This window comes from Periplaneta americana, chromosome 4, assembly GCF_040183065.1.
Source record: "Periplaneta americana isolate PAMFEO1 chromosome 4, P.americana_PAMFEO1_priV1, whole genome shotgun sequence".
Taxonomy (NCBI): Eukaryota; Metazoa; Arthropoda; class Insecta; order Blattodea; family Blattidae; genus Periplaneta; species Periplaneta americana.
The window spans coordinates 151,720,587-151,849,734 of NC_091120.1; the positions used below are offsets into that span (position 1 = coordinate 151,720,587).

The 129,148-nt window shown below is 36.5% G+C and overlaps 1 protein-coding gene and 2 non-coding genes across 3 annotated transcripts; 1 reads left to right on the forward strand and 2 right to left on the reverse strand.

The window, feature by feature from the left end:
- The first annotated feature begins 5,017 nt into the window (after positions 1 to 5,017).
- TRNAC-GCA (transfer RNA cysteine (anticodon GCA)) lies at positions 5,018 to 5,089 on the forward strand. Its single transcript has one exon. It is a non-coding gene; the product is annotated as a tRNA-Cys (tRNA).
- Positions 5,090 to 9,217: 4,128 nt separating this feature from the next.
- TRNAC-GCA (transfer RNA cysteine (anticodon GCA)) lies at positions 9,218 to 9,289 on the reverse strand. The gene has a single exon. It is a non-coding gene; the product is annotated as a tRNA-Cys (tRNA).
- Positions 9,290 to 24,961: 15,672 nt separating this feature from the next.
- Positions 24,962 to 98,431, reverse strand: geko. The gene is made up of 3 exons (XM_069824169.1): positions 98,174 to 98,431; positions 46,621 to 46,753; positions 24,962 to 28,651 (listed from the first exon to the last, which is right to left on the reverse strand). The coding sequence occupies exons 1-3, from the start codon at positions 98,373 to 98,375 to the stop codon at positions 28,480 to 28,482; spliced, it is 507 nt and encodes a 168-aa protein (XP_069680270.1). The 5' UTR covers positions 98,376 to 98,431; the 3' UTR covers positions 24,962 to 28,479.
- Between the last annotated feature and the right edge of the window lie 30,717 nt (positions 98,432 to 129,148).

The window sequence follows — 129,148 nt, forward strand, 5'->3', positions numbered from 1 at the left end:
AACCCTTTCCCTTAATTAAGCCGTTAGGAGCAACAATGACCAATGACACAGGCTCCAGTCATGGCAATGAGAGCGGAGAAAAGTCATCTTGCTTATTCTGGAAGCTTCTTCGTCACAGCATCCGACGACACCGGCACGCGAGCTCCAAGGCTTCAGGCCAGGTAACTTGCGACGAGGGAGAGAGCTTCGATTCGTTTATTTCTTTTGCAAGTGAAAGGTAGAAATTCCCTTTCTACTATGTACCACGCAAGTCAGTCATCAGTTAAAAATACCTGCAACTGACACAGATTTGTTGTCAGTGTACAGGGCGTAGGGATAGTTCGTAAAATGGCATTATGCGAATAAGAAATATCATTCTGGTTGAATATGTATTGGAGTTATTAAAATATTTACAGAGGTATACTGTATTTTATTTCATGGAGTGCAGTTTCATAGAAAGGACTTTGCCGACAGACCTTCTACTGTCCCGTACTAATTGGTTATCATAAATAAATGTCGTCCTTACGGTGACGGAAATCTTGTCTTCTCCTGTCAGTAACCAATCACAACCCTCGTTTAGAAGAATTGACAGACTCCCGTCAAGTCCACGTGGAGGCAGAGTTTCCGCATCTTTTCTGAATTCCAAGAATTCCGTCAGTCTCACTATCTCATTTCAAGGGTCATCAGGATTGTGGCAACTGTGCAATGTTGGGACGAGGGGACATGATGGAATTGTCAGAGGTGTTTGTGTAGGAAGTCATAAATCTGTAAGTGGGTGAAATAAAATGGAGTATACACTCGTCTGTATCGCCTAAAAAATATAAGGTTCTTTTAATGTTCCAGTTTTTGCTTGGGGGAACAAGATTTTTAGGGAAGACCTTATAGGTATATCACGTGGTGTACTCCCTCCCTACTCTAAAATGAACTATTTTCCATATTGTAAATTGGGGTAAATTTGTTCATCGCGCTGGGGTAAACTTGACCATAAGGAAAGATTTATGCCATTATATTAGATACACCAAACATATTTTCAAAAATTACCGGTAATTATTTTTCCCCTGCCTTTTAAGTATTTTTATTATTATTCTAAGTCACAAACTACGGCTAATATGGTTTATTTATTTTTTTAATTTTATGATCAAGTTTACCCCACTTTACAATACATTTTATAGTTTCCATAGGCATAGTTTAAAAATTCTATCTTAATTATACGATACGTATTTACATACACTTGCTATGAACATGATACAGGTATTCAGAATAAGCCTAATTAGCATGTTACGGTCTCTAGCCAGGTTTTTCTTTTGGGGGGAAGGTCTGTCCGGGTTTCTACGGCTTGTATGTTATGTAATAGAATCAGTTCTGGCATTTCATTACAGTTCATTCCGACAACATTTTGTTTCCATTTACTTCTGTCATTACAGTATGTACTTCGAGTTAGGTTAGTTGTCATTAGAGCCTGGTTTTATATGCACAAACAGAGTCTAAAATTTGATGTGTATGTGTATATGATCAGTCAATTTAAGAGAGCAGTGTATTATGACAATAAATGATTAATTAATTAATTAATTAATTAATTAATTAATTAATTCATTCATTCATCACACCATAATCCCTCTACAAATTTTGAATTGCCGATTCGGAGGAGAGAGAAGACTAGATAGGATTTTGAAACTTCTGGGGATTTAATTTTTGGTTGCCGAAACGTATATCTTGTTCCATAATTCTGAAGGATGAGATGATGATGATGATGATGATGATGATGATGATAATAATAATAATAATAAGTCCACATCTGTGAAGTAACGGTTAGCGCGTCTGGCCGTGAAACTGTGAAACCAGGTGACCCGGGTTCGATTCCCGATCGGGGCAAGTTACCTGGTTGAGGTTTTTTTCCGGGGTCTTCCCTCAAAAAATTAGGAAGATGCCAAAGAAGAATGGAAAGGAAAATACTCGGAATAAGCCTGAAGGACAGAATCATAAACGAAGAAGTACGGCGACGAAGAGGCGTAGAGGACGTGGTCACACTAGCTAATAGGATGAAATGGCGCTGGGGAGGACACGTGGTACGAATGCATCCTACCAGATGGGCACACACGGCGACACTGTGGGATCCAAGAATTGGCTGGAGAAACCGTGGACGACAGAGAACCAGATGGGGGGACGAGTTCAAGTTGCAGCTAGGAGGACTGTGGACCAGAATAGGACGCCAAAGAACACGATGGAAGGACGCAGTCAACCAACTTTGAGCGGGAGCAACAAGCAGTGCTAGTGAAATTGTGGACAAAGAAGTAGGAATGTAAATAGACCATCAGGTCTGCTCTTCTGATGGCCAAGACTCGAGCCACCCCTGCCCAAGCAGGAGGCCTTGCCCCACTGGGGATTTACGGCTTTTATTATTATTATTATTATTATTATTATTATTATTATTATTATTATTATTATTATTATTATATGAGCAAATGCTGGGTAGTTATCGGTGCTGGATCCCGGACTTATTTCACCGGCATTATCACCTTCATCTTATTCAGTCGCTAAATAACCTAAGATGTTGATAAAGCGTCGTAAAATAACCTACTAAAATAATAATAATAATAATAATAATAATAATAATAATAATAATAATAATAATTATTATTATTATTATTATTTCTATTATTATTTATTTATTTAATCTGGCAGAGCTAAGACCAATGGGCTTTTTCTTTCGCTCAGCCAGACTCTAATAGGCTATCCTTACTGTATGAGTTGGTGGTGGTGAGTTTTCAGATTGCTGCAAAATTGGCTGATATTAATATTAATACACCTACTAAGAGATAATATTATTTCTTCAAATGTGTCCAATTTTATATACGTTTCTTCCGCAGAGTGTAAAACCTCAAGGATATCAGTCCACAAGGACTTACAGTCTAGTTTTAACTTTGAAATCTCTCAGTTTCTCTAACCTTGGATTATATCAAGCTTGTGTCAACAAAATGAGCAAGAATACAGTATAACAGTTAACAGTTATGAGCTCTTTAATGCAGGAATGTTTAAAGAAAACACGGAGATAATTATAAGCCACTCTTACACCGAGAGTGTCAGTTGTACATTGACAAAGAGAAAATGAAAGGGATTTAGGTGTGGAAAAATAAGGAGGAAAGAGTTAGTGAAACAAATTTCTTACCTAACAGCTGAACACCTGATATCAGTGCGGTGAGCAAAAGTGGGTCAAGTACTCGTGACGAATCGTTTCACGTTACAGTTGAACAACAGGTACTGGTATAGGCCTACATGTTTTATTGACAGCAAAATATCACAGTGGGATTATTGATTGCTCGGTGTCTTGACAATGTGTGGTGATACAGGGTTGTTACAGAAGAGTGAAAGCGATATGGGCTAAGAAACTTAAACAGATGGTACAGCACTGAAGGAAAAAGTTTCCACGACATAGCAGTTTGTGGCTCGAAATCAGATCTGACCCACCATTTCTCCAAATATGAACAGTTTCCTAAATTAAAGTTGTAGCTGAAGGAATATTTCATGCTGTGACGAACTGTCGGCGAGCTGATCAAAAGCAGGACTACCACAAGTTTTCCCGTCCTTAGTTCATCGTGTTAATGCGAATAGAATTTCAACATGCTTTTAATTGCCCCTTTACTTACTTACCTACCGACAAATGACTTTTAAGGAACCCGCAGGTTCATTGCCGTCCTCACATAAGCCCGCCATCGGTCCCTATCCTGTGCAAGATTAATCCAGTCTCTATCATCATATCCCACTTCCCTCAAATCTATTTTAGTAATATCCTCCCATCTACGTCTCGGCCTCCCTAAAGGTCTTTTTCCCTCCTGTCTCCCAATTAACACTCTATATGCATTTCTGGATTCGCCCATACGTGCTACATGCCCTGCCCACCTCAAACGTCTGGATTTAATGTTGTTAATTATGTCAGGAGAAGAAAACAATACGTGCAGTTCTGCGTTGTGTAACTTTCTCCAATCTCCTGTAACTTCATCCCTCTTAGCCCCAAATATTTTCCTAAGCACCTTATTCTCAAACACCCTTAACCTATGTTCCTCTCTCAAAGTGAGAGTCCAAGTTTCACAACCATAAAGAACAACCGGTAATATAACTGTTTTATAAATTCTAACTCTCAGATTTTTTGACAGCAGACTGAATGACAAAAGCTTCTCAACCGAATAAAAACAGGCATTTCCCATATTTATTCTGCGTTTAATTTCCTCCCGAGTGTCATTTATATTTGCTACTGTTGCTCCAAGATATTTGAATTTTTCCACCTCTTCGAAGGATAAATCTCCAATTTTTATAGTTCCATTTCGTACAATATTCTGATCACGAGACATAATCATATACTTAGTCTTTTCGGGATTTACTTCCAAACCTATCGCTTGCTGTCATTTGCTCCTTTACAATAATTAATTCATTATTATTTGACTCAGTACAGAGAATTGCTATGCAGACCGGTCCCACTCCAATTCCTACTTAACAAAATCTGTTGTCGGTCGGCGAGCGATTTTACGTCGGTGTACGGACAGGTCCGCGCACGCTTCCCTTCGCAGACCAGTTCCACTCAACCTCTTACCACTTAGCTTCCTCAGAACAGGCGCTTAGCATTACCGTCATTAAGCCGACGGAACATTACTGCCTGGGACTGGTCTGCATGGGAACTCTCTGTATGTGTAAATTGTCTCTATTAATTAGGTTTATATTTCTTATCCGTAATTGAAACTACATCTAAATATTTTTCTTTTCTTTTTCAGGAAGAACGGAACTTTTCCTTTTGGATTAATCAGCAACTTTGGTATGTAATACAATATCTAAATAAAATAGTCTTAGCTGAGCCTGGCGATTCCCTCTTTTATTCACATCCTTACCCTCCTCTCTGCCCCTCGCTTCTTTACCTGTTCTCCCACTCTCTCCACTACGACCACGTGAACACCTGGATTTCCTCTCAGCCAGGATTTTATGACTGACTAATGCAACAAAATTGGATGGTAGAAATAGCTCTTTGAAACTTGTCGCTTTCAGAAGCAATGGGGGTATAGCTCAGTGGTAGAGCATTCGACTGCAGATCGAGAGGTCCCCGGTTCAAACCCGGGTGCCCCCTGGAATTTTTTGATTGGTAAATAGAATTTATATCGTCCTGGATTTCATTAAATTCATTCAAACTCAATTATGTTGTTCCTACTACAACTGTTATCAACACCATTATTACTATTACTAATAGTACTACTAATAGTCTAGTACTAAAACTATTATTAATTTCCACTATTAATATAACTATTACTGCCATTACTACACAACAATTACAGCAATGAATATCATTATTGTAAATATTATTGCTATTATTGATGCAATTCGTATTGCCACCAATAGGTCTATCACGAATGTTTTGTCTTCTGTAATTACTGCCATTATTATCGCTACTATTGATATTGTCATTATTACTACTATTATTTCTACTACTATTACTATTACTGTTATAATGTTATTACTGCAAACATTACTACTCTTACTTACTTACTTACTTACTTACTTACTTACTGGCTTTTAAGGAACCCGGAGGTTCATTGCCGCCCTCACATAAGCCCGCCATTGGTCCCTATCCTGAGCAAGATTAATCCATTCTCTACCATCATATCCCACCTCCCTCAAACCCATTTTAATATTATCTTCCCATCTACGTCTCGGCCTCCCTAAAGGTCTTTTTCCCTCCGGCCTCCCAACTAACACTCTATATGCATTTCTGGATTCGCCCATACGTGCTACATGCCCTGCCCATCTCAAACGTCTGGATTTAATGTTCCTAATTATGTCAGGTGAAGAATACAATGCGTGCAGTTCTGTGTTGTGTAACTTTCTCCATTCTCCTGTAACTTCATCCCTCTTAGCCCCAAATATTTTCCTAAGAAACTTATTCTCAAACACCCTTAACCTATGTTTCTCTCTCAAAGTGAGAGTCCAAGTTTCACAACCATAAAGAACAACCGGTAATATAACTGTTTTATAAATTCTAACTTTCAGATTTTTTGACAGCAAACTGGATGATGAAAGCTTCTCAACCAAATAATAACACGCATTTCCCATATTTATTCTGTGTTTAATTTCTTCCCGAGTGTCATTTATATTTGTTACTGTTGTTCCAAGATATTTGAACTTCTCCACCTCTTCAAAAGATAAATTTACAATTTTTATATTTCCATTTCGTACAATATTCTCGTCACGAGACATAATCATATACTTTGTCTTTTCGGGATTTACTTCCAAACCTATCTCTTTACTTGCTTCCAGTAAAATTCCCGTGTTTTCCCTAATTGTTTGTGAATTTTCTCCTAACATATTCACGTCATTCGCATAGACAAGAAGCTGATGCAACCCGTTCAATTCCAAACCCTCTCTTACTTCTAAAATTATTTCCATAATTACTGTTACGACTATTATTAATATTACTTTTACTAGTATCATTACTCTTGTAACAATTACTGTTGCTATTACTATAACTACCAATAGCAATGATGCTTTTACGTTCATAAAAGTACTGCTAATGCTACCCATTTTATTACTACAATTAGTTTTAATTTTGTGACCATTACTGTTTTAATATTCCCATTATTGTTATTATTATTATTATTATTATTATTATTATTACTGCGGTTGCTTATTGCTTTTAGTTTTGCCAATACAATTGCCACTCTTACTTCCATAATTTTATTACTACTATTACTACCCATTTTATTACTATACGGTACTATTAAGATTATTATTAATATTACCTCACTAGCACTAATTATTATTATTATTATTGTTATTATTATTATTATTATTATTATTATTATTATTATTATTATTATTGCTACCACTACCAATAACATTCTTTGCTCCTTTAGTACTGTTATTAGACCTAATGTCTCGGCAGGAAATTAAACGCAGAATAAATATGGGAAATGCGTGTTATTATTCGGTTGAGAAGCTTTTGTCATCTACTCTGCTCTCAAAAAATCTGAAATTTAGAATTTATAAAACAGTTATATTACCGGTTGTTCTTTATGGTTGTGAAACTTGGACTCTCACTTTGAGAGAGGAACATAGGTTAAGGGTGTTTGAGAATAAGTTTCTTAGGAAAATATTTGGGGCTAAGAAGGATGTAGTTGCAGGAGAATGGAGGAAGTTACACAACACAGAACTGCACGCATTGTATTCTTCACCTGACATAATTAGGAACATTAAATCCAGACGTTTGAGATGGGCAGGGCATGTAGCACGTATGGGCGAATGCATAAATGCATATTGAGTGTTAGTTGGGAGGCCGGAGGAAATAAGACCTTTGGGGAGGCCGAGACGTAGATGGGAGGATAATATTAAAATGGATTTGAGGGAGGTGGGATATGATGATAGAGATTGGCTTAATCTGCACAGGATAGGGACCGATGGCGGGCTTATGTGAGGGCGGCAATGAACCTGCAGGTTCCTTAAAATTCATTTGTAAGTAAGAAGGTAAGTATTAGACTAATGTATACAGTTCCAGGGCTACTACTGTATTATTACTACAGAACTATAATGACTATTACTAATATTGCTTCACTAGTGATATTATTAGTTATTCTTACCGTAATTATAAATTATATTGCTACTTTTATTTCCGTAAATACTGCTATTACTACAATTATTATTATTATTATTATTATTATTATTATTATTATTGTTATTGTTGTGTTATTATTACTATAATCGCTAATAATATTATTTAACTAGTATTATTATTACTACTATTACTATTATTGCCGCTATTACTAGGCTCTGATATTAACAAAATTGCTACTTTTACTTCTACAATTGCTGTCATTACTTCCTATTTTTGTTACTACACTTGTTAGTAATACGGAGATAATATTAATGCAGCATTACTTTTAATAGTACTTTTATTACTGGTAGTACTGTATTACTACAGCACCTCATTCTAGTGCCGAGGTCATGGAAAGCATGGGGTTCTACTTCCACGCCACCCAAGTGCCTTCATGGCATATGTCGGGGATACTTTTACCTTACCTTTTTAGTACTGTATTACTATTGATAAACTTACTGATACCAATGCTACTCCTGATACTACCTATTTCATCACTGCCAATGTTATTACTATTTAATATGATCATTACTAATATTTATTTTACTAGGTACTCTTATTACTACTCATTAATTAATTAATTAATTAATTAATGAATAGTAATCTGGCCAAGAGCAGGTTTTTCACTGCAAACCCAGCATTCTTCAGTCTTTTCTATTTTCTGCCTTTCTCTTACTCTCCGCATATGATTCATATACTGTATATTAATGTCGTCTATCATCTGATATCTTCTTCTGCCTCGAACTCTCCTCTCGTTCACCATTCCTTCCATTGCATCCTTCAGTAAGTAGTTTCTTCTTAGCTAGTGACCCAACTAATTCCTTTTTCTCTTTCTGATCAATTTCAGCATCAATCTTTCTTCACGCACTCTTTCCAACACAGCTTCGTTTTGTTATTCTGTCTATCCATTTCACTGCTCCATTCTTCTCCATATCCATATTTCAAATGCTTCTATTCGCTTCTCTTCACTTCGTCGTAATGTTCATGTTTCTGCCTCATACAATGCTATACTTCACACAAAGTATTAAATCTTCCTTGACCATTGCTATCCTCCTTTTGGTCTTACATGTATACATGTAGGCCTAGGCTGATTTATGTCATGTTTATTTCAAGAAAGTGTTATTTTGTACTGTTAACTTTTTTCCTCCTATTAAGAAATATGCAATAACCGCCACTGGAATTACCCGGTTGCTTTCACCGAAGTTTTCCTAAACTGTATGGCAAATTTCAGGTAATCTGGCAAATCCTCGGTCTCAACTCACGAAATACCATCTCGATCGACAAATACTAACGCAATAATTTTATAAAGCGTCGCTAAATAATCGAACAAAAATGATTACTGTTACTATCACTATTACTAAAAATACAATTGCTACTTTTACCTATACACTTTCATTATCCTACTGCCCTTACTATACTTATTTATATTATTACCGTTACTGTTACTGTTAGAAGCATTACTAACATTACTTTTACTAATACTGTACTTTTGTCATTATTATTTCTTGTATATTTACTACTATTACACCATTTTATGACTGCCTTTGTTATTACTATTCGCATTACTAACCTTACTTATATAATAATTATTTTTCGTTACATTTAAAAAATGTGAGGGGGCACCCGGGTTTGAACCGGGGACCTCTCGATCTGCAGTCGAATGCTCTACCACTGAGCTATACCCCCTTTCTGTTTGTTAGTGAGGAGAGTCAATAGTCATTAACATGAGGAGGAGTGGCTATCTCAAACTTGTATTCATCTTCGCTACAAAAAGAGAAGGGAGGACATAAAGCAATGGTAAAAAATTTACCTGCATATCGATAGGCCACTGGTTTAACACTGGCTGCTCTCTGGTTTACTTGTTACTAAACGCATCTTTGAGTCTGTCTGTATTACACAGTTCAGATGTTGTAAAATAATAGTTGGACTTAGACTGCTAAATATAAACATATTACATTAAACATTTTATATCCTGTTATTCGTTATCCACTACAGCAGCGAAATTCAGAGAAAATGATTTGTATTGCGTTGCAAAACACATCAGGTGTTTTTGACGCACTCTGTGTATGTATGTATGTATGTATGTATGTATGTATGTATGTATGTATGTATGTATGTATGTATGTATGTATGTATGTATGTATGTATGTATGTATGTATGTATGTATGTATGCATGCATGCATGTATGTATGTACTATGTCCCCGGTATAGTCTGGAATTTTTCATTTGAAAAATCAATACTTGTGGCAAACAAGATCGCAGTTGGGATTTTACTCGATGTTCTCCCGTTTTCCCATGTTAGGCATCAACATCATCCCATCCCATCTCCATTCCATAATCATTCGATTGCATTTCCCGAACGCCAGCTGGCGACGCTGGTGTAGTGTACGTTGCCTGTTCGAATCGCAGCGAATCTTGGTGTAATCAACCGTTGTGCGTTGTGAATGCGCCTAGCCCGAAGGTTAGCTGCATTAGATCTTCTAGGTTGCAGTGCTGGGTCGTAGTGTCATCCTACCGAAATTTAATTCAGTTCAAAGCTCAATGGTACAGGACTGGACTGCAGATCAAGAGGTCATCAGTACAGCCCTAGCTGTCGTTCTTATTATGTTCGTAAGTGCATTTATGAATATTCCTGGTTTATATAGACTATCTATTCGCTATTTCGGAGTATACTCCAGTGTTTATAGAGTTCCCTGGTTCAACCCCAACTGCTTTTTGTTGTGTTACTTAATTCAATTTTGAAGATCCATGATTTATAATCTGCATTCGAAGCTGAGGATGTCGTATAGTGTTCGTTATTAGTAGAGTCCTGCGTTTGGTTACCAAGAGTCGCTGAACAACCGGCAACAGTATAATTGCGTATGCGTATAAATCAGCCACACAGTTCAGATCTACTTTTCAGTGAATATTTCAGTCAAAATACTGAAACAAAACAAAGAAGGAAGTAATCAGCGCAAACAGTTTTGTTTTTAATGTGATATATTGTACGGTATTATTGTAATTTGCACCATTTATTTATTTATTTATTTAATTATTTATTCATCCATCGACCTTTCCATTTATTTATTATCTGCTTATTTATTATCTACTTATTTATTACTTGTTTATTTACTTATTTACTTAGTTATTTACTTATTTGTTTGTTTATTTGTTTATTTATTCATTCTTTTATTTTTCATTTATTTATTTATTTATTTATTCATTCATCGATCTATCCATTTATTTATTATTTGCTTATTCATTATCTATTTATTTATTACTTGTTTATTTACTTATTTACTTAGTTATTTACTTATTCATTTATGTATTTACTTATTTCTTTATTTATTCATTGGTTTATTTATTTATTTATTTATTTATTTATACATACACAAATACACTCATACACATACATAGGCTGTGTCCAATTACAATGTTGACGTGTAAAAGAAGTATTCACAATTAATTTCTACAATCTGGAATTAGAAATGGTAATACAAGAAGATAAGGAAAACCTACAACATTTCTAAATTAAGATGTATCAGGACCGAAATATATTTTATGTATTTCAATATTAAATCATTTCAAATTGTTCTTATTCAAATTTCAATCACTTCAATAAGTTGTCATATTGTTTACTTCTAAACTCATTTTCACTTTGATAAAACATATCGATTACTTTTAAAAAGCGCAATTTGAATATTCGAAAAACTGGAAGTATGAGAAAAGTATTGATAATATTATTAAACAGTAAGTATCCAGAATTTAAATGCGTTTTACTTATTGTAAGAATGATCTTCTGCTGCTCATAGACTTTAAATACATATTTAGTTTGTTATTAAGTTCAGGTGACAATATATTTTATGAGTACTATTTTTTTATTTGTTTAATTAACGACGCTATATCAACTACGAGGTTATTTAGCGTCGATTGAATTGATAGTGATATTTGGCGAGATGAGGTCGTGGATTTGACATGGATTACCTGACATTTACAAATAGTAATTGTGGGAATACCTTGGAAAGGAAAGGGCCAAGCGCAGCCCATATAATAACAAAGAGTTTAAGGGGGTTCTTGGATATGTGATCTGAAATTTCCCTTGAAACGACGAGAAATTTGGTTCATTCAATGCCTAGACGTCTGGAAGCTGTAATCCGTGCTAATGGCTTGCATACAGGATACTGAAAATCCATTACAAGGACCTATTATATGCATTAGTGTAATGTGCCAATACTTTTTTTGAAATCAGAAAATAGATTTTCTTTTGTAAATAATTATTTTGTATTACTGTTGTGATTTCTGTGAAAGATTTTTAGTTTTACATTATATTAAGGAATAAACATTTTATTTTCTTAAACTTGCCCTTTATACAGATCTTACAGGGAAAACATTGATTGTGCCAATACTTTTTGGTGTCTGTCCACATTAGTCCTATAGGTCTAATGATTTCATTTCTTAATAAATCTTACCCTGGTTTAGAAAATATAAGTACGATGGAATTTAAACATGAAATTAATAAATTATTAAGAAAATTAATATTGTTCTAGATAATTACAGTAATTGGTAATTCTTTATTATATTCAGTGTGAACATTATTTATAAATTCTTTGAATTGCAATTATTTATTTTATCATACATTGCTTTCAATCTATATTATCTTGTTTTAGTTAATTCAATTTGTTTATATTTTTCTTCTTCTTTCTGTCTATCTGTAGCCTACTCAATATTGAACCTCCAAACACAAATGTTGCTCATACATCTGTGAATAGTTTATAGTGATAGAGTAAAATATCTAGGAATTTATATGGACAAAAACTTAAGTTGGAATACTCAAATCACACACACAAGTAAAATAGTTTTTATGAAAATTCACGCACTAAAAAGAATTCGAAAATTCCTTCCGTTGCCTCTCAAGAATAATTTAGTGCAGTCGCTCTCGATGCCTCATTCTGATTACTGTGACACTCTCTACACTGCCCTTAACGTGAGACTGACAGACAGACTACAGCGTGTTCATAATGCATGTGTTCGATTTATTTGCAACGTCTGTAGATCTGACCGTATCACACCTTCACTAAATATGCTGTCCTGGGCCCGTCTCAAAGAGCGAAGAACTATTCACTCTCTCACTTTGCTCTTCAATATTCTTCAAACCTCTAACCCTAACTACTTAGCATCTCGTTTTCAACATTTGTCCTCATATCACGAAATAGATACTCGCTCACAACACCATATCACACTCTCCATTCCTAAACACAGAACATCCTTCTACTCTTCATCTTTCACGGTCTCTGCAGCTCATTTCTGGAAATCTCTACCACAATATGTGGTCTAGTTTCAAAAATAAATTAAAATTGCACTTTTTCAATTCAGATTTTTTCAGTTATAAGCCCTTTTCTCTGCGATAGTTTTGTAAAAATCTAGGCTATACATTTCTTTCCTTCCTTTCCCCTTTTTGTTCTCTTTATCAGCCGATGAATTTATTGGCATAGCCATTTTATTGTGAATTTTATTTAATATTTATTTCTTTTCTTTTTTATCATTATTTTATTACATTCCATTTTGTTATATTCTACTTTATGTTTTCCATATTAACTCATTTGCACTAAATGAGTTGCTTTTATTATATTCCAATGTATTTTACTTTCTTTTTTCTATTATGGTATTATTTTCATGTTGTTTAATGTCGATTTTATTATGCTATTATTATTATTTTTTTGTAATATGTTAGTATTCAGTTCTTTAACTTTTTGTTAAATTTTAACTGCTTGTATACTTTGTGACCTGGTAGAGTGTAAGAGAAGGCCCTATGGCCTTAATTATGCCAGTATAAATAAAGAATTATTATTATCATTATTATTTAATATTTTATAATTTCTGTACGTTAATTTACTAAATAATTTTAGCATACTATTATTTTTTTATTTGCAATAAATAAAATCGTAAATTTCTGCCTGCTTTTGTTAAATACAATATGTTAATACATAAAAAATTCGACTTATAACGATTGACAAAAAATTGGATCGAAAATTGGCAAAATATGTAGATAAATATGTAAATAAATAAAACCTACTAAAAGACTAGTTTGTCGGAATAGAAGATGATAAACCATTTGAATACTTAAAAAAAATAGCACAAATATATGTTGTTAAGGGAGAAAGCACGTTATTGAATATACTACATTACGTTGTAAACTGTTGACGTTTTGAAGTACGAACGTATTTTCAGAACACTACGCAGGAACAAACAAATTAATTTGTTTGCTTGGAGGATTTGATGGTTCCAGCACACGTCCTTGAGACTTCTAAAAATTACCACTTTCTACTTAATTTACATCCTGTTTTGCATGGTTCAGTGGCTATTCAACTGCAGCACCAAAGCATTGCCTTGAGATTCCAATGCTTTATTTTTCTGCGTCTGCCTTCAATGAATACGACAGTCGGGGAATATTGATATCACGAAGAGAGTAAGAACTTCCATATTATATGCTTTTCATCCTTAAAAATTACCATGTTCTTTATCATGTATGTGTTTCGTTTTTGTATCTATAACATACAAGCCATTCAGAAATGTTACCGTTCACTGTGCAACTAAATAATAATAATAATAATAATAATAATAATAATAATAATAATAATAATAATAATAATAATAATAATAATAATAATAATACTGGCTTTTAAGGAACCCGGAGCTTCATTGCCGCTCTCACATAAGCCCGCCATTGGTCCCTATCCTGAGCAAGATTAATCCAGTCTCTATCATCATATCCCACCTCCCTCAAATTCATCTTAATATTATCTTCCCATCTATGTCTCGGCCTCCCCAAAGATCGTTTTCCCTCCGGCCTCCCAATTGACATTCTATATCATTTCTGGATTCGCCCATACGTGCTACATGTCCTGCCCATCTCAAACGTCTGGATTTAATGTTCCTAATTATGTCAGGTGAAGAATGCAATGCGTGCAGCTCTCCGTTGTGTAACTTTCTCCATTCTCCTGTAACTTCATCCCTCTTAGCCCCAAATATTTTCCTAAGAACCTTATTCTCAAACACCCTTAATCTCCGTTCCTCTCTCAAAGTGAGAGTCCAAGTTTCACAACCATACAGAACAACCGGTAATATAACTGTTTTATAAATTCTAACTTTCAGATTTTTTGACAGTAGACTAGATGACAAAATCTTCTCAACCGAATGATAACACGCATTTCCCATATTTATTCTGTGCTTAATTTCCTCCAGAGTGTCATTTATATTTGTTACTGTTGCTCCAAGATATTTGAATTTTTCCACCTATTCGAAGGATAAATCTTCAATTTTTATAGTTCCATTTCGTACAATATTCTGGTCACGAGATACAATCATATACTTAGTCTTTTCGGGATTTACTTCCAACCCTGTCGCTTTACTTGCTTCAAGTAGAATTTCCGCATTTTTCCTAATCGTTTGTGGATTTTCTCCTAACATATGCACGTCATCCGCATAGACAAGAAGCTGATGTAACCCGTTCAATTCCAAACCCCCTGTGTCATCCTGAACTTTCCTAATGGCATATTCTAGAGCAAAGTTAAAAAGTAAAGGTGATAATGCATCTCCCTGCTTTAGCCCACAGTGAATTGGAAAAGCATCAGATAGAAACTGGCTTATACGGACTCTGCTGTAAGTTTCACTAAGACACATTTTAATTAATCGAACTAGTTTCTTGGGAATACCAAATTCAATAAGAATATTATAGCCTATAAAACTTCTCTCTTAACCGAGTCATACGCCTTTTTGAAATCTATGAAAAACTGATGTACTGTACCCTTATACTACCGTTAATAATAATAATAATAATAATAATAATAATAATAATAATAATAATAATAATAATAGTATTGATAATAATAATAATAATAGTAATAATAATAACAATGATGATGATGATAATAATAATATAATAATAATAATAATAATAATAATAATAATAATAATAATAATAATAATAATAATAATAATATAAAGCTTTCATTTCCTGTATTATAGGCTACATACAGATATTATTTGCAGTATCAAAAATTAAGATAGGTCTATCTGATTTCAACTGAAATTTGTATTTCGGAATACGTAGCTTATTGCTTTCGCGTGTTAAATACTAGGTACGGTACCGACTAATTTCAGCCTGTTGTGGGCTATCTTCAAAACTGGGTGATCCTCTTTTTCCCACCTTCTATTTGCGTTTCCTGTGGGAGATGTGTTTGTGTAGTGTAATGTGGAGTCAAAAAGTGTGTGTGTTCTGAAATTGAATTATGTGTTGAGGACTTCATGTGGCTGTGTTTTTGTGTGCCTGTATATTTCGTATTGTTCTAGTGTGTTTAGTTTATAGTTTTTCGGTTGAATATGTAGAATTTCCGTGTTTGTTGCACAAACACACCCCCACAGGAAACGCAAACAGAAGGCGCGAAAACCAGGATCACACAGTTCTGAAGATAGCCCACAACAGGCTGAAACTAGTCAACAAGGTACCGGACCTAATATTTCACACACGAAAGCAGTAAACCAGTGATGTCAAAGCGAGCTCATTATTCTGACCTTGACGCCGTGCGCGGGCATTAAGCGCTAGGTATGCTAGGAGGAATAAGCAGCCTGTTGGATTAAGAAAACAGTAGTGCAGAAACTTCAAACGGAACGTGACATTTTATGTCGTTATTTTTATATGGCTTCTTTCTGTTTGTTATTTTCTATATTGTCTGTAAAACAAAAGGACTAAAACCTATTTCTTAGCCTAATATTGCAGTTGTGTTTTAAACGTTAATAACATAATAAAGAGTAAAGAAGGAATATTCACACAAATTCCATAATAACTACAACTATACTGTACTAAGTGAATTAAACATAAAGAATGTGTTATCCCAAAGAAAGATACTGAATATGACATGATAAGTTGAAATTGATTTTGATGGTATCTTTAGCCTTATAAAAATAATCAAAACAATATTATAATACAAAGGAAAGTTGTCTAGGTATATGTTTTAACTGTAACTAATATTACACAATTAAAACTCTTATCGCATTATGCTTTTAGGTGATATTGGTGCGCAACTTTCTGTTATCAGAATATTAAATTATCTCGAAATCTGCTGAAACTATAGAGCTGACATTTTACCAACACATAGGCACATACAGTATCTTTTGTTTGTGATGTAACAGTATTTGCTTTGTTAATTCATTTCCTTACAAACATTTTCCATGCGAATATTTTCAAACATTTTAATATACTATCTTCAGTAATACGTATTTACGATATATTAGATTTACAAAAACATTGTTTTAGTACCTGTAAGGCTACTAAACAAACATATCTGAAAATTTCACTTTTCTGTAAAAAAAAGTTGAGAAAATATTCCTTTTGAATAAAAAAGCAAACTTGTGAAAAATGAACATTAAAATTAAAACTTACGTTCTTATAATGCACTTATACTTCTCAGACAAATCTAAAAATTAACATGGATACAGTTTCAATAAGCTCTCTTCCCTTTATCCATTGAATCAGTGCTGGTCATCTCTGTATATAGCTCTACCAAGCGACATATACTACCTCTTTCGTCTGTCTCTTTCCTTTCCGCTGTAAAGCGTTCAGGCTCTCCTGGGCTCTAAAGCGTGCGCTAGCTACTCTGGGCATCAGTTGATATCACTGCAGTAAACTATACATTCCGAAGTGATATAGTGTTAAGAGTTGTGTAATCAAGATGTAAAATTTGTAGGTTGCAAGTACTGTTCGTCGGAGTGGTTATGTCTCAGGGTCGTCGAAACGGGGAAAATCAGTGACAGTTACTTAAACGGGGCCCCATTGTTTAAATTATTTTAAACAGTTTTATAATATTACGTAGGCCTATATGGTGTTGCTTGTTGGGATCCTTATAGATTAGAACGTATTAAGACATTATTTAAAAAACGGGCTTTCAAGCGTCAAGCTTCTCTACGTTGTCGTAATAATTCAACGTTAAAATGGGACACACTCACAGGAATGTTTGCTTGTGATCAATTGTCAGTTGGGATCGTCAAGCGTGTGTCACGGGGACAGCAAAAAAAATGTTTCCCTGGGCCGTTTACAGAAAGAAAACACAATTTCATGGAACGATTTATTGGAACAGATACAGCTATTGTTCAGTTATTTTTCAACATATTCCCAACCAGAATTGAGATATTTGTCATACCGTGGGATAAACTTTTGTATCCCTGTGTCGTAGAAGTCTGCCGCCTGCGATCGGAACCAGTGTGTGACAGCAGTCTGCACTTGTCGATCCCATGGTATGACAAATGGAGAATATGTTGAAAAATAGCTCAACAATTATATCTTTTCCAATAAATTTTTCCAATGAAATTCTGTTTTATTTCTGTAAACGACCCCAAGGAAACTATTTTTCTTACAGCCCTAGTAATTGCGCTCGAGTGGCTAAAATTTGTGCAAGCATTGTTTTGACATTACTAACATGATGGAAGAAAAAAATAACTTTTTTATCTGCCCCCATGACAATGTTTGCTTGTCAGTTGTTTGGAACGAGAAGATTGGAAAACATCAACTTATACAGGGACATCATTTTATTTTTACTTCAATTTTTATTGTACCCGAGTTTTTGAATGTACTTCACTCTCACTCCTTCTACTAAGGAAGTTCCAACTCCACACAGAACCAAGACCGCAGATAGTAAGCAGTACTGAGTTACTGAGTATAGTACGTTCCAGAAATATGTTCGCGTTTTCCAATGACGAAAGAGCTTTCAATATTGAATCATATTTTCGCACAGGTACTGTCCGTTTGCCTACGTCGCATCCCGATTTCCCCCACCTGCTTCTGCTCGCCCCTCTGTAAAAGCTGGGCTGTCTTAGTTCTTTTCTGAAAACATTAATTTCTCTCAGGAATTGGGCGTTTACGTAATATTATACAGCTGTTTAATTTAACTTAAATAAAAGGGCCTCGTTAAGTGATTTCCTCCCTTTCTACAATCCTGCGGCATAACCACTTGGACAGTAGATAGCATGTCTGAGTAATTTTATATTTTCGGGTCGGGCAGAAGTGAAGATTGAATTCACAGTACGTAGAGTAGGTACAGAATTATTTCAACATGAGTTACTAGTACGAAGGACGAAACTGGCAATTGGAATTAGATACAATAGTCTATAGTGCGATAATATGCACAAAAGAACTAAAGCCTGTATCGAAATGAACGGCCACCATTTTCAAAATTGTGTTTAAATATTCATATTATGATTATTTTTCAATTTAACTTCTTTCTCTATATTGTAAGCTAATGTGCTGTAGACAGTATAATATACACTGCATAATGAATACGTTCGCATGGATAACTCACTTCGTGAGTAAAAACACTTATTCTTAATACAGTACTGTACTTTGATTAAAGAAAAACCTAATGAAAATTATCAAACTCGAAATCGCGACATTTCCTAGTTTACGTAAATGGATGAACTACTTTTCTTCCTTCCTATACCCAGTAGAGTGATTTGTGTTTTACGCCAGTATCATCGAACTCCAGTCTTGGAGGGGGGGAGCAAGCGGTGTTTCCGGTTCTCTAAAGGTATAGACAGGTTAATATTAAAAATGTTAGTAAAAATAAAATGATGTCCCTGTACTACTATTGTTATTACTCGACCAAGGCGAGTGGAGCCGAGGGCGTAATGTGAACTATTGCGATGCGGTATTACAAACGCAGGATCAGTAGCGCCACGGCTCCGGGCTGCAGGACTCCACTGGCCTCGGTCGAGTAATATTTCATTAGACCAGCCGTGGCGAAAATGTTATCGTGCGCCGAGCCACTCTGTAACCTGCAACGTGCATAACACCTATGGAGGGAGGCGGACACCCGAAGGGGAAGTGAACCAACAGTCTGACTTATTAACGGATTTTCATTTTCCTTACGTCAAGTATAATTTTATGCAGTATAAGGTTACAAACTGATATTTAGTACGTGTAACGAAGAAAGAAATGAACAAGAAAACATAGGACATATTATTACAACCTAAAATTAACTTTCTTCGGAATGTCTCTGCGACAGAATTTCAAAATCAGAAATTGTCACTTACTGCCAGTCGTAGTTGATCACGAAGGTATATGTCAGTCGTGATCTAAATTTGATTTTTACTATTTTCATTGTTGAAAATAATTTTTCACAAACGTAAGTTGTAGCGAACATGGCTTCAACAGAGCAAACGAAAGAACGAAGCTTCGGATATTTATTTTTTGGCAAAGATTTGAAAAGTTCAACATTTGTCAAGTCCTTACATCTAGCTTTCATGTAACATCACATTGTAAATCAAAGAGTTTAAATAAATTGAAGATCTAACCATATTATTCGTACATCTGCTGAAAAAGGATCAACGTACAGAGGTATAATACTAATAATAATAATAATAATAATAATAATAATAATAATAATAATAATAATAATAATAATAAAAACCTTCTAATGTTTCATGAGTGACATGTAGTATAATGCCGTTTTATGTTATACAACCGTTTTCATCGTAATACTTGTGAACAAATCATACATTTAATATTCTCATCATATTGATTGACAGCAAAAGATTCGTCCTCTCATCCTACTTCAGACTTTCGTTTTTGTAGATGTACATGGTTTCGAGAGAGACATTGCGAAGATACGCCACTCGCAGGTCAGAGACAAATACAAATGAAACGGAGTTTGACTCCAGTGAGTGAGAGGGTGGGGGTTGGAGGAGGTAGGAAGCAAGAGAAATGCACAGTTATCATTGCGAGCCACAATGAGCTCGCAAGTCATATTTTCGCCACGGCTACATTAGATGATTGAAGTTACGATCACATTCAATTGGATAGGATAATCTATTTTTCTCTCATACAACTGTCGATAGCAACAGAAACGTGGACAGCACTAGGGACGTCAGAGTGAAAGTTTTAAGATAGCAAACACAGATAGCGTCAGTGCAGAGATCTGAAGAGCAAAGTTAATCAACTTTCATTTCTCCCCCGGTCATGGCCTTGCAGGGAACCACTCAGTCAGTCACTTACTCTCTCTGGTACTGGAAGATGATTCAGTTTGTCTGCAGGAAAAGCTGCTTACTATGGAATGTTGGGTTTTCATTTCCTGCTGTAGTTACGCAATTGTCATAACGATTTCACCGCATTATTGTCTTTGAGCAATTCATCGTATTAACTAATTTCGTTTAGCGTCGTCGTCGTCGTCCTCCTCCTCCTCCTCCTCCTCCTCCTCCTCCTCCTCATCATCATGTCGGCCTGGGTGACGCAGTCGATAGAGTGCTGATCTTCTGTGCCCGAGGTTGCGAGTTCGATCCTGACGCAGGTCGATGGAATTTAAGTGCTTTAATATGACAAGCTCATGTCAGTAGATTTACTGGCACGTAAAAGAACTCCTGCGGAACACCGGCGACGGTGATACAACCTCGACAATTGCGAGCATCGTTAAATAACACGTACTTTTCCTCATCGTCATCATCATCATCATCATCCTCATCAACTTAATTATCAGTTATTCTTACCGTTACATTAATCATAATTTGCAGTACCACTAACATCATCATCACTTCTACCACAACCACCACCACCATACTATCAGGATCCATATTATCACTGTTTATTGATTTTAAACCTACCTTGTACCTTAAAATTGACTTGACTGTTTTCAATGGACGGGGAAGCAGAGTTTGGTATTTAGACTGTGGAAAATTTTAATGAAAGAATTTTTCACTGTTACTCAAAAGAAAGTAAATAAATCGATGGATGGATAGATGAGTGAGTGAATAAATAAATGAAAAAAATGAATGAATAAATAAATAAATAAATGAAGACGTAAATAAATAAATAAATAAATAAATAAGTAAATAAGTAAGTAAATAAATAAATAAATAAATAAATAAATAAATAAATAAATAAATAAATAAATAAATAAATAAGTAAATAAATAAATAAATAAATAAGTAAGTAAATAAGTAAATAAATAAATAAGTAAATCAATCAATCAATAAATCAATCAAAAAATCAATAAAAATAAATAAATAAATAAAATAAATAAATAAATAAAATAAATAAATAAATAAATAAATAAATAAATAAATAAATAAATAAATAAATAAATAAATAAATAAATAAATAAATAAATAAATAAATAAATAAATACATTTCTTCTTAATTCAGCTATCCACTTTTCAGCGGTTACTTCTAATTCCTGTCCGCCATAATGATCTATCATTTCACTGTCCATCTAAGTCGAATTTAATCATAACTTTTTTCACACTACCACACCAACTTAAACGAGTCCTTCCTCTTTTCCTTCTTCCTGTGGGGGGCCAATGAATTATCCGTCTGGGCCATCTCTGTTCCTCTAGTCTTTGTACATATCCGTACCACTGCAGTATCCGTTTCTCAATCCTGTTTACTACAGTTTCTTCTGCTTCCATCTCTGCTCTAATAAAATCATTTCTTACATGCTGCAACCGAGACACACTCATATTTCGACGTAACCCATCCATCTCAGAAATAAATAAATACGTAAGTAAATAAATACATAAAAATAGAAGAGCAATCGAATAAACAAGTAAAGAAATGAACGATCGAAATGAAGAAGTAAAGAGAGGTGAAAGAAAGAGAGGATATGAACAAACAAAGACACAAGCAAAATAAGCAAGATAGCAAGCAAGCAAGCAAGCGAGATAGCAAGCAGATAAAGAAAGAAAGATATGTAGATGGTTAGAGGAAAGATGGGAAGAAAGATGGAAATAAAGAAGTAACTAAAGAAAGATAGAAAAAAAATAAATAAGGAAGGAAGAAAGAATGAAAGGAAAAAAAGGCAAGCAAAGATCGGAACAAAGAAGCAAAGGAACATCCTCTGATTATCTTTTATCAGAAAGATACCAGTACCTATCTATGTCAGTTACGTAAATCAAGTGTCATACCCTAGCCTAGATCATATATACCAAGATTGCTCTGCGTTATAGTACGATGAAAGAGTAATGGAAAAGAGAAAAATTCTCTCCAGCGCCGGGATTTGAACCCGGGTTTTTAGCTCTACGTGCTGATGCTTTATCCACTAAGCCACACCGGATACCCACCCCGGCGATCCCTAGAATCAGACTCTTAATGCAAGGCGGTAATGTACACATACAAAATTTGTAATGAATTGCCTAGGGCTAGATCCAACTTTCAGGACGTCTAAAGACCTCTGAGAAATCGTCCAAAGGACGAAGGACTCACTAATCCGACACTTACCCCGAGGAGTGAGGCTGGCAATAGACGCGGGAGGTCGCTATTAAAGAGTGCTGACAGAGACAGTTTTATTTACTTGCTTATTTAACGACGGTGTATCAACTACTAGGTTATTTGCAGTATTCTTCACTTTCTACACTAAAATTCAGAATTCATCCACAAATTGGGAACAACTAAAGTAAAATAGTGATTTTTCCGAGTTTTCAACCAACGAAGGTGTGTTGCATGCAATCACAAATCGTCCGGTCTGTCATGATAAATAAAGTTAATGGCTGGTGAATCGGATTACCCTTTTCAAAATATCTGATTAAAAGTGTAACAAAATGTTTTCTTTTTCATTCTTTTTATCAACTTGAAGTTAGCACTCTATAGGCCTACTTGAAGTCAAGTGCAATAGTTTTCAAAAGTGATTAAAATTTGTTCAATAACCGAAAGGCGAATATCAGGTAATCTATGTCGAATCCTCGGCCAAATACCATCTCGCTATCACCACTCTCATCGATGCTAAATAACCTAGTAGCTGATATAGCATCGTCAAATAAACAAGGAAAGAAAAATATGATATCACCAATAATTTTGGTGTTGTCAAATGTTTTGTCTGGTTTATTTGCTTATATTTTGTGGCGTCATGTTCCAACGCCACGCTGAGTGTTCTTCTTTTCCCCCTTTCATTTCTTTCCGTTGCTTAGTTTTATTCTCATAAGGGCAGATAAAAGTTATTTTTTTTTTCACCATGTTAATGATATCAAAAATGGCTTGTACAAATTTTGGACACTCGAGCGAAATTACGAGGGCCGTAAGAAAATAATTTCCTTGACAAATATGTCAATTCCGGTTGGGAATATGTTGAAAAATAATTTAAAAAATTTGCTGCATCTGTTTCAATAAATCATTCCATGAAATTGTGTTTTCTCTCTGTAAACAGCCCAGGGACATTTATTTTTTTACGATCCTCGTAATTGCGCTCAAGTGACCAAAGTTTTTACAAGCAATTGTTTTGACTTTATTAACATGGTGGAAGAAAAACAATTAACTTTTTTATCTGCCCCCATGAGAATGTTTGCTTAACAGTTGTTTCGAGCAGAGAAGTTTGACGATCTCAATTGACAACTGGCTCAGTTGTTTGGAGCAGAGGAACTTGACGATCCCAACTGACAACTGGCTCAGTTGTTTGGAGCAGAGAAGCTTGACGATCCCAACTGACAACTGACTCAGTTCTTTGGAGCAGAGAAGTTTGACGATCCCAACTGACAACTGGCTCAGTTGTTTGGAGCAGAGGAACTTGACGATCCCAACTGACAACTGGCTCAGTTGTTTGGAGCAGAGAAGCTTGACGACCCCAACTGACAACTGACTTAGTTCTTTGGAACAGAGAAGTTTGACGATCCCAACTGACAACTGGCTCAGTTATTAGGAGCAGAGAAACTTCACGATCCCAACTGACAATTGGCTCAGTTGTTTGGAGCAGAGAAGTTTGACGATCCCAACTGACAACTGGCTCAGTTATTAGGAGCAGAGAAGTTTGACGATCCCAACTGACAACTAGCTCAGTTGTTAGGAGCAGAGAAACGTCACGATCCCAACTGACAACTGGCTCAGTTGTTTGGAGCAGAGAAGTTTGACGATTCCAACTGACAACTAGCTCAGTTGTTAGGAGCAGAGAAACTTTACGATCCCAACTGACAACTGGCTCAGTTGTTTGGAGCAGAGAAACTTGACGATCCGAAATGACAAATGGCTCAGTTATTTGGAGTAAGTTAACATGGCGATCGCAACTGACTAATGGCTCAATTGTTTGGAACAGTCAAGCATGACGATCGCAACCAAAACTGACTCAGTTGTTTGGAGTAAGCGAGCGTGACGATCCCAACTAACGACTGGCTCAGTTGTCAATTGTTATGAGCAGGCTTCGGCCTAGGAACACATAGTAACCAGTATGAGGTTTAGAGTACACGGAGTATAAATGACGTTATGACCTGTGTGCAGTCACCCGACAGCAACAACACAGGTGGGTCCGTAATGTGCATTACCGTTGTGTGTAGGCCTATTGTTGCTTCGACATAGGGACACCTGATTGAAGGTTACAACTCACGTTAATACTTTAATGGTAGACATTTATTGTCTACACTAGGAATGTACTGTATATACTGCATCTGTACAGGGTGAAATATATTTTGTGCCCTACTGTGACGGACTGCTTACATGTTAAGACACGAAGTAACGGCGCGCTCCATCTCCCACTCCACTCGACCAACACAACACTATAGTCCGTGCGTTCTGAACTTCATGCGTTTCTGTGCATAGGATCGAAGCCTGGTTATGAGTAGCCAGGCATAATGAATCCAACATAGTAGGTGATTATTTATATCGTATCCATTGCTCTAGTGTTAGAATCTGTGTGTAGTTGCGAAACGATGGAGACGTGGTTTACTCAAAGTTCTGCTTCTGGACACAATCACAGTGAAAGTATAAAAACTCATTTCATCTATCACCTCTATTCCATTCTTAGTATAAACAATCAGCTTAGCTTCTGAATGCCTCATACGTTACGGTTCTGGAAGGAAAGGCCATTTAAACGAAATATTAAACAATTGTGTATGAAAAATATAATTTTAATAAGCACGATAGGCCTACTTGTTTAATTTAATTAAAATTGTACAATTGGTGAAGTCCGTTTGTAAAATTTATCAAGACACAGACTATTTTGACCTGGAAACTGCTCGGATCCATTTCATGGGTCTCAATCGCACACTAGGAATTAAGTCGCCGGATAAAAATATCTGTACATCACTCTTCTGCAAAGTTTTCTGAAGTGTACATTTCTTGAATCCTTGTGCTAAATATTTAAACGATAGCCGGACATCGTAAAAAAGCGAATTTCACTATAAGTAGCAGTACTTTGTACACATTATAAATCTTTCATACACACACACTCTCTTTCTACACACATTTTGTACAAACTGTAGAATACACCATTTTCTGGATCACAGACATTTCATCATTCTATAGCGTTGTAGTAGAAAACCGCATTTAAGTGTGCTTGATATATTCAAGTCCTAGTTTAAGTTTTGATTAGCTAGTTCTACGAATAGCGATTTGTAGACAATGTACATTGTGGGCTTTATTCAGAGAGCACATAGCCGCTGATAATGACAGAAGTTAGGATATAATCTTTGAGTGTTTCAATCATCTTCTGACGTAGAAATTTTTAAAAACTTTTCGGTACTATTTATTGGGTCCATATTTAAAGATGGATGAATTTTCAAAGCTTCTTCATAAAATCAATCTTCAGAGGTGGTTGTCTTTTCAGAATTACTTAGATATTTGAGATTTAATATATTTACGGGGACTGGTTTTTTCCTTTTGCTGAGATTTTATTTCTCCCACGTTTTGGAATTATAAGTTCCACAGAGTAGCATCCAGTTGTTTAGTGTAGGCAAGAATAAGATACCCAACATCTTAAATACATTTAATATTACTAAATATATTTAATATTAGACCTACTACCAGTTAATGCAACTCATAAATAACTCGAAGCACTGGGAGAACTGATAACAGTTCACAACGCCAAACATCTTCATTTCTGCCTACATGCTACTTCACGCCATAGCCTCAAAACCAGAATCGTGTTTTATGGTGACATGTTTTTATTCGTTTCGCGTAAAATGTCTTGAAATACTTTTAAGTTAAACATTTGGGCGATAATTTTGCAATAATACTGCGAACCTCACTATATTCACTCAACTATTACGTTGCAAAATTTACACAAAACAATGCTACTTTACTTAAATTAAATTCATGACTATAATATTCCGTCTCATGAAAAGACTCGCATCATATCATTGTTCCATCTCCACTACTTTTTAATATTACTTAGCAACAGGTCTCTTTTAGCCTAAATGTGCAAGTTAAGTTTATGAGGGCAATGTAATAAGCAAGCCAAAATCTTCATCTACCTAAACCAGGAAATGATGCTCGAAAATCTGAAATTTGTTGCCTTTTCTGTTGATAATTTATTGTGTTTATCGTAAAAATACAGTCTGTATCTGACTGAAAAATTACTCACATACAGTATTGCAAAACTCCATACTCAAACTTATAGGGATGATAGAGGAGCCCAAAACAAAGATTTTTCGTTAAATAACCATAGGCCGGAAACCAATAATTACGTCAGTCGTCACTTTCGAACGCAGACAAGAGTTACGTCAGTCGTCACATTCGAACGCATCGCTGAGTAGAAACAAGCATCTCTGCGCATCACAAACACATCACAATTAGCAGACTGCACACAACTTTGGCAGAACGTTGGATTGGCCGGGGTGGGCCCATTGCATGGCCTGCTCGTTCTCCTGACCTTACCCAAGTCGATTTTTTTTGTGTGGGGATATTTAAAGAGTTTAGTGTATGAAACGTCAATTGTGCCAGAGGAGGATCTTGTTGCTCGGATTCTTGTAACTGCCGATCACTTACAACATCAACATGGAGTATTTCAACGTATTAGAGACGCATTATCACGTCGTTGTACATCATGTATTGAAGCAGGAGGCCGCACGTTTGAAATATCTGTAAACAAAATGTAACCAAAACCTTTTTAAATGGTTACCACACTCTCAATGTCTGTCAGCAATATCTGCGTTCGAAGGTGACGACTGACGTAACTATTGCTTTCCGACCTATAGTTATAAGATAACAAAAATCTTTGTTTGAGTATGGAGTTTTGCAACACCCTATATTTGACGGATGTACGTATGTTAAAATGAGAAATATATAAATATAGCGATTCGCACAAGTTAAATGTACGAAAATCTTTGAACGAAAAGAACAGGAGCAAATAATTATCTGTATGTAACGAACGATTGCAAAAGGGCTAAAGAAAAAAAAGCGCTATAATTGTAGACCTAAGGGTAGAAGGGACTTTAGACAACATAAGATGGCTTAAGGTCCATTCACAATGAAAATTAAACATAACCGTAACATAAACACAGAAGTTTGCGCCCAGGCTACCAAATGGGATCATTCACAATGATTCACATAAGCATTGGCATAAACATTACCGCAAGACGTTAACATGAAAGTTTGCAAACTTCAAACTTTCATACTTATGCTTACGTGAATTGCAAACAGAACACAATCGTGCAGCGCTGAAGTATACGACAGAATATGAGGAAATGGCGTCGTTGTTATGTTTCCACGGTTACCAAGTATGTTTGCTGTTATGTTTATGTTCCCATCGTGAATGATGGTATGACTTCTTGATTTTACTGTAACGTTAAGTTAACGCTTACGTTATGTTTAATTTTCATTGTGAATGAGCCTTTAGTGAGAATGAAATAAGCTTTGAATCTTATCCAGGGAGAAAAAGAAGCTAAAGAAGAAAACTCACTGGTACTGTTTTCAGCATTGGGTGAAGAAGACTCAGCAAATAATTCTGCAGTTTTGGAAAACTCATATTTCAATAGACGATTGAAACACTCAAAGGCTACAGCATCACCGATGTGAAGGCTTAAAATCTCACATAACGGAAGTCGTTTAGAGAATGACCATACTAATCCAATGTTTATGGTCAAATTCCTTATAATCGACTTTATAAATAATGATTCGTGTTTCGCATTCCATTGTCACTTTGTCACTGTGGTAACTTCGCTATCGAATCTTGACTTTCTTCATCATGTGCAGAACTTCAAGTCCTGGGAAGGGACACGTGGGATAGAAGTTATGACACCCAGCTCCGTCTACTCCTGCAATCAGCTGCCCCATGTGAGCTGCAAAATGATACTTTGACGTCACTTCTGCTGTTACGCTGATACTCGTATCCCTGTAACAAAGAAGAAAGAAATAACAGAATTGTTCATCACTTCCAAATTTCTTTCTTTTTTCATCTGTTTCGGAAAAGCAACCAACTTCTTATTTTCTAGGACTAGGCTTAGGATTTTTATACTCGAAAAATTATTCATCAACCTTAATTCAAATTAATAAATATCTCTTACACCTAATAGTAGCCTATTAGCTGAGTATTTAATGTCTTATCCTCCTGAGTCCTAATACACCTTGTCCCGCTTAGAGGGATCGAGAAATAAATGCTAATTTAAAGTATAAATAATAGTTTTATAACATAACTTTTTGTACAACTTGATGTAAAGACTCTCCGAGTTTCGGAGAATGGTCAGTGCAACTCCATGTGTGCGCCTCGAGCTACCCTGAAGACATCCAAAAGGTACTCAACCTTCTGCCAAGTGTTCCATAACATTTGTGGAGTGATTAGCGCAGCTGCATTTATAATGCGTTGTCTCAGCTTTTCCAAAGTGTCAACTGTATCACATTGGTTCACAACACTCGTCACAAAGCCCCAGAAGAAGGTCAATGAGCGTCAAGTCGGTTGACCTAGGTGGCCAGGCAAGGGTTCTTCTCTTCCGATCAACCTATTGCGAAAGTTTGCATTCAAGAAGCCACACACTGCTCCATAGTAATGGGGTGGAGCCCCATGTTGCTGAAAAACAGATTCTGGGAGGAGCTGATCAACAACAAAAGTTCTGCAACATGTCCAGATACACATTCCCTCTGACTGTTGTCTCGATGAAGAAGAATGGTCCAATGACGGAATGTTCTACTGAATGGCGCAGGCTTATTTCCACGATAAGCGTTAGTGCGCATGCGTATGAAGATGCAACTGTTTTTAAAACATTGGTGCATAAACTTGGACAGTTTCTGCATCTTGTCAGATGTAAATCACAACGATATCTTCATCTGATTTTAAATCGTGAGCATTTATTTCTCTATCCCTCTAAGTGGGACATGGTGTACATTTATTGTTTAATTTTTAAATTTCAATATAACTCTACACTTAAAAAAACCACTGACAAGAGGAAAAATTCTAAAAAAAATTCTGCAGGTTACAGTTAGGGTAAAAATGCAGGTATATTATACTATACTTCGGGGTTATGCACATACACCTTATAATATAATAATGTATGAATTATGGTATTAATATAATGTACTCTCAGGACTCAGGAGGTTATAACAATCTTATTCTTTAGAAATATCCTCAAGAAATAGTATATTCCCTTCGCTGCCTATGTAGGGATATACTAAAATGGAATGGAACTACGAAATGGTGATGAAAGACTAAAGAATTACTTTATTTCCTAAATTTACATTAAGATTCAGTAATTTTAACCCTATGTATTTTTCATAATAGGCCTACCTATCACTTACAATACACAACCGATAAATAACTTTTTCAATTCCCCGAAGATAGTTACACTTTGTTTAGTATAAGCTTGTAGGCAGAAAAAAGAACGCTTAACGTCTATTGATGCAGTGGAGTGTACTCCAATTTTGGAATTGTTTCTACTGTAAAGTCGCATTTTTACATTTTGTTACACCTCACCGATAAAACATTCGCTTCTGCATTGAGGTCGATAAGTCCAGGATATTTCTGTAGAACATTTTCTAATTTTTCTGGATTTAGATATTGCACCTGTACCTTAGGGTGGCGTTGCAGACGTGAAAGAATGCGAGAGCCTTGCCATGCACGTGTGCTCAAAGTGGAATCGAGGTTTCGTATGTTTTTTTTTTGAAGTTCTTTATATTTTAGAGCCACGGTTTCTTTTCTGGATTTAATCTTTCTTCTACTGGAAGATTTCGTTGTCAGTGTCGAATAATTACAGTACCTATTATATGAATCTTAACATCGTAAAATTGTGGCAAGTTGTATTAGTCTCAATGACGTAAATGTATGTCAAGTTGTATCAGTCTCAATGTCGTAAATATATGGCTAGTTGTATGAGTCTCAATGTTGTAAATTACAGGAGGTTGTGTTAATCTCAATGTCTTAAAAGTAGGCCTACGGCAAGTTATATTAATCTAAATGTCGTAAATGTACTGTATAACAAGTTATATTAATCTCAGTATCGTAAAAGTATGACGGGCTGTATTAGTCTCAATGCCGTAAATGTATTGCAGTATGTAAGTATTAGCTTTAGTATCTAAAAGAATGACAGGTTGTATTAGATTGTTGTAAATGTATGGCAGATTGTATTAGTCTCATTGTCGTAAATGTATGTCAAGTTGTATCGGTCTCAATATCGTAAATATATGGCTAGTTGTGAGTCTCATTGTTGTAAATTACAGCAAGTTGTGTTAATCTCAATGTCTTAAAAGTACGGAACGTTGTATTAGTCTGAATGTCGTAAATTTATAACACGTTGTATTAATCTCAGTATCGTAAAAGTATTAATCTCAATGTCTAAATGTATTGCAATATGTATTAGCTTCAATATCGTAAAAAAATGACAGATTGTAGTAGGTTGTTATAAATGTACGGCAGGTTGTATTAGTCTCATTGTCGTAAATGTATGTCAAGTTGTATCAGTCTCAATGTCGTAAATATATAGTTAGTTGTGTGAGTCTCAATGTTGTAAATTACAGGAGGTTGTGTTAATCTCAATGTCTTAAAAGTAGGCCTACGGCAAGTTGTATTAGTCTTAATGTCGTAAATGTATAATAAGTTGTATTAATCTCAGTATCGTAAAAGTATTAGTCTCAGTGTCGTAAATGTATTGCAGTAGGCTATGTAAGTATTAGCTTCAATATCTAACAGAATGACAGGTTGTATTAGGTTGTTGTAAACGTGTGGTAGGTTGTATTAGTTTCAATATCGTAAACGCATAGCAAGTTATATTAGTCTCAATATCTTACAAGTATGGTAGCCTATTAGGTTACTGTAAATGTGCGGTAGATGGTATTATTTTCAATATCGTGAAAGTATAGCGGATTGTTTTAGGTTGGTGTGAATGTTTGGTAGATTTATTAGTCTGGCGGGTTGTATTAGTCAGATTGTTGTAAAAGTATGGTAGGCTATATTAGTTCAGTTATAAATGTATGGTATATTGTATTAGTCTCAATATAGTAAATATATAACAGGTTGTATTAGTCTCAATATTTTGTAATGTATTGTAGGTTGTGTTAGTCTCAATATCTTAAATATCAAGTAGTATTAGTTAGGTTGTTATTGCAAATGTACAGTGCCTATGGTAGGTTGTGTTAGTCTCAATAGCATAAAGATATGGGAGGTTGTATTAGCTAGATTGTAATAAATGTATGGTAGAATATGTTAGTTTCAACGCCGTAAAATTATGGCAAGTTCTTTTAGTTTCAATGTCGCAGAAGTATGGCTTGTTCCATTAGTCTCAATGTTGTAAATATAGACAGGCTATATTAATCTCCATGTCGTAAAAATATGTTAAGTTGTACTAGTCTCAATGTCGTAAAAGTATAGCAAGTTTTATTAGTCTAAATGTGGTAAAAGTTTGGTAGGTTGTATTAGTCTAATGTGGTAAAGGTATGCTTTGTTCTACAGGGACATCATTTTATTTTTACTAACATTTTTAATATTAACTTGCCTATACCTCTAGATCAACGCCGTTTGCTACCCCCTTCCACGACTGGAGTTCGATGATACTGGCGTAATATACAAACAAATCACTTTACTAGGTATAGGAGAGAAGAAATGTAGTTCATCCATTTTCGTAAACTAGGAAATATTGCGCTTTTGAGTTTGATCATTTTCATTAGGTTTTCGTTTAATCACAATACAGTACAGTATTAACAATGAGTGTTTTTACTCACGAACTGAGCTGTCCATGTGGACGTATTCATTATGCAGTGTAGGCCTATATTATATTGTCTACAGCACATTAGCGTACAATATAGAGAATGAAGTTAAGTTGAAAAATAATCATAATATGGATATTTAAACACATTTTTGAAAATGGTGGCCGTTCATTTCGATACAGGCTTCAGTTCTAATGTGCATATTATCGCACTATAGACTATTGTACCTAATTCCAATTACCAGTTTCGTTCTTCGTACTAGTAACTCATGTTGAAATAATTCTGTACCTACTCTATAAAAAATTACCTTACGTACTGTAAATTCAATCTTCACTTCTGCCCGATCCGAAAAGATAAAAGTACTCAGACATACTATCTACTGTCCGTCCAAGTGGTTATGTCGTAGGGTCGTAGAAAGGGAGGAAATCATGTGTCAGTTAATTACTTAACGAGGACTTTTATTTTAGTTATTTTAAACAGTTGTATAATATTATGTAGACGTCCAATTCCTAACAGAAATTGATGTTCTCAGAAAAGAGCTAAGACAGCCCAGCCACTAGCTGGCGAATGAAAGCTGGTGGGGGAAACCGGGATATGACGTAGGCAAATGGACGACAGTACCTGTGCGAAAATGATTCAACATTGAAAGCTCTTTCGTCACTGGAAAACGCGAACATATTTTTGGAACGTACTGTTTACTGTGACCGTAAGGCTACTATGATTGTATATGCGGTCTTAGATCTGTGTAGAGGACGGTTGAACTTCATTAGTAGAAGGGGTGGGAGTGAAGTACATTAAAAAAACTCAGGTACAATAAAAATTGATATAAAAATAAAATGTTGTCCCTGTACTAGTTTCAATATAGTAAATGTACGGCAGGTTTATGTCAGGTTTTATTAGTCTCAATATCGTGAATGATATGATTTGGAGTATGGATCTCAATATCGTAAACGTATGACAGATTGCATTAGTCTCAATGTCGTGAGAGTATGTTAGGTTGTCGTAAAAGTAAATTAGCTTGTATTACCCTCAATGTCGTAAATGTGTGGCAAGTTGTATGGATATCACTAATCATAGTCATTAAATTACGACAGCGTCATATGATGGATTCGTTTTTATGGGTCTCAAGTTTTGTAAATTTATCACAGGCTGTTTTGTAATTATCAGTGTCGTAAAAAAATGTTGTCAGATTTCATTAGTCTCGGTGTTTTAATATTGTGGTAGGCAGTAGTTTCAGTATGGGTGCATCCACTTGAGAGGAGTTGTTTGGACAGAGCCAATGAAGCACGATTGACGGTACACGACTTCCTGGGTTAAGACTTGGTGAAAGCGCCTCTTCGTTTTGCTTCATCTAGTCTTGATCGGCTGCACGTAGCCCAATTGACCTCTGAAAAGTTATGAAGCTGCCTACACCAAGCCACTTCGTTTTCTCTGATGTCTATGTATCACGACATGGATGAATTGTTTTTAAATCCAGACTCTACTATCTGAAAAAGCCCATAGTAGTATCACAGTCTAGTATATACAGTCACGAAGCTCAATACGTAGTATATATGCATCCATAGATAGTTGTTAACAACTAGGATCGCTAATATCGCCTCATTACAGACAATGCGAAATAGTACCGGCAAAGTTTATTGTTCCTAGCACCCTCACAACTCAAGCTACGTGACTGTATATACTAGACCAGTGTTCCGCAAACTTTTTATACTCACGGCACACCCTAGATGAGCCTAGACTCAGCACGGCACACCAAAATATTAATCCCCTCAAAAACATATGATGTGAATCTCTTAATATAATTACGTAATGTAATTAAATTTATTATTATTATTATTATTATTATTATTATTATTATTATTACTAGCCTATTATTGTTGTTATTGTTATTATTATTATTGTTGTTGTTATTATAAAACAAAAATCGACTCTTACACTTATTAAGAATTTATGAACGTTAATTCACTGTAGAAAATACGCATTTTATTACTAACATTAAAGTAAATAACTTTTCTCACACCTTCAATGTGATACTTGGGCCTGCTTAGCTGCACACAGGTGGCTGATCTGTGGCGGAATCGTTAACAGTGCAAGCCTCATTTCTTCATCGATAGATCTGAGTCTCTCCTTCTTTGATGTTTTAATTTTCAGTTAACGTCGAGAAGCCCAGTTCACACACATATGTAGTTGAAAATAGCAATAACATATTAGCTACCATCTCGGAGATAGCCGGGAATTCACTCCTTATTGACAACCAAAATGTCTCCAAAGGCACTTGGAGAAGTTTTAATTTCAATATTCTGTCTGCTTTTAAGTCTGCCAGTTCCTCTTGTACGAGTATATTATTCGGAAGATGTTTTAAATTCATAGTGAATGGATCACGAACCCAGTAAAAATCTTGAACACTCTCTCCAAAATAATTCTTGAACTTCTGCTGCAAGATTACTAAATGTTCTTTAATTAAGTCCATCAACACTTTATTACCGTCAGCAAGGGGCCATACAGTTGGGAACATCTCAAACAACCCATTTTCAGGCATTAACAACTTTTCAGCTATTATGTGTGTTTTTTGGTCTTTACGATAAGCTTCTATGTACTTTTTGTGTAACCTGTACCGATGTCGTCATGAGCGTCAATTGTTTTTTTTTTATTCCAACAACCGACGATAATAATGCACATCTTTGTTTGACAGAAAAGAATGTTTTGTTAACAAATGTCCTTTCAATTTACTGGGAACCATAGCATTACTGAGATTTTCACCACACACAACACATTCGGGGATTGGGCATGTTTTGTCAACACACCATTTTAATTTCAATTAATTTTCGCCGCGGCACACCGGTTGCGGAACACTGTACTAGACTGTGGTAGTAATTATTTTACAGATTATATTATATTCAATAAAATACAGTATGACTTATTATATTTCAAATCGTTACTCAGTCTTTGGAAGACAGACACAGCAAACAGATAGAAGGACGGACTGACTGACAAGCGCTCAGATTGATAGTAGAAGAACATAACAAAACTGGTACGACTATAATGCTCAGAAAAATAAAATGACATCGATATTGATCGATTGTTGGCGGTGAAAATGTGAACCTCTGATTGACGATGAAGATTGTGCGTTGTCATTTTTTAGAAATATCTCCACCCTTTCTATGTTACTGTTTCCATGTACATCTGCCATCTGGCGTTGAATTTCTAGTCATTTAAAAACAAAAGAGTAACTGTTAGGAGCATTTGTAATACTTCTTTAGAAGAAACGGGTCGTCAGATTTGCACACAGTTAGCGTCAATTAGAAGGTCTGTGTTCTGGTAGAAAACACTGAAGAACACACAGCGTAAAACAAAGCTGGAGAAGTTGGGAAAGCATATTACGCCTTCCACTGGTGAGTGAAACTGAAGACCCCTACTTACTGCATCTGATTTTTGCTGTGTTTGTGTTGTACAAGTCCATGGTCCAGTCAACACAGGGTGTACTCCGTGTACTTCATTTCCTCTCTGACATCTCAACAATTTCTCCATCATTCATTACGAGTGTAATGTCTATCTACCGCCTGTGGTGCACTCTGGATAGCGTCTGACGAACTAAATGGTCTACGCTTTCGGCACTAGCGACATCTATGAACTAACTTGTAGAGTAAAGGCGAATAACGAAAAGTTACGGGCTCTGCCATTGGACAAAAAAAAAAAAAAAAAAAAAAGGATATGTTACAGTTCTACATAGTGCATACAACTATTTTTAAGTAAGTTGAAATAGACACTTTCCGAATTAATACAGATTAAATTTTCAAACCAGAAGACAAAGAGTTATCGAAAGCAGTCTGATTAGATGAGAATACGAAATATTATGCAGCTGAGAACAAACCAACAGCCTCTTATGTAGTGAAACATTATATATTCGAGGCACAAGAGAGAAAACTTGTAACGATTTTACTTGAAAGGTTTACCCTGACCTCATTTATGGTGTCATGAAAACAGAAGTGTAAGATGAACTTCATGCTTCATAGTTTTCCACGTGATCCATCTAGTTCCATTCTCTATTTAATGTGCCTCGAGTTTTTCCACATAATAATAATACGAGTCATGGAAATATTGAGTATCTAGGTTATGTAACTAGAGAAGCGCTCTATTGATATTCACTGTTGAAGTCAATATCGGCATCTCGTCTAACGACAATATTTAGGTTGAGAAAGACGAAACATACCGATATAAAGAAAGATTGTAAACACTACTATTCTAGTATAACCATGATAGCATTGATATTGATTATCTAGGCCTAGGCTTTAAATAAAAGTTTATTTGTTTATTTATTTATTTAACTAGATAAGCTAGCGAGTACAAATCAAAATTATAAAACAAAAATGTTTCTAGCCACTACCCTAAGAGCCAGGCTCGTGTAAGGTGTAGTCTTTGCCAATAATATAACATAAAATTTACAAGGACAGTTTACTAAATACAGTAAGTAACTTAATTCAAACCAATAAATAACACACAAGAGCAAAAAAAAAAAAAAAAGAACAAGAAAGAGAAAAAGAGAGACAAAACACATTTAATATAAATTGACAATCAGACAGAAGCCAGTGTATTCAATAAAAACATGAATATAGTCAACAGAAATAAAAGGTAAAAAAAATACACACATTTGTTAATATTATCCTAGATCACCTATACCCCAGACAGATCGGCCTTATAGGCTTTGACGTTAAGAATTTTTGTCAGGTTTACTACGCTGCCATCTAGTTGTTACATAAGAAGTTACGTCATAATTCCCAATTGAATTGCATTAGCGACTGTACTGCCATCTCGTGTTCGTTTATGGCGGACGGGTGGCGATCCTGGCGGTTGTTCTCTTCAAAGTGCAAACGATTTTAACATAGCGATGACCTATCTGTTACATACTGTATATGATCTAGGATATTATATATCATGAATGATTTTATAAATTTCTTTTTTAAAAGCTTCAATTTTAAAATATTTCCAATTTGGAAAATGGATGTAATTTTATTATAAAGTCTTGGGCCGAAACTAGGAACCATGTTTAAGAGTTGCACTTAAAGGTATATCGTGTAAGGCCTATTGAGAATAAACGTAGAAAATATCATGACATACGCTTGATGTGACGCGTGGACCATCCCAACAGATTTAAGTGTACCCATATTTTCTGAATTGGTAAGAATGGGTGTCTGCAATCAAATTATCACCCATTTTCCTTTAAGATAAGTCCATATGCAAGACGCCTAAATAATTTCATTTATACAACTCAACTTCAAAACACACACACACACACTTTGACTCTACACTATACCACACTAACGCACCCTCACAGGAAACAGAACGAGAGGCGCCAAGACCAACAACGACCAGTTCTGAGGATGACCCATAAATAGGTCGAAACATGTAAACGAGGTACGCTGGAGTTTAACAGAGGAAAGTCTTATCATACATATTCCGAAATTTCATTTAATTTAAGATGCGTACTAAAATGTTTTAATAGGATTTAATTTAAAGTTTTGTACCTATACTTCGTTCCATAATGTCTGACAGGAGATGTAAACATTGCCGGCAGAGGAGGAGAGATATAATTGCTATTGAACCAATGGAACAGGTCTCATTCCACGCTTGACTTGAAGTTGGGTAGTCTGAAGCGTTCTATTCCCGCCCAACTTCAAAACAAACGTGGAATGAGAATGCTTACATCGCACTAAGCGTTTGGAAAACCCTGTTTTATTTACCCTATCAGGATGCTTCCAGTTGAAAACCACATCCTTCCGATTTCCTATCGAATTCCTCATTAAGAAACAACTGCAAGCAGAATTGCCAACATATCAATTCAAATGTCACCAAGTAATAGTACAAAAATCACCAAAACATATGAAGAGTACACTGCAAGAATGATGGATGTCACTTTCTTGTCGAAAATGAACCAAGACTGTCAATGCATAGCTTAAGACATATAGAATGTACATAAAGAGTTATATAGCATTAACACTGATAGTCATTGTCCAGTAATGATAGGAAAATCACAGTTAAGCTTTGAGTGCTAAGCATTTCAAACTTTCAATTGCTTCTCCTGCAAAATGTATTCCAAATGACATCCATCATTCTTGGAGTGGACTCTTCATATGTTATTGATTTTATTCTCATGGGAGCATTTGTGTTGAAATACAAATAAAAGATACGTCCCATTATTCGGAAATTATAATCTTATTTTAAGGCTTAAAACACATCCTTATCCCCTCCTCTTTAAAGACGACATCCTCTCGAGACGTTCACGTTGCGAGCGTAGGCCTTTATGACTAAAGATTGCCAATTTTATAGGATAATGGGACCGTCAATTTGCTTATCATACAATATATAGCGTTGTTAACTATATTACATTTTATTGATTAACGTTTTCGGCATGCTAGGCCATCATCAGATCATGAGAAGTTATCACTTATACATGCTTAATATTGGTGTAACATAGGTTAAATGCAATATATTCAAATAACAAACAACAAATGATAATCATGATTACACTAGTTATATAGACAATACTGGTGATTGGATATTTCCAAATTGAGCTGTTTGATTGGACACTATGTAAATGTCATTATGTCATAATACGTTAAAATACAAGAACAATAATTGGATAAAATTATAACAGATCTATAAAACTATAAAATATTTACATTTGATATAATTCTTAATGAGAAAATATGATTATCCGTAGTTCATATGATTATCCGTAGTTCCTTTTCTTTTTTTTTTTTTTTTCTTTTTTTTTTTTTTTTTGCAATCAAACAAGTTGGGAACATTCATGGTTGCAATTAGCTGTCTTTGTTTGGATTGTGGATTATGTTACGTAAATTGTATTAGCTATTATATCAAATATTACAAAACTTAATGGCATATTATTATTATTATTATTATTATTATTATTATTATTATTCGTCTCAACTTAATGCTAATGCCATTAAGTTTTGTAATACTTGATATAATAGCTAATAAAATTTACGTAACACAATCCACAATCCAAACAAAGATAGATAATTGCAACCATGAATGTTTCCAACTTGTTTGATTGCAACACGCGCAAAAAAAAGGAACTACGGAAGATCATATCTTCTCATTAAGAATTATATCAAATGTCAATGTTTTATAGTTTTATAGATCTGTTATAATTTTATCCAATTATTGTTCTTATATTTTAATGTATTATGACATAATGATATTTACATAGTGTTCAATCAAACAGCTGAATTTGGACATATCCAATCACGAGTATTGCCTATATAACTAGTGTAATCATGATTATTGTTTTTTGTTATTTGAATATATTGCATTTAACCTATGTTGCACCAATATTAAGCATGTACAAGGACATCATTTTATTTTTACTAACATTTTTAATATTAACCTGGCTATACCTTTAGATTAATGGTTCATAGCCGGAAACACCGTTTGCTACCCCTTCCACGATTGAAGTTCGATGATACTTGCGTAAAATACAAACAAATCACTTTACTAAGTATAGGAGGGAAGAAAAGTAGTTCATCCAATTACGTAAACTAGGAAATATCGTAATTCTGAGTTTGATAATTTTCATTAGGTTATTGTTTAATCAAAATACAGTACTGTATTAACAATAAGTGTTTTTACTCACGAATTGAACTATCCATTCGGACGTATTCACTATGCAGTGTATATTATACTTTCTAGAGCACATTAGCGTACAATATAGAGAATGAAGTTGAATTGAAAAATAATCATAGTATGGATATTTAAACACATTTTTGAAAATGGTGGCCGTTCATTTAGGTACAGGCTTCAGTTCTTTTGTGCATATTATCGCACAGTAGACTATTGCATCTAATTCCAATTACCAGTTTCATCCTTCGTACTAGTAACTCATGTTGAAATAATTCTTTACCTATTATATAAAAGAGTACCTTACGTACTGTAAATTCAATCTTCACTTTTGTCCGACCCGCACAGATAACATTACTCAGACATGCTATCTACTGTCCGTCCAAGTGGTTATGTCGCAGGATCGTAGAAAGGGGGAAATCACGTGACAGTTAATTACATTTATTTAAGTTACATTAAACAGTTGCGGATGAGGGAAATCGGGATGCGGCGTAGGCAAACGGACGACAGTACCTGTGCGAAAATATGATTCAATATTGAAAACTCTTTCGTCACTGGAAAACGCGAACATATTTCTAGAACGTACTATACTCACTAACTCAATACTGTTTGTGTTTACTATGACCTTAAGGAGACTTTGACTGTATACGCTTGGTTCTGTGAGAACAGTTGGAAGTTTACTAGTAGAGGGGGTGGGAGTGAAGTACATTCAAAAACTCAGGTACAATAAAAATTGAAGTAAAAATAAAATGATGTCCCTGTATAAGTGATAACTTCTCATGATCTGATGATGGCATAGCATGGCGAAAATGTTAATCAATAAAATAGTTAACAACGCTATATATTGTATGATAAGCAAATTGACGGTCCCATTATCCTATACTCATTGTACTTGTGCTTATCGGTTAAAACTACCTTCAAAATGAAAATTGCCAATTTTTTTAACTACATCTTCTGGTAAACTGTAGTTACATTAGCATTTGTTGACTCTTTTCAAGCCGAATTTATTGCACATAACAGCATTAAGTGGTTGAATTTTCATTCTACTTCGCAATTTAGATTTGGTCAAACTCACTACATCGAACACGCTTTCAACATCGGCATTTGAGTATGGAAGAATTCATAAAGCACGTATAGCAAGCTCAGAGAAAGGATTTTCACTAACAGTAACACAACTCTACCACAGTCTACTATATACAGTCACGAAGCTTGAGTTTTGAGGGTGCTAGAAACAATAGACTGTGACGTACTATTTTGCATTGCCTGTAATGAGGCGATATTAGCGATCCTAGTGGTGAGCAACTATCTAATGTTTGCATATTTACTACGTATTGAACTTCGCGACTGTATATACTAGACCGTGACTCTACACTGCACTTCTCTTATGAAATACCCAAAAATTAAAAAAAGAAAAGATGTTGTTGCGTAAGAAAAAGTTCCGGCAACTAAATAATCAACAAAGCTAACTGCTTATGAAAGAGACTTCTGTAGCCTACCTATTTGTTTCTACTTTCCGTTCCCTTATTCTCATGACCCCATAACTTCTATTCTGTGAGTTGATGGAATGATGTAATCACTGTGATAGGTAAAGGAATCCCCACGTGGAGACGTTCAACATCATTTTGAAAAGCTAAGTGATGCCAACCTTTTCCCAATTAATTACGATTTAAGGTTATTTAAATGAAAATCCAAAATAAATCAAATATTAATTTTGTGCGTCCAAAACCCCAGATTTATCAATAGACTTCCTTTAAAAACACCAAAATTTTGCTAATTAACGTTTTTGGTACCAAATGGCTTCTCAAGAACACCGGATCTGGTGACAAAATCACCAAATTGGCAACACTGAGTAACATTTCAAGTCGTTCTGCAGTCGTGTTTGAGTTGTTATAGCATGTTTAAGATCCTTGGGTAACGTGACTTATTGATTACAAACTGAAGTAAATATTTATGTCCATGACGTACTCCCATCTTGAGAATTTCCAGCACATTCCACGCTCAGTTAAACTCTGGTTAATTATCGCATTTGGCATTGACCTCTATATTATTTTGTATTGCTTACATAAAACTGAATACTTTACTTCCCACACTTTCTATATGATAGACTCAAAACATCAGTACGTACACGCTCAGCAGTCCGTCTCTCACGAAAGGAGGCAGGGATTATTCCCAGATATAAATTGCAAAAGTTGGCGCGCACAAAGGGAATGCAATCATAATGTACTGACTTAGATAAATTAATGGTTAAATAATTATAATCAACTTCGTTACAGGGCCTTTGGTCCACTACGTTTCGTCACTTTTTCTTTTGTCCACTGACCACTTAGTCCATTTTTCATGCTTCGTCCATTATGTTTTCGTCCACTGACTATTTCGTCTATTATGACAAAAATAGAAGACATGAAACATATTTCACTTGGTGAAAATGTAATTTATTTAATTCAATTTATATGTGTTGTTGATGTACATGCTGTTTGTATTATAAACGTGATTAGTGACCATTTTCTTCTTCCTGAAGAACTTCATCAGGGTTAATTAATTTTTTATTTTAATCCATATGAAATCTATACTATCATTATTCGGTTGAGAAGTTTTTGTCATCCAGTCTGCTGTCAAAAAATCTGAAAGTTAGAATTTATAAAACACTTATATTACCGGTTGTTCTGTATGGTTGTGAAACTTGGAATCTCACTTTCAGAGAGGAATAGAGATTAAGGGTGTTTGAGAATAAGGTTCTTAGGATAATATTTGGGGCTAAGAGGGGTGAAGTTACAGGAGAATGGAGAAAGTTAAACAACGCAGTACTGCACGCATTGTATTCTTCACCTGACATAATTAGGAACATTAAATCCAGACATTTGAGATGGGCAGGGCATGTAGCACATATGGGCGAATCCAGAAATGCATATAGAGTGTTAGTTGGGAGACCGGAGGGAAATAGACCTTTAGAGAGCCCGAGACGTAAATGGGAGGATAATATTAAAATGGATTTGAAGGAGGTGGGATATGATGAGAGAGACTGGATTAATCTTGCTCAGGATAGGGACCGATGGCGGGCTTACGTGAGGGCGGCAATGAACCTCCGGGTTCCTTAAAAGCCATTTGTAAGTTAGTAAGTAAATCTCCTATATGAAATTTCTCTCAGATATGTTTCCAGCCGGCCGTCGTTCTTGTTGTCTTAATACCGTGTAACCCAGTGGTCGTCAGCATTCGCTGAAATGTGCAAAGGGTAAGCGGAGCCGTCCTGTGTGCCCCGTCGTGCAGCAGGAAGAGATAGAGAGCATACCCGCTAGCAGCTACGAGTGATAGTTATTTTTCAGAACTTTTTATAGTTTTACTGAGCGAGAGGAAGATCGGTTTTTTGCGTCAACGTATTAAGGGAATGTTCGTGGACAAGTTTCTGCACAAAACCGATCCTTCTCTCGCTCAGCAAAATTGTAAAAAATTCTTAAAAAGTACTATCATAATATTATTAGTACCGGTATTACAATATTACCAACCTTTATCTTACAATTCTGGAGAGTTTCATGATTTATACAACGTTAAAACTCGATAATTTCTTGACGTATAAAATATCGGTATATATGACTGAACAGTTTCTTGTTTCATAAAATGTTAAGTAATGAAATATATATCTATAGTTTGTTTCTGAAACGCTTCTTGATTTATAAAATGTCGTTAAACAATAAAATATACGTACCTAATTATGATTTTATGAACTGTGAAAAGTTTCTTGATTTATGAAACTTTGTTAAATAATGAAGCATCTACTATAACTATAATTTTTCGACTTTGATTGGCTTCTTATAGCGTCGTTAAGTTCTGAAGTATCGATTAAATAATGAGATATCTAGCTGTTGTTTTATCGGCTCTAAACAGATTCTTAATTTATAAAGTGTCCTTAAATAATGAACTGCGAGTCTATAATAAAATAAATATGAGTAGATTTGTGATTACAAGTTATGTCTCTTAATGGCAAAATATATTTAATTTAATCGAATGTGAATAGCTTTTTCATTTGAAATATAACATTAACAGGTTAAACAACTACCTAGATATCTCTTATCTCCGAATACGATAGTTGATATATTTCTGAAATATTGTTATACAACAAAATAAGCATATTTAAAAATTGAATATTTATCTATAGTTTATCCATTGTGAACAACTTAATTTATAAAATTTCGTTAAATAATAATTAGTTTCATTTAACACCACAACAAAAAGTAGGGTATTTGTAAACAGTTTTAATACGTGAAGTAGCCCTTCTCTGAACATTACGAAATAAAGTTACTTCATTTTACATTTCATGGCCCGCAAGTGAAGTGGGTGGGCATTGGATACGCACACACATTTCATGGCATTCTCTATTAGGCATATTACATTGCTTGTCACTATAAAAACAGAATGCTATCACAGTTAATGACAACTGTACCGTACCAGAAACTCTGTTCTTTGGATATCGCAGAATATGTTTTTATTATGAGAGAAGAATAAATTACTTCTAGGAAATGTGTTTTGTTATGGCAATAAATAAAGTTATGTAACTTGTGTATGACATGTACTTCTTTTGCACTCATATGGTTTCAGCCCTCGTTTATAGTGCTGAGGCACTTCCCTTAGCGCGAGAAAGCTCCGTTTTACACACAAGTTACATAAATAATTATTATCGGATTACTGATTCTGAAGTACTCTTTGTTTTTCTGAAATTCTCTGTGGGACTACAGAGATTCGCCGTGGGATTACAGAGATTCAGCGTGAGATTACAGAGATTCGCCAAGGGACTACAAGATTCGCCGAGAGACTACAAAGATTCGTCGTGAGATTACAGAGATTCGCCGTGAGATTACAGAGATTCGCCAAGGGACTACAAAGATTCGTCGTGAGATTACAGAGATTCGCCGTGAGATTACAGAGATTCGCCAAGGGACTACAAAGATTCGTCGTGAGATTACAAAGATTCGCCGTGGGATTACAGAGATTCGCCAAGGGATTACAAGATTCGCCGTTAGATTACAGAGATTCGCCAAGGGACTACAAAGATTCCCCGTGAGATTACAGAGATTCACCGTGAGATTAGAGATTCGCCAAGGGACTACAAAGATTCCCCGTGAGATTACAGAGATTCACCGTGAGATTACAGAGATTCGCCGTTGGATTACAGAGATTCGCCGAGGGACTACAAAGATTCGCCGTGAGATTACAGAGATTCGCCAAGGGAGTACAAGATTCGCCGTGGGATTACAGAGATTCGCCGTTAGATTACAGAGATTCGCCGAGGGACTACAAAGATGCCCCGTGAGATTACAGAGATTCGCCAAGGGACTACAAAGATTCCCCGTGAGATTACAGAGATTCGCCGTGAGATTACAGAGATTCGCCAAGGAACTACAAAGATTCCCCGTGGGATTACAGAGATTCACCGTGAGATTACAGAGATTCGCCTTTGGATTACAGAGATTCGCCGAGGGACTACAAAGATTCGCCGTGGGATTACAGAGATTCGCCGTGAGATTACAGAGATTTGCCGTTGGATTACAGAGATTCGCCATTCGATTACAGAGATTCGCCGAGGGACTACAGAGATTCGCCGAGGGACTACAGAGATTCGCCGAGGGACTGCAGAGATTCGCCGAGGGACTGCAGAGATTCGCCGAGGGACTGCAGAGATTCGCCGAGGGACTGCAGAGATTCGCCGAGGGACTGCAGAGATTCGCCGAGGGACTACAGAGATTCGCCGAGAGACTACAGAGATTCGCTGTGGGACTACAGACATTCGACATGGGATTTCAGAGTTTCGCGTGGGATTACAGAGATTCGCCATGGAATTACTGAGATTCGCCGTGGAATTACTGAGATTCACCGTGATATTACAGCTATTCGCAGTGAGACTACAGACATTCACCATGGGATTTCAGAGGTTCGCCGTGGGACTACAGAGATTCGCCGTGGTGTTACTGAGATTCTCCGTGGAGTTACTGAGATTAGCTGTGGAATTACTGAGACTCACCGTGAAATTACAGAGGTTCGTCGTGGGACTACAGAAATTCGCCGTGGAATTACTGAGATTCACTGTGAAATTACAGAGATTCGCTGTGGGACTACAGAGATTCGCCGTGAGACTACAGACATTCGACATGGGATTTCAGAGTTTCGCGTGGGATTACAGAGATTCGCCATGGAATTACTGAGATTCGCCGTGGAATTACAGAGATTCGCCGTGGGATTACTGAGATTCGTCGTGGGACTACAGAGATTCGCCATGGAATTACTGAGATTCGCCGTGGAATTACTGAGATTCGCCGTGGAATTACAGAGATTCGCCGTGGAATTACAGAGATTCGCCGTGGAATTACAGAGATTCGCCGTGGGATTACTGAGATTCGTCTTACAGTTGGGAAAAACTTAAGATAAATCCAAAACGGGTATGCCTAATCAATCCAAGTGGTATTCGAACTCATGCAGTTTCGGATCTCGAGTCCTACCTGCTATCCCCGAACTCGGCGGCTGTCTGTTTAAGATATGTGGATGACTTACCTGATAAGTGAAAGCAGGGACTTTTCTGAATCGGTGAGTTTTTCCTTGTGGGGTGAGGCGTTCAGCTCGCAGATTAACTTCGGAAGACAAGAGTTCTTTATGGTGGCCATCAGGTGAGAGCGGGAGGTGGCAGCTGGAAAACAAAAGAAAACAAATCAGTCATATTGCTGTGTGTATTTGTGTCTGTATATAAATGGGAGTGTGAGTAGTAGCTTCATACGCCACCGATCTTTAGATCAAGTCTCGTGTTCACTATCCGTAATTTGGCTGAAACTGTTGCATCCCTCCTGAACGCCTCTTTAGCCGAACGGTCAGAACTTTTTCCACGCCAGAAACTCCGATTCCTTATCAGTCTGAGTAAAATTGTCGGTTGCAAAAGACTTCAGAGTAGATTTTCTAAGAGAACTTGTGTTCACTGTTGTCATTGCGGATCGTATTCTGTCCTAGGGCGTACGGAGATAAGGTTAGTTGTTCATAGATTATATTGGCGTGACGTCATGTTTGGCGCGTGGCACAGGTACTATTAGGGAACACTTGCATCTTGTTTGTGCTGCAGTTGACTTTATAGGTTATTCGCTATTCAAAACTAGACCTCGGAGACTGTTAAAATGTATTCTAATGATAAAGATTGATACTACGATGACCTTTCCTACAATTTGAATTATGTATTTATTTACTTACTTATTTATTTAATTATTTATTACAGCATTCTATATTCACGTTATGGCGGATTTGAATTTGTTCGTTTACTGTATTTTTACTGGTACTACCAGAGTTAAGGGTTAGATACAGCTTACAGCAGTAAAATTTTTAGAAATATTCAACATTTTTTTCCTCCATTACTGTATCTTGCACAATAATGAAAATTGGTATGTATAAAACACTCTCCTTCTGCTATATGAAAAAATATTTTTAAAATAAAAAAAAATAATATATATATATATATATATATTTTTTTTTTTCAAAATTCATAATGGTGGTAGTTCTCTGTGCAGTGATGAAGCTTTTCCCCCATAAACTTGTTAACTTTTTCATGTTCTCTCTCTTTTATTTTATTGCTGAAACTCAAGTTTACAATATCATGCTCTTTCGACTATATTCCTTAATAAATAATATTTTTTTTTATTTTGTGTTAAAAGAATATATATATATATATATTTGACCATTTCTTAAATGAATTTATTTTTATCAGACAATCTATCAAAGATAGAGAAGTTATCTTGCATCATATTGTAGATATGACAGGCATAAATATGCACAAAAAATTTCATCACAGAATGTTGGCTAGTTTTTTAGTTATGTGGGAAACGCTTCATCACTGCACGGTGAACTGAATTTTAAAAAAAATATATATTTTTTTTAAATCGTAAAAATATTTTTTCATATAGCAGAAGGACAGTGTTTTACACATACTAATTTCAGTAATGGAGGAAAAAAATGTTGAATATTTCCAAAATTTTACTGTTGTAAGCTGTACCTAATCCCTTAAGGCCAAAAGGTCTTCTCTCTCATTTTTTTTATTTTATTGGGTTATTTTACGACGCTGTATCAACATCTAGGTTATTTAGCGTCTGAATGATATGAAGGTGATAATGCCGGTGAAATGAGTCCGGGGTCCAGCACCGAAAGTTACCCAGCATTTGCTCGTATTGGGTTGAGGGAAAACCCCGGAAAAAACCTCAACCATGTAACTTGCCCCGACCGGGATTCGAACCCGGGCCACCTGGTTTCGCAGCCAGACCGTTACTCCACAGGTGTGGACTTTCTCTCTCTCATTCAACCAGTATAAAATTACATAGCAAATATAAATAACATCAGTACAGAAAACATTGGAATAATAGTAATAATAATAATAATAATAATAATAATGATGATAATGACAATAATGATAATGATAATAATTGTAAGAGCAAAATGTAGATGTGTTAAGTTACATGTAATTCTAAGAGTTAAACAATTACAATTTAATGTTAAATAAGACAATTTAGATAGAAGCAATGACTGACATAATGAAGGAAATTTGATATATTAAAAATACAAAACTTATTCTGCAAGAGTAATATTTGAAGAAATATATTTTAGAGAAGAAAAGCAGTCTTTCTGATAGTCGACTTTTGAAAGTAGCCAATGTCTGACAGCCCTTCACACTATGTACGCTATCACAAAAATGAAAGCTTACATTGATCAAACATTATTTGAATGGTTTAGAACCATAGTGGGCCAAGCGCCATTTACTAAAACCGTAGAAAACAAGGGTTAAAATGAAGTTATCACCATAATTCAATGGAAGCATATAGCAAGTAATATAAAGTATACACATTCAAACGAAATTATATGTCAATCTTCATTAAACTATGGTATTCACTTAACTTTAACCCTTGCTTTCTCCGTTTTTAATAAATGGTGCTTGGCCCACTTTGGCTCTGAACCCTTTATTTGCACTACATAGTGTTCTGCCAAATGATAGGTATTTCACTGCAAATCCAGAATTCTCCAATCTTTCCAAGAATTAAAAAATACTCAAATATTATGTCTTTTTTTTAAGTTCAAGGGTGGGGGTTTAAACCCGGTAAACCTCCCCCCCTTGCGTACGCCCCTGGGATAGTAAAGGCCCATTCACAATGAAAATTAGACATAACCGTAACATAAACACAGAAGTTTGCGCCCAGGCTACCAAATGGGATCATTCACAATGATTCACATAAGCATTGACATAAACATTACCGTAAGACGTTAACAAGAAAGGTTGCAAACTCCAAACTTTCATGCTTATGCTTACGTGATTTGCAAATAGAACATACTCGTGGAGCGCTGAAGTATACGACAGAATATGAGGAAATGGTATCGTTGTTATGTTTGCATGGTTACCAAATATGTTTGCTATTATGTTTATGTTCCCATCGTGAATGATGGTATGACTTCTTGATTTTACCGTAACGTTTATATTCTTAAGTTAACGCTTACGTTATGTTTAATTTTAATTGTGAATGAGCCTTAATAGTGATGGTGGCAATAGCGGTACATTTTGCGTACTGTGAAATTCTAGCAATAATAGCTATCGTAAAATACAGTAAATATATGGGGTTTAGTTTGTCGCAATAATGTAGCTCTGAATACTGGAATACAATGCCAGATCACAAATTTTTGTGTACCAGCTAGCTAACTAGGAACGGGTTGTGCAAATTGGTATAATTATAAAAGAAACCAGTATGTATTTTGAACTAGATTGTTCTATGCCTTTAAATGTTACGCACCCAGACATGTAAATTGCCTTTGAGGAAAAATGTAAATAAAACCTCATTGTTAAACATCGTAATGTCGACACCGTTCTATATTATACGGGTGGGCGCTCTCGTGGGACATTAGAGTGCAATGGGAAAGTGTGCAAACACGACACTTCACCGCATACAGATATAATTCCATTCCGGCAAGAGGCCTGACGAAGAATAACAGGATGTTACATCACGTAAATGTGAGTTACGTGACGTTGAAATCAGACGATCCGTCAGGAAACAGACGAGAAAGGAAGGTAGCGATAATGAGTGTTCCTTAAAGGCAAGTCAAGCAGTACTGTAAGTTTTAACACACAAATGTTACATTTCTTGTTACTACGTATATAATGACATCAGGAGAATCATTTCTTTATTCTGTGGAACTAGGCCCTGTATCTTACATCGAAAGGTTTTGTAGTTTTGTAACGGAATTGTTCTCGAAATGAAATTATACAGAGAATAATCTTGAGAAATTTATACCAAGAAGCATTGTCTACGAATGAGTTACGAAAGTTTTTGAAGAACGGAATCAATAATAAACTGTAGAAAGTATATATATATATATTTATAATTAAAATATGTCTTCATAAACCTATTGATTTTCCATCTCAAAATTTGTTTCTAGACTTTAATGTACTTAACGTAAGACAAATTTATTATATTGTATTAATAAAATTCACACATAAAAATCGAAATAATTTTGAATTGTATTCTCATAGTTGTGAAACAAAAGGTATGAATTCTTTAAGATTGTTTGAACCAAAATGCAACACTGTTACAGTATTTAATCATAGTAGTAATTTAGGCCCAAGAATATATAACAAATTTATATTTAAATATCCTAATCTTGTCAATTCGAATAGTTCTAGTATTAAATTTAAAAAGTTATGTATGTATTTTATAAAAATTGAAAAACTGTAAATTTAAATTTATATACTATAATTGCAAATTGTATTGTATAATTATTATTTATAATTGTATTGTATAATTATTAATTTCAATTCAGGAATCCGCCCCTGAGCACGAGTTTTACTCTTTCAGGGGCGAGCTAAAGTTTCTCTGTATATTTTATATTTTATGTTACAATTATTAGCAAAATAATAAATAAATAAATAAATATAAGATTATATACTACGAAGTAATACGTTGGATGTAAGACATCAAACTTATACAGTGACATCAAAAACCTTTTCCTTGCATTTTTAACAATTTCTTTATTGTACCTATGTAGTAGGGTGTATCGAAAAAATTAAATTACGAAATTAAAAAACATGTAGTGCGGAAAAGTTGTCATTATATCTAACAATTATGCACAAAAAAAATTAGAGCTCTAGATTAAATTTTCACCGAGGCGCAAAGCCCTCCAAGTTTTGTAGAACTCACCAAAAACTTGAAAAAATTACGCTCTGTAATACTGAATATTAAGAACGTTCAGCTGTTATAAATGTTTGTATAGATGACTGAATAGACACTTCCAAACTGGCAACCCAATATACTTCAAATCAGGATGCGTACTGCGTAGAGGGAGGGAGGGGGTGAAGATAAGGGTTGGTTAATACTTCTGCTTCTGTCACAATTTCCCTGTTTTCTATTCGTCAGTTTCTGTTCGTCAGTTTCTCCCGAGCCTTTGCTTGTAGTACAGGGACATCATTTTATTTTTACTTCAATTTTTATTGTACCTGAGTCTTGAATGTACTTCACTCCCACCCCTTCTACTAATGAAGTTCAACCGTCCTCCACACAGATCCAAGACTGCATATACAGTCACAATAGCCTTACGGTCATAGTGAACAGTACGTTCCAAAATATGTTTGCGTTTTCCAGTGACGAAAGAGCTTTCAATATTGAATCATTTTCGCACAGGTACTGTCGTCCATTTGCCTACGTCGTATCCCGGTTTCCTCCACCAGCTTTTAATCGCCAGCTGGTGGCTGGGCTGTGTTAGCTCTTTTCTGAAAACATTTATTTCTGTTAGCAGTTAATTGGACGTCTACGTAATATTATACTACTATTTAAAATAACTTAAATAAAAGGGCCTCGTTAAGTAATTAACTGCCACATGATTTCCTCCCTTTCTACGACCCTATAACATAACCACTTGGACGGACAGTAGATAGTATGTCAGAGTAATTTTATCTTTTCGGATCGGGCAGAAGTGAAGATTGAATTTACAGTACGTAAGGTACTTTTTTATAGAGTGCAGTAGGTACAGAATTATTTCAACATGAGTTACTCGTACGAAGGACGAAACTGGTAATTGGGATTAGGTACAATAGTCTATAGTGCGGTAATATACATATTAGAACTGAAGCCTGTATCGAAGTGAGCTGCCACCATTTTAAAAAATGTGTTTAAATATCCATATTATGATTATTTTTCAATTTAACTTCATTCTCTATATTGTACGCTAATGTGCTGTGGACAGTATAATATACACTGCATAGTGAATACGTCCACATGGATAGCTCAGTTCGTTAGTAAAAACACTCATTGTTAATACTGTACTGTATTTTAATTAAACAAAAACCTAATGAAAATTATCAAACTCAAAATCGCGATATTTCCTAGTTTACGTAAATGGATGAACTACTTTTCTTCCCTCCTATATCTAGTAAAGTGATTTGTTTGTACATTACGCCAGTATCATCGAACTCAAGTCGTGGAAGGGGTGTAGCAAAGGTATAGCCAGGTTAATATTAAAAATGTTAGTAAAAATAAAATGATGTCCCTATACATTGTATGTGTGTTTTGAGTGTTGCATATTATGCATTGTATGGGTGTTTTGAGTGTTGTGAATTTTTTCTAATGGCGAAATCTTCAAGAAAGAAGACGTTTGTCAAGGCGGAGGGATATTTTTGTTGCCCCAAAGTAATTGGATAAAACACTCCCGACATATCGAGATGTAATGAGGTATATTATCTCTTCACTCGCTTAGAATTAAAAGGTTAAGGAAGTAAAGAACCTGCAGTGCATGTAATGCAGAGAAAAATTACATATAAAGTAGTGAGTAGGCTACATGGAAACGCACTTCGATTCCTGTCATACTTTTCCATGAAAACAATAACAGATATGATATTAAATTATCATAATAAAGTGAAATAGTGCTTTATGCAACGAGCCTATAATGATAGTAATTAAGAAGCGAGTATGGATGTTTATGAAACGAGCGCAAGCGAGTTTCATAATTTTCATACGAGCTTCTTAATTGCCATTATAGGCGAGTTTCATACGACTTTTTATGCTCGACCATATTTCTAACTTGAAATTATTCATTTTATTTGTATCTAACTGACCTTGAGCAATACCTCGTAAATTGTGAGATGTGCGCAGACGCGAAAGTATTGATTTTTTCCGAGGAACAGATGTCCACATTGACCTTGATAGCCTATAAGCACCTACAGAGTAAACTAAATATTAACTTTGATATAACATTGAAATTAAATTAGACATTGAAAAACGAGGTGACAAATTGAATTTATTTGAATATTATTTACAATTAACGCTAATTATTATAGTAACAGAACATAACCTTCTGCGACAGTATTGGATTTCCAGCCTCCGTGACTTTTCGCTAATTCTCTTTCGATTGCATATCCGAGAATAATCGATACTTGCGGTTTTATAACGGTACAAAGCTGACTTGTCATTGGCTGAACACCTGTATGCTGAGTTGTCATTGGTTGAACACCTGTACTTTAATGAGTAGGTGTACTTTAATGACATGTATTAAAGGACTGCTACCAGGTGTATAATTACTACATTTCGGCATGGTCGAGCATAAAATTTATTTAAAAAAACCCAGAAAATCTAATTAATCTAAACTGGACTGTATGAGACGTAACAGTCTAAGACTATTTGATATTGCAACATGCAAATGCCTTGACTTTGCGAACTGGAAATGTGAACAGTCGTGAAAAGTACCAGAAAAAAAATTGCTGGTCGATCAACGGACATATAGAAAATAACGATTGTAAGTCTGGACAATATAGTAACAAAAAAACTGCAAAAAACAAGAGGAAATGAGATCCATGGAACGTAAAAGAAAAGAAGAGCTGCCACCTTTTTCTCCAGAGTGTACCATACAACAGAGTAGCTCATCGGGAGGAAATAATTCTTCGAATTCGGATTTAACTTGAAAATATCCGCTGAAATCTACATCAAGACCTGGAAGCTGAAAATGCATTTCGCAGATGAGAATTCCTCTGCCAGCAGTTTCTAAAATTACCGATAAAACGGGTGTCTGTATGAAAAGTAGCGGCAATTGCCTCTGCAGTGTTAGAAGATCTTAAACTAGTATCTACTGTAAAGAGGACGAAAGCAAATTAATCTCATAAAAGCAAAATTTAACGAGAGATAAAGAAAAATTGTAGTGCTGTCCTTAAGAACGGATTAGGAGAAACAAAATTTCTCCAGGGTATTTATTTCGACGGAAAGAAAGAACTCGATAGCAGTCATCTCTCCGTGGTGAGTTCTGGGTTGTTACAGCCTATAAATATTGTTAAGAGTTCTGTACAGTTATCCGGCTACTTAAGTAATATTAAACATTTTAAAGGAACAGAAAATATGAGAAATGTGATGAATATTACAGTCTATAGTAAACAAAGAACTGCGAAGTTATTTAAATATAGATTTAAATAAAATTTCTAAACTTTAAAGCTAATACGGCCCTGCTAGAAATCTTCGTATGAGTACCAAATTTGGTAAAGACAATAATTAACATATAAGACAACTTTTTAGACCCCCACTTTTTTTAATTTCTTAAAAAATTTTAACTCCCGATTTCGATACACCCTACTATGCAGTGTCACTCCTGAATATAGCGAATACTGTCCACCTGCAAGCGCTACACACGATTCATGGGAGCTACTGTACAGATAGAGCATGCGGCCATGCGTCTGATGAAAGTATAGGATGAGAAAAGGTGTCGCTGGTATTGGAATAAAAATGCAGTGATACAGTGAGTCATTAAGAAATCAACAAAACACATTTTATTTTATGTTAAACACTTACGCTATGTGCCTGAAACCGACATGTGGATATGAAATAAAAGTTTAACATAATTTCATTAACAAACAAAATGAATCTCTCGAGATTATAGATTTAAGAATTCCGTAAGAAATGCCCGTTTCTGCAGCCAATCATTTTAAGGACTTACGAGGACTCTTCTGCATTTTTCTTTTACATTTGCAACCAAATCTGATAGTTTTGTAGCCTTTCCAACATACCTTTCCCGTTCTGTGCATGTGGTTTCTCTAAATATACTAACCAAATTATTGAGATTTCTGCGGAAGTTTTCAGTGATTACATAATCAGGAAAACGATAAACAAACTGTTCTTCTCTTACTTACTTACTTACTTACTTACTTACTTACAAATGACTTTTAAGGAACCCGAAGGTTCATTGCCGCCCTCACATAAGCCCGCCATCGTTCCCTATCCTGTACAAGATTAATCTACTCTCTATCATCATATCCCACCTTACTCAAATCCATTTTAATGTTATCCTCTCATCTAAGTCTCGGCGTCCCCAAAGGTCTATTTCCCTCTGGTCTCCCGACTAACATTCTATAAGTATTTCTGTTCTTCACAGTCTTCAATATTATACTTCCAATTTCTAACCCCATCCTTGAAGTATACTTCAATAAGAAAAGCTCTCTGTTGCACAGAAAAAGCAACAATGTCTTCGAAATACTTTATACCACTATATGTTACGTTGACAACAGACACACAGCAACTGAATGTTGTACCCTTTCAGACTGGAAATAACACAGCGAGAGCGTTCCGACGGTTGCCTCGGTTTATAAGCATGTACCTGCATGGTATAGTCAAAAAACAAGATACAATAAAAATGTAAGAAAAAGTTTTTGATGTCACTCTATTCCTCATTAGATCTGTCGAAATACCGCAGCCTAAGCAGGATCGGAACATTTTAAGACAACATTTGAAAAAAAATGAATAAACCACTGCTATCTCAAATTATGATCAGTTGATGTCGTTGGATTTTTTTCTGCGGAGTCATTTAAGAACTTGGTAGACGAGACATCAGTAAAACAACAAGAAAATTTCATGCCACGTATCATTGTGACTTGCGACGTAATTAGAAATACACCAGACTCTTTCAATGAGCCTGATAATTTTAGCAGAGGCGTTGAAACTTACGTACAGTAGGTCCTACTATAGCCGAAGACCTTCATTTGAAACATATAGATCAGCCAGGTTTGTGGAAGATAGTTATAACTTGAAGAGGATTTCGTGATGTATTTATTTTGATATTGAAGCTTTTTATTTTATATTCCTGGAGGGAATATAATAGGTAGAAGTCTTCAGCAGTGGAAGTAGTATTATTTTGCAAATTAAAGAATCTCAAATAATGACGTGATCTATGCCATTTTTTTTTACAAAAAATGTAACGTAATAAATTTGTTATTTAATTTCTTCGTAAGATGTGTAGGCATAATATGAAACTGTGTCATTTATGTAGACCGTTTATTGTTAATCAACGTGTTTATCTTATGTGCAGGCTTCGAGATTTGGACCCGATACAATAAGTTTACTGTGCATGTTCTATAGGTTGTTGACTCGCTACAGGTAGCGAAAGGTAGAGATGTGTTCAGGTAACAACGTTGCTGTTTAGAATAGAGTACGGTAGTATGGGGAAACACACACATATGTACATTCTGAAAGTAAATATACATTACACAATGACAATGTCAAAAGAATGTGAAAAGCATATTTTATTCTCCTGGCTTTTACGAATATAAGCATTTATGTTTATTTATACACAGTGTTAATGCTGGAAATAAACATGTAGCAATCTTAATTTCATTTATCCTATTGGTCGTCTTTAGGAAGTGCAGTTACAGTACCGAATTGCAATGTATTACAAGGTACATTCTCAGTGTCTCAAACGTAAATATTTTTCGCTTATCTGCCAAACAAAGTTTGTACTATGAAAAGCTATGCTCTACGTCGCATGCCGTGATAGGAGCAAAACGAGAAAACCTAACATCATTGCAGTCTCTAAGAGACAGTCCTTTATTCTCGGGTGACTCTATGTCCACTAATTTGCTGTTTATGTTACATAATGTTCCATATCCGTTATTTTTACATAAAATTGATTTCCACTTCTGTTTTATACGTTGAGTAACTGGTGTACAGTACTTGGTGTCTCATTAATTCTTTATGTCATTTCCTCAACTAATTTGAGGGCTTCTGGCATCTCTTGCTCTGACTTTTCTAACCGTGTAATAGTTTCAGACACAGTTTGAAAATGGGTTTGTATGAAAACCAAATTATTCGTCAGAACCTTCAAATCCAGAGCTTTAATTATTCTGATTGCAAAACTGTCGTCACTCAATGTGTTGATTATCTGCACAATTGTACGGTAATATTTGGCATAATAAATAGGTGCATTAAGCCATGTACCCCATCTAGTAACAACGAGCTCTGGAGGTAGAGGAAGAGTGTGCACTAGTTTCTTGAATTTCGCAACCGTCTTTGCGTATTTGTTGGCATTCATTTTACAGTACCCCCACCCACTGTAAGCTTTACCACTATACTGAGTACGTCGTTATGCGGATTTCTCACTGAACTGCTCTATGGGGTCCGAAGTCTCGAAGCCTGCTTATGTAAATGTGTAATGTGCTACTTCAGATGTATACAGGATGTAAGGGGTATAAGTGCCATTATTTTAACTGGTGATTGTTCATGTCATAAGGAAGAAAAAATGTCCTCAATTTTTTTATAATTGCATTATTTAACTAATTATTAAAGTTCACAGTATTAGACGTTTGGCAACGTTCCTAGATAGGGAGGAGGGAGTTTACAAGTAAACAGTACAGCTCTAACGGATACATACATACCGGTACAAAACAGAAGCTCTGTTCTAATGCAGGGGCGGACCGTTGTTTACATAAAACGAACAGCAAATACAAACTTTCAATCTCATTAATAGAACTTTATGGTAAATTTCCATTTTATTTAACAATATTGGTCCCTTTTTTATTGTACATCTAAAAAATAAACAATAATGGTTTACTGCACAAAGTCACACGGACTTTTTTTTTAATGCATCATTTTAATCTCGTCCGCTTCCATAAAGCATTATAATTTTTAAAGAAATTTCTGTTTGCGTGATTTTCGAAGCGAGGTAAGAAACTCCCAGTTTCTAATAATCGTTGAGAAACTGTACAAAAGTTCGGCGATTAGGTAACCTTCATTGCGGAAAACATTGACGGTACATCCTTCTTGCCTCACTTGAATTACGACGACTTTCTCCATAAATTACTAACATATGATATTCCTAAACTGTGAATGACATTGTAAGTTGTTTATCGAATACCTGATACCGAACTGTCTTCCGCTCGGCAGTATACCTATGGACAGGGAGTTTGAACTCAGCTGACTCGTACGTACGTCTGTGCAGAGTACTGCCTGCTCAACACGTTGCCACGTCTCTCACGCTAGAATATTAACAAATTTAAGCATGCCATTATATTTAATTTCACGAAAACGTAATAGAACACACAAATATGTATTTAAACTAATATGATCTCTTTCCTAGATATATCTACTGATGTAATTGTTTTCGTAATTTTACAAACGATAAAAGCACTGTACTCTAACCACGAGAAAGTCTCAGGGGAATGAGACGCAGCGGGGCAATGCTATGAATGAATGTTGATGTCATAAGATAGTGATGTCAAAGCAAGCGCATTGTTCTGACCTTGACGTCGTGCGCGGGCATTAAGCGCTAGGTATGCTAGGAGGAATAAGCAGCCTGTTGGATTAAGAAAACAGTGGTGCACAAACTTCAAACGGAACGTGAAATTTTATGTCGTCGTTTTTATATGGTTTCTTTCTGTTTGTTATTTTCTATATTGTCTGTAAAACAAAAATACTAACACCTATTTCTTAGCCTAATATTCCAGTTGTGTTTTAAACGTTAATAACATAATAAAGAGTAAAGAAGAAATATTCACACAAATTCCATAATAACTACAACTATACTGTAGTGATGGGCGAAGTTGTTCTTTTCCCGGAACAGTTCCGACGGTTCCGGTTCCGAAAAAATACTATGTTCCAAATAACAGTTCCGAAATAACAGTCACCAGTGGTGATGAGTCGGAGTCGTTGAGTCGTTCAAACGAACGGTACAGTACCCTCCCTCTTCACCATAGACAAATAACACCATGCAGCTCACACTGGAGCACTCATAGGCATGACATAGTACACATTCTTATCTATAGATGGCACTGCAATGCACATTCGAATCGATTTTGGAAAATTGCTGTGCATGCGGACAGAACTCAAAAGCTTAATGTTAGTAATTACCAGGGAACGGATTTATATGGACTAAAAATATATGAAATATGTAAATATATATGTAGTTATTTTTACCAAAATATGGAATTAAATATGGATTTTTACCAAAATATGGAATTAAATATGGACTTAAAATTATAAAAAAATGACTATGTACGTTAAATATTGGTACATTTTAATCAAACTAAACAAAAAATATAATGGACGTACCTTATCTTCCAATGTAGTTTCAACAAAACACAATTTTTATTGTCTGTTACCATAACAATAGGTTACAAACATTTCTTTCAAGTGCTGAAAAGTGAATCTTCTTCTATTGTCTCTGAGGATAGATTTATACTGACTAAAAGAGCGTTCGACGTCACAAGAAGTAACTGGTACATAATTCAATTTCACAATGTCTGCTGGGGATAAGTCCAAGTTAATCTTCACTGTTGATTCACCACTCATCACAGCAACAACCTTTTGTAGTTCTTCATATCCAGGGTTTTTTGAAAGTACAGTGTCCACCTTAGCTCTTACTGCATCTGCAACTTTACCTCTACCACGATTCAGTTGTTCCACAGTACTATTTATAATTTCAAAACTTTCAGATAGTGAAAGGTGCCTATTTTGGAGACTTTTGAGCGTTTTTATGATGCATGAAAATGTATGCTGAATGTGAGCTAAGTCATTCTTCACACTTATGTCACAGGTAACTGTTTTCGCAGTATCAATTGAGACTGCATCTTCAGAGTCCAATGCAAGGAGAACATTGTTAATAGAGTCTATATGTTCGGCATAATATTCAACTGCTTCTAGCCATGTACCCCATCTAGTTAAAATTGGCTTTGGTGGCAATGGAATTTCAGGGTACATTTCTTTCAACACGTTAACTCTACTGGGAGCTTTGAGAAATACTTTTTTCACTGATGAAATCAACAAATCTACTTTAGGGAAATTGTCTCTGACCACTTCTGCCACACGATGAAATGCATGCGCCACACAAGTAAAATGAGTCAATTTAGGATATACAACAGATAATGCTTGTCCAGCTTTGACCATATAAGGGGCAGCATCGCTAATAAAGAATAACACATTATCGTACATAATACCCTTTGGCCACAGGATACCCATAGCTTCGTTGAACAGTTTAACTATAGTTTTGTTATTGCACTTTTCTAGAACATCACAATGTAAAAGAATTCGTTCAGAATATTGTTCACTTAACAAACCGATAACTACATTACCAACAAGTCTACCTTCTTTGTCGGGAGTCTCATCAATGGAAACCCAAATTGAACTATCTTTAATTTCATCTCTTATCTTCTGTATTGTCTCATCGTAGATGGATGGAGCATACGTCTTCCTAAGTGTTGACTCATCCGGGATTGTATGTTGAGTATATTTTTCAAGGAATTCCCTGAAGACCTTATTCTTTAGTTTGTAGAGAGGAATATCAGCAGAGATGAGAGAACGGCACAGGTCGATGTTAAACTCAGATCTTACATTCGATGTTGTTGGTTGTGTTAAAAACAATTGTCTCTGCTTGGAATTTAGTTGTTTGTTGGCCTGATGTTTACTAGTTGTAATGTGTTGTTGCACCAGGAACTTTTGTGTAGATGATACTGCACACTGACACAAATTACAAAATAATATTTTATTGTCAGTTGATAAACCATCTTCTTTAAATTCTGAAATGTAACTTGTTAGTTTTGATTTTAAATTGACTGAATGACGTACTTTTGGCATATTTACCGTCTTTATAGTATGATTTACAAAACTGAACCTATGTGTACTCTGACTGGCATTTAACTGTTGAGCTGCACAACTGAAGTCTGTTAAAAATTTTAAATTAAATTAATACAGTTTTGTAACTTACTTTCCCATTGTTGATAGGACTGCTAATTTTCAAATAACTCTGATGTTAAAGGGATTACTGAACATGTGTTTAAATCTCTATTGTTGAAATGTATTTTTAAAAGTTAATGGAATTTTGTTTTGTTTTATTGTTAAACCTAATATAATATGGACTGTTTTATATGAAATATGGAAAATATATGGAAATTAACGAAAATATGTACTAAACTCTAAAATATAGAAAAATATGGAAAATAAAAGTAGGATTTTTCAACCCTACACATTGTGAAACATAAAGATAATGCAAAATATAAATTATATTACCTTTATAAGTAAATATGTATTTACATATAAATCCTTTCCCTGGTAATTACACAGCTGTTGACTACACGGACAGAATACAACACTTTGTTTTCGTACATAAAGTTATAAAGACATGGTAGCCAACTAAAAAAAATAACAACATTTAAAACATATGGTATGTAATTTCTGTTCTCTCTCTTACATAATAAAAAAAAAAAAACAAATCATTAATTTTTATTTTTACTTTTCTTAATGCACAGTTATAATAATAATAATAATAATAATAATAATAATAATAATAATAATAATAATAATAATAATAAATATTACAATTTCATAAATAAAAAAGATATATATTGGCAGTACTGAAACCTGGAAACCCCGCAGTGGGTTAGTAAAATGTTGGAATCGCATCTTTACCAAAGTGTAATTTAAACTTCGCATTAAACATCGCTCTCCAAATCAGTACTTATATGGGTAGTTTCCAACAAATAATGCTACAACATTTTTGTCGTTCTTGATAACAGAGAAGATAGCACAAAAACTTGTGCTTGTCAGACTTAACCTCAACAAACGACATACAGACATTGTAACTAAACCACTCATTACCATTTACGACTTTAACCTTTGTATAGAATCAGCTGATCAATGAATTAATAATAGTATGCGTACTTTATGACTTTGTAGAATGTTTATAAAACAGAATTAGTCAACTAATGGTGAAATAAACCATAAAGCGGGAATGAATATTACAGATTATTAAATACTTGCTATAACATTACAGATGATTGGCCAGTCTTACAAATGTTGATATTAAAGTTCGCGCCACCGCAAGGATTTCAATTTCCATGCGCCCCCCTCCAACCACGTGAGAGTTTCAAATACCAACTTCATCCAACGAAGTTACAAGTACAACATAAAGAACAACGAGAACAGTGTAACTGCTGCTGTCGTTGGTTCATCGGAACAAGCTCCGACGTTCCGACTGTTATCTCGGAGTCGGAACATACCTTGTGCAACGCGGTACTGCAAGCCCGCAACAGCTGGGCAAGTGAGCAGCTCGGAGTCGGAACACTGTTATTTCGGAACAGGAGGTTCCGACCTACTGTTCATTTTTGCAACAGTTCCGAGACCGGAACAGTTCCAAAATAACTGTTGTGTTATTTTTTACCCATCTCTACTATACTGTACTAAGTGAATTAAACACATCATTCATAAAGAAAGTGTTATCCCAAAGAAAAACACTGAATATGACATGATTAGTTGAAGTTGATATTGATGGTATCTTTAGCCTTATAAAAGTAATCAAAACAATATTATAGTACAAAGCAAAGTTGTCTAGGTAAATGTTTTAACTGTAACTAATATTACATAATAAAATTCTTATCGCATTATGCTTTTAGGTGATATCGGTGCGCAACTTTCTGTTATCAGAATATTAAATTATCTCTGAATCTGCTGAATCTATAGAGCTGACGTTTTACCAACACTTAGGCACATATCTTTTGTTTGTGATGTAACAGTATTTGCTTTGTTAATTCATTTCCTTACAAACATTTTCCATGCGAATATTTTCAAACATTTTAACACACTATCTTCAGTAATACGTATTTACTGTACGATATATTAGATTTACGAAAACATTGTTTTAGTACCTGTAAGGCTACTGAACAAACATATCTGAAAATTTCACTTTTCTGTAAAAAAAAAGTTGAGAAAATATTCCTTTTGAATAAAAAAGCAAAGTTGTGAAAAATGAGCATTAAAATTAAAACTTACATTCTTATAATGCACTTATACTTCTCAGATAAATCTAGAAATTAACATGGATACAGTTTTAATAAGTTCTCTTCCCTTTATCCATTCAATCAGTGCTGGCCATCCCTGTACATAGCTCGACCAAGCGGCATATACTATCTCTTTCGTCCGTCTCTTTCCTTTCCGCTGTAAAGCGCTCAGGCTCTCCTGGGCTCTAAAGCGGGCGCTTGCTCCTATGGGCATCAGTTGACATGACTGTCATAAGATGTCATAAGGTCACACACGTGGGTACACGCATGTCCATTGGCTCTCTCTGACAGCACAAACGATAACATTGATACATACATACTTATACTACTCTAGTTACAAAATTAGATCACTGTTAATCTCCTGGTCTTTTAATCCCTCCATACAGGAAATAACATATGCAGGAGAGCGCATGTTTTTTTAAACTGACGTTATAGCGGTAATATTATTCATCTACTTCGCTCCAATAATTATCGTATTATGTGTTTAAATTGTTTTCTCTCTACATTTAGCTATGATAAGACAACATTCAATTATGGCACATATAATTAGGCAAATGTACATACATATCACAGCTTGATAAGTTTCTACACAGCATAGGTTTCATTCTTTCGAACTTGATTTGAGCTGATTACCAAGAAACAAAGGTAAATTTCTCACATGCGATTGGCAGCGTGAAAGGAATGACCGTGAAAATAAGTATATGTGAACAGGATCTCAAGGCTGCTCTAAACTGTGGGATTATGACGTTGATACGCTATAAAATATGCTTAATATGTATGTACTTGTGCGCAAGTGCTAATATTATTTGTGATGGCGTATATATTCCTGAGATAATCTTGTCTGCATTGGTGTCGAGATAATAGTAAATATGTGGGCAAGGTCACACTTGTTTCTCTGCCCGTCCTCCTCCTTCCGAATGAACGCTTTGAGATTATGTAATCAGCGGAGTGAAACGAAACAGAAGACAGATACTTTCTAAAACAGCGACTCGTTGAATTTCACTTTTACCGCCTTAGTGATCACAATTATAACGAAAGAAAGAATCTGCTCTTGCTTTCATGCACATACTTAAGAGCTTTTTTACGTTTTCCTCTTTACGATATGTTTATATGCATCGGTGACATTAAGTATTAAATACATTTCTTACGGATGTATTTCACAATCTTCTTTATAAACACATTTAACATCAATAGCTGTTCGTGGTCATTTGTTGGTGGTTAAAGTTAATTAACATTTATAAATTTTACATTCTGAAATCTGACATGGAAATACGAAATGGAAATATAAAAATTGGAGATTTATCCTTCGAAGGGGTGGAAAAATTCAAATACCTTGGAGCAACAGTAACTAGTACATTATGCAACGAGCCTATAATGAAGGCAATTAAGAAGCGAGCATGGATAACATAATTTTCATACGAGCTTCTTAATTACCATTATAGGCGAGTTTCATACGACTTTTTATGCTCGACTATATTTCTAACTCGATATTATTAATTTTCTTTGTATCTGACCTTGACGAATGTCCCGTATGTTGTGAGATGTGCGCAGACGCGAAAGTATTGATTTTTTCCGAGGAACAGATGTTCAATTTGACCTTGCTAGGCCATAAGAACCTACAGAGATAACATTGAAATTAAATTAGACATTGAAAAATGAGATGACAAATTGAATTTATTTGAATATTATTTACAATTAACGCTAATTATTATAGTAACAGAACATAACCTTCTGCGACAGTATTGGATTTCCAGCCTCCGTGACTTTTCGCTAATTCTCTTTCGATTGCATATCCGAGAATAATCGATACTTGCGGTTTTATAACGGTATAAAGCTGACCTGTCATTGGCTGAACAGTTGTGACCTGAGTCGTCATTGGCTGAAAGACCTGACCTTTAATGAGTAGGTGTACTTTAATGGCATGCATTAAAGGTCTGCTACCAGGTGTATAATTACTACATTTCGGCATGGTCGAGCATAAAAATATAAATGACACTCGGGAGGAAATTAAACGCAGAATAAATATGGGAAATGCGTGTTATTATTCGGTTGAGAAGCTTTTATCATCTAGTCTGCTGTCAAAAAATCTGAAAGTTAGAATTTATAAAACAGTTATAGGCCTACTACCGGTTGTTCTGTATGGTTGTGAAACTTGGACTCTCACTTTGAGAGAGGAACATAGGTTAAGGGTGTTTGAGAATAAGGTGCTTAGGAGAATATTTGGGGCTAAGCGGGATGAAGTTACAGGAGAATGGAGAAAGTTACACAACGCAGAACTGCACGCATTGTATTCTTCACCTGACATAATTAGGAACATTAAATCCAGACGTTTGCGATGGGCAGGGCATGTAGCACGTATGGGCGAATCCAAAAATGCATATAGAGTGTTAGTTGGGAGACCGGAGGGAAAAAGACCTTTGGGGAGGCCGAGACGTAGATGGGAGGATAATATTAAAATGGATTTGAGGGAGGTGGTATATGATGATAGGGACAGGATTAATCTTGCTCAGGATAGGGATCGATGGCGGGCTTATGTGAGGGCGGCAATGAACCTTCGGGTTCCTCAAAAGCCATTTGTAAGTAAGTAAGTAATCTGACATGAAACCATGCAACATACGTTTAAGGGAACTTGTAGATGAGCGCATGGAAAAAAAAAAAAAAAAAGTACATTTTCTAATTTAAAATACAAATGCACAAAAAGTTTTGTCCATAATTTAATGTAATTTTTAATAGTAATAATAATAATAATAATAATAATAATAACAGTCTAATAATAATAATAACAGCCTAATAATAATAATAATAATAATAATAATAATAATGGTTTATTTTATTTGGCAGAGTTAAGGCCATTCGGCCTTCTTTTCCACTCCACGAGTATGATACAAAATTACTACATCGCTATAAACAAAACATAATTTGATTAATATAGTACAACACATAATTAATGTAATACATTAACAATTCCTTTTACCTTCCCAACACAGCAATAAAATAATTATTTAATAATAATAATAATAATAATAATAATATCAATAATAATAATAATAATAATAATAATAATAATAATAATAATAATTATTGTTCATTTTAACTGGCAGAGTTAAGTCCATTCGCCCTTCTCTTCCACTCAACCAGTATGATACAAAATTACTACATCACTATAAACAAAACATAATTAATATAGTACAATACATAATTAATATAACACAATAATTTCTTTTACCTTCCCAACACAGCAATAAAATAATTATGTAATAATAATAGTAATAATAATAATAATAATAATAATAATAATAATAATAATAATAATAATAGTCATTCCAAAATATAATGAAATTATTGAACTCAATCATGATTGTCATTATAACATCAATTTGACTGCGTTCGTAAGAAACTTTTAACCTGTTCTTGACAGTAGTTACTGTCTGGCAGATCCTAATCTTCTGAGGTAGAGAATTCCATTCACGGGGGACTGAGGCAGTAAAAGAGGAAGAATAGTGTGATGATCTATGAACAGGAATTGCAAGGATATGGCTCTCCTTGACTTTATGTTTAGATTGTGATTGGAGGATAAGTAGTTAAACCGGGAACGAAGATAATTTGGAGTAGAAGTGTGGAGTGCTCTAAACAGAAGATACAGCGAATGAAGTGAATATTTGAACGACAGTGTAATATGGTCGAACCTGCCAGCATTGCTGATGAATCTGACACTTATATTGTGCACACGCTGCAAACTTGTTCGAAAGTTCAGTTATCAAGTCTGTAAGTATTACGTCACAATAGTCAAACAGTGTTAATACGATGGTTTGCACGTCGGTTTTAGTTTGGGTTCTAGGGCATTTCGTAACCGGAAATTTCGTCACCATTATAGTTTGTCATCTATTTTTAGTCATTAGTTTTTTGGTCATCAAATACATTTTGTCATCATGTTTTCTTGTCATTGAGGAGAGTTTGTCACCGAAGATATTTAAGAAAATGTAACAAACCTATATAAATAGGGCCTAGTTGAAATACATAAAACGAATAAAATCAGTTCTATTGCAAATTTAATTATTAATTCAAATGTGTAGTTAAGTTAAAGTACGCAGTATCAATACCTGTTCTGGATTCTTGATGACAGAATCTGACAATCCTGATGTCGGAGGACATATTTGAAACTGCGGTGTACACAGTTCCTCAGTAAACCAAGGCGTGATATATTTTATATCTGAGTTTTTCACTGTACTTAAAATTTCTATTGTCAGGATCGTATGGCCCAGGACACGAAGAGTCCCTACTGTGTTGCATCCGTTATCTCTGACTAGGCGAAATAATTACTCTATTTGCAGAGTTATTTCAGTTTGCTTTCGAGCAAATAATGTGTGTTATTACATGCTTCGTTCACCAGGCAGCGAGAATCTCCCACTATTGGATCTAGACTAGAGTATACGTACGATCGCTGGTAACCTTGACATCCTTTGTTCATTTGTCTTCAATAGGTAACATAATATGTTTATTGAATGATGTGCTGTTGCTGTGTAGATGTTTGTGCATCTGTGGAATCAATGAGACATGTAATTCAAATTATTTATTTGCACACGACCTTCTGATACGACGTACTAAAAGAAAAGAATTTTATTTGAGAAGTATGAGATATAAAAACATTTTGTATTATATGCTTCTAGTTTGTAACATCCGAAAGTCGCATATTTTATTGGGACTGTAAACCACAAAATCATACAAATTTCTAAAGTGTTCCATTTATAAATTGATCTCAGCATGCGACAAATAATTTGCTACAGGAAACTGAGCGCTTGCGTACCGGAAAATGTTCCACATCCGATTATAGTGGGATATTTTATTGCTTGTGGAACTAATATTGTATCGTTTACTCTGTTTTTCATTAAACATTAATCCTAGTGACTGTTACTTAGATATTTAAATTACTGGATAACCTTGTAACATAGACAAGAAATTCAAATTTATATAGCCTAGATTTAGACAGTTCACTATGAAGATCAAATAAATCTTACTTTATTCGACTTGTAGGTACTATTTGATGTCAACGAACTAACAATAGTGTGGGTTTTTTTTACGTTGCAAATGGTTATATACCCGTGGCAGTGGTAACTAATTACACTAAATAATGACAATTAATAATAAACACAATTAATAAAAAATACAATTAATAATAAATTAATAATACTACTAATAATAATTAATACTGATAAATAATAATAATAATAATAATAATAATAATAATAATAATAATAACGGAGCATCCTAAATTAAATGAAGCACGATCAATTAAAATAACATTTAAAGTAAATCTAACTTGTATCTTAACCCTAAGTTCGCACTAAAACCCACGAGTATGATATTTTCACACCTGCACAAGCACCTTTCAGCACTACACTCATTTCGCTGGCAACTCACTCACTGCACTGGAACTACGACACATTTCATTATTCCTATCCTGATTTCACTAACACTTCAAAAACATTTCACTGTTCAAATACTTTGCACTGGCTCCATAAACTATAAAGCTTCACTGACAGAAACACACTTCACTTACACAACACACTTCACTGACGCAACACCCTTCCCACTTCACTGACACAACAGACTTCTTCACTGATATAACACTTCAATAACAAAATATCAATTACACCCTTTAAATAGTGTGTAACTTATAATATATTACCGTCTATTAGTAAAGTCCTTAAACCTATTTTTAAATACATTTTTGGTTATTGGTAAAGCCTTTACTAAGTCTGCAGGTAAAGCATTCCAGTCCCTGATAGTACGATTGAGAAAAGAAAACTTTCCAGTGTCCATCATAAGCCCATCCATCCTTACATCCATAGTCATGCATTTCGTACAGTTTTAGAAAAAAGTTTTATCGCACAGATACTTCATTAGTTCCAGAAAGAAGGCAGTGCGCATGATCATACATACAACGAAACAAAATTAATTTTATTACCTCAACTAGTTCTTCTCTTGTGAACCAGGTCGCTCGTCCCCTGATCATGCGCACTGCCTCCTATCTGGGACTTAATTATCCAAAGTACGCATATAGGCTACATACATACATACATACATACATACATACATACATACATACATACATACATACACACATACATTGTACAGAACGTTCGTCAGGAAAAATTCCGCGCAGTCAAAACACCGTCGGCCTTTTACCGTTAGATCAAATCGAACGCACCTGCCTAACAAAATATAGTGCGAACATTTTCCCTGGATGGAGCGTGGAAAAGTTTTAAATGTTGCGCAGTATGGTTAGATAATACAGGCTGAAGGAACGTCGAGTTCAGTACGTTACTATACAGCTGATTTTCATTCAGTACAATTCGGTATATTGTATGCAGTATACAATAGAACAAAGAATTTCATTTATAATGCATGCACTATATTACCAAGAAATCCTAGAAACAATATCGTGCTATTGGCATAACTTACTTCTGCTAAAAATATCCTGGCGTTCATTATGTATATGATAGTCCTGACACTGAATTTAGTGAAGGAAGTGAGAGAAACCGATTTATTTCTGTATGCAAGAATAATGCTGGGTTGCAAGAAAGCATTTATAGGTTCGTTAAACGCTATTGGCCCTATAACTGTTCATTTAGCGTCAGTAAGAGTTGCAAGAACGACCTTTAAAGCTATTGGTTCGTTAAAGCACTCTGTAAACTATAGATCGAAAATCGGAGCTGTAAACTGTTAACGAATCGTTAGCCGCCATATTGTACGTATATTTCTTGTTTTTATATCTGACAGTATTAAGTAATTTCGTGCATTTGTTATCATCAGAAACAGGTAAGTAAAAATGTAATATACATATCACAATGAACTCGAGGTTCATGTGTGTATAGGAAAAGTTCTGTGAATAAAACAATTTTATTACTATTATAGAATCGTCTGACGTAGAGGTTATGTTTGATATGGTACAACTACCTAGACCAAGAATACTGAGAGACGCTCGAATCCTTCAGATTTCTAGAAGAATACGATAATATTGATTTTAAAGTTAGATTTAGATTATCGAAAGACACATTCATGGTTCTATTGCATGAAATAGGGCATCACATTGGAAAACAAATCGCACGCAGTAAGACAGTATTAGCAAACAATCAGCTGATGATTGTCTTGCGCTATTACGGAATAGGAGCGTTTCAGAATGTGATAGTGGATGATATTCATGTTTATAAATCTACAGTTTGTAGAATAATAAGATGTGTGACTGCATTGCAAGAATGAGAGAAAATTACATTACTATAACTCAAGGAAATTCTGTACAAACAGTAAAACAGGATTTCTTCTCAATTTGAAAATTTCCCAACGTTATTGGTGCACAGACTGTAGCCATATGAAAATTCAAAGCCCTAGTGGACACTTGAATGAGAAGAAGAGTTACTTCTCTATCAATCTGTACCAAGAATCATTGCATATTGACCTGGGTCATTATTTTATGCCTGTCTTCTACGTGCAAAGTTTGAAAACAGTGACTATCCAAAAACACAATATTACCATAGCGACAAGGGAATTATTTGTGCCGGCTACGTTGGCTCTGTCGTTTTGAATCTTTTCCATTTAAAGATGGAATAGCTAACAGATCGTTAAATATCACATTTGCACCGACCTATACTTTAAAGTCTGGAATAGTTTAAAGGTCCGTTACTTAACGAGAGAATAGCAATTTATGGAACAGGTTTCTTGCAACCCAGCATAAGACGCATAAACCACGTTCTAACTCAAGAAAAGTTGTTGTTGTTGTTTAGTCAACTGTCCGAAGACAGGTCTGAACCTCACAAATGATACCAAGAAGGCACTACTTATGAGGCAACTAGGCCAGGAGATAGTGGGATAGGATGGCCAGTTCCTTTCCCCCTCCATTGCATATATCGCCGAATAGCTACATAGACAAGTATTACACTAGTCACACTTCAGATGCATACAAACAATTTTTCTTCCTGTGACATATATCGTCAAGTGAGATGTACTGCCTGATAATAGATGTACATATCAGCCAGAAATTCCATCAGAGGGTAACTGAAGTATTATAAGATAATAATCATTCATAAATTGAATGAAACTGACCAAGTTCCTAGTGATAAATTTTATCGATAGGGACGAAATACAACGTGTGTTTAGAAATCATTTCAAAAGATACAAAATGTGAATTAGAGAGGATGGTCGATAGTTTCAGAATTTCTTACAGAATAAGCCAATAAATTATATCTTATAGTCTAAGCATATAATTCGTGAGATTTTATTGGCGAAACTGGAACCTACTTCCAGACGTACCTCGTTATAATCTGCAGTACAGGTTAATATCAGAAATATCTCTGATTATAAGGTAAGAGGAATGCAACTGATTATATAAGTTTAAGAAATGCGGATATCTAGCCATTGTTTTTAACAACGTAATTGTAATAATGGAACACAACTGTACAATGCATGTCGCAACAGTCTAAACATGTACATTAAGTCTTACGTTCATATCTTACTCATTTCTTTGACGCCCGCTGGTATGTAAACCTCCATTCGTGCGGCTGTCACTTCTAAATTTTGCACACTTTCCATTCCAGTTGGTTGACCTCTTCTTACTGTTCGAAAACATAATTTCTAAGTTATTAGGTGTGGAAATAGACTCTGAGACTTTTTTTTTGCGACAAATGCATTTAAATCTGATAAATCTTGTAGGGCCTACACACTGTAGTATAAAATTGACGTCAAACAAATACTACTGTCACCACTACAATTACAGTTGCTAGTAAAGAGTGTTTAGTTCGTGTCCACGGCCGGGAACAAGCTTATCAGACACGCTGGAATTGATCGAGGCTTCTTGTGTAACCAATTCTAGGTACGTTCAAAGATATCTGACCCTACTAATCGATAGTGATTGATAATTTGTTGGTGTAAGTGTGACTTCTTTAGTTATAATTTATATGAAGAGATGACGAAGAAAATTGTCTGTGTTGCCAGTTGTGCATAAATTATGGAATGCAATTTTTCACAATACTCTACTGATTGTAAAACAACACTGGGTTTGGCTGGAAACTACTGATATTGTCAATTATAAAAATTAATTTATGCTTAATCTAAATCAGTGATGTCAAACAAGCGCATTTTTCTGACCTTGACGTCGTGCGCGGGCATTAAGCGCTGGGCATGCTAGGAGGAATAAGCAGCCTGTTGGATTAAGAAAACAGTGGTTCACAAACTTCAAACGGAACGTGAAATTTTATGTCGTTATTTTTATATGGCTTCTTTCTGTTTGTTATTTTCTATATTGTCTGTAAAACAAAAGTACTAACACCTATTTCTTAGCCTAATATTCCAGTTGTGTTTTAAACGTTAATAACATAATAAAGAGTAAAGAAGAAATATTCACACAAATTCCATAATAACTACAACTATACTGTACTAAGTGAATTAAACACATCATTCGTAAAGAAAGTGTTATCCCAAAGAAAGACACTGAATATGACATGATTAGTTGAAATTGATATTGATGGTATCTTTAGCCTTATAAAAGTAATCAAAACAATATTATAGAATAAAGCAAAGTTGTCTAGGTATATGTTTTAGCTGTAACTAATATTACATAATAAATCTCTTATCGCATTATGCTTTTAGGTGATATTGGTGCGCAACTTTCTGTTATCAGAATATTAAATTTTCTCGAAATCTGCTGAAGCTATAGAGCTGACGTTTTACCAACACATAGGCACATATCTTTTGTTTGTGATGTAACAGTATTTGCTTTGTTAATTCATTTCCTTACAAACATTTTCCATGCGAATATTTTCAAACATTTTAATACACAATCTTCAGTAATACGTATTTACGATACGAAGTATATTAGATTTACAGAAACATTGTTTTAGTACCTGTAATGCTACTAAACAATCATATCTGAAAATTTCACTTTTCTGTAAAAAAGTTGAGAAAATATTCCTTTTGCATAAAAAAGCAAAGTTGTGAAAAATGAGCATTAAAATTAAAACTTACATTCTTATAATGCACTTATACTTCTCAGACAAATCTAAAAATTAACATGAATACAGTTTTAATAAGTTATCTTCCCTTTATCTATTGAATCAGTGCTGGCCATCCCTGAATATAGCTCGACCAAGCGGCATATACTACCTTTTTCGTCTGTCTCTTTCCTTTCCGCTGTAAAGCGCTCAGGTTCTCCTGGGCTCTAAAGCGCGCGCTTGCTCCTATGGGCATCAGTTGACATCACTGATCTAAATAATCATTTTCCCTGACACTTTTTAACAGCCCCACAGTGGGGTATTTGGCCGATTTAGGCGGCCAAATATCAATTTTCTGAAACTCACTCTAGGTTGGAAAAAAATACCACTGGCGAAGCTGTGTAGTCAGGAAACAATAAACTACCCAACCCCCACTGCTTCGCGCAATTTGAAAACAGGTCTCTGGCAAAGAGAAACTAAAGTTTGTACCATTCTGCTAATAATGTGTCATAGACACATTTTTTACTGTATTAACTACTAGGTCATTTAGCATCGATAGAATTGGTGAAACAGAGCGAGTATTTCGCAAGACGAGGCCGAAGAATCTTCCTATATTAATTGATATTCTCCTAATACTTGGGAAAACCTCGGAAAAATCCCAACCAGGTAATCAACTCAAGCGAGAATCGAATTCACACCCGAGGACAACTCTGGATCAACAGGCAAACGTATTACCGCCTGAGCTACGCCGGTCACTCATAGACATTCTTACAGAAATATTTGTATGTATTTCAAAGTGCATGTACTGACACACTACATTTTACGTTGTCAGGGTCGAAAGGTCATTTTAGAGAGTTAGTATAACGTACCCTTTGTACCTATCAGACTACATGTACTGTGCATTGTGTCTAGCGTGGAAAATTTTTATGCATATAGTCGTAATTACTTCACATCCCGTTCCTTTTGTTTCGGTTACCGTAATAATTCTGGTTTCTGAAGCTCTTTTCTCGTGTGCACTGCCATTGCTGACACAATGAATCATTGTGATATAACAGATGCAAATATGGCTCGCAAACAACCAGGTGTTCGTAAAATAACAACAGTAATGCTCATTTCTTCTTCAAAATCTCTATTCGACATTTGGACTTTTGACCATACTTCACTCTCTTGTGAACGGACATTAGAAATTCACAATCAGCTGAACTTTCTCTTAATTTTATCAGTGCGGCGCGAGATCACCTCTTCAAGACAACAAAAGACAAGCACAAGACACGTGGTACACTTCCAGTCTCGATCTTAAGAAGAAATTCCATTCTCCCACACAAGAATAGTTTGAGTAATTTGTATTTTTTTTACATCTAGATATAAATCAAAATAAATAATTTAAGATTAGTATCGAGACTGAAAAGTTAATTCATTTGTGTTTGTGAACTGCAGACCTCATTTTGCGACTTGTGGGGAAAGTAATCTTTTCATTTGGTTAATGTGTTAGTTTTACTATAGAAATACCGTATTGTAATAGTATATTACGATACTAGACTGGACGGCAGTTCGGAAGGCTATCGGCTCCTACATGCGCCGTAGCATTTCTGGTATGTGACGTCACAAGCTTGTACAGTAGAATCAATCAGAATCAGTCTATAACAAGTAATTATAGAGTTCTTTGTTCACGTGTGAGTGTTTCAGTACATTGAATAAGTTAAACTAACATTTTATTGTGTGTGTGTGTAAGATAAATAAATGGAAGAAGAGACTATGAAAAGACAAGTATTGCACAGGCAGGCGCGGAAAATAGTGTTTAAGGTGTATAATTATTATAAAAACGTTAACGAGCACAACGCTGCCGGCCATCTTGATGCTGGCAGCAACGTTGCCAACGTGCAAGAAATGACTGCAGAAGCATGTGGTGTGGGATTGAGAATCGTGCAAAGAATATTGTTAGTGAAGGAAACAGGGTTTATTTGGTGTCATGCTTACAATAATCAACGGCTAAGTTCATTATTGTTTTTGATAATTTAAATTCTTTCCTGCGCTATTTGCATTGCACGTGCGCGTGAAGTACGATGTGGCAATGCTGTAAGCTGCCTTGCCCTCTCTATCTGTCTCTCTCGACGCAAACGCTAGCAGACTACCCCATTCCAAATTGCCATCGACTCTAGGTTGAGAAGTACTTTTTACAAAATCGAGGAAAAGTATGAAAAACGAGTAGTATTTTTGCACGATAGTATATTTTGAAAATAATATTTTTAAAACTCTTAATATACAGTACGTACAATACACTATGAACAGCTGACTGAAGGTTAGCAGTCTGGCCAACGTATAAACTTCATCATCAATTTCAATGTGAAAGAGTAAAAATGATTCAGGTACTTGTAACATTTTGTGTTCAATTAGAATAATTTGTATTTATTTTTGTTAAGGAAGTTTGAATTGTTTAAACAAAGTTCATTAAATTTCAAATGCAGTGATTTGTTTCGTAAAATGTATATTAATTAACACTGTCTTTTGCGTATGAATTTTATATGCATTGTAGGATTGTAGCATATACGAGGCGCGTCCATATAGTAACTTTCCTAGTCGTTCCACAGCTATAAAACCATATGTTGTGCGAAGCGACTGCGTGTACGTGATAGAGTAATGTTCTGGCATGGCGCATGCACTAGCGGAACTTCCCGAGTGCTCTCAGTAGCTTCGTTGCATTGGTTGAAGATGGACGTTCCTATTCCAGCTCCCGCCGCGTGAAGTGCGGTCAATGATAAAGTTTTTGAATGCACTGGGCATAGCGCTGATTGCAATTGATCGTCAGCTGTGCCAGGTCTATGGGCAAGCAGATGGTGCGTTGCTGCTGTAGACAATTTTCAGCAGGACGCCAAAATGTGCATGACGAGGAGCGCAGTGGGAGGCCAACCATCATCACAGACGACCTTGTGGAGCAACGCACCATCTGCTTGCTCATGACGTTAGGCCCATAGACCTGGCACAGCTGACGATCAATTTCAATCGGCGCTATGCCCTGTGCATTCAAAAACTTTATCATTGACTGCACTTCACATCCGGCGGGAGCTGGAATAGGAACGTCCATCTTCAACCAATGAAACGAAGCTACTGAGAGCACTCGGGAAGTTCTGCCTTCCTCTTTGTTTCCGTTTATGAGCCATATATCTTAATGTTGTCATTCAATTGATATCTTCTTCTGCTCCGAACACTTCTCCCATTCACCATTCCTCCCAGTGCATCTTTCAGTAGGCAGTTTCTTCTCAACCAGTGATCCAGCCAATTCCTTTTCCGCTTTCGGATCAGTTTCGGCATCATTCTTTCTTCACCTAATCTTTCCAACACAGCTTCGTTTCTTACTCTGTCTGTCCATTTCACATTCTTCATCCTTCTCCATATCCACATTTCAAATGCTTCTATTCACTTTTCTTCACTTCGTCGTAATGTACGTGTTTCTGCCCCCATACAATGCTACACTCCACACAAAGCATTTCACTAGTCTCTTCCTTAGTTCTTTCTCCAGAGGTCCGCATAAGATGCTCCTTTTTCTATTAAAACTTCCTTTGCCTTTGCTATTCTCCTTTTGACTTCTTGGCAGCAGCTCATTTGGGTATTATAAAATTTAAATATTAAACAGTCAGTTTTGGTGGTCACATCTGTCTTTGCTCCTCCCATATCGCTCTCTTTTCATTTCGTTTCATTGTGGAGCTTCATTGAGAATTTGCAATCGCAAAATTTTCAAAACGCAACATGTTAAATATAAATATTGTCCCTATTCGCAATGTTGTATGAAATATTCACTAATTTTTTAGTAAGGCTGCATGTTTCTCTTGTACATATTGATATACTTCTGTCGTTATTAAGAGGAGAAATTCCAAAATTAAATGTCTACAAAGAGCTGGAAGAGCTGAGCATAATTATATGTACTAATTTTCTTGTTCATAAGTGCATTGAACTTAAAAATCAAATTGTATATTAATAATAACACTAACTTTCATCATACATTAAGAATAAGTTAAATAACATGCGCAGTTTGTCTACTTAAATTCCAAACATGTAATGACGTTGCCAACGTTACATCATAATGTTTGTGACTCAGTCCCTTTCACCGTCATAAGCTCAGAAATGCAATTCTTTGTTTTACGTAATCTCCAGGTAATAAAATTTCTTGCTCATACCTTCTACTGTTTGTCTCAAGTGCTGTAACTACAACGCCAATTTTAAATAGATTGCACTTCTACGTGACAATGCTTATTTGATTCCTGTCATGTCCAGGGGTTATAGCTATAGGCCTATATTAACCTTTCAACCTTCGTTATAAACAAAGGCGATAGCTGTTACCACGGAAAAGAATATGACGTTTGATAAACAGTTACTCTATGTTTGGTGATACAAAGTTTACAGGATTCTATATTGTGAACTTTAGGCCTAAAAGAAATTATATCAGATATAAATATCATATTTGATACAAATGAGTATCGGTAGGTAAAGTAACTTATTTTTTTAAAGAATTATCCGACAAGAAAATTTAAGTTAATGTTGTGGGCACATTGTGGGATCACTTTCTCCTTACGCCACCAGATAACATTGATTACGGAATTTAAGACAGGAAAACAGGAGATTAAAATTGAATGGAAAATCTGTTTTTGAGACCACTCAAGAAAATATCGAAGCCATCCATGATATCATTTTGGAAAATCAAAGAATTTGACTCGAACATATATCACGCACTTCAGAAAGTTTCCTCTGCACATTTCTTTCACATCGAACATCATGATTTGGGTATGAAAAAAGTATCTGATAAGTGGATTCCTAAATGTAGAATAACTCTTCTCGGGTTCTCAGTCAGGTGAGATGGATAGTTGCTTCCACGTTTTCGATGACTAGTTCTGCCATCTTCTTCAGAGAATGAGGTATCGTGGGCCCATGTCTAGCCGGTATATAAACGTCAGTAGGACTTCCCCGTGGATAACGAGAAAGACAGACTACGGCTCGACGTCACGTTCTTAGTCATAACATGGTCAACATTGAACAAGTTTATATATAAATGCACGTTTAGCATGCTATATTAATATAGCAATTCCTTTGTTTTTTAGAACTTTGGAGATCTATTTATATTAGGCGGTTGTTAAGATGGCCATGACTAGACCGTGATGACCACGTAACTCCTAGTGCCGAAGCCTATCTTTCTTGTTAGCCAAGGACTTCCCGCTTGTTGCTAGGGAAACGATTCTCCATAAATAAAAAAAACTATAACAAAAAACTATACTGTAATAGACTCATTACAGTGCACTTATTATTACTTAGTTACCATTACAGTGCAGTTTTGCGAAGATTTTGAAATAATATTTCTCTAAATTTTCAATGCAAAACATAACTTATTGTATTTGAAATTTTAAAAATATGATAGTGCACAGAATATTGTACAATATACGTTTGTGAAGTGCATTACAAAATCTCTAAAAATGAAAAACTCGCTCGTTTTTCAAACTTTTTCTCGATTTTATAAAAAGCATTTCCCAACTTTGTATCGTAATGTACTAATACAATGCACCTATGCTATGCTACGTGTAATATAATGTTTGTTACGTAGTATTTTATATATAAAGACAGACAGCGTAGGAATGAAAAATCCTTGGATTTTTATGAAGTACCTACTGAGCATTTTTAGGGCTGTATCCTATTACTACAAATCAGAAACAGTCACTGTATTTATAAAATACGGTACTTTCGAGATTTTCAATATTGCAGATTCATTAAACAATCGTTTCTCTAACTACAAGATTCCAATAGTCACCGCTAGGAGCACTGTTTTGCAGTAGGGTAAACTAGGGTATGTTGGACAGTCGGGCATGTTGGACACTCTGTACTTTAACGTGTTACCACGCCACTTGTTAGCACCACATTCTGCTAGAAGTCAATGACGGAAGTAGCCCCACTCGTGGCTACTTCCTTCATTGACTTCTAGCTGAATGTGGTGCCCACAAGTGGCGTGGTAACACGTTAAAGTACAGAGTGTCCAACATGCCCGACTGTCCAACAGACCCTAGTTTACCCTATATTTGTCGTTACTTATCGAAAGACATAATATTTTTGCCACGGAGTCTGTTTTCTTTAATGGGACCATGCACTTTTTGTGTCATTTTTGGATTCTTCAGGTTACAGATCTTGCAAAATCGTATAATTTACGATTTATAAACTATTATTTTACAAAAAAAAGTCTCAAATTTTTTATCCCAATGTGTGTATACATCATAAAGTTAAATGTTTCAGTATATCAATTTATCACTACGGCGAATAAGGAGGTCATGAATTAATAAATAATCGTTGACGAAAGTTAATATAAATGATCGTACAGCTATGGTCTTTCCATGTGATTGTTCATGGCGAATCTTACAGAAATAAAACGAATTTGAACACTGATGATCAGGGAAAGGATTTATATGTAAATACATATTTACTTATAAAGGTAATATAATTTATATTTTGCATTATCTTTATGTTTCACAATGTGTAGGGTTGAAAAATCCTACTTTTATTTTCCATATTTTTCCATATTTTAGAGTTTAGTACATATTTTCGTTAATTTCCATATATTTTCCATATTTCATATAAAACAGTCCATATTATATTAGGTTTAACAATAAAACAAAACAAAATTCCATTAACTTTTAAAAATACATTTCAACAATAGAGATTTAAACACATGTTCAGTAATCCCTTTAACATCAGAGTTATTTGAAAATTAGCAGTCCTATCAACAATGGGAAAGTAAGTTACAAAACTGTATTAATTTAATTTAAAATTTTTAACAGACTTCAGTTGTGCAGCTCAACAGTTAAATGCCAGTCAGAGTACACATAGGTTCAGTTTTGTAAATCATACTATAAAGACGGTAAATATGCCAAAAGTACGTCATTCAGTCAATTTAAAATCAAAACTAACAAGTTACATTTCAGAATTTAAAGAAGATGGTTTATCAACTGACAATAAAATATTATTTTGTAATTTGTGTCAGTGTGCAGTATCATCTACACAAAAGTTCCTGGTGCAACAACACATTACAACTAGTAAACATCAGGCCAACAAACAACTAAATTCCAAGCAGAGACAATTGTTTTTAACACAACCAACAACATCGAATGTAAGATCTGAGTTTAACATCGACCTGTGCCGTTCTCTCATCTCTGCTGATATTCCTCTCTACAAACTAAAGAATAAGGTCTTCAGGGAATTCCTTGAAAAATATACTCAACATACAATCCCGGATGAGTCAACACTTAGGAAGACGTATGCTCCATCCATCTACGATGAGACAATACAGAAGATAAGAGATGAAATTAAAGATAGTTCAATTTGGGTTTCCATTGATGAGACTCCCGACAAAGAAGGTAGACTTGTTGGTAATGTAGTTATCGGTTTGTTAAGTGAACAATATTCTGAACGAATTCTTTTACATTGTGATGTTCTAGAAAAGTGCAATAACAAAACTATAGTTAAACTGTTCAACGAAGCTATGGGTATCCTGTGGCCAAAGGGTATTATGTACGATAATGTGTTATTCTTTATTAGCGATGCTGCCCCTTATATGGTCAAAGCTGGACAAGCATTATCTGTTGTATATCCTAAATTGACTCATTTTACTTGTGTGGCGCATGCATTTCATCGTGTGGCAGAAGTGGTCAGAGACAATTTCCCTAAAGTAGATTTGTTGATTTCATCAGTGAAAAAAGTATTTCTCAAAGCTCCCAGTAGAGTTAACGTGTTGAAAGAAATGTACCCTGAAATTCCATTGCCACCAAAGCCAATTTTAACTAGATGGGGTACATGGCTAGAAGCAGTTGAATATTATGCCGAACATATAGACTCTATTAACAATGTTCTCCTTGCATTGGACTCTGAAGATGCAGTCTCAATTGATACTGCGAAAACAGTTACCTGTGACATAAGTGTGAAGAATGACTTAGCTCACATTCAGCATACATTTTCATGCATCATAAAAACGCTCAAAAGTCTCCAAAATAGGCACCTTTCACTATCTGAAAGTTTTGAAATTATAAATAGTACTGTGGAACAACTGAATCGTGGTAGAGGTAAAGTTGCAGATGCAGTAAGAGCTAAGGTGGACACTGTACTTTCAAAAAACCCTGGATATGAAGAACTACAAAAGGTTGTTGCTGTGATGAGTGGTGAATCAACAGTGAAGATTAACTTGGACTTATCCCCAGCAGACATTGTGAAATTGAATTATGTACCAGTTACTTCTTGTGACGTCGAACGCTCTTTTAGTCAGTATAAATCTATCCTCAGAGACAATAGAAGAAGATTCACTTTTCAGCACTTGAAAGAAATGTTTGTAACCTATTGTTATGGTAACAGACAATAAAAATTGTGTTTTGTTGAAACTACATTGGAAGATAAGGTACGTCCATTATATTTTTTGTTTAGTTTGATTAAAATGTACCAATATTTAACGTACATAGTCATTTTTTTATAATTTTAAGTCCATATTTAATTCCATATTTTGGTAAAAATCCATATTTAATTCCATATATTGGTAAAAATAACTACATATATATTTACATATTTCATATATTTTTAGTCCATATAAATCCGTTCCCTGCTGATGATACACAAAAGAAGCACCTGCTGAATGGTTTCCAAGATCCTCTGATCTTAATATATTACATTTTTTCTTGTGTGACTATTTGAAGTGAAGGGTTTACTAAGATCGACCGCGAGACTTTAAAGAGTTAAAACAGAAAAAGAATTAGGTAGGGTTACAACAGCTGTACCAAGTAGTTTTGCTCAAAACATTAAAAATTTCCAAGACAAACTTAAGCTTGGAATAATTTCATAATATATATGTCATTTACAAAATATATACGTCACTATAGCTTCGTTAACATAAAACCACAATTCAAATCACACAGAGTTTGTGTGCACTCAAAGTTGGGTCTCTGGCGCCTTGTCAGCCCACTTGAGTTGTGTGGATGTAAAGGAAAAAATTGGGACGGTGTCGGGTGTAGTTCTGAGTAGCTCAGTCGGTAGAGCATTCGTGCGCTAAGCGAAGGCTCCCGGGATCGATAACCGGTTCCGGAACAATTTTTCCCTTGTAATTATTCAAGTCTGCTTCACAGGGAGCTTTACGTTAAAGCCAGATTTCGAAGACAAACTTAAGCTTTTGTTGGCAGTGAAAGAACACCTTCTGTGAACTTATAATACGCGACACAATTATAACATTTTAAATAGTTTCTATTAGAAGTAAACTATATCGTCTTCCTGAACTCAGTTTAAAATAAAATCTTAGTCAGAAGTGTTGCCAGACCAAGAATTAAACAGCTTCTATAAACTGGAAAACTGGAATGCAGTGTTCACAGCTCGAGACGGGGTTGTTGACGTCGTTACAAATTGTCTTCGTCATGAATGTCATGAGTCCAAGTTTTAAATATTGTTTTATAGAATATACGTGTTCAGACGCATGGCTACAGAACAGAGGACGAGATACTGGCAAGACAGACCTCATGGTCAACTTCTCCTGTCGTCCCCACCGCTGTGGAATACATTGGTTGACCTTGCAACAAGAATCTTCGTGATCGTGGCCATAAAGTGTGTTGGTTACATACGTAGGCAACTTTTATTTCTTCCATACTCATTGTCATAGGAGGAAATGGCTATTAAACTTTGAATAAGTCTAGTGTCAATTTCCCAGGCTCCACATTTCCTCATCTCTAACAATGAGCTCTGCAATTAATTTAGAATTTAAATTCATTTAATTAAATATCTGATTTCCATTGAGTTATTTTAGACGTCAATTTAATTCTACAGTGTGAGGGAAAAATGCGTACAGAGATTTGAGAGTACGAAGGGAGCACAAGGCTAAGTACTTTAAGAATATAACGAACAGTTTCAGACGTTTCAGTATGGAGCTGCACGTTTCCATATGTGTCAACATTAAAGCTAAGCACCTAAGCTCCAATTTTTTTCGCCTCGGACCGACAGGGGGGCCTTGGGGGAAGTTGCCGAAGCAGGAATGGTATATGGATTTCTGTCGGCTGTAGGGACCTGTCGTTAAGGGAGTCATGTGATTAGGGTTGGTACGCGTAGGGCAGCCGTGGCGAAAATGCGATCGTACGCCGAGCCACTGTGTAATCTACAACGTGCATAGCACCTATGGAGGGAGGCGGACACCCGAAGGGGAAATGAAGCAAATGTCTGACGTATTAACAGATTTTCATTTTCCTTACGTCTAACACTTAAATAAAATTGTATACAGTACAATGCTACAAACTAATGTTTAGTACGTGTAACGAAGAAAGAAATGAATAAGAAAAGATAGGACACCTTATCACAACCTAAAATTAACTGTCTTCAGAATGCCTATGCGATAGAGTTTCAAAATCAGGAATTATGTCACTTACTGCCAGTCGTAGTTGATCACGAAGGTATTTGTCTGTCAGTCGTGATCTAAATTTGGTTTTTACTATTTTCATTGTTGAAAATATTAAAAAAAAAACGTGAGTTGTAGCGAACTTGGCTTCAACAGAGCAAGCGAAAGAACGAAGCTTCGGATATTTATTTTTTGGCAAAGATTTGAAAGGTTGAACATTTGTCAAGTCCTTATATCTAGCTTTCATTTAACATCACATTGTAAATCTGTAGGCTTAAATTGAAGATCTAACCGCATTATTCGTACATCTGCTGAAGAAGGATCGACGTAGAGAGATAATAATAATAATAATAATAATAATAATAATAATAATAATAACAACAACACTTAACCTTTTATTGTTTCATCAGCAACATTTAGTAACTTATAATGCCGCTTTATGTTACATAACGTTTTCCTAGTAATACTTATGGGCAAATCATACATTTAATATTCTCATCATATTGGCAGCAAAAAAATGCGTCCTCCCATCCTACTTGAGACTTTCGTTTTTGCAGAGGTAGATGGTTTTGAGAGAGACATTGCGACGATACGCCACTCGCAGGTCAGAGACAAATACAAATGGAATGGAATTTGACTCCAGTGAGTGAGAGGGTGGGGGTTGTGGGAAGTAAGAAGCCAGGGAAATACACAGCTATCATTGCGAGCCACAATGTACTTACATTTTCGCCACGGCTGGCGTAGGGGATCTGTGGCACGCAACTCATTCCATATCTAGGGTTAGCGCAATAGATCTCAACAGGTCGCAGTGCTGGGCCATCCGTGCCCCCCTCAGTTAAATTCTATTCCAATTCCATTCCAAGTTCCAATTTTTGCGAAATGTGTTTATTTAATAACAAGTGAAAACAAAGGACACTGGTGCAGGCGCTGTCGTACGCAAGCTGCACATCAACCTCACCCTGAGTTATCAACAGTCAATCGGTGTAGAGCCCGACCACAAACTCGTGGCACCTGCGCAAAAGACGAATTTGGGGTTCACTTGATAGCAAAATGTCATAATGGCAAGATTATTTTTCTTGAAAATATAAATTATATTGAGTTATATGTCAATATTCCCTAAGCATTTGCAATAGAGTGTTTTTGTATTTGAAAGATTTTGAATTTTAATTTCACTAATAGTTGGTATGTGGACTGTAGAACATAGCTCTAAATACAATACTTCTAAAGATCCACTGGTATGTTATTTTTAGAAGAGAGGAAAGGTAGACATGGTTCGTATTATTTCTTGTTTCTCTTTGTTGACCTCGTCCACTTGCGAGAGGTTCCTCTCACAGCAGATGGCTGGATCCAATACCACGGCCTTATCCTTAACCCTGTTGATGGCTGAGATGTCCGCACGCGTTGAAATCTGAGGCCGAAATGCAATGAACCTCTTCATGAACCTCCCTACCAAGGTGTCTTAGGACTTCTGCATACTTGTCCTCACTCTATGGTGTCTGTTATTCCGTAGCAGCTCGCTTTTCCTGCAGAATCCCAATACGTGACCAATAGTTTCTGCCTCGTTGCAGCCAGTATGCCTACAACGGATTGTAGGCTATTGAAGGATCTGCCAGTAACAGATCTTACAGGAATAAGATAGCAAGATAAATTCGACGTTCATAAATATTCTATTAGACAAAATTATCATTTAGTTCAACCTTATGTTAGGCTAACCAATTTTAGAGTTCTCTAAATTTTCTGTCTACTTTAGTATTTAATAAATTGCCTCAAGAAATAAAAACTTTAACTTTCACAACCCCATTTACAATATTATGGAATATTTTGATAATAGTGTAAATACTTACTTACTGGCTTTTAAGGAACCCGGAGGTTCATTGCCGCCCTCACATAAGCCCGCCATTGGTCCCTATCCTGAGCAAGATTAATCCATTCTCTACCATCATATCCCACCTCCCTCAAATCCATTTTAATATTATCTTCCCATCTACGTCTCGGCCACCCTAAAGGTCTTTTTCCCTCCGGCCTCCCAACTAATACTCTATATGCATTTCTGGATTCGCCCATACGTGCTACATGCCCTGCCCATCTCAAACGTCTGGATTTAATGTTCCTAATTATGTCAGGTGAAGAATACAATGCGTGCAGTTCTGTGTTTTATAACTTTCTCCATTCTCCTATAACTTCATCTTAGCCCCAAATGTTTTCCTAAGAACCTTATTCTCAAACACTCTTACATCTGTTCCTCTCTCAAAGTGAGAGTCCAAGTTTCACAACCATAAGGAACAACCAGTAATATAACTGTTTTATAAATTCTAACTTTCAGATTTTTTGACAGCAGACTAGATGATAAAAGCTTCTCAACCGAATAACAGGTATTTCCCATATTTATTCTGTGTTTAATTTCCTCCCGAGTATCATTTATATTTGTTACTGTTGCTCCAAGATATTTGAACTTCTCCACCTCTTCAAAAGATAAATCTCCAATTTTTATATTTCCATTTCGTACAATATTCTCGTCACGAGACATAATCATATACTTTGTCTTTTCGGGATTTGCTTCCAAACCTATCTCTTTACTTGCTTCAAGTAAAATTCCCGTGTTTTCCCTATTCGTTTGTGGATTTTCTCCGAACATATTCACGTCATCCGCATAGACAAGCAGCTGATAATAGTGTAAATATTGTGAGTTTTATTAGTTACAACAATGTAATTTATTCGTCACAACAATAATTCCTTTCTACAATTCACCTTAAACGCTCTCGTCAACAATTGGATCTTCACTCAACAAAGTATTCGTTATAGCACTCCACCGACGACAATGACAGTTTACTTGGATTATTACGCACAACAATGAACTGTTAATCTTAACTAATATTTACAAAGCACTATTTACAAATCAGAACTACCAGTTCTCAGTTCACAGTTCTTCTATCTCAGTCACTCGAGTTCACGGTATCTCGAACCACAGACCTTCAGAGACAGTTCACTGTACTCGAACTCGGGTCCCTCCAACTGCGGTCCACTGCACTCGAACTCAGGTCCCTCCAACTGCGGTCCACTGCACTCGAACTCAGGCCTTCGGATGCTGACGCAGATGCGGACGCACACTCGAGTCGAACTCTGGCTGGCTTGCTTGCTCTGGCTTTCTCACTGACTGAATAACTGAAAACTCTGAAGACTCTGTCTAGTTCGCTGGCGCCTGCTCTTTTATAGCAAAATCATAGTTGCGAGAACCTTCTACAGGTGTGCAGAGAATTATCTCAATATCTCTACATCGACAGACGTCTGGAATAATCGGGAAGGTCGTTCCACAACCACTGCGTAGCAGCTGCGCGCGCAGACTCGTCGCGTGACGTAATACACCCTCTCTCCCTTCTCTCCACCGCGCGACGTCAATGTTCCGTGGAGCCTGTGCGATCTGCTTTCTTGCGGGACGCTGGACGTGAGTTCGATTCTCACGTCGCTGTCACATTGCCCCCTCCTTAGGGCTGCTCGTCCCGGGCAGTCCCTTGGTAGGCTGCTAATCGGTCCAGATGCACCACCATCATCTTCCCTCGAGGTTGTCGCTGGATCCGGTACACCACGTCGTTGATCCGGGTCACCACGCGGTATGGTCCATCCCAGGCACGCTGCAGCTTTGGTGATTTCCCTTTGGTCCTGGTAGGTCGATACAGCCACACCAGGTCGCCCTCCTGGAATCCTGCAGAGTTGGCTAATCTGTCGTAGCGCACCTTCATCCTGTCGCTGGCCATCTTGAGGTGCTCTCTGGCCAGTTGGTGAATTCCATTCAACTTCTCGGTGAGTTCTGCCACATAGTCAGTCGCTGGCTGGTCGGCGCTGGGTGGCGTGCCAAACAGCAGATCACAGGGCAGGCGCAGCTCTCTCCCGAAGACCATGTTTGCCGGTGTCATCCCTGTTGTATCGTGGACCGAAGCTCTGTAGGCCAAGAGGAACAGTGGGACTCTGGCATCCCAGTCTCGTTGATGGTTGGACACCACCTTCCGCAGATGCTCTTCCAAGGTTTTGATGTAGCGTTCCACCATACCATCGGACTGTGGGTGGAGGGGAGTGGTCCTGGTTTTATGCACCCCCAGACGCTCGAACAATTCTCCCATCAGGTTGGATTCGAAGTTGCGCCCCTGATCGCTATGCAATTCCCGGGGCACCCCGAATCGGCAGATGAAGTTGTCAAGCAGCGCGTCGGCCACCATCGAAGCCTCTTGGTTGGGAATCGCGTACACCTCTGGCCATTTTGTGAAGTAATCCATGGCGACTAGCAGGTAGCGGTTCCCGCGATCCGTGACCGGGAACGGTCCAGCAACGTCGATGGCGATCCTCTCAAAAGGAGCTCCCACGTTGTACTGCTGCATGGCTCCCCTGCTGCGGGTCCTTGGTCCGCGACTGGCTGCACAGGTGTCGCATCTTCGGCACCATTGTTCCGTGTCGGTCCTCTGATGCAACCAATAGAACCTCTGCCTTAACTTGTCCAGCGTCCTGTTGGCTCCCAGGTGGCCTCCAGTCACTCCAGCATGAGTCTCCTCCAGCACTTCCTTCACCTTGCTCCTGGGCAGGACAAGTTGTTCTATGCGGGTCCTTCCATCGGCCGACTCCCAAATCCTCTTCAGGATACCGTCCTTGACAGTGAAGGATTCCCACTGGGCCCAGTAGCTCTTGTAAGTGGTGCTACGGTTGGCGATATCGGCCCATACTGGTCTCTGGCCGGACTCCACATCACGCAGTAGCTGTCCAATGTTTGGGTCCTCCAGCTGCTCCCTCCTTATGGCGGCGTTATCCCATCCTGGGCTCGGCTGGGCGGCAATTGCTCTTACTGCGTGGGCGCCATCCCGCTCTTCTACTTTCAGGCAGTGTTTGCAGCCATCCGGGCACGGACGTCGTGACAGGGCATCAGCGTTGGAATGTTTCTTCCCTTGTCGGTGTTCAGAGGTGAAGTTGTACTCCTGCAGACGTTGAACCCAACGGGCGGTCTGCCCCTCCAGATTCTTGAAGCCCAATAGCCAGGTGAGTGCAGAATGGTCTGTCCTCAGATGGAATTCCTGGCCATACAAATATTTGTGGAAGTGCTTCAGGGCTTCCACAATGGCAAGAAGTTCTCTACGCGTCACACAGTAGTTTCTCTCAGCCTTGGATAGTGTTCGGCTGAAGTAGGCAATCACCCTCTCTTGCCCGTCCTGTTCCTGAGAGAGTACTCCGCCGATGCCTACGTTGCTAGCGTCCGTGTCGAGCGTGAACTTCCTTCCAGGGATGGGATATCCCAGTACAGGAGCAGTGCAGAGCGCCTCTTTCAGTGACTGGAAGGATGACTCCGCCTCGTCTGTCCACTGGAATTGTCGTTTCTCCTCGGTCAGCTGGGTTAGAGGCTTAGCGATGTTGGCGTACCCAGCTACGAACCTTCTGTAATAAGTGCAGAGGCCGAGAAAGCGGCGCAGCTCCTGCTTGTCCCTCGGTCTCGGCCATCCTCTGACGGCTTGTAGCTTCTCCGGGTCCGTGGCCACTCCGTTGGTCCCTACTACGTGTCCCAAGTAGTTGACCTTCTTCTGGAATAGATGACATTTCTTCGGGTTCAACTTCAGTCTGGCTTGTCGCAGTCTCTCGAACACTTTCCTCAGGTTCATCAGCTGTTCGCCGAAAGTCTTGCCCACCACGATGACGTCATCAAGGTACAGCAAACAGGTGTCGTATGTCAGGCCTCTCATTACGGACTCCATTAGTCTCTGGAATGTAGCCGGGGCGTTGCAGAGGCCGAACGGCATAACGGTGAACTGCCATAGTCCCTGGCCTGTAGAGAATGCCGTTTTCTCCTTATCCTCCGGATGTAGCGCCACCTGCCAGTATCCTGACTTGAGATCCAACGTCGAGAACCACTCTGCTCCGGCCAGGGTGTCCAAGGTGTCGTCAATTCGTGGAAGGGGAAAGCAGTCCTTCTTGGTGACGTCATTCAGTCTTCTGTAGTCACGCAGAAGCGCAGGTCCCCATTCTTCTTCTTCACCAGCACCACAGGTGATGACCAAGGGCTGTCGGATTCCTCGATGACCCCTCTTGCTTTCATGTCCTCCAGTTGGTTGTCAATCTCCCTCTGTTTAGCTAGAGGGACGCGTCGAGGAGGTTGTCTGATTGGGCGAGCATTTCCGGTGTCGATGCGGTGCTGGACTTTCTCCGTTCTCCCGTAGTCATTTTCAGACAGACTGAACACGTCCTGAAATTCTGTCAGTAGATCGTGGACTTGTCTTCTTTCTCTTTTGCTTAAATTCGCCGGCAATTCTCGAGCCAGCTCTTTCAGTGATGGGTCTAAATCTGGACGTGGTCGGTGACACTCCTCGTTTTCTGCCAGCGACGTCACAGACACCACCGGCTCGACGTTACCTAGTACAGTTCCACTAGGCACCTCCTTGTCCCGATTGGTGACATTCAGGACCCTCACCGGTACCACCTTCTGATTCGGGAGTAAGGATCTGGCCACATAAACCCCATCTATCGGAGTTGTTTGCGAATCGAGGAGCAGGTTTCTCTTAGGTTTTCCGTCCAGTCTTGCCGTCACCACCATCTCGCAGCCTGCTGGGATTGTCACTTGATTCTCCAAGGTGAGTCTGCTGGCCATGGGTTGGTCTTCGACGTCTCTCAGGAACACTTCATCCTGACCAAAACGGAGGATACGGCGCCGGACGTCCACCGTTGCATCGAAGATCCGCATGGCGTCGAGTCCCAGGATGACGTCTTCAGTGATGTTGGCGACGAACACCCACATCTCCAGTCTCCTCTTTCCCAAGGTCAAGTCCAGGAAAACCTCTCTTTGGATGGGCAGGTTCTCGCCTGAGGCAGTACGTAGCTCATACCGGCGCAGCGGCGTCCTCCCAGGTAGTCCACGCACGACTTCCGGTCTGGCGATAGTGAGCGACGCCCCGGTGTCTACCAGTACTCTGCATGGGCGGCCTCTTATCCATCCGTCAGCAATCAGCCCATCGTCGCATCTTCTGTTAACCGTCTTCAAGATCAGCCGAGGGGATGGTGATGACGGCGCCGACGTGCCCCTCATCGCATCGGCCCCTTTTAGTTTTCCTGTTTGTGACCAGATCGGTCACAGTCCCTCCTCAGGTGTCCAGGCTCGCCGCAGGACCAGCAGGTGGGCACTCCTCGTCTTCGTCGCTCGGGTGATTTCGGTTGACGTTCCTCGACGTCGGCCGCCGCGACGCTCCTAATCCGGTGCGATGCCGAGACGTTCGCCGTCAACTTGGCTGCCTCCATCCTGAGGGCCGCCGCCAGAGCTGCATTGATGGTGCGATGCTCTGCCAGGAGTAGCTGTTGCTTTATTTCCGGGTCTCGAACTCCGCTGCCGAAGGTGTAGGCCGCCTCTCCAGCGATGAAGTCATTAGGTAGGCCCCTGAGCGCCTTATGGGCCAGTTGTTCCACCGCCATCGCGAATTCTTGCAGGGACTCGCCTGACTGTTGGACCCTCGTTTTCAGTTGGGTCCTGAATGCTGCAGCAAGTTGATGGTCACCATAACGTCCCTCCAAGGCCGCCATTATCTCAGCGGCTGTCCCATCTTCTGGAACGCTGTGAAGAATCTCTGAAGCCTGTCCCTGAAGCGCGGTCAACAGCTGGGTAGTCTTCTCCGCTGGCGTCCACCCATTATGTGCCGCGGTGGCCTCGAACTGGCGACGGAATATCGCCCAAGACGTCGTTCCGTCGAACTTCGGCGTCTTGACGTTGTGATGTCTGGCTGAAGCCGATGGTTCCGCAGGGGCACTATATGGAGTCCTCAACTCTGTGGCCGCTTCTTGCATGGCACGTCGAACCTCCACGGCAACTATCTGTTTATGTTCTCTAGCCTGGCGATCCACCAACGCGAGGATGTGCTTGTTTTCTTCAGCATGTCGGTCCATCAACGTCAGTATGTGCTTGTTTTCTTCAGCATGTCGGTCCATCACCTCACTCGACTGCTCTTGACGACGCTCGAGATCGCGGATTTTTCCGTCGAAATGGTCTACATCCTGTCTCAACTCGGCTACTGTCTCGTTTATAGTTGTAAAATTCTGGTTTAGTTTATCCAGATCGGCCTTAAGTTCGTCTCTCACAATGGCGACAATTCCATCTACGTGGGCCGAAACACCTTCGATTTGTGTAGTGACGTCATCTTTCACTCCGCTTATGTCGCCTTTCACTTCACTTATGTCACTTTTCAGTTCCGCGATGGCTTGCAGGATCAGCTGTAGGTTCTCCATTGTCGATAATGTCCCGATTCTGACACCAGTGTAAATTTTATTTGTTACAACAATGTAATTTATTCGTCACAACAATAATTCCTTTCTACAATTCACCTTAAACGCTCTCGTCAACAATTGGATCTTCACTCAACAAAGTATTCGTTATAGCACTCCACCGACGACAATGACAGTTTACTTGGATTATTACGCACAACAATGAACTGTTAATCTTAACTAATATTTACAAAGCACTATTTACAAATCAGAACTACCAGTTCTCAGTTCACAGTTCTTCTATCTCAGTCACTCGAGTTCACGGTATCTCGAACCACAGACCTTCAGAGACAGTTCACTGTACTCGAACTCGGGTCCCTCCAACTGCGGTCCACTGCACTCGAACTCAGGTCCCTCCAACTGCGGTCCACTGCACTCGAACTCAGGCCTTCGGATGCTGACGCAGATGCGGACGCACACTCGAGTCGAACTCTGGCTGGCTTGCTTGCTCTGGCTTTCTCACTGACTGAATAACTGAAAACTCTGAAGACTCTGTCTAGTTCGCTGGCGCCTGCTCTTTTATAGCAAAATCATAGTTGCGAGAACCTTCTACAGGTGTGCAGAGAATTATCTCAATATCTCTACATCGACAGACGTCTGGAATAATCGGGAAGGTCGTTCCACATCCACTGCGTAGCAGCTGCGCGCGCAGACTCGTCGCGTGACGTAATACACCCTCTCTCCCTTCTCTCCACCGCGCGACGTCAATGTTCCGTGGAGCCTGTGCGATCTGCTTTCTTGCGGGACGCTGGTCGTGAGTTCGATTCTCACGTCGCTGTCACAATATGTTTATTTATTTTATTTGTACTTAAATTGTGTTTCATTCATTCCATTTTATCTCCTATATAAATGTTTTATTATGCACAGTGTATTAAGTTTGTATCTTGACCATGCCTACAGCATGCTCATGCTCAAGTGATGAGAATAAAATATGCCGATTATTGCAAAATCAATTACGTAAAATAATTGACAATTTCGGCGCCGTAGCCACGTGATATAAGACGTAGGTAATATCTTTGACTAATGTTAAGAAACCAGTGCTGGTGGAGTCTTAATAGGAGAAGAAAATTTCTTACGAAATACTTGACAATACATGAAGCCTGTGCTCACACAACATTGTGAGGAATTTGGGAAGCTACAAGTAGCGAAATCCGGTTTCATACACCAACTATAACAGCTGGAGGAGAGATTATTTTGTAGACCACAAGTTATCTCCGTACGGGTTCACCTTTACTGATGCATGTGGCCGGAAGTCAGCAGTCGGCTGGAAGGCCTTGCCTCACATAGACTGTTACGTCACGCATTTAATTAATGTTTAATGCTATGAAAATTATAAATGAAATCAGTGATTTTATCTTCTGGAATTGTAAAACACTGTAGTCTATGCAGTAAAGGAACGAGATAGGGTATATATCAATTGATTTCGTTCAGTATATATTTTGAATGATATTACAAGAAAATGGACTATAAACAAGAATATTATAAAAGATGATACGAACAATACAGTATATCTAATGATAACCCATGTGACATCATGACACCGGATTTTTCTCTGGACTTTCTATCTTGAATTGTGACTGCAACAATATAATGAAACGTTAATTCAGTAAACACAGCTATGCTTTCACCTCCATTTTACAATCATGACTCGTAACTTTATATCAGGTACCTCTGTAAGATGAAAGAATTAATTTCTTTATTTCTCTTAGTAATTTATTACTAACAGTGTTAAGATTATGCTACAGATTTATAGAAGTAGGATACTTGTAAGAAGTTAAATAGCATTTTCTCTAATGAGAAAACAGACTTTAAATTAATTAACATATGACAACAAGACCATTACTGACTTTCACTGGAACTACAAGGTCAATAAGACGAAAGAGAAATTAACGGGTTTGATTTTACAGTTGGAGGAAGTGGTAGGCTAACTGAAGCATCATTAGTTGTCCAAATTGGACACTAATCTTGAAATTAAGTGTTTAAGCGAACATAAGAGAATACTTCAAAATTATAGTAGCTATTGTATTAAAAAATGAAATAGAGAACTTCTTGAAAGAATTGTTAATAAAATAGTCCTATATGAGTGAAGAAACGTCATCAATATAATTTATATACGTTAAATTAAATGTTTGTATTTTTCAACATCATAATCATCATCGTCATAATAATGATCACCAAAAGTCACGATTTACTGTAAGACCAAGACCTGTTTCGACTTCAAATTTCCCGTCACTTTCTTGGTTGTCCCACGTCTGTTTTTCCTGCTGGATGTAGGCTAATTTCTGGTATCGGTAGTCTTGAATCCTCCATTTGAAGAAAATTTTCGCTGTACTTCTGTCTTTGGCTGTTGATTTTCTCGGAGAGTGAATTTATTCCTGATTACGTATTCTATTCTGGTGCAGCTTTTCACTGGTTTAGGGTAAGTGGATGTATCATATTTGCAGTTGTTATAGATTATGGTCTCCTCTGGTTGTAACTCACGTTTCACACCATTTTGTAATATACGTTTTGATACTTGCCTTTCTTTTCTTACTTTAGACATTTGATAAGAATCACTTTTTCTTTGTATCATTTTCATAATGCATAGTTTTTTCCCAATAGACTGATTTATCATTATGGGATATTTCAATTTCCTGTCCAAAAAATGCGCTCCATATCAGTGTGTACGAGAATGCAAATACTGAACCCGTTAAAACGCAAATAAATACAATGCGAATGTCTTTCATAAAGGAGTTATAGAAGGTGCATTCTTCTTAAGGGTCCCATATTTGTATTTGTATTCCTTTTTGACATAACAGGAATAACTAGCAATAGGTCATGGTGGATTCCGAACTCGTTCAGAAATAGTTCAAGTAATAATATTTTGCATTAACTTCAAGTTCAGGCAAGAGATTCATATCTGAAAATTTGCTTCTTTCTTGTAATCAAGTTTTAGACCAAGAAGACCGTTTTCTTTTTATAAGATCCACCATTATCCTCTAATAACATTACAATAATCGCTGCAGCTTGTATCTGCTTACACTAAAACTGCAAACATACAAGTTTTATATTGGAACGCTCTACTCAGTACGAATTCTAATTACTAATTTAGCTACTCGGGCTAAAACAATTATTGTAGTCCTCGAAACAGAGTTCATAGTGTCGATATGATCGATATGACAGTGTGTGGTGAAACCTATTATGCCCAGAATGACAGTTCTGGCATGACAAACTCGGAATCATGCCTGCAATGACTGTGTATGGGTGGCATTTAGCCTTATGTTAAAGCATATTTATGGATCTTTTAGGATATGCACGTTGTCCTGACATCACAGTAGGCCTACACAGCTTGAGAACTACTCGCCAAAACTGGTTAAATAACTTTCTAGCTAACCGCAGCACTTAGAGGTTAGGTTACTTACAGTCTATTTCAAGGTCGTCGTCATTCTTTTAGGAGGTGGACGCCGTCCTGACTGACCGCAGAACTTAGAGGTTAGAATATTCAAAGCCTATTTCAAGCGCGTCGTCATTCTTTTAGGAGGTGGACGCCGTCCTGACTAAACGAAGCACTTAGAGGTTAGGTTACTCAAGCCTATTTCAAGGTCATCGTCATTGTTTTAGGAGGTGGACGCCGTCCTGACTAACTGCAACTCTTAGAGGTTAGGTTACTCACAGCCTATTTCATGGACGTCGTCGTTTTTTCAGGAGGTGGACGCCATCCTGACTAACGGCAGCATTTAGAGGTTAGCAGTAGTGTCAGAGTTGTAAGCTCCAATACCGGTAGTGGAGCTAGATCGGAGCTTGAACTTGCTTATGTCTGTGGAAACACAGGAGCACGCAACCAGTCTAGTGGAGCGCTCAGCTCCGTTTAGTCCCCTGTCTGACATCGCTGGGTTAGGTTATTCACAGCCTATTTCAAGGACGTCGTCGTTTTTAGGTGGTGGACGCCATCCTGACTAACGGCAGCACTTAGAGGTTAGATTAGTCACAGCCTATTTCAAGGACATCGTCGTTTTTTAGGAGGTGGACGCCGTCCTCACTAACCGCAGCACTTAAAGGTTAGGTTACTCGCCTATTTCGAGGGCGTCGTCATTTTTATAACAGATGAACGCCGTCCTGAGTCATTGGGTCATAGTTTGAGAAGCATTGGTGTAAATAGTTAAATTATTTTCTGCCTAATCGCAGCACTTAGAGGTTATGTTACTCAGAGCCTATTTCTAAGGCGTCGTCCTTTTAGAAAGTGAACGCCGTTCTGATGCATCGAGTCACAGTTTGAGAAACACTGGTATAAATACTTAAGTACGTTATTTCCTAGCTAACCACAGCACTTACAAGTTCGGCTACTCATACGCTACTTCAAAGACGCCATCATACTTTTTAGAGGTGGACGCTGTTCTGGGTCATCGGAGCATAGTTTGAGAAGCACTAGTGTAAATAGTTAAACAGATTATTTTATAGCTAACAGCAGTATTTTGAGGTTAGGTTACTCACAGCCTATTTCAAAGAGACCGTCAAACTTTTTAGAGGTGGACGCTGTCCTGATGTATCGGGACATAGTTTGAAAGCACTAGGGTAAATAGTGACATATATTATTTTATAGCCAATAGCAGTATTTTGAGGTTAGGTTACTGACAGCCTATTTCAAAGAGCCCGTCATGCTTTTTAGAGGTGGACGCTGTCCTGATGCATCGGGGCATAGTTTGGGAAGCACTAGTGTAAATAGTTAAATACATTATTTTATAGCCAATAGCAGTATTTTGAGGTTAGGTTACTGACAGCCTATTTCAAAGACGCCGTCATACTTTTTAGAGGTGGACGCTGTTCTGATGCATCGGGGCATAGTTTGGGAAGCATTAGTGTAAATAGTTAAACACATTATTTTATAGCTAACAGCAGTATTTTGAGGTTAGATTACTCACACCTATTTCAAAGACGACGTCATACTTTTCAGAGGTGGACACTGTCCTGATGCATCGGGGCATAGTTTAGGAAGCACTAGTGTAAATAGTTAAATACATTATTTTACAGCTAACAGCAGTATTTTGAGGTTAGGTTACTGATAGCCTATTTCAAAGACGCCATCATACTTTTTAGAGGTGGACACTGTCCTGATACATCGGGGCATAGTTTGGGAAGCACTAGTGTAAATAGTTAAATATATTATTTGGTGAATGTAGAGTATCCAACGCCCACTGAACGAATATTTGAATCCTCTAGATTCAAAACCCCCTAAAGACCATTTTGTTCATAATTGAGTTATGCCCACATATTGCTTGCAAAGAATGAATTCTAATGATTTATATAGTTTGAATTCAAGAAGCCACTGAATTTAAAGCGAAAGGTTTGTTAAAAGTCACTGTTAGGTTGAAAATTTCCTCTATTTGCCACCAGTTACTGTCAAAATTCTTTAATTTGTGAAAGTGGATATAGGGGATTTTGAATCTATAGGATTCATTTCACTTTTATCACTGCCAATGTTGCGCTATAATCGTATATGCAAGGTAGGCTATAACAAAAACCTAAACTAACCAAACCTAACCTGTCAAAGAAGCAACAAGTTATACTAAATATGTGTAATATTGGCCTATGTCTCTATAGTGGGCGGGACAAAAGTAACATTTACCCATTATTTTATAGCCAATAGCAGTATTTTGAGGTTAGATTACTCACAGCCTATTTCAAAGACGCCGTCATACTTTTTAGAGGTGGAAACTGTCCTGATGCATCTGGGCATAGTTTGGGAAGCACTAGTGTAAATAGTGACATACATTATTTCACTTTTGTAAATAATGACATACTTTATTTTATAACTAACAGCAGCATTTTGAGGTTAGGTTACTCACAGCCTATTTCAAAGACGCCGTCATAATTTTTAGAGGTGGACGCTGTCCTGATGCATCGGGACATAGTTTGGGAAGCACTAATGTAAATAGAGACATACATTATTTTATAGCTAACGGCAGCATTTTGAGGTTAGGTTACTCACAGCCTATTTCAAAGACGCCGTCATACTTTTTAGGGGTGGACGCTGTCCTGATTTATCGGGGCATAGTTTGGGAAGCACTAATGTAAATAGAGACATACATTATTTTATAGCTAACAGCAGCATTTTGAGGTTAGGTTACTCACAGCCTATTTCAAAGACGCCGTTATACTTTTTAGAGGTGGACGCTGTCCTGATGCATCCGGGCATAGTTTGGGAATAGTTAAATAAATTATTTCATAGCTAACAGCAGAATTTTGAGGTTAGATTACTTACAGCCTGTTTGAAGGACGTTGTCGTCCTCTTAGGAGATGGACGCCATCCTGACGCATCGGGTCGTAGTCTGAGAAGCTCTGGTCTAAATACCTAAATTTAAGCCTGTTACTTTCTAGCTAATCGCAGAACTTAGAGGTTAGGTTACTCACAGTACATTTCGAGGGCGTCGTCTATGTGGGAGTTATCGGCGTCGTCGTCCTCGTACTTCTTGGACGTCGTCCTGGCGTCGCGCGGCGCCGGCACTGACTTAGATCCCTGCTGCAATATTTGGTTGAAGAGTGCCGTGTAATCCCCGGTGAGTAGGAAAAACAGAATAACTAGCAGCAGGATCCTGAGTATCACAGTCTCCATGACTGCTGCCCGCACGGTACTGGGTTACTGGTGTGAACCAACAGCCGTCCCGCTCCCCGCTGCCCGCCGCCCCCCTCCACCGGCCTACTTGCAGTAAGTGAAAGCTGCCATTGTCTGCCACTGCCGTCGCAGCTTTTTTTGCTTCTTTCACCTTGCTCTAATGAAACCTGTTCTAGTGATTTTATTTTATCAAGGTTGGCAACGTATGTTTTAAGTTAACTTTATTTTAATAATTTTTTACTAGTAACTAAACTCAACCTATATCTCATTTGCCTGATTGTCTCTAACGCAAAACCTAGGTTCGTTCCCAACATCAGATTTACTCTCTTAGAAATTATTTGCAAATCAGATCTTTTTCATTATTATCTCACCACTATCTTGTATGAATGACACTCGGGAGGAAATTAAATACAAAATAAATATGGGAAATGCCTGGTATTATTCGGTTGAGAAGCTTTTGTCGTCTAGTCTGCTGTCAAAAATTCTGAAAGTTAGAATTTATAAAACAGTTATATTACTGGTTCTTCTATATGGTTGTGAAACTTGGACTCTCACTTTGAGAGAGGAACAGAGATTAAGGGTCTTTGAGAATAAAGTGCTTAGGAAAATATTTGGAGCTAAGAGAGATGAAGTTGCTGGAGAATGGAGAAAGTTACACAACGTAGAACTGCACGCATTGTATTCTTCACCTGACATTATTAGGAACATTAAATCCAGACGTTTGAGATTGGCAGGGCATGTAGCACGTATGGGCGAATCCAGAAATGCATATAGAGTGTTAGTTGGGAGGACTGAGGGAAAAAGACCTTCGGTGAGGCCAAGACGTAGATGGGAGGATAATATTAAAATGGATTTGAGGGAGGTGGGGTATGATGATAGAGACTGGATTAATCTTGCACAGGATAGGGACCGATGGCGGGCTTATGTGAGGGCGGCAATGAACCTTCGGGTTACAAAATTTACTTCAGAGTGGTATTTACTGCATTTCTTTTTGTGCGTAAAATTAGAAACTGAAGAAAATGTTTGGGTTTTCATTAAAAAAAAAATCTTAAAATGGACTTGATTGCCGCCACTAATTTAAATATAGCTAATGCCATTTTTTCCCCCTGCAAACGAACGTGTTGTTTTCGAAATATGCAGCTTGAATAAAACACACACATTGTACTCGTATATTATGCTCGAATGTCTATGAATTTCTCAAAGTTATACGTATATAACACGCCAGCAAAGTGATATTCAAGTTCAAAATTACAGAGAAGTAGCGATCTGTAGGGACAACTGGTCAAGTTCTGGAACAAGCGATAACAAGAGGCCATTAAGAATGATAAGATAGGCCTACAAGTCGTTAAAGTCAAAGATTAACCATTAAGAGATGGGTCGAATAGCCATAATCGAAACTCATGTTTGGACCTATTCCTTAAGAGATGGCGACAATGATGATGATGATGATGATGATGATCGTGATTATTATTATTATTATTATTATTATTATTATTATTATTATTATTATTATTATTATTACTGCATCTTAGTCGATTCTGTCTAATGGTCTACTTTATGATGAAGATAACTGCACGATTTGCTTCATTGTACTTTCTACTGGAACTCTGGTAAAATGATTATTCCATGCATGAAAATTATTTAAAAAAATTGCGCTCATGTCTTGTCGGTAAAAGTAAGCTTTCTGTGTTCTGACCTATTACGAGATATAAGCTGCAATTGAACGGCATTGTATTAATATTTGATGGAAAGAAATCGAAGAAATTGCTGAAGGAAATATTTCATGTGTCGTGTAAAATTTCCAATGTCAGCCTTTCATGATTGGCGATATAAATGCGGTGTTCAGAACGCAAAATTTTATTGAACAATGGTGTGACAATTGGCTATTCGAGGCGAGTTATGGCCTTTGATAAACAGTCGTTAAATGTAATATTTCATTACACTTTTAAATCGTGATATTAAGCATTGTATTCCTTATAGGCCTACTTCATTTTCTGTACATGAGGGCTAGGTCTATATTTATAATACAGCCGCTGTAATATAACTACACATAAAACATAGGCCATATTTTAGAATAAGTCTATATAGACTATTAAAATGACATATTTCAATAATTACGTTACGTCATCTAGCTTTCTACCAATTACAGTAAAGATAGATAGATAGATAGATAGATAGATAGATAGATAGATAGATGGACGGACGGACGGACGGACGGACAGACGGACAGACAGGACAGACAGACTGGACAGACAGACTGGACAGACAGACTGGACAGACAGACTGGACAGACAGACAGACCGGACAGACCGGACAGACCGGACAGACCGGACAGACCGGACAGACCGGACAGACCGGACAGACTGGACAGACCGGACAGACTGGACAGACCAGACAGACTGGACAGACCAGACAGACTGGACAGACCAGACAGACTGGACAGACCAGACAGACAGGTAGGTAGACAGGTAGGTAGGTAGATAGGTAGGTAGGTAGATAGATAGGTAGATTGGTAGATTAGATAGGTAGATTGGTAGATTAGATAGGTAGATTGGTAGATTAGATAGATAGATTGGTAGATTAGATAGATAGATTGGTAGATTAGATAGATAGATTGGTAGATTAGATAGATAGATTGGTAGATTAGATAGATAGATTGGTAGATTAGATAGATAGATTGGTAGATTAGATAGATAGATTGGTAGATTAGATAGATAGATTGGTAGATTAGATAGATAGGTAGGTAGATTAGATAGATAGGTAGGTAGATTAGATAGATAGGTAGATAGATAGATAGATAGATAGATAGATAGATAGATAGATAGATAGATAGATAGATAGATAGATAGATAGATAGATAGATAGATAGATAGATAGATAGATAGATAGATAGATAGATAGATAGATAGATAGATAGATAGATAGATAGATAGATAGATAGATAGATAGATAGATAGATAGATAGATAGATAGATAGATAGATAGATAGATAGATAGATAGATAGATAGATAGATAGATAGATAGATAGATAGATAGATAGATAGATAGATAGATAGATAGATAGATAGATAGATAGATAGATAGATAGATAGATAGATAGATAGATAGATATATAGATATATAGATATATAGATAGATAGATAGATAGATAGATAGATAGATAGAATTATTCGTTCCATATTATTCTTACATTTGCTTTATAGCATAGAATAAAGAACATGTCAATTCTTACGTTTAACATATAAAATGCAAGTATGAAATTAATACCTTAATAACAATAATATTTTATACAATGTAATATGTTGGACATTTAATAGTATTAAAATATTTACACAGTACTGTGAAATGTCAAGAATTCATCCACAGAATAGAAAGTGTGAGATATTTAGTAAATGTTTAGTTTTACCTTAAATAATGCAGGGTTTTGGCTATGATTCTTAATGTGTTCAGGAAGACTATTGAACATTTTTGTCGCCATGTAACGTACTCCCCTTTGATAGCATGATAAATTTGATAATGGTGTATGGAAATCATTCTTTCTGCGGGTATTTATACTATGTATGACTGAATTCGTTGGAAAATTTTCTTTATTCCATAAGAGAAAATTTATTAAAGTGTATATTATGTACTGATTTGTTAAGGTCAGAATCTCTCATTTCTTTAAAATAATCTACATGATTCTGTAGCTTTCCTCTAACTATTATTCTAATGGCTCTTTTTTGTAATAAGATTATTTTTACTGTCTGCAGAATTCCCCAAAATATTATTCCATAGGCCATACTGGAACAGTGCTGCTCATCGGAGTGACTACAACCACGGAGGAATCGGAGATTACGAATAAAGCTCTCCACCGGTGATCTCCGATACTACCGCAGGTGGAACAGGGCACATACGGAGGGATGCGGGGGTTCGGAGCGAAGCGACAGTTAGCTCAAGGACGACCGGCGCGTACGGACTGACGGTAGTTGTGAGTGGAATAAAATGGCACAAAATCGGATATCCGTCGCATGGAAATTATTTAATTTAGTTGAAGGTAATAATAAAGTCGCACACTGTAAACTTTGTGGGCGAATTTACTCTAAGGGTGGTGGAACTTCGAATTTGTTAGACCATTTGAAGCGATCGCACAATCGCGATCTTGATGAAAACAATTACGCAAAACATTTGATACGATTTCTTTTTAAATTGCTTTAGTGCTATTATTCCCAAAGGCTCAGCAGTCTATGAAAAAGTCTTGAAATTTCTCTAAAACGTAACTTTCGAGGCAATAAAAAACAAATGAAATATTTACAAGACGACTTGAGTTATATTTTACTGTTTAGACAACTTGAGTTATATTTTACTGTTTGGATTAAAATATTTCTGAATGAAACTAAAGAAACATCTGGTAATAATAGCCTCTAATTACAATTATCCTTAAGTTGATACCCACTTATATTTTTATTACAGAGCAAGAGTGGCGCGTTTTAGAAGAGGCAGTTCAAATACTGACACCCTTTAACACAATAATCACAATCCTGTCCGGTGAAGAAACTGAATAAATTATATTGGACAGTAAACTTTATCCCATTGATAGCACACGTTTCTTTTGTTTCATTCTGAAGCTCCCTTAATATATTTTACGCTAACTAAACCGATTAGAATAATAATTGACAAACCCTATTTGCGATTAAACGAGAGTTTCTAGGAGAATTAAAGTATTAGGGTGCTATTCATAGACATTTCGCTAGCCCGCGCTACGAGCGTGCTAAACAGGATTCATATCATATCATATAGCTAACACTGTTTTATGAATACGAAAAACGTCAGTTCGCTGATCATCCACCGAAAGCCAGAGCTAAGAATGTCTATGAATACGGCCCTAAATGTTTACATTAGCTACTGAAAAGCTTTACTTTTACGTTAGTTTTGCAGTTAGATTGAATGTTATTAATTTGATCAATGACATAAAACTAATACGGCTTTCCACATATACTATGAATTTCAAAACTAGAAAAAAAATCTGTCAGCTAACGTAGCACTTTAAGCAACACAAAAAAAAAAGAGCCGAAGAAAGAGAGAGAGATTAACATAAAAGAGAGATTAAACAACAACAAATTACAACTTATTTTAAAAGATACGCGGACGTCAGCGGACTCGAATCACTATCTGATCCGATTAAAGGAATGCTCAGCGGAAAGTGTGTCTGCGCCACAGCACATATACAACCTGCGCGGCATCAATCGGAGATAACCGGAGGTCTCCGATTGAAAGCGCGCAAACAACCGCTCCGGAGAAAACCTAATCATAAGCAGCACTATACAGGAATGAAAATAGGCAAAATATATTGTCTTTAAGATACTTCTGTATAGAAATTGTTGTAACGATATAATTGCAAAACATGCTGAGCTAAGTTTGGGAGTTATTTCTTTAATATGATTTTTCCAATTTAATACAGTAGCGTGCAAATTAATCCGAACACGACATATTTTTACATTTTCTGTCATTGTTGGTCTCACAGCTGCTCATACCGCTTTAATTGACATCTGTAGTACGTGTAATTCCATTGTTGAAGGTCTGTCGTTATTATTTTTTTTATTATATGTGACATTTTGCCTGTCGTTTTATACTTATAAGCATTTCAGTTGTGTTGAAGACTTAATACTGCAGTCCTGTGTACATTCTGTCGTCTTCACAAATGGATACAACTCCACGAAAACGGTCTAAAATTATAACATTAGCAGAGCATTCTTCTATGACACATAGGCAAATTGCTGCAGAATGTCACATCGGTTTAGCTACTGTTAATTCGATCATAAAACGATACAGGGAGACTGGATCCATCACACCCCAGAAAAAAGGAAACTGTGGCCGGAAAAGGAAGACTTCACCTGCACATGATCGTCTAATTGTTAGGAAGAGTAAATTAAATCCTAGACTAACTGCTGTCGACTTAACTCGCGAGTTAATGGCTACCACTGGGGCGAATATTCTCGTCACAACAGTGCGGCGTAGGCTTTTGGAAGCTGGACGAAGGGTTCGTAAGCCTATTAAGAAGCAACTGCTAACCCCTGTTATGTGCAAAAAACGCTTAATGTGGGCAAAATTACATCAACACTGGACAGTGAATGACTGGAAGAATGTACTTTTTTCCGATGAGTCTCATTTCGAGGTCCACGACCACCGTGTTTCTTACGTACGGAAAGGATCCGAAAAAGTAACAGCAGCTCATCTCCAACAAGCACCCAAATAACCCCCTAAAGTAATGTTTTGGGGTTGTTTTAAACATGAAGGGCCTGGAGCATTAATACCTATCAAGGGAATTATGAATTCTGACAAATATATTCACTTATTGGAAACCAGAATCGTACCCCAGCTGCAAAAATCATTTCCGGATGGCAGAGGTGTGTTCCAACAAGACCTGGCACCATGCCATACGTCTCGAAAAACTACAGAATTCTTCAACAAGAAGAATATTCAGGTACTCCTCTGGCCAGGCAATTCACCCGACATCAACCCCATTGAGAACTTGTGGTCAATTTGCAAAAGAAGAATGCAACAAATGGATTGTTCTACAAAGGAGAAGATGATTTCTGCCCTCATTGGTGTATGGTTTCGCGATGAAGAAATTAAGAATATTTGTGGGAAATTAGTGGAATCCATGCCAAATCGTTTCAGAGCTGTTATTAGGAACAAGGGAGGCCACATAGATTACTGAGGTATGTCTTAGATCCTTTTTTTTATCCCGTTTGAGTGTTTTTGCATAAGTAGTTACGTTGTTCGGATTAATTTGCACGCTACTGTATATTATTAATATGCAAACCATTAAATCTGGTTGTTGTTGTTTCTAGTAGGTGTATATTGTTGATAGTTGTGTCTAATGCCTCTAATATGAACCAAGCTAAAACTGTGATTCTTCGTAAAATTATCAGAACCTCAGATTCACCATTATCGTTTTGAGCATTATCAGCTTCAATGTTCTCTTTACATGAACACGCGTAACTGAGATTCAATAGCTGTACAATGGCGACAATGTCAGGCAATGAAAATCGTTTTGTCCAAGCTTCAAATGATGAAATTGATTCCACAATTCCAAATGCAAAGTAAAAAAAAAAAAAAAAAAAAAACAAGAAAAATTTGTGGAGTCAGTTTCAACAGAATTTTTTGTTTTTTGAAGAGAGAGATTATAAACTATTATCAGATTGGTGCTGTATAGTCTAACATGCTTCAAAGCATATCATTTAAAGGACGTATTTTTCTGGTTAAGAAAAGAGCTGCACATTTAATTGAATTAAAGTTAAGAATGCCATTTTTATCGTTTCCGTCTTCAACCTTGCCTCAAACAAACAAACAAATTATTCACTAAATGCCCTAATAATTACTTAAACCTATTTATTGATTGGAGATCTAGGTTTATTCTGATGTAAAAGATCTTGATACACTTCAATAACTTACATAATGTAGGATGTTAAGGAAAAAGTATCCAATATTTTAGGAGGTGTTGGTATGCATCAAAACAAGAAAAAATGTCTAATAAACATGGGTCCTACGACACATACTTTCTGAGATCTGAACACTTCTCCATACGAGGTGCTCAATGTAACGTCCATTTATGGCACTACATTTCTCTGCCCCTCGTCGTAAGGAATCACGCACTGTTTGAAATTTACCTGGTTGTTCTATTATCAGATTGGTGCTGTATAGTCTAACATGCTTCAAAGCATATCATTAAAGGACGTATTTTTCTGGTTAAGAAAAGAGCTGCACATTTAATTGAATTAAAGTTAAGAATGCCATTTTTATCGTTTCCGTCTTCAACCTTGCCTCAAACAAACAAACAAATTATTCACTAAATGCCCTAATAATTACTTAAACCTATTTATTGATTGGAGATCTAGGTTTATTCTGATGTAAAAGATCTTGATACACTTCAATAACTTACATAATGTAGGATGTTAAGGAAAAAGTATCCAATATTTTAGGAGGTGTTGGTATGCATCAAAACAAGAAAAAATGTCTAATAAACATGGGTCCTACGACACATACTTTCTGAGATCTGAACACTTCTCCATACGAGGTGCTCAATGTAACGTCCATTTATGGCACTACATTTCTCTGCCCTTCGTCGTAAGGAATCACGCACTGTTTGAAATTTACCTGGTTGTTCTTGATAACCAAAAATCTAGAGGATTTAGAGTTGAGGAACGATCAGGCCAAGGTGTGGTGCCTCTCCAATCAATCCAGCGGTCCTGAAATGTCAGCGTCAGGTGTTCACGCTCATCGCGTAAAAAAACGTGCTGATGTGCCATCATGCATGAACCACATCTGCAGTCTTTGTTGCCATGGCACATACTCCAAGATAGGCAATACATTAATTAGAAAATCCTGATAACGAGCCCCAGTTAATCTCTGTGGTAGCACGTATGGCCCTTAATCTATCGCCAAGAACGCCTACCCATACGTTGATTGAGAATCGGTGCTGATGCCTTGTTTCTTCAACTGAATGGGAATTTTCATCAGCCCACACATGCTGATTACGAAAATTCACAACACCATCTCTGTTGAACCCCGCTCATATTCGCAACCAAACTTTTGTTTTCAGTAGGATTCCTTGCGACGAATAAGTATTCCACGCCAGGGGTGTCAACTACGGTATGATTATCTGGTAGCCTGCTGTATTGTAATGCAGAAAAATGCATTGCCATAAAAGGACGTCACATTGAGCACCTCCTATGAACAAGTGTTCAGATCTCAGAAAGTATGTGTTGTAAGACCCATGTTTATTAGATATTTTTTTCTTGTTTTGATGCATATTAGCACCTCCTGCCCATACGTTGATTGAGAATCGGTGCTGATGCCTTGTTTCTTCAAGTGCATGGGAATTTTCATCAGCCCACACATGCTGATTACGAAAATTCACAACACCATCTCTGCTGAACCCTGCTCATATCCGCAACTAAACTTTTGTTTTCAGTATTCCTTGCGACGTATCAGTATTCCAAGCCAGGGGTGTCAAGTACGGTATGATTATCAGGTAGCCTGCTGTATTGTAGGGCAGAAAAATGCATTGCCATAAATGGACGTCACATTGAGCACCTCCTATGAACAAGTGTTCAGATCTCAGAAAGTATGTGTTGTAAGACCCATGTTTATTAGATATTTTTCTTGTTTTGATGCATACTAGCACCTCTTAAAATATTGGATACGTTTTTTAACACACTGTATAAAGATGAGACAGCATGGTGAGTTGTCTTACTGACGACGAAACAAATTAGCTTGTAGCTGATTATTAAAAGTTAGAGGAAAACCTTAGATCAGCAGCTTATGAGGGACTTCCTTGTCTTCCTTTATTTAACATAGCATGAGAATTTACTGCTGTTTAGAAATTGCAACGAAGGGCCTTCCCAAGTAGAGCGTATATGTGTTAAGTAAACAGCGAGAATGTACACGCTTTACATTTCCACTTCGGTTGCTCTCAGAGACGCCTTCCAGGATAAACACAAGAAAGTTACTATTCACTTTCGCTTTTTTGTACTTGAGTATATCGTTACAGATTGATGCGCGTTTTCCAATGTATTAACAGTCTAAAAATAGCTTCCCAATTCCTTTACCTTACGCTGTTACATTCTCAAATTGCAATTCGAAGATTAATCAATCGTATGATGTATGAGAACCGGTTGAATATTAGAAAAGATAAAGAGTTCTGAATAGCTTCACGCATACGCGGTTTGTTAAAGACAATCATTAGAAAGCAATCGACCTGTCACTTGGTGAGAACGTGTGATTACTTGTCGTGGAATATTTGTCGAGAATTCAGTCAGCTGTCAAACCCATGCTGTGATTTTCTTCCTTCATGTAAAAAATCTAACAGCAGCAGAAATTCATTTCCAATTATGCGAGAATTAGAGATGTCATGTTCCTCGAAGTAAAAAGTAACGAAGGATTTGAGGAATTCCTACGATTGCTTGTAACTTATTGCAGGAATTATGGTAACGAAATTGAATCGCTGATTGCAAAAACATCCTAAGTCACAGAATACAAATTCTTAGAAAACTTGAAGAAATATTATATCGGCTAAAAGTTGAAAAATTAACTTATTATAGAATGCATTATTTCACATAGTATCCCAAAAGTTGAAATTAAAAAATGGAATTGCAAATGTGTATATATATAAATATATATATATATATATATATATATATATATATATATATATTTAGGCTACATGGACTTAGATTATTTTTCCAACTAGTTCTAAAAACTTGGAACTTGATCTAAAAAAATACATTCAGATTTTTAAAATTATAAATAAACTTCAATTATAGGATGCTTATTTTCCGGGCTAGAGGGCCGTGGTCTGTCGGTGTTACAACCAAACATTTCATCCACTACTCTGGTGGACATCTTCAGTGAGCAGAGAGATCTGCTGTGTGTATCAGGAACTGGCATTGAGACTGGTAGCACTGGTGTAGTGGACGAAACGTTTGGTTGTAACACCGACAGACCACGGCCCTCTAGCCCGGAAAATACGCATCCTATCAACGCTGGCCGTGAAAGCCTACATTCTAAAACTTCAATTAAATCATAGAAAATACGTTGGTAAGCATTTACATTGTATTAACTCTACACTTTTTATGTTTTAATATTTTTCATATTATTTTATTACTTAGGCCTATATGAATTTTGCGTGCAACTGAACATTGACAGAAACATTTTTTTCTGTTCAAAAACCTTAGGGTACACACACTACAAAACTGATATTAAACAAAATACATTCTATTATCTTTTAACACTTTACATAACAGCTGTTGGCCATGCCAGTATTTCACTCCACAAAGAAGAAGATTATTCATCATCAGGGAAATATTGAACACACTTTCTAATGTCTCTCAGTTCCTTTGCACATATTGGTACTCTTCTATCTGTATAGGCTTCTTTTCCTGGGAGCTCTGGTTTTCTCTTGGGGTCTATTTTCAAAGAAAAGCTGTATTTTGGAGACCATGAATGAATTCCTTAACCACAACAACTCCTGGTGTTGACATGTTATAGCAAAAATGGTGAAATGATGTGTTCATTTGGACCTTGTTGGCTCTTGGTACATCTCTTTTTGCAGTCTCCATAGAAAAGCAAGTTGCACTATTTTCTTCTCTTTTGGCCTTTCTTTGGGTGGTACCCACTAATTTTGAGTAAAGTAATCGTTTAATCGTTGTTTTCAATGTTACAGAGATTTATATTTTTCAAAAGGGGTTAAGTACCTTACAGTTCGGTAATGGGCGTTGCATACAAATTTCTCTCCCAAAAGTGTGTCGCGCCTTCAAAAAGTTTGGGAACCACTGCTATATGTTGATTGTAAAAACAACCGGAATCCAGCACTTCGGGTGTTTTTACGCTCAAAGCAATATTGATCTGCCTTCTTCACTGTATTATTATTGTCACTTCGGTTGTTTTTCTATTCATATTGATGCATCTATATGAGAGGTAGCGACTACAGTGGATAACTCATATTTGACCAGAATGTGCCTTACGGTGTTTTTGCAATCAGCGATTCAATTAGGATAAGTATGTACAATTTCCTACACGGTTTAAGTGTGTCCAATAAAATAAATTAAATAAGCTGTGGATAACAGTGAATACTCCAATAATAATAATAATGATAATAATAATAAACCCTTCTAAGGAGAGGTGTAATCAGGGTTTAAGCCACAGTCGCTTTTGTCGCATTTTGCTACTCGATTCTAAAAATGCAACAAACTTTGAATGTAAATGTGCAAAAATGCGACAACCACATTGGACTTCAGGAACGAAAATAGTAATGGAGAAAATGAAATCGGAGATGTGTTTAAACTAATCTGAATTTAAATGAAATACAAATGACATGGGCAATGTTCAAAATGGTATTGAGCAATGGATTCTCAGGAATTGATTTCAAAGAGTTGGTGCAATTCATGTAAGTTAAGTGAACAATTTCTTCTAATTGATTTATATATTCTGTTGTAAACTTTAAATTGTGAGCGAAGATTTAGTTGCATGAATCTTGTAGAAACTGAAATTAGAAACTTCTTTTAGTAGAAGATTTAGCACTCTGCTAACAATAAATGAGTAGCTTAATATCAAAGACGGACATCTGTCTTCTCCATAGTTTTGATCTAGAGGCATTTTTTTTAAATTCACAGTGTTCTTTGTAATATTTAACACAATTTATTTTATAAATGTAGTGTTAGAGTTTGCATATGGTTTCACTATAACTGTAAAGAGCATGAAAAATTGTATAAAAGACCACAGCTATCTAAATTTCGATTGAGGTCAGATGTCCGTCTTTGATATTAAGCTACTCAAATCTTCAAGGGCCTACTAGTAAAAAATTTCAATGTTTACAGTACCCACAAAATAATGTATGTTAATGTGATGTAAATTCAGCAATAATCGATACTTACTTAAGTACATCGTGTCCACCCTAAGAGTATACACAAATAATAGCTTATAATTTCACAACCGTATATTATAATTCCTTAAGATATAGCTCAATCAATAGAAAAACTCTGAAGATTTCGTTTCATGCCTTCTCCATGGCCATTGTTATGTACAATGTTTTGTTTCAAGCTTATTGTTGCATGACCATTGTTGTGTGAAATGTTTCGTTTCAAGCTTATTATTGCATGAATGAAAATTTGCATTTATCAGTCTAGTTCAGCCGTGGCGAAAATGTAATCGTGCGCCGAGCCACTGTGTAACCTGCAACGTGTATAGCACCTATGGAGGGAGACGGACACCAGAAGGGGAAGTGAAGCAACTTTCTGACTTATTAACGTATTTTCATTTTCCTTACGTCAAGCACTTAAATATAATTTTATAGAGTATAAGGTTACAAACTAATGTTTAGTACGTGTAACGAAGAAAGAAATGAATAAGAAAACATAGGACACATTATCATAACCTAAAATTAACTGCCTTCAGAGTGTCTCTGCGACAGAGTTTCAAAATCAGGAATTATGTCACTTACTGCCAGTCGTAGTTGATCACGAAGGTATTTGTCGTAATCTAAATTAGGTTTTTACTATTTTAATTGTTGAAAATAATTTTTCACAAACGTAAGTTGTAGCGAACATGGCTTCAACAGGGCAAGCGAAAGAACGAAGCTTCGGATATTTATTTTTTGGCAAAGATTTGAAAAGTTCAACATTTGTCAAGTTCTTACATCTAGCTTTCATTGTAACATTACATTGTAAATCTGTGAGTTTAAATTGAAGACCTTACCACATTATTCGTACATATGCTAAAAAGGATAATAATAATAATAATAATAATAATAATAATAATAATAATAATAATAATAATAATAATAATAATGAAGAAGAAGAAGAAGAAGAAGAAGAATAAGAATGACAACCTTTTAATGTTTCATGAGTAAAATATAGTATAATGCTGTTTTATGTTATACAACCGTTTTCCTCGTAATACTTGTGAACAAATGATACATTTAATAATCTCACCATGTTGGCAGAAAAAAATGCGTCCTCCCATCCTACTTGAAACTTTCGTTTTTGTAGAGGTACATGGTTTCGAGAGAGACATTGTGACGATACAAATACAAATGGAACGGAGTTTGACTCCAGTGAGTGAGAAGATGGGGGTTGGGAGAGCAAGAGACATACACAGCTATCATTGCGAGCCACAATGTGCTCGTGAGTTACATTTTCGCCACGGCTGGTCTAGTTCCTTGTCAATAGAGATGTGAACGGTACAGCAACTCAAACCAGATGATAAATGAATGAATGAATAAATGAATAACAAAATTAATAAATGAATAAGTAAATGAATATATAAATAAATGAATAAACGAGTAAATGAATTAATATATTTATTTTATTAGGTTATTTTACGACGCTGTATCAACATCTAGGTTATTTAGCGTCTGAATGAAATGAAGGTGATAGTGCCGGTGAAATGAGTCCGGGGTCCAGCACCGAAAGTTACCCAGCATTTGCTCGTATTGGGTTGAGGGAAAACCCCGGAAAAAACCTCAACCAGGTAACTTGCCCCGACCGGGAATCGAACCCGGGCCATCTGGTTTCGCGGCCAGACGCGCTGACCGTTACTCCACAGGTGTGGACAATTAATATATGAATAATTCGGTCCGTTTCTGAGAGAGGCAGAAACATATCAATTAATGAATAACAGTCATATCGATTACAGAGGTTAGAAAGTGATACAAGTTATTTATAAGAATTAAAATACCCATACTAACAGAATCGCAACAATAGTTCACGGCCTACTTATAAATAGTCCACCCGAAGAAACTACACATTCGTTATGATGTAAGAAGTTAAAGCATGCATAAATAAATTTAAAAAAAAAAAGGATTTTGTTCGACAATTCCACGATAACAGAAACTCCAGTCATACCAGGCGAATAACAGATTTGTTTTCTAGTGCACAGGCAATAGCACAGAATCATCATAATACGATGTAAACTTTATTTGTTTGAATTATACGTTTCTGGCACTACCTCAGATACGAATGGAGTGAATTAGTTTTTTGTAGACGGATAGGGTTTATAATTTCTTTAAAATGATGTATGAAGTAGGGTGTGCAATTTAAAATTCAAAACTCAGGGTGGACTGGGGTGGTGTTGAATAGAAAATTCAATCAGCAATGGTTCTGAACGTCACGTGGAAAAATAAATCGATATGTTGATATGCTTTTCCTCAAAATCGTGTCCCCTGTACATCTTAAATTATTCAATGTGGGAAGTTTAGAAATGAACACACGTTATAGGGTAGATGAGGGTAATTTTAAACAGGGGCTAACTGTAAACAAATGAAGAGTCCACTGCAAGAATGATGGATGTCATTTGTAATACATTTTCCAGAAGAAGCAATTGAAAGTTTGAAATGCTTAGCGCTCAAAGCTTAACTGAGATTTTACATCATTACTGGACAATGACTATCAGTGTTAATGCCATATAACTCTCTATGTACATTCTATATGTCTTAAGCTATGCATTGACAGTCTTGGTTCATTTTCGACAAGAAAGTGACAGCCATCATTCTTGCAGTGGACTCTTCAAATGCTGTGAGAAATACAAAACTGTCAATATAAAAATTTTAATTCGGGGGAATATTTGAAAGAATATGTTGGCTAACCTATAAAGCAGTTTGGCGCCAAATAGGAGTAACTGCTTAGTTGTGAACGAATGTTTTGTAAGAGTCTACAAAAAAAGTTGAGAAAGAATTTTGCTTCACCTGCATTTTTTGCATTGTAATTAAACGTACAGTGCTATTTTTTAAGAATACGTTGTTTTTATGAGTAATGTACAGTAGTTAACATTTATTACAATGGTTTTGAGATCTCCCATAACTTCAGTTCATTAAATTATGACGTGTTTATATTTGCCCCATAGTTTTAATTGCTTGGGGGTAATTGTAAACATGGTTTACTATAGTTACATTTCGTACTTTTCAGTAATCAAAGATACCCCCGCCCAACTACACTGTAGAGGATTTAGAGAGGGTTGTCACAGATGTGAAAAATAATAACTACAGTTATCGTGAAGCTCAGGGGAGGTACTGAGTTCCTATATCGTCATATATCATAGGTTAAGGACGAAATGTACCAGTGACCAAAATTTGAGTTGGAAGGAGTACAGCTCTTTCTTCTGAAACAGAACAAAAACCGTTCAGTGTCTGATAGCCCGTGCGAAAATTGGCGTTTACAATTACCCCCTGTCAAAGGAGTAAATGTAAACAAGTGGGGTAAATGTAAACTAGCAATTAAAAGATGAAAAAAAGTCAACCTTATTATTTTAAACCCATTTTCAGGGAAAAGAAAGATCTAAAAATAACACAATGTTTCTTTGTCACCCTTACCATTGCTGAGGGTTGTGTAATGTTGAAATATATTTGAAATCAGTCAAAAGTGTTTGCAATTACCCTAATAAATTATTTGTGTTACTTTTTGTTTATGTTTAATAGTCAACGGGCCCTTACTTTTCAACTACTAAGTACAAAGGTTGTAAATTTTATAATGAAATCTGACGCAGTGTGTAGCTATCTGTTGCCAAAATCGCGACTTAATTGGACGGAGTTACGCAATAACAGACCAAGCGCCAAAAACCTGTTTCTAGATATTGGCCATTGAAATAAATCTGTCGTTTTATAAAACATTTTACTCAGAAGTATTATAACATTCATACTATTACAAAAAATAGCACAAATAATAGAAAAAAATATTAACCGATTTTTAATATGAGACCAGCAGTTGAATTAATATTTCAAAGCAAAATAAATTAATTTTATGCAGTAAGTGAATTTTTGCTTATAAATAGCAGCAAAATTCGGATATCGCATACTTGATTTTTTCCAAGTTAAATTAGCCTGCCATCAACAAATTTGTGCAAATATCTCAATTTTTTTTAATTCTCGATTGGTCTATTATTGCGAAACTCCATCCAATTGGAAGTTCGATATATTATTGAACGCACGTAACCGAATTCCAAGCGTGAAGAGTGTATCTGTCTGGTGTCACATCGAAAATGTTTAAATAGGGACATGAATTTAGATTTGTACTAATAGGTGCCAAGACTTGGCCTTAACGACTGCGTACGTCGTGGCCATAAAATATAATCACGCTGGGTTGAATTGGAGGATTCATTTACCACACGGAAAATAAAACTTATGCAGTCGTTAAATAATGTGCACATCTTTGCCACAAAAAAGTAACTAGGCTATTTCCTCTTATTTCATAGCTTTCTCAATAAAGATGTTTATGTTCCATTCGTGGAAGTTTTATGCGTTAAGAAACCTGCCAGAGCTTTCATAACTGCATTAAACATGCCGCCTGAACATACTTTCGCGTGAATCGCAATGTTGCTCAACTTGTTTGTCTTCGTTGACATTTTATACTAAGAGAAAACTACGGTGAGATGAGAGATCATGAGTACCGAGAGATTCTACAAAGCGTACATGCAGCAAAGCAAGGGACATGATTAATTATGAGTCATATATCCACTAAAAATATTAGGTGATATAATAATGCGATTTGATGAGATGTAATCGATTTATAGACCTAGGACTTATATATGCAGGTACCGGTCCATACCAAACAGCGGGAGAATGGCAGAGGCATTTTCAGTTTTATCTAGGTTCTCTTCTTATAAAATAATGGAAGTTTTCCGTTTTTTCTTAAATATAAATATATATGATTTTATGTATTTCATCTTGTGGTTATGGCATCATCAGAGAATCTCTCGTTAAGTAGTCTCATTGTTGTTCCCAATTTCAGTGGTTTTTCTTGGCAAGAAGCATATAGAAATGCTAATAATATAGGTGCTAATATTGTTTAAAAATGGCTTGATTCCAACTTCCTTTTTTTAAATATATCAAAATCAACCTGTGTATCCGGAAAACTGAAACAGTTTTGTCTTAAGATGCAAATAGATCCTTTGTGTAAACTCGAACTAATTATTTAAATAGTTAATTATGACGAAATACAAGCCGAGAATATTTCCAACAACTGCAATGAAATGAGAGAGTACTTTCGTTAAAGTAATTATAAAGAAAAAATATATGTTCCTGACTTTTAGATAATTTTGTATTGTATACGATCCAGTTGTTAAAACTGATTAATTTTTTTTCAAGTACAAATTTATATAATAATACCGGAATAATACAGAACGGAACATATAATACAGAATAATACATCAGACTAAAAACTATAATTACAACAATAGAAATAGAAATAAAATAATACAATCAATTTAAAAAGAGGTTACAATAATACCCTTAACTAGTCGCGCGGGGTGTTGTGAACATTCATGAGCCATTTATGAACCTTGTATTCCCTACCTTAGTGCCAAGTATAAAATCCCTCTCTTCAATTGGTCAGTGATGACAGGTTTATTTTTTTGGTGCTCGGAATTCTTAAGCAAAATTTACAAAAAAAAAAAAAAATACGTTTCCAGCTTTTCTATCGAGAATTGTGACGCCATGTCTCTTAAGGCTGGTCCACAATAAAACGGAAACGAAAATGAGAACGGAAATATTGTTAAAATAAATGTATTAATTTAAATGTGAGCATTCACAACTAACTTTCACGTTCCCGTTCCCGGGCTCTGGCAAGTTTCTCATTAATTGTACATGTTCACATTTAAATATATTTAGTTTAACAGTATTTCCGTTCTCGTGATCGTTTCAGTTCCCGATTTATCGTGGACCAGCCTTAAGTGGACTCTCCGGAAACTGTTGGCGAAGCCTCAGAAAGTCACACTTCACTGTAGCCATCGGCAAATTTGCACCCACGATGACATCACTGGACGCAAGTCGCAATACATATGGCGTAATATCAAAGAAGGAGAATACATCAGTCCGTTCGGATCCCAGTGGTGGATTCTCAACGTAGATTGCACGTTAATGATTTATAGATGGACAAATTATATTTTATTGCACATTAATTTTTACTGTGCCACAACAAGATAGGAGCCACCGGCGTAGCTCTGTCGGCTAAGGCGCTTACCTACCGATCCGGAGTTGTGCTCGGGCGCGGGTTCGATTCCCGCTTGGGTTAATCAACCTGGTTGGGTTTTTCCGAGGTTTTCCCCAACAATAAGGCAAATGTCAGATAAACTATGGCGAATCCTCGGCCTCATCTCGCCAAATATCATCTCACTATCACCAATCTCACCGAAGCTAAATAACCTCGCAGTTGATACAGTGTCGTTAAATGACTGAGTTAAAAGAAACAAGATAGAAAAATACGCCACAATTTGTCACTTTTAATACAACTCGTAAATTTTCGTCTGTTAGACGAACAAGTATTTGAAACTGTCCTCTTGCTCTTCTGCCTCATTTTGAATTCGCATGTTTATCATCTTTATTTTTCTTCCGATAACCATGGTCTTCGTCTCGTTTGAATTATCTCATTGCATACTGTTCACAACTGTTACGTAACTCCAGTAACATGTCCCTTAAGGCTCATTCACAATGAAAATTAAACATAACGTAAACGTTAGCTTAAGAATGTAAACGTTACGGTAAAATCAAGAAGTCATACCATCATTCACGATGGGAACATAAACATAACAGCAAACATACTTGGTAACCATGAAAACATAACAACGACGTCATTTTCCCATATTCTGTCGTATACTTTAGCGGTCCACGATTGGGTTCTGTTTGCAAATCACGTAAGCATAAGCATGAAAGTTTGGAGTTTGCAAACTTTCATGTCAACGTCTTACGGTAATGTTTATGTCAATGTTTATGTGAATCATTGTGAATGATCGCATTTGGCAGCCTGGGCGCAAACTTCTGTGTTTATGTTACGGTTATGTTTAATTTTAATTGTGAATGGGCCTTTAGTGTCGTCTTCTCTTCTGCCAGCAACGCTATATTATCAGCAAATCTTATACACTTTGTTCTTCTTCCTTATATTATCACTCCTCCCATGTTTTGAAAACAGTTCTCACTAAATCCTCCAAGTAGCTGTTGAACAGGGGAGGAGATAAAGGGCATCCTTGACATACTCCTCTCAATATTTCTCTTCCTTCTGTCATTTCTTCTCCTATCCTGGCTTTGCTTCGTTGCTTCACTCGTATATAATGATTACTGAACAGCTCCTCTCTTTCCCATCCACGTCTATTTTCTTCAGGATCCTCATCAGTTTATTCCAATCCATTCTTTCAAATTACTTTCCTCCGGTTCACAAATGCTGTATACACTTCTTTATTCTTGTGTATATATTGTTAAATTATAATTATATTAAATGACTCTTTCCTGCCTTAAATACAGCCCCTGTCACTGCGGTAACAACGCTTTTGCGTTACGTAATACCACTAAATTAGTGCATATGCAATAATTAACATTAAATGTTAGGTAAAACTTAATATACTTGTTAGCCTTGGTCTTTGAACCTGCAAGTGGGCCTATACCCGTGCGCCATAAATTTATGTAAGCAAACTTTTAACGCTATTGTCTTAACTTAATCTTGTCACTGCAAAACAGGACTATACAGACGTTCTGAACATCACTGTCGCCGCTAGAAAAAAAACACAGAATGAGGTCTCTCTGTTTGTCCATCGGTTCGTGTCCATGTGTCCGTCCGTCAGTGACCGTGTGTCTGTGAGTCTCTCCCTGCCCGCCTGCCTGTCTAACAGTCACAGCTAGTATTAACATTTCAAGCAGTTAGGCCTATATTACACTATCAAATTTCTGTGTGACAGGATATGATAAAATTTTTGATCAAATATATATGATCAAATGTAAGATTTTGATTATATTACACTAACTTATATAAAAACTTTGATCATATCTTTCGTCACAATTCTAATAATGAATCCACAATAGTTCTATGCTTGTTGTAACTGTAAAATGTGCAATAATGGTTATTGCATTAATACTAAAGAATAAATCAAAGAAAAAATGTATTTTGTCGCCTTAGAGTGTAAACCTGTTAACCAACAAAAGGGAAGTTTTACAGGGGAAACAAAAAACTGAGTGTAAATTAACTCTTAAACTTTAGGACCAAATCCAAAGTACAGGTGGTGAAGTTTCAGAGTTAATTTATACTCAGTTTTTTGTTTATCCGGTAAAATTTCATTTTTGTTAGTTAGCAGGTTTACATTCTAAGCCTACGATTTGAGTTAGAGATTGAGGTAGAGAGAAAAGATACAAAAGCTATCCATCAACTGAGAGAATTTCAATAAGCTTATGAAGATGTGAAATCCTGTAGGCCTATATACTAAGTATTTAATAATGGATGATGAAACATTTCATGTGACTCATAATATGATATTAAAAATTTTGTGGTTTTCACAGTCCATGTGTACTTAATGTCCGCCATTTTCTTTCTTCTCAGTCACAGATTTTACCAAAGATATGAAGCTGACCATAACTTTTATCACAGAGCTACAGTATGTCACAGTTGGATGTGATCAAAGATGCTATATTACACTGTAAAAGATTTTATCACATCGTCGGTTTCTTGGTAAAAGTGACCAAGTCCAAAATGGAAAATTGTTGGGTAAAGCCAATTAAAGGTTTAATGATCCATCAAAAAATCACTGTACTTCTTTAGATGTTAGTAATTAGTTATTTTGAAGGTAAATGTGCTATATTTTTAGTTTTTAACATAAAATTATGTCTTGCATTTCATAATGCTTGGAAGTCTTCAATGTGACTTGTGAGACCGACGATACATATTTTATCAAACTTTTGTGATACAGAAATTTGATAGTGTTAATATAGGCTTTCCAAGGATCGCTGAATCTATTACATTTTTCTTTATGACTTTTAGCTAGCTATCACACCGGAGCAATATGCAACAAGCATGCGGCATTGCTCATTTTAATTGACGTCGCCAGGATCAGTGCAAGGATAGGGTGCGTGCTCTGAAAATGTGGTAGGCCTACATAAAAAGTCCAAAATGTTCTCTCTCATGCTCTTGCGGACATACTATACATCTGTTTATTAGTATTACTATGTATTACTGTCCTTCTTCTTCTTCTTCTTCTTCTTCTTATTATTATTATTATTATTATTATTATTATTATTATTACGTACCTGGGAATGTGTGTTGAGTTTCCTAATGTAAAGCTACACGTCGATTACCATGGGCAGCGTCAAATTTGTTTGTAGCAATGTCACGAGAGGTCTGAGATTTGCCGATAAATCTGGGAAATCTCAGACCTCGAGTAACATTTAATAGGACTATTTCGTGAATAAAATAAAAATGTAAATAATATATCCCTAAAATTCGTTCACAAAATGTTAATAATTGTATATTAACGAATACTTAACCTATTCAGACATTGTGAAGTTGAAATACTCGTAGATGAATATCGATTACTGCAATAAAAAAAAATTCGATGTCATTATTCAGTAATGTCAACTGCCAACTGCGAAAAGCGAAATACAGGTTTAACAATGTTAATTACATGTACTGCACTTTTCTCTTATTATTATAACATAAATACATTTACATTATCTGCTGAAATCATAATTTAATTTAACAGTAACAGCGGGGACAGCTATACCTATATGTATTCACAGCGAGACATGTTGCTACACAGTGAAGCCATCTCTGTATAGATAGGCCTAATTAAAACACGAATTTTATTACGCCATACGGAAGGCAGTTTGATCAAAGACCTTATTATTACTATGCAAGATCTTTGAGTTTGATAGGCGATGGTGTTACATAAATTTGAACATCTCACTTTCCATTGTTTAATTTCATTCGCAAAATACAAATTTTATAGGCTACAATTATAGGTTAAGTTACCTGTGGGAGCAGGACTAATGTCAGCTGTGCCTTATTTCAACCGTTACTTACAATCAGTGCTACACGAAAGCATTTTTTATAGCTCGACAAACGCATTCTCGCTGTAGTGTGTAACGGAACTAAAGCTGCATCTACACAGTTCAATATTCCAATCGCGTATGCGTGCAATCTTGGAAGAATATTGAAAGAATCAAGTTTAAAAGGTACGTTCAAATAAGGTGCATGAAGATTTTGTGTCTCCATGGTGCGCCGTTTTGAACGTCGTCTTCACTGCATAAATATATTAATTAATATTAAATATCAATCTTGCATTCATTGCTTTAAAGTTGAAAGTAAAGTTTAACCGTGTAGTTGCATCTTAATGAATTCATGATCATCAATTTACGGGGAAACAGTTGGCGACAACGACTAAACAAAAGAACGACCATGCGATAAATTGGTAGCGATAAATCTAGCTGCAAAAATTATCGCAAAGTGTGACTGTGATTGGTTGGAATTCAAAATTTCATTACACTTCATTGGTAGAAAATGGAATGACGTCATATAAACGAAATAGTCTATTAGATCGTCAATATCCAGCGCCTTTATGATATCCTGCTCTACATCAAGGACTGCGAGATCGCTGAGACGTTCATGGCCCGTTCTGTTCCGCAAGTAAGTTTTAATGCGACGTAAACACGAAAATGCACGTTCACATCCCGCACTAGATGTTGGTGTTACGATAGAAATTATTGAAAGTTTGTGAATTTTGTGAAATACCAATTTATACTCCTGAAGAAAATTAACAAATTTTTAAATGTTGTCAATAGTGACATCATGTTAATTATTATCATAACGTTCAATTATTTTAGGGATTAGTTTCACTTCGGCTTCCACGCTTTGTTCATCACATCCATAATGATGCAGTAAGGGACGTAGTGTTTCACATCCAAGAAATTCTTAGGTCCGGGTTGCAAACACTCCATGCCTTTAATGACTGAGCTATGTTCAGAAAATCTGCGTTCCAATTCATTAAAAATTTATCAAGAATTGACAGAAAGGCATCCGCATAGTAATCATCTTCAGATTCAAGTTTCTCTTTATGACAATGCTGCACATTACAAATTTTTGAAGCGTGTTGTGTCAGTTACTTAACTTGAAAACGTGGAAATTTGTCGATATGTTCTTGTTCGTGTAGTTCTGCGAAAATAATAATCCGTGGCGCTACAGCCCACGAAGGGCCAAGACCTACCAGCCAGCTGCTGGCATCAAGTCCACATGCCGAAGCAGAGGTGGACGATCATCCAACCAGAATGGAGGTATCGTGTGGTTAGCACGATGAGCACCCCAGCCGTAATAGCTGGTTTGCGTAACCGGATTTCGCTACCTATCGTAGCTCCCCAAGTGCATCACGATGCTGGGTGGGCACCGGTCCCACACACTGGCCGAAATTTCATGAGAAAATTTCTTCCCCCACGAGGACTCGAACCAGCGCGTATTCCGTAACGCGAGTCCTAGACACGATGCCTTAGACCATGACGCCACGGCGCGGGACAGTTCTGTGAAAATATTTGTGTATGTAAGTCTATAAAATCTATGTACATTAATTAATAATAATTTAACGAGTAGTAGGATGAAATATATCGAACTTCATCATATGTTCTATAAGATAATATCAAATTAAGTACCGAGTCTTTCCGGGGAGTAAAAGGCGGTCAACTCATTCTAGTGCCGAAGTCAAAGAATGCATGGAGCTCTACCTCAATGCCCCCATATTCCTCATGGCATGTATAGGAATACCTTTTGTGATTTGTGGTGGAATAAAATAAATTGAAAATTATCTTGGGATATTCGACAGCAATTTTTTAACTTCGTAGACTGTGTTTTGAGTTCTTTCGCACATACACTTTCACTGTAATTTATGAATTCTGTACCCAGAACATTGCCTTTTCAATAGCCACCAGAGCATGAGAACCTCATCGTCGTCGTTTTAACTTTTACTACAGAACAGCAAACTTGAACTGTCTAGATTGATAATCGATGTTCGTGTTGCTAATTGCTTATTGCTACAGTGTGAGAGTTGTCTTACATGCCGCATGAATTTTGCGTTTAAATTCTAGATAGGCCTGTAATAGAAATTATGATAATATAATATTTATTGTCATCAACATCTATAACAGTTATGGTATACCTTCACATTTCTGTATACGGGTTCCACAATAAGTTTATATTATATTTTCCTACAATTAATATGAAATCTCGACAGTCAGTTTAACTAATAACTGTATTAATCTTGATACTAAATTAACTCCAAACAGTCCATTTCCCCTTACTGATCTTAAATATCCACTATCTGTCATAATAGAAAGTGGAATGGCTTCTTCACTGTCCATTTTATATCATGTTGATATATTTATTTAGTCTACACTGTGTCCCTCTTAGAGTGATCGAGAAATAAGTGCTGATTTAAAGTATAAATAATGGTTTTATAACATAACTTTTTGTACAACTTGATGTAAAAACTCTCCGAGTTTCTGAAAATGGCCAGTGTAACTCGATGTGTGCGCCTCGAAGTACCCTGAAGACATCCAAAAGGTACTCAACCTTCTGCCAAGTATTCCATAACATTTGTGGAGTGATTAGCGCAGCTGCATTTATAATGCGTTGTCTCAGTTTTTCCAAAGTGTTAACTATACCACGTTGGTACAGAACATTCGTCATAAAGCCCCAGAAAGAGGTCAATGGGCGTCAAGTCGGATGACCTAGGTGGCCAGGCAAGGTTGCTGAAAAACCGATCCTGGGGGAGTTGATCAACAACAAAAGTTCTGCACATGTCCAGATACACATTCCCTTTCATTGTCGCCTCGATGAAGGAGAATGATTCGATGACGGAATGTTCTACTGAATGGCGCCAGGCTTGTTTCCGCGATAAACGTTAGTGCGCATGCGCATGAACATACAACTGTTTTTAAACCATTGGTGCATAAACTTGGACAGTTTCTGTATCTTGTTAGATGTAAATCAATATAGTATCGTCATATGATTTTAAATGGTGAGCATTTATTTCTCGATCCCTCTAAGCGGGACACGGTGTATAGGTTAAGGCTGATCCACAATAAACCGGGAAGGGTAGCGAAGGACGTGAACGTGAAGACTTTTGAGTCACAATAAACCGAGAACGGAAACGACTATGCATATCGATATGTCAATAACGACATGTAAAATCGATATTATGCATTCAGAAGTTATTTGTGTATAATTGACCAATGGTGTTCGCTCATGAGTACAAGTCAGCCAACATAAATACAGGTTAACCAACTTCAAAATCTATGGCACTTAATGTTTAAGAATTCAATAATTCACGTGGTAGTCCTGTCAAATATTCACGTAGCATATGAGCCGTTCAGAGCAAAAGTGGTGTCAGTCAAAATTGGATGATGAGGTTTAAAGTAAAAATTCTGTAAAATACAGCGCAAAGTAGCAATTAATATGGCCTTCTTGCTATCAACTGACTACTAATAGTTTAAATAAATGAATATTAATTGCTACTTTGCGCTGTATTATACAGAATGTTTACTTTAACCCTCAATACCCATATTTGACTTACACCACTTCTGCTCTGAACGGCTCATATTGAAAGTGATTCTACTGAATTTCTGGGTTAGTTACAAACAATGAATGAAGAAGTTATGTCACGACCTCCTTGCTACAAAATATACGACGACCAAATAGCTTTATGATGACAACAAAATGAATCTACTAGACTGTGATCGAAAACGAGAACAACAAAGTTAAAACTTGGCCAACCTTCACGTTCCCGTTCCCGAGCTCCGGCAAGCTTCTCGTTAATTGTGAATGCTCACATTTAAATACGTTTATTTTAACAATATTTCCGTTCTCGTTGTTGTTTTCGTTCTCAGTTTATTGTGGACTATCCTTTATTGTGTATCTTTCAAATATGATTGTTAAATAAATTAGAACACAATACCGACAATTTATTACTATTGTCCTTAAATTATCATGGTCTACTCGTACACTGTAAGAAAGGACTATTGCATGTAGAACAGGCAGGTGAAAGTTCTGGTATTGAAATGCATTCTGCATTAATGGGAGTGGAAATGTGTTCAGCATTCTATGCCAACGCGATGTTCGCACTCTCTCACGAAGTCATGAGAGATATACAGCCTAATTAAGCAGTTTGACAAGTCTGAATTGTGAAGCTTGCTTTGCAAATTCAATTCCGGCCGAAGGAGATGAATTTCAAGTCAATGAGCGATAAAACCTTTGCATGTCTTCCTCCGAGAGGGAATGAAAGATCTGAGTCTCGTGTCGTAGATTCGTGGCACGTAAAATATCATATCTCTTATACAAAGCTCAACGCAAAATTTCTGGATCATTTCTCATCCACGTTGAATTTAGACTAACGGTCTTACTAATAAACCGTGTATAGTTTTTATACGAGATTTATGCAGCTGTTCGTAACGACTGTCATTTTTTGATGATGGTTGCCTTGTAACCACAGAAGAACAAACCAAAGAGCACAGAATAATTACAATACTATTACTGTAACTTGTACTTTTTGACCAAAATACAGTGTGGTAATCGATCAGAGCCAGTTGTACTAACGAGCGCTCTACCGGATGCAATAGAGAACCTCAGATATTCTATTACCTTTCGTAATGAAGTAATGACGAAACTATGACGTAGCTGTGTAACAGTAATACTGTTATACATGACGTATGTAGTGATTATTAGTAAGGAATTTGCACACAACTTATAAACGAGCTACTCATTGTATAAGTATAAGGCAGTTAAACGTCTGTATATAGAGTTTTTATTAGTAGGACCATTTGAGTAACCTCTAAATTTGAAAACATAGTTAAATTAAAAATATTATGTTTACTGTACTAATTGCAATGCAGTTAATGGATAAGGTCTGCAGATAGAACGTTGCGTAAGAATCACGTTCGTATGTTTGGATCTAGATTAGCGAAGAATACATATAGGGTAAGTTCGGGGGAGATAGCCATAGGGGAAAGATGGCCATAGGGGAAGATGGCCATCGTCTGTATTCCTCCTAGGACTGACCGGATGTGAATACAACTCCGTAGGCGGCATTCGTTTGAATATAGAGTCATGTGTTAAACAGATGTGAGGCTTACTGTTACAAATTGCAGAGTTTTCCCTCATTGTCTGTGACCGGTCAGTTATTTTGCCTTGTGAGTGAAATGAGCAGAAGTCCTACGTTCTTGTGTGACATTTAATGGAAAGTTACTCTGCGGGGTAAGTGAATCATATCTGTTTCATTTCAAGTATGAATCTTGCTGTAATTCCCCTCTTATTTTTATTAATCCCTATAACGATCTCACCCTTACAAGTGGGAGATATGACCATACAATTTTCCGGGAAAGTTGGCCAACCACTCAAGAGATGTTTTTGAATTGATATTTTGATTTTTCATAGAAAATTTTTAATATCATACGTCTAACGATTCCATGGAACATACAGTCAGTTTCATCGGTGATAGCCTAATCTAAAAAAAATCTGTGGTCTCCCAGATCACCTGACCTACCTCTCCGGACTTCTTCTTATAAAGCTAATTTAAGGGCAGAAAATACAAGAATAGACCGCGGTCACTTGTTGAACTTCGTGAGACCATTAGGAATGAAATCAGAAACATTGACGAAGATACATTTCGGACAATGTCATGGAATATGGTGCGATGAGTACAGTTGTGTATGGATGCAGATGGAAGACATTTTCAACACTTACTCTGTGGTATCTCTCTCAGTTACTCTGTAATTCAGAACAGATTGCACACGTTTGCTATTATTGGTTCAGAAGTTATAAGTCATTAAAATTGTAAAAGTTTATATGGACCACCTCTGTAGTAAAAAAACGCTGCTAAAGTTTGAGAATGGTGTTGAATACAGAAGAATTTGAAAGTTTCGTGATTTGAATTAAAACATCCAAGTTTATGATGATGCACGACGTCAAAATCTTGCATATACAGGGACATCATTTTATTTTTACTAACATTTTTAATATTAACTTCCCTATACCTCTGGATCAACGCCGTTTGCTACCGCCTTCCACGACTGGGGTTCGATGATACTGGCGTAATATACAAACAAATCACTTTACTAGGTATAGGAGGGAAGAAAAGTAGTTCATCCATTTACGTAAACTAGGAAATATTGCGCTTTTGAGTTTGATAATTTTCATTAGGTTTTTGTTTAATCAAAATACAGTACTGTATTAACAATAAGTGTTTTTACTCACGAACTGAGCTATCAATTCCGATGTATTCATTATACATTGTATATTATACTGTCTACAGCGCATTAGCGTACAATATAGAGAATGAAGTTAAATTGAAAAATAATCATATGCATATTTAAACACATTTTTTTTAAATGGTGTCCGTTCATTTCGATACAGGCTTCAGTTCTAATGTGCATATTATCGCACTAAAGACTATTGTACCTAATCCCAATTACCAGTTTCGTTCTTCGTACTAGTAACTCATGTTGAAATAATTCTGTACCTAATCTATAAAAGAGTACCTTACGTACTGTAAATTCAATCTTCATTTCTGCCCGATCCGAAAAGATAAAATTACCCAGACATACTATCTACTGTCCGTCCAAGTGGTTATGTCGTAGAGTCATAGAAAGGGAGGAAATCACGTGACAGTTAATTACTTAACGAGGCCCTTTTATTTAAGTTATTTTAAACAGCTATATAATATTACGTAGACGTCCAATTCCTAACAGAAATTAATGTTCTCAGGAAAGTGCCAAGAGAGCCCAGCCACAAGCTGGCGAATAAAAGCTGGTGGGGAAAACAGGGATACGACGTAGGCAAATGGATGACAGTAGCCTGCCTGAGCGAAAATGATTCAATATTGAAAGCTCTTTCGTCACTGGAAAACGCGAATATATTTTAGGAACGTACTGTTTACTATGACCGTAAAGCTACTATGATTGTATATGCGGTCTTGGAACTGTGTGGAGGACGGTTGAACTTCATTAGTAGAAGGGGTGGGAGTGAAGTACATTCAAAAACTCAGGTAAAATAAAAATTGAAGTAAAAATAAAATGATGTCCCTGTAGATGCAGTGTATAGAAAAGAATTTGCATTTAAAATGCCTCGTCATTTTGCAATGAACCTGTATTTTAAATTAGCAATGTCTATAATTTACTTCGGTGCAGGAAAGAAAAGTTCTCTAGTATTTGTATTCTAATGAACCAGACGCAGACAGAAGAATAACACTGAAATGCAGCAGACAAAAGTAAACTAGTTGGACTCTGTGGCGGGTGTGAATGATGGCTGCGATGAAAGCTCGGTTTCCATAACAGCAGACGCTTCTTGAAAGGCTGCATGACAGCTGACTGTTGAAAGAAGAACTTATACTAATTAGTTTCCTATGCTATGCCAAACGCTCGTTTGGTTCAATTTACGCCTGTTCACTTCATTTCGTATTAGGTTCAAGTTCTATTTATCATTCAGAAAGTACCTAATCGTCTCCACAGTTCACGCCAGAAACAAATGCGGTAATATAGTTCCAGATTTTGTGTTCATGGTATTTACCACAAGATTTGGGAAGTTTGGGAAAATATCAATGCAAGTTTCGTATTAAGGACAATATGCAATGTCAATGTAAAAGTGATAATGAAGCCATACGGCACATTCTGGTTGACTGCCCTCTGTACTGATACGAACGATATGAGCTAACATCTTTGTTATACAGGGACATCACTTTATTTTTACCAACATTTTTAACATTAACCTGGCTATACTCGGAAACACTGTTACCCCCCTTCCATTACAGGAGTTTGGAATTGCTAGTGCAATATGTAAACAAATCATTCTACTAGCGATAGGAGGAGAGAAAAGTAGTGCATCCATTTATGTTACAGGGAAATACAGTATTACGATTTTCAGTTTGATAATTACTTTTACAGTATTTTATCAAAAAACAGTAGAATAGTACCGGTAACGATTTTTTTTTACAAACTCAACTCTTTAGGCGGTTATATTCATTACGTAATGTCTACTTTATTCAGCATATTACTAACCTAATTTATTCCTGAGAATTTTATGAGCACTTCCGTAAGAAACCCCAATTTATACAGCTAACTTCTTGACCGACGTATTTGGACCTCTCTGCATCCTTTCTCTAGCATCATCTACAGCATCTTCTGTTACCTTTGTTGGCCATATTACACTTTTCTTCCTTTCTGTGTACTCTGTTGCTCTAAATTTATCTACCAGATTAATGACATTTCTACGAAAATATTCCGTAATTATATAATCAGGAAATTGTGAAAAAAAACTGTTGTTTACATTCGGTTATATTGTAATTCCAGTTTCCATCATCGTCCTTCATACCTACAAATAGTAAAACAAAACTCTTGTTTAAATAATGCTGTTAAGTACCGCACCATATTATAGGGTACCGTACTCTAATCTTCACTTGTGCTCAGTCCACACAGATAAATTCAGTTATCCTACACACCATACTTGTGTGAAAATAA

Bases quoted from the DNA above. Each gene is read 5' to 3' on its own strand.
- geko (XM_069824169.1), bottom strand. From the start codon at position 98,375: ATGGAGACTGTGATACTCAGGATCCTGCTGCTAGTTATTCTGTTTTTC. The intron at 46,754-98,173 runs GTGAGTAACCTA...TTTGTTTTCCAG, and splicing joins CGACGCCCTCGAAATGTACT to CTGCCACCTCCCGCTCTCAC. The intron at 28,652-46,620 runs GTAAGTCATCCA...TCTTTGTTACAG, and splicing joins TCCCTGCTTTCACTTATCAG to GGATACGAGTATCAGCGTAA.